The sequence below is a fragment of the Lepisma saccharinum genome, chromosome 14 (genome assembly GCF_977018435.1).
Source record: "Lepisma saccharinum chromosome 14, izLepSacc3.1, whole genome shotgun sequence".
Classification (NCBI taxonomy): Eukaryota; Metazoa; Arthropoda; class Insecta; order Zygentoma; family Lepismatidae; genus Lepisma; species Lepisma saccharinum.
The window spans coordinates 12972589-13116767 of NC_139242.1; the positions used below are offsets into that span (position 1 = coordinate 12972589).

Consider the following 144179-nt stretch of genomic DNA (forward strand, 5'->3'; position numbering starts at 1 on the left):
CCCACTTTATACAACGCTGGGTGAACGCCGGAACCGCTTAAACAGGTGGGAAAAATCCCGGGTCTCCTCCGCAGGGGATCGAACCCGGGCCTCTCGCATGGTAGTCAGATGTCCTAACGACTATCTTTTTTTTTTTTAAAAAAAAGGAAGAACCCTACGCGGCAGCCTTCCCCACATTCAATTCATAGATATCAATTTCTCTCAATTCTTATTTTTCATCAGGACAGATTATTATTATTTATTTGTTCAGCACAGGATACATTTCCCAATTATGTTGTACATAATACACTGTGAATAAATAACAAGAGAGAAGATAAAAAATGATTACATGAAAGTATGAGGGTCTATGTACACAATATTTACATCAATTTATGAACTTATTGTTGTGATTATCTTTTTTTTCAGCACACTACGTGAGTCTGTGAACATATCGAAGTCTACAGTTTTTAATATTTCATTCACCGTGTCCTGCATGCGCACTGCAGGTGAAAACCTATGCGTGTTGACCCTTGACCTCTCCGTGTAGAATAATTTTCGGTTTCTTGCACTGTGTCGGCCTACATTAAAGTTTATACTTTCTAACAGTGCAGAACACTCACAGCAGTGATTAATCAGTTTCTGCAAAAAAAATTATATCACTGATGACTCTTCTGTTGAACAAAGTTTCTGCTTGCATAAAGATGTATAGTTATTTTTGTGATATTCAATGTTCACCTTGAAGCACAGCCATTTCACAAACTGCCTTTGGACGCTCTCCACTTCCTCTTGCCATGTTTTGTACTGTGGATTCCATATGGGAACACAAACATCCAAATCCTAGCCAGGTTTCAAACCCGGGACCTCTGGCATTTCAGCGCGCTGTGCTAACCACTCCGCCACAGAGGTCGACCAACAACTGAGCTACCGCGGCTCATAAAATAGAAATGTTTTTGTACATAGTTTGAAAAATTGAGAAACCTATTGATATATAGGTGCCCTATAGTCTATGGGCCAAGTGGCCAAAATCAAGAATTCGGTATAATTTGGGGGTACTAACTTTCCTTTATACCACAGTTATATGGGTGTGTAAGGATACCAAAAAACTATCCTACGTGGTAGCTAATAGAAATGGCGGCCAATCCAAGATGGCGGATGTTGACATTTGAAAAAATGACTATATCTCTGAAACCAACAGTCTTCTTAAGGACTTGATATTGATAAAATTGGCTCGACACATGCGATGAAATTTTTCAGCCGATAAATCACACATCTTTATTCTCAATCAAAATTTCTGCTCACGGCAGCACTGTATAAAACCGTCTATGTCTATTGATGAATGCATTTCCACCACATATAACATAACTTCTCTGGCCCGTTCTCTGTGTTTACAGATTTTTACTTTCTTGAAAGCAGGCATAACGAGTATACACGTATGTTATGATGTTCTTCTGAACACTCCCAAATGCTAACCTCATTTCCACGTACTTCACCTCAGCAACTGCAGTCTTGGAGACCAACGAGGCTCTGGCGTCTGAACCCACGGCCAGCACAATCCTTTGTAGTGTTGTTTGTTTTTTGAGATTTTCTTTTTAACTACACTTTATGCACAGATAAGAAAATCCGGAGTTGACCTACAGTTTAAAGTGGGATCAATCCGAATCACTTTGTGCCTCCACAGGGTATCGAACCTGGGTCCCCTTGATCACAAGGCGACGACGTTACACTAAGCCATCGGGGAGGCTACCTTTGTACGGTTGTATGTATGGTCTCCTGTGTATTGCTCATAGGAATATATGTGCTGATTGCTCCAGTACCGCCTCGGTTTTTACCCTGGGTAAGGAGATTTTAGAGACTCGCATGGAGATTTTTTATACATTGTAAGGGGCTTGGCTTCATATAATATGACGAGTGAAAATAGCTTAAGTGCTGACGCATACAAAATTTTAATTTCAATCAATCAATAACATTATTCCATGAACATCGGTAACAATTAAACAAAATTAGTGGCTAGTTAATACTACAACAACAAAAACAACTATTATTATTGTTATTATTATTATTAATAATAATAATAACAATAATAATATCAGTTATTATGATTATTATTAAATGTTATTGTATGTAGCCTATATAACAATAATATGATATTCAATAGTCAATTCCAGTTACAATACGTGTAATTAAATAGGACTAAGGACACATGCTGCTAGAAGAATTCGATGCAAACTACATAATTCATTAGTTTTATATGAATTGTAAGGTAAAAACCAACAAGTGTAATATGTCAAATCAAAGATAAGCGTTTACGCTACAATGTTTGTTTGGAACATTTTCTTCTCAGATGCCTAGATTATTAATAAATTAATGATAAATGTAAAATTGATAGTAAAAAATATGATTTTTTTTTACTAATCCGTGATTGACTACTTAACGGTTACTCCTATCGAAAAACTAAAGATAACATTAAATATAGAATATATATTAAGCTTTCGTTTAAAAAATGTTCGTTGAGATCGGACTGTTGGTTTCAGAGATATAGTCATTTTTTCAAATGTCAACATCCGCCATCTTGGATTGGCCGCCATTTCTATTAGCTACCACTTTGAGATGGCAAGCATGTTTTTTTTGGTATCCTTACACACCCATATAACTGTGGTATATATGAAAAGGAGACCTTTGCTGTAGTAGCATTGTATCTAATCGAAGAAGGTAAATATGTTTGCCGAGAGATGGTGCAGTGTTTGTCCCAGTTTGCAGGTGTAGCGAACGGTTTCGCCTGCTGTTTCCTCAGTTGGCGAGAGTTGTTTTGTCCGGACGGGTGCATTATGGATTCCTCCAGATCATGCTCTCTGCGCTGTAATCCAATTTCTTCACGCAGAAGGCGAGCATGCTTCACAAATTCCTCATACATCCTCCATACAGCCTCGATATTTCCCCATGTGACTCTCATATCTTCGGTCCCTTAAAACAATCACTGAAAGGTCAACGGTTGACCTGTGACAAGGAAGTGCAGAACACCGTGGAAAACTGGATCCGTAAGCAACCCAAGAGTTTCTCCACTGAAGACATCCACTACTTTCCTACACGCTGGGATCAGTGCATCCATATCAATGGCAATTACGTGTAGGTATCATGTTACACATTAACTGTAATTCACATATTATGTAATGCAAATATTCTGTCAAATAATATTCTTTAGATATAACCATAGTCTCCTTTTCATTTGGGCATAGAGGAAAATTAGTAACCCCAAATTATACCAACATCTTGGCTGGCCCATAGACTACTAGTACTTGTATTTATAACATAACGATTAACGACAATTTATTTGGATTGGATTTTAAAGCTATAGTAACAGCTTCAAATTACTTTTTTCATACATATATATAACTGTAAGAAAAAGTTGCATAATATTATTGATCAAGACGCGTCATTTTGTGTACATGTCTTCTTGGGTCTCTTCGTTCAATGGTGTGAATTGTAGGATATTAGCCAACTCTCTTTTAAAGTAATAACTTGCTAAGTTGTTGCGTTGCCATAGTGTTCGAGATTTCCTTCATTTATTTGGTGGAGTCCGAATGATAATGGATGACAATGAGCAGAATGTTTTTATCATCATCTATCCATAGAAGCTTCACCAGCCATGTCATATATCTCCACGAAATAAATGAAGGAAATCTCGAACACAGTCGGATCGGGGGAAAAAATATAATGCTCAGTGAAAACTGTTTCGTTCCTAACACCTCTAAAGTTTCGTCTTCCATCATGACAGATCATTTATCTCGGAGACATATTTTATCAGCTCACCACGAGTTTTTATCGCTTCTTCTGGCTAACTAGAAAATACAATGTAATTATAGCAGCTATTATATCATCATTCATGCTGCATTCTCCACTTTCTTCGCATGGAACCTTAAAGGTGCCAAAAAGTTTCCGCTTTTATGATTTGGATTTTAGAGAGTCGGTGAACGACGTCGTAAACTCTAGAATCGGCAGCTCCTGTTGAGTAAGTAATGAGAAATATCAAGTTGTTAAATTAGGTCACAATATTTTATGTCACACTTGAGAAGTTCTATTTTTATTTTGATATGATTCTTTATTATTTAGCGTCGCTTTTTTGCCACTTTTGGCTATTCGAGGCGATGATGGAATTGATGAAGGGGCAGTCACAAAGAACACCCATGAGTAAGCCAAAATTCGAACTCGGATCCCATCGTAGAACATTGTGATAACTACTCCGCCACATAGGTCGGCACACTTGAGAAGTGTAAAACAAATTTTCGGAAGAGGCTCGAACCCCATGAGACCCCCTCCAGCACTCGAACGTGGAACTATTGGTGACGAGATCGTGAGTTCGGCACTAAACACGCTCCGAAAGCGAGGTGAGGAAAAAAGAAACAAAGAAGTGTACCTCGATGACTGTCTAACTTAGCCTTCAGTTCGCAATAACATTCATTTTCCTTTGCAAAATTTCTCATCCAGCGTACTGCTTCAATGCAAAATCTTGCATCGGTGCCAACGTAATTAAACACGTCGTTGCTGTTCCTCCTTACCAACAAGTGCGTCCAAGATTATTGGCTATTTCTGCTGTTCGCTCGTTCCCCGATGGGACTGACCTGGAAATGACGCAACGCCTGTTGCCGAAAATCCACACAGAGGGCGCGAGGCGCTCAGTGCCAGCTGATTCGAGCAGCTGATGGGTCGCCGGTTGGAGGTGGCGTTTAATGGCTCCAAGCGATTTACTTTTCTGAACAATGGACAGTCAAAAGTGCAATGGAACAAGTAGGTAAGTCACTAAAACATGTCACTCTTTCATGTAAATGTAGGCAAAAGTTGAGATCACCTGATTATAGATCTTGTCATATTATAAGCAACATTTTTTTTTTTACGACAATGGTGTTAAAATGTAGTTTTAAAATTGAAAATTAGTAAGAGATCAAATGTTTTACTAAGATACGTACAAAAAAAATCGAAATCCTGTTTAATAGACCTCCCGAATAAAATAGATAAAATTATGATGCATTTGCCAAAGGGAAAGGAGTCTCTGTTCGAATTTCTTTGGCTGATTTGTTTTTCTCCACGACATAACAATTGACACTAAGGGGCCGTTGACCCACTGTGCCCCCTTGAGAATTACGTCGATTTTTTTTAATCGACAGATTTCCATGTTTCACGTAAAGTAAGAGTTGACCCACTGAACCCCCTAGAGATTAAATTTTGAATTTTTTATTAATCGACAGATTTTATATTTTATGTAATATAAAATTGGTTCCAGCGCGCGGAAAACACAAATAACTGGGATAATATCTGATCCTAAAGTGTGGCCTGCGTAAGTAAAAACTTGCCATTTCGGAGTCTTTTCGCAGATTTTTATTAGTAAAAGCACTTTGTATGCACATTCTCAAACAACAAAAGAACACGTCGAAAATTGCTGTCAGTGCCAAACCTAACGACGTAAAATTATAGCTGCTGTTGTGGAATGTCGTGTTGGGTGCTATATTCACTTGCGCGAAGCTTTCGGCCTGTCCTCCGTATTACCTGTAACGCAACACGCTACGGTAACAGATGTGCTTTATTTTACAGTAACACATCTCCGCGAGCTAAAAACAACTGAAAACGTTTATGAACAACATAATGGTCTCACAAGTCATACAAAACATTTCACTTTCTCGAGAAGGTACAGAGAGTCAAGGGTACCTGTCTTACAAAAAAATTGCAATCCTGGCAAATAGACCCACGAATAAAATAGCAGATAAAGTTATGGTGCTCTTACCATGAAAGGAGTATCTCGGTTTTCTGTGGCTGAATTGTTTTTCTCCACGAAATAACATTTGACACAGCACATTCTAGCCGGCTCGGTGGGCGCTAGCCACTGAAGTTTCGGGTTTGGATTCGATATTTAGCATCGCTTTCCTGCAACTTTTGGCTAATCGCGACAATGATATGATGATATGATGGAGGGATGGTCACAAAGAACACCCGTGCCTAGATCTGCATTCGAACGTGGAACTCCTGGCGTCGTAGCATGATGTTCTAGTCACTCTTCCACGGAGGTTGGCAAAATTCTCTCTTTCGGGTGCCGGTCTGGACATTTCTTTGCGAATGTCGGTTCGTCAATTTCATGTTATCACTCATCCTCATCGTCGCCCTTAGCCAAAGGAGACAGAAATGAGACACCGTGCCTCATTTACCTCATTGCTTCCTTCACATATACTTACATAATGTTTATTTCTTGTGTCTTGCAATTATATAGATACACTTGTAATTTTCTATATTTTGTACGTTTATACATATTTAGCAGAATTGTATAGCTTAACAAATTAATTCATGTAGGGCAAAAAGCTGTTTTTATAGTAAGATAATCTGTGTAAAATAAACTGTAAGCTTAAGTGTAACCCTAAATAAACAATAATAATAATATTAATAATTAAATTACAAACAAATATCACATTGTAAATCAGAAAAGTACTATAGTGATTAACGGGTTTGCCTGTTCCGATTTCCGCTTTAGCTGCGTTGCACATTGATATTTTAGAAGATCTTCTAAAATGTACATGGAGTCCCGGGTTCGGATCCCACTTTAAACTGTAGGTCCAGTCCCGATTAGCCTTACTGTGCATAATGTGAACTTAAAACAACAAATCAATCAAGCAATCTAAAATTTACATCTATGTAGAAAACATTGTAGTATTTGTATGACATTTCCAAATTTCATATTACCTTAATAACAACCCCCCCCCCCCCCCCACACACACACACACATAATTTACCTTCATTTAATACTGTTAAACGTTTGAAGAATGGATTTTGTTTACAAAGCCCCCTGATAACCCGTGAGCCCACCTGGAGATTAATTCTAACTACAAGTCTGGATGGACATTATAAAGATAACACAATTTACATATCCGAACATGAATATTTTCGTGTTGATACAGATTTTGGTCAATTTCACACATCTAACCTCGGAGTGGTCGGAGCGGGAATTCCCTGCCAAGAATTCATAAAGTGGGTCCCCAAAGACATTTCGAACTTTTTAACTTTTGTAATGCATTAAAAAAATAATGTAGCATGATGCAGAGGTGCCAAGATAATTATATCGCATAAATTTGAATGCGTGTATAGTGAACCTATAGTAAGATAAATTTTCAAGAACGGCTTAACATTTGTAACATTGTCCCGAAGTGTGAATTTTCTGAGGTTTGTTTTCTGTGAAAATATCTTTCTAACTGTTCAAAGTTAATAATTGAACAAAAATACTTCCAGTCCTAAGTCTGAATAAAGAGTGAAGGAAAGGTTTGTAAGGTAATAAGTAGCAAATGACCTCCTTGCCCTCGGAGGGACATGAACGCATATTCCACGTACGCATTGTTGATTACACCACGTTTTCTACCCACGGTAAGCGAAAATTATTGCATGGTATTCGCCGTCCTGGTAGAATAAATACCGGGTGTTCCATAAATAATTGAGGGGTTACAAAAATTTATTGTAAGTAAACTATTGAATTTACGTTACGTTGAACTTGTCAGTCCAGAACGATCGAGGAAAGCAAACAGTTTGTTTTGTTAAGCTGAGAGTTCATATCCCTACCGCTAGGCGACACTCAAATCACCCACATCACTCAGGGGTTTGGGCAATGTTTTGGTCCCCAAGATCACCATGTGACTTCTTTTCGTGGGGTTTCATCAAAGACAGGATACTGTCTTACCGATGCCGCGTGATATCGCAGCCCTAAGGGAGCGATAGACACTATCGACATGCCCATGTTGATGCGAGTGTGGAAAGAAGCAGACTGTATTGTCGATGTGTGCCGTGTCACCCGTGGTGCATACATTGAACATTTGTAGGTGTACAAAAAAAACTTGTTCGTTCTGGACTCGTTTCATTAACGTTAATCCATAGTTTGCTTGCAATAAATTTTTGTAACGCCTCAATTATTTATAAAGCATCCGGTAGATGAGTGCCCCACTTAGAGTTAATAAAAAGTTAGTTGAAATTTACCACAGCTAATATCTACTTATAATAATGATCAATTGGCGCCTCAAGTTGTCCAGAACAAGCACATAAGAAAATATTCTGGATAAATTCAGAAAATTCTGATTTTGGTATATACGTTTATAGTCCACTTGCCATGGCAAGACTGTTTCTCTTGATAACTTCGAACAGTGACGGCGATTAGGGATGGCGTGGGGGCAGTTGCCCCCACACTATGCTAAATGTTATGTATAAAGGGAAATTAAACTGTCCTTCCCCCCCCCAATTTGGCACCTTTTTCCAGCAGTTTTGGAACCCAATATTATTTTTTAAGTGTAAAAAAAACTGCGTGCATTGTTAATGCAAGTGTACAATGGCAAATTCAGTCTGAGGCGCCAGAATTCTGATGCGTATGAAGCCAAACTCAGTTAAGAAAACTGTCTTTGGAGGAGCAAACGTCTACCATTGTGCGACTGAGTTGTTAGTGTACGTGGTAGAACCCTGCAACGTCAGGATTCTTGGAATTACGAGCGTCACACAATCTGTTTCATCAGTTTTCATTCACACATGATACGGGCGCTTGCTGCTTGCATAGTCATTTTAATTTTAGCAAACCATAAACGTGATTCTACTACACCGCCGCAACATAATACCAAGGATTATCTATTACAGGATGGGACACTGAGCATATTTCCATTGACTTATGCGAACACTTTTCTAAGGCCTTATAAACAACAGACTATTCATACCAGTACAAGCAGAGCCATCTGGCGGGGGAAGACAACGTATTCGAACAGTGAGGAACTATCTATTTATACGCATATCGAAATATATATCGAAAGATAAGCAATTACACGGGCACTTAATATCTTGGTCTTCATGGTCAATCGTTATTTCTGTAGGACAGTTCGCCGATGATCCATCAGCAGGGTAGAAAATTGCTGTAAATGTAAATGTAAATGTAAATCTATAGGAATTCTTGTTAATTATAATGATTCCTTCTTGCCACAAATATTTTTCGGACATCAGAATTTGGTAATTTTTTAGGAAAAATATTATTTGAAAAACTAGTACAGTATAGTCTCGCTTATCCGACATTCCGTATTATCCGACATACCACCGGAAAAAAATCATCAATCGGCAACAAGAACTGCAAGTTGCGAGCGTCGTCTATTTTTAGTTTCTCCCGACTCTACAGCGTGGCGCGACTCTATTTCTGTATTGTTGTAAAACATGATTACTGTATTAGGTTCGTAATGTGTAAAATTATAAAATTAGTTTTGACGTTTAATAGGCTTTTTCTTAACACCTCCCTATTCTCCGACATTTTCGATTATCCGACGTTCTGCCGGCCCGTTTATGTCGGATAAGCGAGACTATGTATATAAAAAAAGTAGAAATTAAATGGATTCAATTTGTGTGCAATTTTTATCAAATTCTACATTTCTGTCTTGAATATGTTTATCTGGGGGTGCCTTAAGGAGAGTTTGAATTGTCCATCTGGAAATTGTTGGCCTATTTGTGGTAACTTCAGATTCCTTTTTCATAATTACTATTTGCGGATTTTAAAACACTATATGTATAAATTGCACATAACTCCTCCATAAATCGGTTTGCATTCTCTTTCTTGAGGGGGCGGTTTCGATTGCTACTTCAATGTTGTTCTTACGTATAAATGTAAATAAACAAATAAGCCGTCTGAGTTGAAGATTGCATTAGTAATCGAGGTTGTGCTCGGGAGAGGAATAAGTGCGAGCCGATTTCTGAACGAACTCTGTGCGATTTATGAAGTAAAAACAGCTTCTGTACCATGTGATTACTGATTATTATATGAAACAATATTCCATTTTTTTGGAGAGAGAGAGAGAGGAATCTGAAACTAAATTCCTTGCCATTTTTTAACATGGATATTATTTTCATTATTTTAATGGTAGTTTTTACATTTGTGTCGGCCCGCATGGCGGAGTGGTTAGCACATCGCGCTACGACGCCAGGGGTCCCGGGTTCGAATATCTGTCTGGGTATGGATGTTTGTGGGTGTCCATTCATTAATTTCATAACATCATCACTCATCCCTATCTTCGTAAATTAGCTAAAAGTGGCAAAAAAAACCAAAGTAAAATAAAGCAAGTCAATCAATCAATCATCTTTATTTTGTGAGGACACATTAAGAATATGTCCAGGCACCCCTGCCACCCCCCCCCCCTTTGTGCACGCTTATGGTTTTATACTAAGATACCCATTTTTTATACAAATGACTAGAATATTTTTGCACCTGATAATATTATACCTTTATTTTAAACTCATCAAAAAATAGTGGTCAAAATCACCAGTAAAGTATTTGCATTTTTTCCCAGAGGGACTGGTAAATTCCAGTAAGATTTTGAAGCATGCAGGTTTTATGTACTCAAAGTTAAAAATTTGCAACCGGAGGTAGGAAATTCCACCTCATACCCACATTCACCGTAAGGTTTGCCTTGGGGTCAACTTTATGCACAGAAGGCTAATCGGGACTCTAAGGTGGGATCCGAACCACTATGTGTACCCACCGGGTACCCTTTCATACAGGCGACGACGTTACCACTACGCCATCGGAGAGGCCTATAAAACCGTAAGGTACTTGTAAAAACGGATTGTGCGGATTGCAGATTTAGAACAACTTTCCCAACTGGATAGAAAACAGTTTCTTTGTGTCAGTCCTAGGCTAAAAATATAGGTTGCATTTGATCAACTTACCTTTTCAGCTAGTCGTTCGAAACTACAGAGGAAACACATTCTTACTTTGCTACTCGCTTCAACAATACACATGCTCTTCTGGCGAGATCCCCGAAAACAAACTAAAACTGACTGATCCTGAGGTTAAAAAATTCTGTCGCTTCATTTTGTAACCCCATTCCAACTGGAGAGGGAGCGACGAAGGTAACTTTTTGCCTCCAGAAATCCAGTGTGTCCTCTAACGAAAGAATTTAGCCGTTTACTCCTCAGTTTGGGAGGATGCACTTGAATCCCCTGGCCTCGGTCGGCGCCCACCTTTCTCAGGCGAAGAATTTCACACCGCTCCCGACCCAATGGACTTTACGCAGGCAACATATGCAGCGTCAATATTATCTGTCTGGTCTTTGATGGTGAATTTCTAGGAGCTGTTCCTGTATACCTTATCGGTAACTCGGTCCCTTAATATAGGCAACTTCTGTAGTGTTGGGATCAGTGTCCTCCGTCGCCGCAAGAAGTTTCATTCTGTATTAAAAGGAATTGTTAACTTTCTAAAACAGAGTACGACAATACGATGATAAAGTTCAAGTTTAAGATTGACATTGGTCTTCAGGAACAATGGAACGGAAAGTTTATCTGTTTACATACTTCCCAAAGAGGTGGCCTTGGGCAACATGCTCTGCAACGTTTTAGCTCCTCCACAAAAAAGCACCTCCGGATGGGGCAGGTTATGTTACGGTATCGCGTGATGATTGCAATGCTTTAAATGTGAGCTCGCACACAGGCGATTACCACCGCACCGTATCGGTAGGCGCTGGGCCCACCAACCACTGCCTAGGGTCAGTTATGGATTCGTCTTCTGAGGAGCTTCTGCCTCTGATATCTGCAGATGATAGAGATGGATTTCGGTACAGGTAAGATCCGTGAAAGAATTAATAGGCTTCAGTTAGTCTGACTAGGTCCAGCTAATTTCAAATCAGATTAAATCAAGACTGGCCTGCTCTCAGGTGAAATACAATTAATTACGTGAAAATTTATGAACTCGGAATATTTCCAAAGCTGTATCCCCCCCCTTAAACTGAAAACAATTTGCAGTTGATTTCAGTTCATGGGCTTCCATATTTTTATTGCAATTGCACGTGATACCGATAATAGTTGTGGTGCATTACGGGATTATTATAGTCTACAAAAAAAAATGTGAAAGCTTTTTTGAAGCTTTATCGTCGATTGTATGTGGTTCAGACATGCTGATTACATAAATAACTTTCATTTTCCTCTATCACGTGTTTTTCTCACACATACAGAAAAATATATTTCAAAGAATCCTATAAATTGCAATCTTGCAATGAAAGAACATCATGCGAATAACATAGTATTAGAGCAACTTGAAGGTAAAGTTCAGTTTTGAATTTTTAATACACTGAAATTGTTTACATAAAAAAAGACATTCCTGTATTATGGTGTTATAAAACATACAGGGCGTTGTCGCTAGAACACCGATAAACTTTCATTGTGTGTAGAGGACATTAAGACGAACAAGTTTTTCTTTATAACGTTCTGCTCGTTAGGACCTCGGTTTGAAGCTACAAATCCTCGACAAACTGCATTTTCTATCCTGTATTCATTCAGCCACGCGCCATATCTATTCTATTCCATCAGACAATTATATCAACAATGGTCCTTGGCTGTGAAGGTAATCGATATCCAAACATATCAGTCATACTCTCAAACTTTTAAAGGTTCATAATCAACACAAAGTTTAGTGAGAAGTGTGTAAAAAGAATACTGAAAGAAAACATAATTTGAGTGAAAATTTGGATACAGTAAGAAATATACCCTGTCCCAGCTAACTGTAGAGCAGGGCCGCGCATATCGGCAGAGGAGGTAGAGGAAAATCGAGTGGTGAAATCGCAGGGATGCCAACCTTACGGTCCTGACCGTACATGTACGGACGTACGGTGCAGACCATAGTCCGTAGGCTAAATGCACGGCTTGTCAAAATTTGCTCTTACAGTTTTATTCCTAATATTTCCCTAAGAAATTCTTAAACCAATCATACGGACCTGGAGACAAAAATACGGTCCGTTTGCCATGTGCGTTCGGTATTATCCTTTTCAAACGTTTGCTACGCTTACAGTATTTATTTATTTATTTATTTATTTTCAATAATGAACTCAACAGGCTGGCGCCCAGTTAGAGAGTTCAGAGATACAGGTTTTTATACATGCTTCAGTGACTGTTATTTGATATTGTTTTCATTACACAGTTTTTAAATTGTATATATGGCATAGAGAACAAATCAATATTTTTGTTACGCTTTTCCAAGGCATTGTAGAGAATGCTCATTCTCCAGATAGGGGATTTCTTGACAATGTTTGTTCGCGCTCTATTCACAAAAAAGGTTTGATGATTGGGTCGCGTCTTATTGTTAGGAACGCGTAATTTAAATTGTGAGATCCAAAGAGGAGAGCGAAGTTTTCCATTATATATTTTCCAGAGCAGCAGCAGGTCGCGCACTGTCCTTCGATCGTCATGCCTGTGCATTCGGAGCTCCTCTATTAGATTACTGTACGAATCAAATTTGGGATAAGTACCTTCAAGTTTATACTTCATATAACGTAACATCTTTGATTGTACTCGCTCTATTTTTGTAGTCTGTACTATACTGTCAGTGTTCCATACAACAGACCCGAATTCAAGTTTTGAACGCACTAATGAGTAATATAATACCTTAAGTGTTTGGGTGTCTCGAAAGTCTCTGCCCATTCTAATAATGAACCCGATAAGTTTGTAAGCGTTGCCTATTACTTTGTTAATATGGTGAGTGAAAGTTAGCTTAGAGTCAAAATATATTCCTAGGTCCTTTGCTGTTTCAGATTTTTTTAGATTGGTATTATTAAGTTTATATTGAAAATTTAAGATCGTTTTTTGTTTAGAGTAAGTAACAGAATAGCATTTTGCTGCATTAAGAGAAAGACCGTTGCACAAGCACCACGCACTCAACCTATTTATGTCTTGTTGTAGACAGACACAGTCTTCAATATTTTTTATTCTTTGAAAGAATTTCAGGTCGTCTGCAAATAACAGTTTTCTAGAATTAATCAAATGCTCTAGTAAATCGTTGATTAATAGAAGAAAGAGAAGAGGTCCTATGTTCGACCCTTGAGGTACTCCGGAACGTACTAGAAATTCGCTGGATGTGGCCTTTATACGAAATATATTGTTTTCTATTCATTAAATATGACGCCATAAGTTTCCTGAGGGGAAGGGAAAAGTTGAAAGTGCCCAATTTACTTAGTAGTACATCATGATTTACAGTGTCAAAGGCTTTGGAAAAATCAGTGTATATTACATCCACCTGCCCCCCATCATCTAGCACCGTGCTTATATAATGCAGTTTCTCGCCAAGGTTTGTTTCTATTGAGCAGTTGGGCAGAAAGCCATGCTGGTATTCAGAAAAAGTTTCTCTGACATGGTTATATATGTGGCAATATAAGATTTGCTCAAATATTTTAGCAGGGGCAGATAAAAGAGCTATAGGACGATGGTTTTGTATGTTTCTGTTCTCCGAGGATTTCGGTACTGGACATGCAGCAGTAGCTTTCCACCGTTCGGGAAACTGCATAGAAGATAATATCGCATTGAAGATAATAAAGAGTGAAATTTTTAAAATGTCTACACATCCTTTGAAGATGTAGGGTGGGATTTTGTCTGGCCCCTGCCGACTTCTTTGGCTTTAATTTTTTTACAGCTGCTTCAATTTCAGACATACTGATCATCTGAATGTTGAGTGAATCTAGCGTTTTGCACTCTGTGTGCCCCGCCATGATCTCGAGGTTATACTTTGCCGTATTGTTTGCATACACAGATTGAAAGTATTTCGCAAATTAATCAACGACGGTATTCAGGTTTAATATGGGTTCATTGTTTGAAGAAACTGGAAACTGTTTGTTTTGCCTGTTGCGATTTATGTATGACCAGAAAAGTGACGGGTCACTTTGAATATTGCTTTCGATGTCGAACAAGTAATTATTATGGGCGGCTGATATTTCTTTTTTGATTGCTTTTCTGAGTTCTTTAAATTTGTTGGCATGGTGAACTGGGTTACCTACGTAACTCCCGTCACTCATTACACAATCCCGTTTCTCTCGCTGTTCATTGGTGGAGCCGTCTCGCGTCACTACTTGCGCAGAGACTTGTTCTCGTTCGCCTGGTCTACAGTTAGCTGGTGCGAAGTTTAGAAGTAATAGAGGGAAAATATCAGTTTTTGTGGCCAATAAAATTACACCAATCTGTTTATATCAGGCTATAAATTCTAGTTAAACGGTACAATTTGAATAAATGCCTAATATTTTCAAGTGAAAAGTAAAAGTAAAGCTTTGCTTGCTTTGCTATATTTTACTTCGCTTTTTTGCCACTTGTCTAATTTGCGAAGATGGGGATGAGTGATAATATGATAAAATTGATGAATGGACACTCACAAACATCCATGCCCAGGCCGGGATCCCTGGTGTCGTAGCGCGATGTGCTAGCCACTCCGCTACAGGGGCCGACCCCTGTGCTTTGCACTCTCCTTGAAGGCGTATAGGGGGGTATGGAGTTAGGGCCCACACTTTCTTGATCACGGCCGAAAGTGGGGGTGATGTGATCAGCACCAAACCCCTGGCTGCCTTTACCCCCTCCCCCCCTTCCCCCAGACTTTCTTCCAGTTTATACGACGCTGACGCTCCCCCGCTATTCAGAAGTGAGCGAATTCAGCCAATCTCTGTGGCTAAGTGGTTAGCGCTTGTTGATGTTTCTTTAATAGTGTGATTTAAAGAGTGAAATTATTCAATACCATTTTAATCAGAAATTTTTATCGTTGTTATTTAAATGTTATAATACTTTTGCTGACATATTCCTGAAGATGGTCTATTAATTTATATTGAGATTTCAAATTTAAAGAACAGATGGGGGCCTCACATTCTAATCTCGCGATATGTTGCTACGCCAATGCACTTCAGTATCTCGTATATACAAATTAACTTCTATCATATGAAGACCAAGATGCAAACCTTGGGGAAGTACGCTATTAATGGAGTCAGTACTTGACAACAATTTAATAATATAAAGCTTGAACCTCAATATCTTATGGAGAATTATCATTACTCTATTGTTGTTGGCGTGACTGCAGCTCAAGACTATTTGCGAACGACTCTCTTCATAAATTCAACTTGAAGCTTCGGTGCCAACAGACCAAATATCCTTGACTACTTCTATTCCGTGGCCTAGTTGTTACGACCTTAGTCTTCTGCGCCACAGGTTCCAAAAATACCTTCGTAAACAAACGTTCATGCACATACACAAATCGCAAAAGTCGTTTTAACGGGCCCACTGTTTCACAGGAAAGCGCGAGATTCTTATATTATGTAGTAAAATTACTTTTAGATAGTTTGCAAATGACCTATTGTTTCAGATTGCAAGAAATAGGTCTTGGTTTTGTGTTCGTGCATCACAAATTGTTTCGACATTGAACTCTAAACTATGTGATCCACTGGTTAAAAAAATATCAGCCACATAATGCGCAGAAGTATTAGTGTCGTATATCATTACTTATCAATATCAATGGATTCAATCAAGACCATCTTGAGCTTCAGGCCACAGCGCTCAGTCAAGACGTCATCATCTGGAGGCGATCGTCTTAACGCTGTAAACCCCTTGTCGTAATTTTACCGTAGATAATTAAGGTATATTTCTTTCGTTTATGAAGTCAAATTTTGACATTTACCCTCCCGACGAATATAAAAGAAAAATGTATAATATTGAATATTTACACCACCACAAAAATTCCTACCATAGCACAAAGAAAGTGTTGATAACCGTTAGAAACTTCCTTGCGGAAAAATTTAAACATTGTATATCTTTGAAAAATATTATCGGGAATATTTGTCAGCTACAGTAAAACTCGTAACTGCTTTTGTATGAACTTTTGTATGTAAAATCAATTGATTAAATAAAAAAAGCCGTGTTAGGTTGACTGTAAACTTTCCAAGTTACCTAATTAATTAAATTGTCTTTAACTCTAGAATACCCAAAATTAATCATCCAGATAAAGCAGATATTCTGCTTAGCTATACAATCTCAATACAAAAGCTTAATTTCTATATTCTTGCAGCAAAAGCGAAACAAATTGGTACAAGGGCAATATTACATTTCTGTAAAGACTAAACCTAAATCATTTGTCATATTGTAATTTCGATCCTATTGACTTTATTGAACGAGAGATAATATACAAATTGAATCTTTTCATTGTCGTTAGTAAGATCTGTGACAATAACTTAAGAGTTTCATTGAAAAGAAGCAGATTAATATTTCGATCTTAGCGTTCACTTGGGATATAAACATTTGGAATATTTCCTTACACTGCTTTTACATTCTGTTAATAACACCGTTAAGAATGTTAATAAATTATGAAACAATAAACATTATGACTGATTTAATAATCAAAGTTACGAACATTGAAGCTTCACAAAGACAAAAAATAAAAAACAGTTCATATGAAACAGTATTATAAAATTTAATACATTTGTAGTTCATATTAACATAGCTAGGTAACAAAATGCTTTCTGTGTGAAAACATTTGTATTTGAAACATAAGCAATATATTCTTGGATAGTTTTTCACACGAATATCTTATCGAAGTTCTTGTTATACATCGCACCCTTGTATTTGAATATACAACATATCTTCCGATTAGCATAAAGAACCATAAAGCGGGATAAAATAAGAATGTAAATGTACACATGTATCAACTTTACACCGTTGTATAGCTTTGTTTCATTAAAAACATTTTGAAACTGAAAATTTGTGTAAATAATATGAAAATTTTATCGAATGCTTGCATAAAATTTTCACTAACATATTGCTTTAGTAGACACGAACGTAATATTTTAAACGTTTGTAATTCAGGGTAAATTATTTGATATTTCTAATAACAACAAATGTTGACATGACCACATTTAAGAGTATATTAGATGCCTATTCCGTACACATGAAATGTTTACATCATGAACTATAACTCTTATTTATTTATGAGTATAAAACCTTTGTTACTTAACTTGTATCTTTTCGTAGGGACCGAATGGCATGGAATTGCCCTAAACATTTCTCATTTTCAGCAACATCTTGAAGAAATGTGAACGTTACTTTTTCATCATAATTGCCTCTGTAATTGAGCACACAACACTTATACACCATACCTCTTGCACATTTAAGCATATTTACAAGTCATGTAAACTCGATTACAGTTCCTAAATTTGCATTACAATTCCATATTCACTAAAAAGGTCCATCATTGATTCCGAAGAAGCAAATCAGACATGGCGGCTGGCTATCTCGCCTCCAGTTGATGACGATTAGTCACGTGACCGGAGCAAGCCATGAGGCTTTCAGATTGAGAAGGTAATGATTCAATACGACACTAAAATTAACTAGGGAACATCGTAGCATTGAATCGTCTGCGCTATCTATACGCCTGAAGCGGGTATGAGGGATGACTTTTCCGTACTCTGACATCTGGGCACGCAGCTAGTGTAATCCTCTATGGCACTCGCGTTGTGTCCTGCCCATTTATTTGTGATTATCCTTTCAACAATTTCATCCTATCAGTTTTTATCCCCACCTAACCAAATGTGGGAATACAGCGAAGTAAAATAAAATAGTCAATCCATCAACTTTCTCATGAGGAAATATGACAACGTTATTCTTCAAGTGGCTGATTCAAGATTTTTGCGTTAAGTTTCAGATGTTTATATTGAATAAATTATGCGCAATGAGGAAAGACGTGTAGGCACATGGACGTAACTTAGGACTTAACTTGGGTGGGGGAGGGAAGATGGATCGAACTTGGGGCTTCCCTTTGGAGGGAAAGAGTTTTTCATCCTATAAAAATAGCGTTCAAGATTATTTACTAAATGTGTTATATTGCGAAATTACAAATATTATTATTTATTACTTTGCTCTTCATGTCTCAGGAGGTTAACAAAAGAATCATTAATTTGTAAATTTTAACAACTGAAAATTTGGGGGGCACCCCCGGCCCGCCCATCTCCACGTTGCCACCGCCAAATTACGCTTATGTGTAGGTGTAGTTGTTTTAGAGATTTGTGCATTAGTCAAAAAACGATATATAGCTTCATGTGGTTGGGGTTGCGTATATTGGCTACCGTAGGGTATAAAGGCATAATAATATATGAAATTATTTATAGAAACGTGTATCTAGATAAATGCATCAAAAGTAAAAACTACACAACTATGTTGCATAGTTTCACCGAGCCCTAACTTAGCGTACAAAGTTCAATAAATATTTGATATATTGATTTCATACAAACATACCTTTGTTGTAAAGCAAAATATAGATCTGAGAGTAATATAAATAAGTATGCAAAATGAATAATGTTTTACATCTCTAAACAGAGCGGTTGAGTGGCTTAGCGCTTTAAGTTGTAGCCACCAAGTCCCTGCGTGGACACGGATGTTATTTACGAAAGTCCATTCATCATTTTCATCACACCATCACTCATCATCGTCGTCGTGATCAGCCAAAATTTGTAGAAGAGCTATACAAAAATAGCAAAAATAAGGTCTAAAGACCATATACAGGGTGACCTGTAATTTGATGTATTCCCTGAAAGGGGTTTCACTAGAGGTAATTTGCAATAAATTTGACCATATGATACCCCGTCCAAAAAGTACATTAGTAGTTTTCGAGATAATCGACTTTTTATTGTGTAAAAATACGAATTGAGAATAAACAGCTCATTGTATGGCACTTGTTCAGCGTTTTCTGATAGCTAACAAATAAGTGGTTCGGTGAAAAAAAAAGTTTGTCACAAATAACAATCACATGTAAGTAACGGGTGGGTCTAAACTTACAAGTGGTGATAAAAAAATGCACTCTTAATTTACTTGGCAACGTAATAACAAAAATGGTATGACACGAAGCGCACAAATTACTTAAATTACTTCCTTCACTCATCAGCTATCCAACAAGGTACAAATGTTGCTAGCATTCACATTTGTGTACAAGAAATAATACTTCATTCATTTTCATGTGAATGGAATCAATGAACATTACAATTAAAGAACATGCATTACACGTCTTGCTGAAAGTGAGTACCTCCGTTACGAATGCAGGCACGCAGGTTTCTAGGGACATTTGTTCTCGTAACTCGTGGTGTGATGGTGTCCTTGATGGGTTGAGCAGCTGTTAAGATCCTCTCCCTGAGCTCTTCTTGCGAGTTTACAGGTGTCTTGTAAACTAAGTCTTTGATGTGGCCCCAAATGTAGAAGTCGCAAGGCGTCAAATCGGGGGATCGAGCCGTCCAGGGAATCGGGCCGCCTCGGCCAATCCTTTTATTTGGGTAATTTTCAACCAGCCACTGTCGTACGCCCAGGCAGAAGTGAGCTGGGCAGCCATCATGCTGGTAAATCATGTCACGTCTTGTGGCTAGAGGAGCATCCTCCAACAACATTGCCATATCGTCCCTAAAAAAATGTTCAAAAGTGATGCCATTTAAGATTTGGGACAGAAAAAAATGGCCCGATCAAATGATTGTTGATGACGCCCATCCATACATTCAATGAGACTCTCCTCTGACTGTTTTTTTTTACTTCTTTCGGGTTCTCGCTCTTTGGCGCCCAATAGTGCGAATTATGGAAATTCGTTACATCGTTCCAGTCAAACTTTGATTCGTCCATAAAATATTGCTGAGGTAATCTGGATCTTCGAGATCAGCGTTTATTAGAAAACTACAACAATCCATCCTCCTCGCAGGGTCTCCCCCCTCCAGAGCATGCACGGGTGTATAGTAGTATGGATAAAGCCGTGCCGTATGCAAAGTGAACCACACTTTCCACTGACTCATGACAAGTTGCTTGGCCACAACTCTCGTCGAAGTAGTGTCGTCCCTTTGAAAACTCTCCAGTATTTCCTCCTCCGTTTCAGGAGCAAACTCGCGAGGTCTACCTGCATCGCCTTGCCGTCATCGAACCGAACCGGTTTCCCGGATGCGCCGGTATGTCGTCTGGTAAACGGTGACTCGGAAAACGACGCTCGTATTCTCTTCGTGCTGCAGCTGCGTCACCATCACAAAACCCGTAACAGTTCAAAATATCAGCATATTCTTCATTGTCGAATGCAGCCATTGTTGAACAGCACAATAACAACATTTAATAGCACCAATTCTATCACTTACTGATTGGGTTGCGAGGTTACGCAAAGTAGATTTATGTAGATCAGTCACTTTCAACCTGAGATAGGCTCTTAAGTACTGCCATCTAGTTAGCATCATTTCACTGCCATCTAGTGAGCTGCATGATTCACATTTGCATCAGTTGTTTACGTGATAAGACAAGTATTGTCCTCTATAGGGCATACGATGTAACATGTAACAACCAAAGCGTGAGTAACAACGGCCCAGATAGCGTGCTTCTAAGGAAATTAACATGAAAGTGAATGAAGTATTATTTGTTGTACACAAATGTGAACGTTAGCAACATTTGTACCTTGTTGGATGGCTGATGACTCAAGGAAGTAATTTAAGTAATTTGTACGTTTCGTTTCATACAATTTTTGTTATTAGGTTAATACGTTGCCAAGTAAACTAAGTGTATTTTTTCTGTCACTTGTAAGTTTAGACCCACCCGTTACTTGCATGTGATTGTTATTTGGAACAATCTTTTTTTTTCAACGAGCTACTTCTTTGTTAGCCATCAAAAACACCAATCAGCTGTTCTTTCTCAATTCGTAGTTTTATGTGGAAATTTGTAATTAAAAAAAGAAAACAATAAAAATTCTCGAAAACTACTAATGTACTTTTCGGACGGGGTATCATATGGTCAATTTTTTTTTGCAAATTGCCTCTACTTTAACCCCTTTCAGGGGATACATATAATTACAGGTCACCCTGTATATACCTCACATGCAATAATAGCTATAATACACACGTGATTCTTAGTAAAGCATGTATTATTATTATTATTATTATTATTATTATTATTATTATTATTATCATTATTATTATTATTGTTCTGACACGTGGTTACAGTGCGAGACTTTCCTCTGAAATATATATCTAGATGCATGGGTGTATATATAGCTCACGTAAGGGGGGGTTCAACTTTTGGTTCAATTAGGGTTCCTATATTTCATAAGTGAAAATGCTGGACACTACTGACCGGTAGCTTGTTAGGCAGCGGGGGGGGGGGGGGACTGGACCCGATAAAGTTGTAAGTATATTGTATATACAACATAATTGTCATTTTCATATATCTCTGGAGCAAGATCGCTCATAGCGGCAGAGAAGGGGGATCGACTGGACGTAGCGAAGCAGTACACGTTGCTTTCCCCCTCCACGCAATTCCGTTTCCTCTCACGTGTTTATTGTTGGAGCCGTCACGCGTCACTACATGCGCAGATACTTGTTTTCGTTCGCTTGCTCCAGAGATAGTCGGGACAGAGTATACTGTACATTTGCAATTGAAGATGTAACGCTGCCTGATAACATATTATCATGAAAACGTTATGGTACTTTGCCTGTTAATTTGTCAGGCAGAAGCTCATATACTAGGTTTTGAACGGTATTTGATCTTAGAGCCAATCTGGCACCTGATTTGTCTTGTTGATTTGCCCATTCAAGGCTACGTTTGAAAGCATAGTGAAAAAGGATTCTTTATTGCCTAGTTGTACTGTTTGGGGTGTTGTCATAATATTTTTAAATCGACTGAATACATTATTTTTAATTTTTATGTCAATTTATTGCCATAGTAGTTATGGTAAACCAAGAGAGGAGCCAGTAGTGCAGAATATAAATTATTTATCACATACTGTTACATTATTATTATATTGGCGTTTAAAGCCAAGGAACTACAATCTCCTGAAATGTTGTGATCACTTTGATTATAGGCCCATGCGCATTGTGAGAAGTCCTTCAAGAGATCTCGAGTTCGATTCCTGCTGGAAGGTCATTTCGCAATAGTCCAATCCAGATTAGCCTATCAGAGCATAAAATGGACTCGAACAAACTTTTCGCACCTATCTACGCCAGGGATAAATTATTCAATGTGTGATAAACCTGGCATTTTCCCCGCTATTTCGTGTCGTAAAATGATGTTAGTATGATTATACAGGGTTTTCCTAGATTCATTACCACATTTAAATTTACTATAACTTTGTAACGAACAGATATATTTCAGTGAAATAAAGTTTGTACTGCACAGTAGTATTTACAGTTTTACCTGGCAAAACTGCACGTTGAGAGCATGACGTGACTGCGAGCGATCAGGTGATTCCAATATGGCGCCGATTTAGGACAAGTCAGTGCGTTTTGTGGTATGAAGAGCTGAAATCGTGCGTTCTGGTGTGAAAAAATTCCAAACCTACGAGAGAGTTAGCCAAAATTGAAAGTGTGGTGCGGTGTGTCGACGGATCACCTAATAGGGCCTTTCTTCTCAGATGAAGATATCGTGACGGGCGCTACCGACCTCAACATGCTGCAGATATTCTTCCCTCTCCAGCTGATTGCACATCTTGGTATCAAGGATGACGTGCAGTAGGTGGTATGGTACGTTCTGGCTGGGCCCTTTGACCTACTTTTCTCGCCTTAATGGATTTCTCTCGTAAGGCATGAGCAGTGTTGCCAACTCCTCACTCGAAAAATCACCAAGGTTTTTTGTTTTTGGGTATAACCTAACCTACAATGAGAGAAAAATGGACAGAAAAAGCTCTGGCATCACTTTTTAAGCTATTTTTTATGCTAAACTCGTTTTTTGACCTACATTTGAAATGACTTACGACATTTTCCTATAAGGCTGCCTCCCTCTTACTGTAAGGCCCCCCCCTTTTTTTTCCCCCTCTCCTCCTTAGTGTAATCTACTACAACCTGCTAATAGGCTTCTGCTCTCAGCGTAATCCGTTTTACGGGCTAAACTAACCTACAATGAGAGAAAATTAGACAGAAAAAGCTCTGGCATCACTTTTTAAGCTATTTTTTATGCTAACTCGTCCTTTGACCTACATTTGAAATGACTTACGACATTTTCCTATAAGGCTGCCTCCCTCTTACTGTAAGGCCCCCCCTTTTTTTTTCTCAGTATAATCTACTACAACCTGCTAATAGGCTTCTGCTCTCAGCGTAATCCGTTTTACGCACTAAACTAACCTACAATGAGAGAAAATTAGACAGAGAAAAAGCTCTGGCATCATTTTTTAAGCTATTTTTTTATGCTAACTCGTTTTTTGACCTACATTTGAAATGACTTACGACATTTTCCTATAAGGCTGCCCCCCCCCCTCTTAGTGTAATCTACTACAACCTGCTAATAGACTTCTACTCTCAGCGTAATCCGTTTTATGGGCTAAACTAACCTACAATGAGAGAAAATTAGACAGAAGAAAAGCTCTGGCATCAGTTTTTAAGCTATTTTTTTACCTTCTGCAAATCTTGCTCTTATGCTACCTCGCTTTTTGACCTACATTTGAAATGACTTACGACATTTTCCTATAAGGCTGCTTTCTCTTACTGTAAGGTTCCTCAGTGTAATCTACCACGACCTTGCACTCTCAGCGTAATCTGCCACGATGTTTTGTTTTTAAAACTCTCAGGTGTGATCTTCTACAATGTGTGTGTGTGATAATCAAAATTTATTTTTGTTAAGGAAATCCCTGGCCCCCAAAAAAAGAAAATATCCCGCCAGGGGTGCGTGGTGCCCAACACAGTTCTAATGGCCACGGCTAACAAAGCCATGCCTTTGTAGAGTTTCATGGTTTTTTTTTTTTTTTAAACTCCCCCATGACTCCCTACAGAGGACCTCCGTGTGTAATGTGTGTGTTTTATGATTGAAGAGAAGAAAAATTTTTGGTTAAGAATAGAAAGTGTAAGAACTAAAAAAGTTTCCGTAGGGGGTGCAGCATCTGAAAGAATAAAAAAATATCCTCAAAATAGTGAACATAATATGATAGAAAAATATAAAAAAAGTGTGAATGCAAAAATTAGTGTGAATAATTGTTTTTTTTTAAAAAAATGATAGAAAAATAAAAAAAAAGTGTGAATGCAAAAATAAGTGTGAATAATTGTTTTTTTTTTTAAAAAAAAAGTGGTGCAAGAAATAATACGTACTTTTTTGATGCAGAAGTCTAATGGTGCGAGCAGGTTTCTTCCTCGTCATGGTATCCCCATTCTCGGGTGTGGATGTTGCAGTCTAGCAGCCTCAATTTGGTGTCGTGGGGATCAAGCGCCACTTTGTTTATCGTGGATGTATGCAACTGATCGATAGTGCTCGTGATCCGATGTTCGGTCACGCGTTTGATTTTTTTGTTGAACAAGCACGACTTGTAATCTTCTACAGTTAGTTTGTTTGTGCTCGAACGCCCCACCCCTTTTGCCTTTTTTATTTCGGTCTCATCCTGAATTTTGATGGCGTACATTTTCGCTCGAAGGCCAGCAAACTCTGTGATGATGCGGCCGTTGACTTCATCCTTCATCTTCCCGATCGTCATTTTCTGGCTGTCGTCGAAGAGAGCGTGATCTTTCGGATAATTGGAGAAATCGAAATGCTGGCTCATGCTTTTGAGATCATTGTATAGATCATCGGTGCGGATGTTGTACACGAAGCTGTCCGTGTCGGTGTATGCCACCTCGATCGCCTCTCCATAGCGTGGTTTCATGACGTCGTAGTGAAACTTGTACATGGCCAGCTTCGACAACTCGAGGATGGCGACTCCTACGGCGATTGGTTTGTCGAATGTTATGTGGCGGAGAGCACGTTCGATCAATACCAACGTGTCGCTCAGTATCGTGAAGTTCTTGTACGTGGGCTGAACGACGAGCTTGTTTATGGCCAAGAGAATGTAGACCAGACGAGCTGAGCATGATGGTAGTCCTCTTCGGTGCAACAGGTGTCGCTAAGACGACTGTAGAATGCTTCTCTCGGTGGTAACGATGTTTCTGAGAATTTGGAAGTATCCGTCATGTATTCGTAGGGGTAAACCCCCTTGCGTCTCAACAGTGCTAAATGTTGGTCGCCAAAACATTTCCTGGTGGCAACCAAATCATTGTCGGTGAGTTGAGACGCAAGTGTCGCCAAACTCGAAGACAGAAAGTTGTAGGAGTCCAAGAAGCGAATTTCTATGTGATTGCCATTTCCAACGTCCACCATCTTGCTGAATGAAATAAATTTCTCGTTGGTGCGAGCTATGACGCTAATGGGTTGAGCGTCACATCCCATCTCCTTTATGAAGATTTTGGCGTCGTAGCCCTCCAAATTGTGAATGAATACAGGAATAAAATTTGGTTTCTTGATTTGTAGATTACAGTCGTTACACATGGGGGCCACATATTTTCCCGTGTGATGATTGTGGTGGCGAACTTTGACATTTTCGAGGGTGAAGTTACATTCGCACGCATCACACTGAGAGGCAAGGTCGTATGCTTCCTTCTCTTCCTGGGTAAGAGGCTCCATTGCTTTGTCTTCTCTTAGTAGAGGAGCGAATTTTATGGCCATCTGTTTCAAGGTTTCAACGAATTTTTGTGGAGCATCATTGCCACGATGTAAAATAACATTGCCTGTGTTGTTGACCATCAATCCAAAAGCGCAGGCTTCGTGATGAAAAATTTTGGTAGTGCTCGATACGCTGGGATTCGGTTCGCAGATGGCGAGTGGAAGTTGGAAACTTTCAAAGTCAGCGCATATCACCATGGGATGCCAAAGTAGCGCCTTGTAGTTGGAAAATTTCATGTCATGAGAAGGCATTTCGATAGCCGTAGCCGGATGTTTACTACACATTTCATCATGATCTTGGAGTTCATCAGCATTCTTTTTTCCTCGACCGTAGAATATACTCAGGCATCTGTCGCATACTTGAATTTTATGGTGATGTGTGGTAATTTGACTTCTTATTAATTTTGGAAGATTCTGAATTAGACAATAATGATAATTATCATCATCTTCGATCAGGAGTAATCTGATGACACGATTACTTTTAATGTTGCTATGTCTGAGAACGTAGATGGTGTTGTTTTTGTCTAATCCGAAAATGTGTACTGCTATACTTTCGTTTTTATCTGTCTTCTACTGTACCTCAAATTTACTAATATCTCTCAGATTTACAGGGTAATTAATACCAGCCATAGGTTTTTCAAATTCTGAGAGATATTCTGCCTTGTTATAGTGGTATAAACAATGTTTGTCATTATTGGCTGGGTGATGATCGGCAATGATGCACCACAAAAAGCATCTGTTATCCTCATTTTGAATGTTGATGATGGCTTTCTTACTGGCTATTTCCGGGGGCAATTTGATGTAGCTGGATGCTCCCATCGGGTTGTATCGTGCCACCTTCAAAGTTAAAGTGTGAGGCGAACCGCAAAGTGTCCAACCCGATCCACGTTGTTCGAAAGTCTCATGCTTGTTCAACAAAGCGTCAAACATCTGGTTGCAAATGGCATCCAGCTCATTGACATCGGCGGCGTGGAGGCTCTTTACACCAGTGTAATGATGGAAAGTTTCTTGCTCTTTTTTTACGTTTTCGTAAATGACGGAAACGATGAGGTGGATTTTCAACGACCATTGCAACAAAGCTTTGGTGATAGACGAAATTAACTTGCTTTTGACCGAATGAAAAAAGTTGTTTAGATCAGATGTTTCTTCAGATTGGAAAGTCTCCTTGGTTAAAATATTACGAATACTTTCGCCGGCACTATTCTGCTTCTTTCGTGGCGCTTGATCGTCAACATCGAGCTCTCTCTTACTTGATCCTTCCCCATGCACATTCTTCCGATGTCTACCCAAGTGAGAGATGGATATATATTTCCCACAGTGGTCACATGCACGTTTCGCTTCCTTCTTCTCCATTTTTTTTGCTAAGAAAAAAAAAGGTGAAGTTACTAAATTGCTCACATTTTTTTTGTGGTGTTATTTATATTAGACCCCAAAACCAAAAATGATCTACCATAGATGAAGTTACTATTTGTGGCGTTATTTATATTAGACCCCCAAGCATAAATAATCTACTATGGATGAAGTTACTATTTGTGGTGTTATTTATATTAGACCCCCCCCCAAGCATAAATAATCTAGCATAGATGAAGTTACTATTTGTGGTGTTGTTTATATTAGATATGTTCTCAATTTTTTTTAAATAACCAGCATGAATCTTTTTGGTTTTCGAAAACAAACCAACATGGAGACTGTACACCGCACGACGACAGATCTACCTTCCATGTTAACTAAACTCAATGGTCTACTGATTGTTCATCTTAACAGTATTTGGACGAAATTGGATGATGATGTGGGCAAGATGTTTTACGTCTTCAACAACAATTTACATTTTTACGAAATTCCGATCGGTGGGAAACTTCAAATCACCGTGAATCCGGAAAACGTAGGCGAAATCAAAATATCTACCGGCAAGAACATTTTTCGAATCAAGCACGACAAGATACTTTCTAACATTACGTACGATGTTTCTGCAGGAGATTATCTTTACGTTCAACTCCTAGGAGATTATGATAAACTCATTCCTCTCTTCGTAGAATTACGTATTGTCTATCCTATTATAAATAACCGTTAACCAAAATGCCTAACGACATTTTCGGCAACACTAAGCGTGTAGACCACGCAGAAGAGATTCTCATGTTGGACGTCCGAATTAAAAAGTTGAGGAGCGATTTGATCGCTTTGCAGGAGACCTTAAACAAAAGTTTAGAGTCGGAGATCGCTACGCTCCAAACGCAATGTCTCGACCCCATTCTGAAAATCGATTCCGAACTGAAAACGCTCATAAAAAATTATGTCGACGTACCTTCTTACGACAGCGTTCAAAATATACAGTTGAGCGTGGATTCGCTTCAAAATGATTTGGCCAAATTACAGCAATTTCAATCGAAAAATGAAGATTTGGAAAAATTAAAACTCGAAATCGAAGAACGAACTTCCGCAATAGAAAAGAATTTCTCTGAACTTCAAACCGTCGTGAAGGATATCGATGTAGAACGCTTGCACGTCGTCGTTTCCAAATTACAAGAAGAATTCGCCGCCACGTTGGAAGAAATTAAATCCAAGTTACAGACTTTGGAAGATACCATGACGAACCTACCATCGTCAGACGAACTGCAGGTCATCGGCAAAAGCGTTGCGAACATAAAAATTCAATTGGAGGCTTATCAAGATTTCGAACACATTCAAACCACCATCGCTACGCTTCAGGCGTCTCTGGAGTTGATCAACGAAGAAATTAAAAATATTCACGCTGAAGCGAGCGCGTTGACGAGCATTCAGGACACGTTAATCACGGTTCAGCAGAAGATCGAATATTTAGAAAATTTGAACGTCGAATCCAATCTTGCTCATTTTCATCACGTACTGGACAACATACAGGGTGATTTGGAATCGTTACGGACGAGCGTGCCTTCGAGCGAAGATTTGGAAAAATTGAAAACGGCGGTGACGGCACTATCCGAATCGAGCGACATCAAAAGTTCGTTAAGCGATCTCGAGAGTAGGGTGGCCAATCTCCCCACCTCCAAAGAATTACATGCTTTGAAAAGGAACATATCACGTATGCTGAAACGACTGGAAACGGAAACGGCGAACGTGGAACAGATTCGAGACGAACTTGCTTCGCTGGTGTCGACGCTGCCCACTTCGCAGAGCGTCGCCGATCTTCACACGCAGTTTACCGAGATGCGAAGCATCGTGAACGATCTCACCGAGAAAAGTTCGAAATTGAATCAAGTCGAGAACCTTCAGAGTATTGTCGTCAACATCAAAAATCAAGTTGGAGTGTTGGAATCCACGCAGGAATCGACGCTGGCCTCTTTCGGTGCCAAGTTGCAAGAACTCAACGAAAACTACAAGCAGTTGAACGTGGAAGTGAAAATCAAACCGTCATTTTCTACAGTAACGGATACCATAGTCGAACATTTGTTGCCCGTACAAAATACACTGGGACAGCTTCACAGCAACCTCGTTAGCGTCGATACTAAATTCGCCAAACTGCATTCTCTGCAAGCCATCGAAATCAACAGCGTACCCAATCAACAAAGAATCTCCACGTTCGTCGAAGGTAACAAACTGTACATGTTACATCCTTATCATCCGTACTACAAGTTTCTCCTCGATGGCACAATTCAGATAAATGAATTTTCGTACTGGTCTCACGGCAGAAAAGCAAGCGTTCCTACCATGACCTTGATATCGAATCGTGGTGTCCAGAAAGCAGGAAACATTCCTCTGGCACGTTGGAACGAAACGCGGAACATATATGAAATACACGAAGACGAAGATCTCACCGTTTTTGACGTGAGTGCCGGCGATAAGCTGATCATTCAAAACACGAGCGAAGTGCCACCCTCTTTGAATCCCATCACGCTTGTGCTTCTCTTCAAACGCAATCTCTAAAAAATGTCTAGGCAAGCCATCGTCGAAGAATTGCATAAACCTGCACGCCGCAACTACCAACGTTTGGCGGTGGTAACCAAGAGCATCGATGACCTCTGGCAAAGTGACCTCGTGGAGATGAGCAGCGGCAATCTAAAAAACGTACATAAATTGAACAAGGGCAACAAGTACCTCCTCACAGTCATAGACACATTTTCGAAATTCGCATGGGCTCTACCTTTGAAGGCGAAAACGGGAACGTGCGTCACAGAAGCATTCAAGACAATTTTTCGCAAAAGCGGCAGACGACCGCGGTTTTTGCAAACAGACAACGGTAAAGAATTTTACAATGCCGTATTCCAAAAGTTTATTCAAAAACATGACATTCGACATTATTCGACCTTCAGTCACATCAAAGCCAGCATCGTGGAAAGATTTAATCGAACCTTGAAAACACACATGTGGAAACGATTCACGCTTCGGGGAAATTACAAATGGGTCGACATTCTGCCGGAACTCGTCGATACCTATAATGATACGGTACACAGAACGATAGGCATGAAGCCAGCTGACGTTACCAAGTCCGATGAGCAGCGATTAATTTCTACAGTTTACTGTCCAAAGTACACTCCCACGACAAAAAAACCTAAATACAAAATTGGAGACCAGGTGAGGGTCAGTAAATTGAAGCGAACGTTCGACAGGGGTTTCACACGAAACTGGAGCACGGAACTTTTTACCGTGGTTCGAGTTCTACCCGGAAACCGTCACACGTATATAATAAAGGACGGTGGCGGTGAAATTTTATTGGGGCGCTTCTACGAGGAGGAACTCTCTAAAACAAAATACCCCGACACGTACCTTATCGAAAAAGTTTTGCGTAAGAGAGGCGACAAACTTTTGGTGAAATGGCTGGGACTTCCGGACACGAGTTGGATCGATTCAAACGAAGTGATTCTATGAGAGCGTGGAATGTCGTGAAACGTCTACCTGATTCGGAAAATCGAAAGAAGAAAAGGAACGGCGAGTTGCTCCCCGACAGCATCCGCTGCCTGATCGTAGGTCCTTCGGGGTGTGGGAAAACAACACTGCTCGTGGACAATTTTCTCCTCGCACCGAATTGGTTAGATTGGAAGAACAGGCACCTGTACGTGTTCTCGAAAAGTTTGGAGCAATCCAAATACCAGCAACTGATGAAACTGTACGATGGTCTGGACATTGCAATGTTCTCTTCGGAAATAAAACCTCTCGATGATTGTCGTGAAAATTCAGTTGTTGTGTTCGACGATGTCATCCTGGAAAATCAAAATGAAATTCGCAACTTTTTCACGCAAGGTCGTCACAAAGGAATGGATTGCTTCTTCCTAGCTCAAACGTTTTCCAAAATTCCAAAACAGTTAGTACGCGACAATGCTAATTTCATATGTTTGTTTCGTCAAGATCACACCAACCTCAAGCACGCGTACGATGACTACGTAGGCGGAGACATGAACTACAATCAATTTTCGGAACGCTGCTGCTCCCACTGTTGGAACAGTGACGATTTCGGATTCGCGACGATCGACATGACGAGGAAACCCAACGAGGGAAAATACAGAAACAAAATCAACGACTTTCTAAACGTTGCAACGTTGTAAGAAACGACGTGTATAAATAACGTTATGACGAAACGAAAAATCGAAGACGAAAATCTCAAGCTTCGCGATTACCTCGCGAAACGCTTCAAAGGTTGGAAATCCGAGAATCGCGGATTCTACGAAGAGAAGAAACGTCAAGATCAACCTGTGATCGACGCCATCAGCGATCTAGGTAAAGAAATTAAAGGCGTCACGGAACAAAATAAAAATTTGATCAACGAACTAGTACCACTTGCAGCTAAAAGTTACACCGTACCCACGCCTATTTCGAGCATTCCTTCGACGCCGTTCGAACTGAAGGACGTACCGGCACGACATCGAGCCATAGGTAGCACGTCCTCGTCTTTGGATAAGATTGAGTTGGGACCTTTGGCACGAGACTACCTGAGCACGGGGAAATTCGACAAGGATGAAGTGTTCGGATTGTATCCGAGCATGGAGAGCAACGAAGGCGGCGGTGTGGTTTGGAAGATTGGAAAATCGAAGGTGACCTTCGAAGGCAACGACATTAAGGTTAATTTAGGCGAGAAGGATAGTTGGAATAGGTATCCGGGTACGGTGGGACTGTGGGAACTCGTTGCCAAAAAGCAGCCGAAAGATTACACCGACGAAGATTACCAAAGTTACAAGGAAATTTTGATTATGACGGATGCCTTGTACCAGAACAACGACGCCTCGCAGAATAGGGTGAAATCGAGCAGCGGTGAGAAGTACAGAAATCTCATCAAACCGATTTGGAACCAGGTCAAAACAGGCAGCGGCGTCAAACTCTACAACACCCTGCCCAAAGAGTTTGTGTGGGTGGACGACGTGCGCAAGCTCATAGACCGATTGTTGGTTATTGCAGGAGAGGAGAATGCAGGCAATCGTAATTTCTACAACGAGAAGGTTGGCATCGTGGACATGATCAGCGCCAAACTTTCCAACTTCATCGTGAACGACGACAAGGGCATAGGTTACCTCATCAAAATTATCAACACGCTGCCTCCGAGATTCTGGAACGTGGCCGAAGGAAAGGGACTCGTAAACGACATCATCAACAAGTTACCTTTCGAGATGCATTTACCTGGCTACCAGTACTGTGGACCGGGTACCAAACTCGAAAAAAGATTGGAGAGAGGAGACAAGGGTGTGAATCCGTTGGATGCCGCGTGCAAAGATCACGACATCGCTTACAACACCACTCGCACCGATCTGGATGCACGTCACGAAGCAGACAGAAAGTTAGAGCACGCAGCTTTCGAAAGATTCGTCAGCAGAGACGCATCGCTGGGAGAAAGAGTTGCGGCACTGGGCACCACCATAGCCATGAACACAAAACAAAAACTTGGGTGGGGTATATAAATAACATACAGTAAAAAAAAACATCATGTCTGGTATAACCGACTTGCCACACGAACTGCTGTGTAAAATATTCAAACATGCAGTAAACGGAGATTGTGAGGATATAAGAAAACTTTTGATCATAGCCAGATCAACGCCGGAATTTCGCACCCCTTGTAAAATGGCTGTCAAGGATTATCTTCGGGAAATTAGCGGCATGAGGTGCGGCGATCTCGACACTCTTTTTTCGGTCGCAGGGGAAAAATTAAACAATAGGTTAGATGAACTGCACGAGGCGAGGCAGGGGAGAAGACGTTTCTCAGATGATTGGCATAAGTCGAAACAAGAGACGGAAGATATCATCACGCACATCATCGCGTTTTCCGAAGCACAAACTTTCTTCCTCTAACACAGACAAAAAAAAATCTTCGATACAAAAATCTCGTGAAAAAAAAATATATATAAAATAACACACATCGTGAAAAAAAAATAATCTTCGGTGTATATATAAATAACACACATTGTGAAAAAAATTAAATTTCTCTAACACTGAAAATTTCTCTTCAATATGACGACTGAAAAAATGAGTGACCTCCAAGCATTAAAACAAATGCTAAATTTGTCAGTAGAGTATGTAAAAATTCAGGAATTGGAAGTCGACAAACCTTACACGATAACTTCCGGTTCAATTGTTTCTACCCAGTATGGTCCCAGGGTGCGTCTGTTGCTCAACGCACAATACAGTCTATTTTTACCGGATCGATACGCTAACATGTTATCCGACGAGAAGCTATCTATTTTAATCGAAAACAAAACTCGAATCGTGTACAAGGGGACAAAGGAACTTCTTGGTAAAAAAACAAAGCACGTAATAGAATTTGTTTAACAACGCTGCGCGGAGTATATCCTTGAAAAAAAAATTGCACGAAACAAAAAAAAAATCTCGGAACATACATATATATAAATAACATACCGTAAAAAAATTACACAAAAAAATCTCAGAACATTTATATATAAATAACATACCTTGAAAAAAAAAAAAACATGAAGCCCAAAGGTGTCGTGTACCAGATACCATACTCCAATCTGAAAAATCTAGGTGCCCTTGATGGTTTACTCACCAAGAAACAACGCGAGAAGAAACGTTCTTGCTTGACGAAAGGACACGGAATGAAATTACTTCTCAGCACACCTCAATTGAGACGCTTGCAGCGTTCGCGGAAACAGCAAAAAATCGGAGGTTTCATATTCAGCATCCCGGCCATTCTTGCGGCATTGGGGGCCGTTGGAAGTTTGGCCGGCGGTAGCGCCGCCATCGCGAAAACCGTCATCGACTCGAAGAAGAACAAGGCAGAATTGGAAGAACAGAAACGTCACAACCTGGCTATGGAGAAGAAGGGGAAAGGTATAACCAAAAAACAAAAAAGCAACCTCGATGCTTTGAAGAAATATAAAAAAAGAAGAAGCCCTGTCCAACTTCGATATTGAATCTCTGATCGAACTGTTGGGAATAAAAAACTTCAGGGGTGTTTTCATGTCCGATTCTCTACCCTCTGCTGTGAAGAAAAAGGAGTATGGCGTGGTCAACCTGGACAGTTACAAAAATCCTGGTACACATTGGATATGCTACCTCAAAATTAACGATAACAATGCATTTGTTTTCGATTCGTTCGGTGGCACACCACCTGCCAGATTGGTGAAGTATCTCAGTGTTGCCAACCTCTACTACAATGACAAACGCATCCAGGGTTTCACCGATGTTAACTGCGGCCACCTATGCCTTTCCGTTCTCGCATACATGTCTAAAATAAATAACCCGTCGGTGGAACATTTTCAGAAAGCATTGTGGAACCTTAAACACGATGGGCGTGTTCCATCTCACGAGCGAATCTTCAATCTTGAAACTCACGCTGCACGACGACATCGTCTATCCTAAATCCGTGGCTCTGCGTGCATTCTACAGCATGTACCTCATACCTAACGTCACGCAGCACAACAACAAAATTAGCGTCGGAAGCGAACACATCGTCGTCACGCCAGGTCAATACAATCTTTCCACTTTGCAAGCTCAGTTACCCAAAGGCACGTACCTTTCTCAAAATTCGGTCACGCACAGAGTGGAAATCCTATCCGCGACGGAGACCGTGGACCTGGGCACCATAGGAGAACTTCTAGGTTTCGAGAACAACACCAAACTCGAAGCTGGCATCAAGCACACGGCAGTCAATATTCCTAAATTTCTAGCCATCGAAACTCTGAACGTTCACTGCAACGTGGCGGAAGGCATGATCACGAAATCCTCGGACGGATTACTGGGAAGTCACAAGCAGACGGGAATCATCGCCACGTTCAAACCCAGTTCCGAGTTCATGGAACCGATCATCTACACACCTTCTTCGCCGATCTATTTTCCAGTATGTCGCAACCGCATAGACGACATAGAGTTGGTGGTGACGAACGAGAAAGGAGAGGTGGTGGATTTCGCAGGTGCAACGACCACTGCCATCGTGGAGATCAACGTATAATAAATAACACACATAGTGAAAAAAAAAATGGAGCAAATCGAAAGTTACGAATTGCAATCTTTCCCTCCCAACCGTCGCACGTTTGCCAATCTCAACGAAGCGAACAGGGAGATCGAATACGACGTGGACGTAGGGGATGGGTTCGTTCATCCTCACAGAGCAGACCTCTACCTTCAATTCGACGTGGTGAAGAAGGAAAGTGGAGAAGCGTTTCCGCCCAATGCCAATTTGAAACTCGTGGACAACTTCGTGCCTCACCTGTTCTCGCAGGTGGAGGTGAGGAAACACAACACCGTCATCGACAGAATAGATTATCCAGGCATCACGTCGACGGCAGTGGGAACATTGAAATTATCCAAAACGGACGCGGCATACTATCAAGCGGGAGGATTCGAAGCGGGGACCAAAATATCGACGAGAAGTCACACGGTGCTCTTTCCCATGCGTCTGCTGCCGGGATTCTTCTCCGACTACAAGGAGATCATGTGGAAGGGAGGACTGCGCGTCACCTTTCGAAGGGCAGCCAACGACAACGACGCACTGATGCGATACACCAACTTGAACGCCGACGGTACGCCGATAGCCAACACATTACCCGAAGCAGCCAAGTGCGTCATCCGGAGCATGGAATTGAGAATGCCGATCGTGGAATACGAAACGAACTACGCCCTCAAGTACAAAGCGGAGATCTTGAAAAGTCCGCAGGTGCCGATTCACTTTCACGGTTACCAGTGCGTGCAGAAGATGGCGTCGGGAAGTCACATGGTATTCGACGTGACGACTCAGTTCAACAACATACAGTTCGACATGCCAGATTTCGTCGTGGTGCTCTTTCAGACCGGGCGCGATAACAATCAGGAAAAAGATTCCAGTAAATTCGACGACTGCAAGATCAAGAACGTTTATCTGAAGAATGGCAGGAACGAAGTGTTCCCGCGCGAAAATTACAACCTGGACATAACCAAAGACGATTACCTCAAACTTTACGAAGCTTACACGGCTTACAAACGCGTGACCGAGGGAAACGTCGACATGTACTACACCCCCAGCGAATTCAAAATCCGCAGGCCGATGTTCGTCATCAACGCCACAAAAAGAAAACAGGTGGTGATCAACGATCGCACCAACATCAAGGTCGTCTGCGAGTTCCACGACGCGCTGCCTGCCGATACTCTGTGTAGCGTCATCCTGATTGCAGAGAAGTCCTTCGCGTACGACGTGAAAAACGAGAGGGTCACAGAGCAGTTTTAAAATATATTGCCTTCATCGAGCAAAAATGGTTTTTCTAAAACTCATTACAATTTTTTTTAATCTAAAACACATCCAAAGCACTCCAATAGGATGCAGAGTGTTTTTTAGGATCAAATCGAATTTCTTAAACAAATTAAAAAAAAAGGGAGGGGGGGAAGCGCTTGCTTGTAGTTGAGTAGTTATCATCAAAACCTATCCAACAAACCCACAATCATCATCCTAGCTCAATTAGGAGCTGAGAAAATCAATGTCTTAGAAAACGTCTTAAGATAATTGTCTTAAGAAAATTTTCTTGACAGACCGGAAGTAACATCTTGACAGACCGGAAGTCGACTTTCTTAAAGATTAAGATATTTGTCTTAAGACGTTATCCAAGACGTTGATTTTCTCGGCTCCTATGGGGCCTAGAACCATGTAACTTTGATCTATGTATATAGCAGTACTTGCCCAACCCTGTGGCCGAGTGGTTAGCACATCGCGCTGCGACGCCAAGAGTCTCGGGTTCGAATCCCGGTCGAGCATGGTTGTTTGTGAATATCTATTCACCCATTTTATCACTCATCCCCAATCTTCGCAAATTAGCCAAAAGGTACAAAACGCGAAGTAAAATAAACTAAATCAATAAATCAATTAATATACCAGTACTTTTCCTACATGTTCACTCACCTTACAACCCACCCGATCAAAAAAATAAAATTTACCCCCTGCGCGCATGCGCACATGTATAAATTTAAATATAAGCTTGATATTGAAACAAAATATTATTTTTCTCCTCCTCCTCTCTCTCTGGCCAAGATTGCAAATAATTACAGGAATAATAATACCATAATATTTTAGACTGTAGGTTTAGGTCACCCGAAGCGGACAACAATTTGAGTTGGTGTTTTTTTAAGTTCACTTTATGTGCAGTAAGGCTAATCGGGACTAGACCTACAGAGTTTTAAAGTGTTATCCAAACCACTTGTGTCTTCAGCGAGTATCGAACCCTTGAATACAAACCTACCTACCACTGCGCTATGGAGGAGGCCCCAGATAACATATTTGCACTACAACAAGCAAAAATAAATTTATATCTGTGCATATGGGAAGTCCAATACATAGTTGGTAATGTGTGATGTGATCAGCACCAAACATTTAATTTTTATGTATGTCCGTGTTTGCCCGACCCTGTGGCCGAGTGGTTAGCACATCGCACTGCGACGGCAAGAGTCCCGGGTTCAAATCCCAGTCAGGCTTGGTTGTTTGTGAATGTCTATTCATCTATTTCATCACTCATCCCCAATCTTCGCAAATTAGCCAAAAGATACAAAACGCGAAGTAAAATAAACTAAATCAATAAATCAATCATTAAGTTCCGTGTGTTGCAATCATGAAATTAAATTTTAATTAACTTTTTTTCCTATCCATCTCTCTCTCAAATCTATATAGCCTGTTCATATTTGGCATGTCGGCCATTTTGTTTATATGGAAAAAAAAATCTCAAACCACTTTTTGCGAATGCTCGTTCTGTAGCCATAAGTATAATTGGATATAGTTGTCAGATTTTATTTAATTTGAGGTTTAATATCAATAAGCGTGCATAAAAACTAAATATTTTAAATAAAATAAGATTCGAATAACTATGTACTTCCACTAGTCTTTGCGATGACGCAACGGTAGCGTTGTTACCTTGTAATCAAGGGTTCGATACCCGCACAAATAGTTCTTGAAACTGTAGGTCCAACCCCGATTAGTCTTACTGTGCATAAAGTGGACTTAAAACATCAAATTAATCAGTACTTCCACTAGCCTCTGCGATGGCGCAGCGATAACATCGTTGTCTTGTAATCAAAAGTTCGATACCCGGTGGAGATACAAATGGTTCTTGAAACTGTAGGTCCAGTCTCGATTAGCCTTACTGTGCATAAAGTGTACTTAAAACATCAAATCAATCAGTACTTCCACTAGATATCAAAAACACGCAACTCTCCTCTTTTTTTTCTTGCTTTCCTCTAACAATTTAACACATTTATTTTTTTTTAAATATGCTCCCCCACACATATTTCCTACCTACCAACAACGGTACACGGAACAAAAAAAATATTCCAACTACCAAGATGCATGCTTCAAATATATAAAAGTAGAGAGAAACATAAAACATCTTCTATATTCTCTCTCTTTTTGCATGTTTTGTAAGTATATTTTCTTCCACAATACATAAGAGCTACTTGGTTTTCAAGAAGTTATACCTTCCTTCCACAATCTCTTATATCTGTTTTGGCTAGTTTCAAAAATCAACTCACAAAAACAAAACCATACTTATAAATCAAAGCCAATTCATGCAAGCTAAGAAACAAAGTTACTTACTTTTGGAAAATATTGCAGAAATGCTCTTCACTAACGTTCAAAATGAAACAGAACTTTCTACACCAGTGCTTTAAGTTTTATACGGTTTTCTAATAAGCTCAAAAGTGAAATGTTAGCCAACGCAACGTGGACCAATAGAAATCCGACACAATTCGCTCTAGAAGATTCTTCCCCTACATTTCAGCCGCATCATTTTGAATAATGCATCGCATTGCATCACTGGTATCTATGCTGCTAACTGACGTCACTATATATACTTCCGTCATCCCAAGGCCTACGTATTGTTGAATTTTGTGTTATTGCGTCAATGTTGATAGCACGCGAAATCCCTTTCGCATTACAGGTATTTCAATGTAATAAAAAAGCTTTAGAATTTCATTAGAGATAAGAGGACTTGCATCACTGGTATCTATGCTGCTAACTGACATTACTATATATATTTCCGTCATCCCAAGGTCTACATATTGTTGAATTTGTGTTATTGCGTCAATGTTGATAGCACGGGGAAATTCCTTTCGCATTACAGGTATTTCAATGTAATAAAAAGGCTTTAGAATTTCATTAGAGATAAGAGGACGGTATTTCGAAACCAACACAATGTAATTTCCTGTTCATTCTCGTAACCTACTCCATATTCGAGTGAACATATTTTTGTTTAATGTCGTAAGTTATTTCAAAAATAGGTCAAAAAGCGAGTTAGCATAAGAGCAAAATTTGCAGAAGATAAAAAATAGTTTAAAAACTGATGCCAGAGCTTTTCTTCTGTCTAATTTTTCTTTCATTGTAGGTTAGTTTAGCCCGTAAAACAGATTACGCTGAGAACAAAAACCTATTAGCAGGTTGTAGTAGATTACACTGAGGGGAGGAAGAGGGGGGGCCTTACAGTAAAAGAAGACAGCAGCCTTATAGGAAAATGTCGTAAGTCATTTCAAATGTAGGTCAAAAAGCGAGGTAGGCAAAATTTGCAGAAGATAAAAAAAATAGCTTAAAAAGTGATGCCAGAGCTTTTCTTCTGTCTAATTTTCTCTTATTGTAGGTTAGTTTAGTGTGTAAAACAGATTACGCTGAGAGTAGAAGCCTATTAGCAGGTTGTAGTAGATTACACTGAGGGGGGCCTTACAGTAAAAAAGGGGCAGCCTTATAGGAAAATGTCGTAAGTCATTTCAAATGTAGGTCAAAAAGCGAGGTAGCATAAGAGCAAGATTTGCAGAAGGTAAAAAAATAGCTTAAAAACTGATGCCAGAGCTTTTCTTCTGTCTAATTTTCTCTCATTGTAGGTTAGTTTAGCCCATAAAACGGATTACGCTGAGAGTAGAAGTCTATTAGCAGGTTGTAGTAGATTACACTAAGAGGGGGGGGGGGGGCAGCCTTATAGGAAAATGTCGTAAGTCATTTCAAATGTAGGTCAAAAAACGAGTTAGCATAAAAAAATAGCTTAAAAAATGATGCCAGAGCTTTTTCTCTGTCTAATTTTCTCTCATTGTAGGTTAGTTTAGTGCGTAAAACGGATTACGCTGAGAGCAGAAGCCTATTAGCAGGTTGTAGTAGATTATACTGAGAAAAAAAAAGGGGGGGGCCTTACAGTAAGAGGGAGGCAGCCTTATAGGAAAATGTCGTAAGTCATTTCAAATGTAGGTCAAAGGACGAGTTAGCATAAAAAATAGCTTAAAAAAGTGATGCCAGAGCTTTTTCTGTCTAATTTTCTCTCATTGTAGGTTAGTTTAGCCCGTAAAACGGATTACGCTGAGAGCAGAAGCCTATTAGCAGGTTGTAGTAGATTACACTAAGGAGGAGAGGGGGAAAAAAAAGGGGGGGGCCTTACAGTAAGAGGGAGGCAGCCTTATAGGAAAATGTCGTAAGTCATTTCAAATGTAGGTCAAAAAACGAGTTTAGCATAAAAAATAGCTTAAAAAGTGATGCCAGAGCTTTTTCTGTCCATTTTTCTCTCATTGTAGGTTAGGTTATACCCAAAAACAAAAAACCTTGGTGATTTTTCGAGTGAGGAGTTGGCAACACTGCTCATGCCTTACGAGAGAAATCCATTAAGGCGAGAAAAGTAGGTCAAAGGGCCCAGCCAGAACGTACCATACCACCTACTACGTGCACTTCCAGCATGACAGGACACCTCCCCATTTTGCTTTTGCAGTCAGAAACTTCCTGGATCAAGAATTCGGAGGCAGGTGGATTGATCGCAGACTACCCACATCATGGCCCACAAGGTCGCCAGACCTGTCTCAGTGTGACTTTTGGTTGTGGGGATATGTCAAGATAGAAGTGTACGCGGAAAAGCCAAGAGATCTGGATGACACCAAAGCAAAGATATCTGCAGTCATCGCGGGGCATTTCAGATGAGCAGCATCGGAAAGTCATTTTGGGTTTCAGGACGAAATTACAGGAATGCATCGACGTGAATGGTGTCCTGGTGAAGGTGGAGCGATGAGGACTACAGATATGCAGTGTTGCAAAGTATTTTTTTTATGGACTGCTGTGTAGTACAAACTTTATTTCAGTGAAATATTTCTGTTAGTTACAAACTTACAGCGAATTTAAATGTTGGATGGACTTTAGGAAAACCCTGTATTATTTCCTTTCAATCCTCATCTAGAAGTTTTCAAGACGACCATAACATTCTTTCTTTGTGGGGGTGGACACCTAATTTATAAAGAAAGGTGAAGCAGATGTTAGCACGTACGCAGTAGCTTCAGAGGACCACGCATGTTTTATTTTGCATGGACTGAGCTCTTTCGGACAAGGAGGGAGTGGAGCCGAGAATGTCAAGACGATAATATTGGAAGAAGACCAAACGGTCGTCAAAGTTCTTAGTAAATACGTGGTCGTAGCAGTAAGTTGCTTTGAAAATGGCGGCCAGCTGCTTCCGATTTGGCAAACGGCAAATGCTGCTGCCGCAAAATAGACTGAAGGCAGCGTTCCTTGTGCGAAATGGACAAGACCACACGAACGAGTGAGGAATGGAGGAAGCCGCATCACATTCTCAACTTCGGCACTAAAATTAAGCAGCTGTTTAAGCATGTGCCAAGAAACAAGTAGCATTTCTCCTACATCACGAAGGAGGTTGAAAGACGTTTGTTGATGGACACAAAGCAACATGCAATTCTCTGGCATTAAAAAAAAAACTTCCCACACATTTGGAGACAATACTCTTATAATTTTTGTGGTAACTTTTTATTTATGCTGACAATTCGAAATTATTCTCTCTCCTGTCTCCGACATACTCAACCGATGTCTTAATCATAGGGTGACCATACGTCTCATCGTTATTGTTAAAAATAAAATAAAAAAAGATGCACTATTTGTCCCGTTTTATAAAAGTTTAGGAGTTAACTTGAAAATCCAATCAAAATTTGAGAGAAATTTCATGGTAAAAATGTTGATGGAATTTTTGAAACTATCGTCATGGTAACACCGTGACAAGACAGGTGAACTGCGTTTCAAGCACTTCATAACAATCAAAATGTTCCATTGTTGTGGAGAATATTCGAGAAGACAGCAGTCAGCTTGCGTCGCAAGTTGTATTGCTTTCTGTGGTTTCTTCACGTCAGGCAATACTGATATTACTACAATGTTCCGTTATTTGTAGAGTAATGAATAAGCATGGCCAGTTTCAATACGGACCTGCAACAACAATTGTGCATCTTGACACAAACTCAAAAGACAAATATGTGTGGGGAGTTTGATGATCGGTTGGTGAACAATAAGGTTCCCAAGAAGACTGTTCTTCTGATACATACCTCTGTCACTCCTCAAATTCCTAACATCAAAGGTTGATGGGAAGAAATACTATGGAAGTCATACCGAAATTAATTAATACCTTTCAACAGCGGAAGATCATATTTTGTAGCTAATTATATGATTAGCCATAACCGATTTTTCAGGAAAGAGAGCGAGCGGCGGGTAAACTGACCTCCTTGGGATGTCCCGTTTTTGGGTCAAAATATTATAATATAAAATATAAAAAAATGGTCACCCTACTTAATCATAATCATCAACCGGCACTTTTTCTGTGCAAAGAATCAGGGCCTAAATGTATAACATCTTTACTGTGAGCATATCCATTTAAATAGCGACTTTTCAGCAACATATACAGGATATACAGGTAGACGTAGAACACAGATAAACTCTCCAGCATGTAGCCTAGAAGACACTAAAGTGTACATCTTTTCTAGTAACGTCTTGCTCGTTGGGCCTCTTTTCTACGCCACTTACTTCGCAAGTTTTGGAGGTACATAGTGGTTCGGTTCCCATCTTAAACTCTATGGTCATTTCCGGTTAGCCTTTCTGTGCATAAAATGGACTTAAACTCAACTTACACAAGTCTTCTTGTTATTTTTTCAGTGTCCTTGATGTAGGCTATGTTTCAGTTCCTCGAACATTTGTATTATTCTTTGTTTCTCGTACAGCGTTTCAAATTTTCCTGTAGCATACCCGGTACAACAAATGACCTAACTTATTCCTCACGGCGCTTTGTTCTCAATGCACAGATAGGCTATCTTTATTGTCTTACTACTAACTCGTTATAAAAGAAACACGTTTTTTTTAACGAATATTTTTGTAAATATATGTTCAAATTTTTTTTACAGGATTTGTTAAGGCTATTCTGAGTCCGGTTTCGGCCATTTCCTAGACTAACGTAAGAATACCTAATAAATAGACAAACAGGTTACATATCTGTAAATTCAGAAATAAAAGTGTAAGTGGCACACGTTTTGAAAAATCAGAGACAATTGTAGGTTGTAGCGTTGCTATTGATTTCCAATGGCATCATCACGTTGCAGTCCAGAAGTGTCCGTGAATGTAAAACCCGGTATCCACTTGTTGCAAACCAGCGTAACGTATCCCCGTTCCGTATCTATTTATTCGTAAAAACTTGCAACGCTCCGTATCAAAATGTGAGAAAAGATACGCAACGGTCCCGATCGCTCATTTGGCGGTTTTCCCCGTCACATCAAAGAAAGAATACGATACGCGGTGGAGGTGCAGTGTGGACGGGTATGAGCGCGTTCCGTTGCCTTGTTGCATCATCCTTCGGTGTGTAGTGAGCTCTGTGAATTACAGTACGTCCCATTGTCAATGTATTTTCCTTATTATGAAGTGGGATAAGGAAAATACAATTGCATTTATTGATAGGGAAGTGGGGGGAATATGACCACCTTAAGACAAAATTTATAATATTTCAGAGATGTATTGAAATACAGAAAAATTACATATTGCAAAATTAACAACAGTCTTTCCGCAATACATAGTAGTACATATGAGCGAAACTCTCTTCATGTAAATGAGAAACAATAGAAAAACAAACCGACTACAAAACCCATTTTACCCCGAGCGGTGGGGGTAATATGAGCACACTGTTGGGGAATATGAGCATGATGAGTTTGAAAGTAAATATTACAAAATATACACTCAAGGCAAGTCATGATATAACACTGAATGATTCTTCAATACTGTACATATCATAAAATTAACTTGCATGTCTCAAATAACCCTTCACCCACGGCAAGCAGGGCAGATAAAATGTATTTCCTCCTCCTCTATGCCAACGCAATTATTATGATATGACACGGAACAGTGTTCACAACGTATCCACTCTTCACCTTCGTTGTCTCAATGATACCAACCCTTGCATATACGGCACTCGCTATCTTCGCCGCTAGATGCAACTGTAGATGGAATAGTACCTGAACTTTCCATAGATCGTGCAGACACATGAGTGAGACGCTTCTTTTTGACTGCAGAAATAGTTTCTGATGAGGTAAGGTCCCTTGCTTCTCTTGGTTGCCTTCTTCGGGTCACAGGTGGCTTGTAAAGAACAGGAATTGGTGACAATGTGCGCACACGTTTTCGAGGTGAATATCTTTTGCTTGAAAGCGTGTTTTCACACTTTAATCTTACTGCATGTGAAGATTTAGAAGCAGCGTCATTGAGCGATCCAGGAACTGTAGATTCACACCTCTGAGATCCTGACCAGGATGGACCGTTCACAGACTGGAATTGGTTGGACCGTTGTAGTCCTATCCTCTTGGTTGAACGAGGCTGTGTCGTCTTGCAATAAGGATCTTTCATCATGTGTTCTCCATGTGCTCTGCTTGCCAGGTTTGCCTATTGGACGTCCATCTGTACGTTCGTGGCATCTGGAATGCAAGAATGAAACAATGACTAACATACAAAACCAAGGGACACGATACGTGGATGAATGTAACACAACTCTTAGCAAGGGCAAGAAAATATCTATCCCAGGAGGTCACTAGGATGAAGAATCAGCAAAGAATCACTACATACGTAGGCTTGATACGAACGTGCCCACCGCGAGCGAGATGGCATTTCGATACACTTCCGTTAGCAGTCCACAGTTTTTTTAAAAGTTTTCAATTCAAACTATTCATACAGAATCTATACTATAAGCAGCAACATATCATAGGATGCAGTTTTTCTTTACAGCGTAATGAGATTTCTGAGGTTTTTAAATATATTCCATGTCTCTGAATTATTTGTTTATGAAATGCCCATCTTCCCCTTATCAGAATTCCTATGCCCATTTTACCCCGACTTGCTGTGCTCATATTTCCACAACTTGCAACATTTTACGTAAGTTTGTACTACTGCATTCACAACTCGGGACACCGCGTGATGCCATTTGCATTGCATGCTCCTTTGTTGTAGTTTCGTTGTTGCTATGTCAGTTTCCCGCTATTTTACGTTATGCTCTTCACAGATCTTAACTCCAACTACTCTAAAATAACATCACGTGCATTTTTTACTATAATTTGGGAACAACACTAACCTTTCAACAGGCACACAATCTTCCTTGCCTTCAGCTGCGACGTGATAACCAACACAGACGACAACTTGGTCTCCACTGATGTTGCCAACCTGCAGTAGATTTTTTTCACCACACACAGCTGGTGCTGTGACGTAAAAACCTTACGTGTACCCATATTCCCCACGTGCTCATTTTCCCCCGACTTACCCTACAGTATATAAGAAATATGGAATCCTGTGGGACCCTAAACATACGGAGTACTACAACAAAATTCGTAAACAAGATGCGTGGGAGGAAGTTGGAAAAGAAACTCAAAGGTCAGTGAATGAGTGCAAGAAAAAATGGAATACCTGTTGACTCTGAATAAAAAGAAAGGACCACCGTATCGCACTCCCGTATCAATCATGCTACAGGGTGGATGATACGGAACGCAGTGATGATACGCGACAAATCGGGGTCCGTATCGTATCTATCAATGATTGATAAGGAACGGGGATACGATACGCTGGTTTGCAACAAGTGGATACCGGGTTTAAGGGAAATCAGACTTTTACATAAAAATGTCACTACTTGTACATTGACTGGAACTCTTAATATCTATTATCTCGTAAATTAGTATCATTTTCATAGTTTAGTATCGATTGAATATGTTTAAATAGCCATGAAAATAATACTAACTTATAATAGATATTACCAGTTCGTCAGTGTGAAAGTAATAACAGTTATATGTAAAAGTCTGATTTTTGCAAACATTTCACTCGTTTTATTACTGGTATAATACTAAATTCACAAGAAATATTTTTACTGTAACTTTATCATTAACTAATTCATACGTAAACCGACGATTAATTTCTGTAGCAACACATTCAACCTTTGTCTCTACAATAAACAAAAATAAATCTCAATTATTTCTTCATCTTTCATTTGTGTATTAATAAGGATGATATTTCTATTACTTCTATTACGTGCTGCTCCCTATTATGTAATGAGCTAAGACTTATCGAATAAGTTTAATATTTCAGTTATTAATTACTACTAGTAGTGCCTGAGCTATTGAAATTTAAGTACGATGAATGACATGGCTTTTAAGCGGGTATTACAGCAATGTGGGCCTGTAGCGTGCTGCTCTATTCTCAGGGGGCATTTTTTAAAAATAACTTAATGGCAATCTTGTAGGTGGCATAAGTTCCCTGATGTGACGAACTTCCCTACCGCAGCAAATTTTAATGAAGAAAGCATTTTGCAAGCAGTTCCTCATCAGCCTAGCCTTCAACGTCACGTGGATTTTTGGCAGGGGTCCCAAACCTGAGGAAAATATTATTTTTAGCCTTTGTGGCTCAACAACATTCCAATTGCCTTCTGAACGTGGAGCAAGCTGTGAAGCCACTCTCAGGGGAACAGATATCTCGAACAGTCTCCGGCATCCGTATGACAAACAATATGGAACAAATGAGGAAGTGTAAATATTGTTTGTCGGTGGCTCAGTTTGTACTTATGAATTTCGCGTGCATTTCACAGTAAAACGAATGTGCATAGATAAACGAGGATTGTGTGTTCAAAAATAGCAGATTTGTGAAATCCAACATGCAGAAATCCACGAGAAGAAAGCGAAAGGAAATTAATTTTTCATTTGGTCTTATTTCTGCATTAACTGAAATGGTGTCTTACCAAGACTTCAGCTGTTTTTAACTCTTTAATAGTATAAACATACGGTGTGTCAATCTTTAACAGTGTACAGAGGTCATTAAGGCAAACAAGCTTCCTCGATAACGTTTTTCTGTATGACGTAAATTAAATTAAATTAAATAAAAATTAAATTTTCTTTATTCAGCGGGCGAGGTTCAGCCAAGGGCTGCTCTGCCACCTAACCCTTGTCAATATGATAATACATATGAGATTATTATAAACTTATGGAGCAGTAAGCTAAACGTAAAAAAAAAAAAAATAATAATAATAATAATAATAATACAAATAAAAAAAATAAAAAATGAAGAAAGAAAAAAGATACATAGGAATTAGTTGCATACAAAAACTAGAAATACAAAAGACAATAGTAATAATAATACAACAATACAATTCCTTTTAGTGAGTGACTTGATACCTTCAGTATGTGCCCCGACTCTGCCATTGTTCCATTAACAGCAGATCTTTTATTTTACCTTTGAAATATAAAGGGTTGTTTACACTAGCGATATTTTCAGGCAATGCATTCCATGCTTTGGGAGCCGAAAAGGAGAAAGATGATTTGTAGGCCGTGGTAGAGTGATGGGGTAAATCGAAGTTGTTCCGCTTACGGGTAACATACTGATGGGTTTCGCTACGGGGATGCATCTTCTCAAACAGGTACTGCGGTTTACCTTCTGTCAGTATGCGGCGTATAAAACAGAGATAGTGCAACTTCCTTCTGTTTGCCATGGTAAGAACCTGATTATTATTTAAGAATGGAAGAATATGATCGGATCTTTTTGCTTGAAAAATATATCGGAAGCAGGCATTTTGCACCATTTGTATTTTTTTACTGAGCTTTTGCGAGAGTTGAGGACCGTAAACATTATCACAATAGTCGAACAAAGGGTAGATTAACGCTTGGATGAGTCTTAGCTTGCATTCCGCAGGGAGGAAGTCACGGAAACGATTCAGATTCCTAAGTGTTCCATAAGCTTTCTTACATTGCGTCTTTACATGTTCTGTCCAATCAAAAATTTCGTCAAAAATCAGACCAAGATTTTTAGCAGTGTTATTCCTGACAATGGGCAAATTGTTCATTTTGAGCTCGATCTTAATATTTTTAATTAACGATCTTGAATAATTAGAACCAATGATTATGAAAGTGGATTTTTCTGGATTTATTTTAAGACCGTTAGATACACACCAGTTACTGACGATGTTCAAGTCAGAATTTAGTGACTGAAGCTTATGTTCCAACGAAGCGTAATGATCTGAGAAATATAACTGGGTATCGTCTGCGTAAAAATGTGGAGTGAAGAATCTTATGACTTGCTGCAAATCTGCAGTGTAAAGGGTGAAGAGGAGGGGGGCCTAATATCGATCCTTGCGGCACGCCTGCTTTCAGCGTTATAGGTTGAGACACGTGAGATGGTGAATTATGTAATACGACCCTTTGACGTCTGTTAAATAGATATGTTTGAAACCAGTTTAATGTTGAAGGAGAAAACTTGTAATATTTAAGTTTGGCTAATAATAAATCATGCTGCACAGTGTCAAAAGCCTTACTGAGATCCAGAAGTACTAAAATAGTGACTTGCTGTTTGTCAATGGCATAGAGAATATCATCCACAACTTTAGCAAGAGCAGTGGCTGTGCTGTGTTTCTCACGAAATCCGGACTGCAGCGGGGGCAGTAAACTATTCGTGTTAACGTAGTTTAACGTCTGCGAATGCACTATTTTCTCGAGTACTTTAGATAGCACAGGCAAAAGACTGATAGGCCTAAAGTCATTGTAAGAAGTGGCGATCTGCTTTTTCTGAAGTGGCAGGATTCGTGCTTCTTTCCACATTTCAGGAAAGACGCCACTGGAAAGAGAGGAGTTAATGACGTGCGTTAGCGGAGATAAAATATAAGGCAAAGAAAGTTTGAGCATTTTAGTGCTGATACCATCTACTCCGAAACTATTTGAGCGTATACTATAAATAGTTCTATGAACATCTTTTTCAGTTACCTCAGTAAAGCTAAAATATTGTTCAGCGGTGGAACAGGTTTTGTTCTCGAAATTCTTTATTTGCTGAGCCTTAAGTGGAGGAGGAATTTCAGATTCATTGCAAATTTTACCAAAATGGTCATTAACAGCATCTAAATCTTCAGTGGTACTTATGAGAGAGAATGTATTATCGTGAGACTTTTTATTGTTAACAATACCCAATTGTTTCAACTCATTCCATGTTTCTCTCCGGTTTAAATTTTTCCCGCCAAATTTGAAGGTAAGATAACATTTCTTTTCTTGTCTTATGACAGTTGTTGTAAAATTCCGGAGTTCTTTATATTGTTGCCAGTCGCTTGGATTGTTCGAACGTTTGAACTTTCGTAGCGCGTTATCTCTGATTCTCATCAACAATTTAACATTACTGGTGATCCACGGTGCATTTTTCTTATTGTGCTTTACGATTTTTAGAGGTGCGTGCGTGTCAAAAACATTTTGTATATTTGAGGTCAAAAACTCCACTTTATTATTAACATCATCAAGTGAGTAAAGCTTCGACCAATCTACATCAGTTATATCTTTTGCAAAACTTTCTTCGTTGAAGGTATTAACATTTCTACAATAAACGTAACTCGCTTGAGGTTCCGGTTTCTGCAACAAGAAATCAGCGTACGCAACGCAGTGGTCTGATTTACCGATTGGGACAGTGACGTCAGTTTTAAACAGTAATTCTGTATTGTCAACGGCTATGATGTCAAGCAGCGTTTTACTTTTTTCGGTGATACGGGTTGGTTTATTAACTATTTGCGTTAGACCAAATGAATCAAAAATCGATCTTAAAGGGGAATTATATCCTGAATGTATGCACCCATGCGACACAAGCTTACAGTCGCCAGTTATGGAGAATATACGACTTACCTATAAATTATCGGATATACGTATATCCGCTTGGTATGTCTCAAGAAGCCGCATAGTAAAGTATATTTGGTTTAGGTGAATTTTTCAATTTCGTAGCAAAGCCTCGGACACGAATTCTGTGTCTCGTATTAATTTTACAGAGGTCTGTCTCGTCCTCGAATTCGTCTTGCCAATTCCCGAAGGATCTGGTCTTGATTATTACAAGTTGGTCTCTGTACCATAACTACCCTTGTATATCCAATATCTGATCTACATTTGAATTGTTTGTCTCTGGTTTGATACGAGCCGCAGTGGTCTAGTCGTTAGGGCGTCTGACTGCCACGCTGCAGACCTGGGTTCTATTCCCGGGGTGGTCAAGATTTTTCCGGCCTTGTCCCTGCAAAAAACGGCTTCTGAATGGGTATCTGGAGCCAACCCTGGAGGGTAAAAGCGGCCGGAACGTGGTGCTGATCACATCACCTCCAGAATGGTCGAGATCAAGATTGGGCTCTATCCCCACATCCCCCAAATGTGCCTTCATGGCATGGCACGGTGAGATATGCATGGGGTACTTTTACTTTTTCTGTACCTTGCTCCGGGTTTGATACCCGGGGGAGATAGCCGTTCGGATCAAACTTTAAACTGTAGGTTCAGTCCTGATTAACCTAGCTGCTCATAAAGTGAACAAAAATCAAACTCAATCATTCGAATTGTTTTTCGTTCAAGTAATAATGGTGCTTGTTTTGTGATATTTACAAAAACAATATAGAGCAGTCCGGTGCAGATAAACCATCTCACAAATGTAATATAAATATTTCATAAATATTTGTGTATAAATATCTGCATCAATGATTCAATTACTAGAATTTTGTACTAGAATTTGTAATAAGGTTAACTTGTATCTTAACAGTAATTCTTATTAACATTGTGTGAAAACATTTTCATGGGACGCCATTAGTATGATATTGATTTCTAGTTACTCCTATTGTCTTCATCACTGACGATAGCCATTGTTGACGAGAACTCTTCCAAGTGCTACTTGAGTGTTGGCCTGTTTTGTCTAAGCTTAGAACACCAAGAAAGCAACAGAAGCTAGACACGTGTGGAAATAACATGACATCGGCTGACGTAATCCTCGTGTTGTCTTGAATCATTGTGCCTGATCATCCTTAAAGACATTGTTAACACGGTAGTTATAGAGCGATTGAACATAAATATTATATGTCGATAATGCGATAAGAAGTGGATAAATGTTAAAGGTCGTATATTTCGACCTTCTTTGTTTACGCTGCTTTCCGAAGAAGGCAAACAGCAGCCCAGCTGGCAGGCTCTGCTTTTGGAGCATTTACTCAGATCCTTGGAAAGGTTCCTGGACGTCAATGAGTTTGTTTTTCGAATGAAGAACCAAAATAGCCCTTCCGAGCGTTCTCCAAAGCCTCCGCGGTGCTAATCTTTTGCAACTCAAAATACGGCTAAGTAGACGCAGCCGTTTCATGAATATTAATAATTTAAACTAAACAGCCCTTTTCAGGGCCAAGGCCTGCCATGCTGTTTTTAATTAGGCGACACGTGGTCAATCCATAATGTCCCATTGCTGCTTTATCTGACCTGACGAATCCAGAATCTATTATATTTCTCTCCCGTAACTCCGCAATTGTCCTCATGATTTTGAAGCTACCAACGTGGATCAAACTCGGTCCCGCACGCACCAAAGGTAGGAGCTTTAATTCCAGCTACACAGTAGCTTACAGTGAATATTCATAAGTAATTTTAAGTTTGATGTTTTTTCCCCTCTTCTTGCTTTAACTGTCGAAGCGCAGGCAGAGGTTTTGTTCGTCCGTCGTTAGCTAAGTGGAGTTAAACTATGTGCCGGTTATCTCTGGAGCAAGGCCGCGCATAGCTACAGAGAAGTGGAGGAATCGAATGGGCAGAGCGAAGCAGTACACTCTGCAGTTGTTTCCCCCTCCACGCAATCCCATTCCCTCTTACCGTTCATTGGTGGAGCCGTCTCGCGTCACTACTTGCACAGAGACTTGTTTTTGTTCGCTTGCTGCAAAGATAGTCATTACAGAATTTAACTGGTTATGCGGGACCGGTATTATTTTTATTATATTTTGATCAGGACTGGATCGGTAAGGAAACTTTTAAAAATTCAGACGTTCGGAACGGGAAAAGTCGCAACTTTCCGACTAAACAAATACATTTTCTCGACGGGAAATGTTCAAACTTTCCCACACTATGTGGCAGGGTGCGAAATCCCGGGGGAGACGGGGGGAATTCCCCCCACCAACGATCTTGTCCTGAAATTTCCCCCCACCAAACTCTTCCGGGGGGAAGAGATTTTGTTTACAACGAACATAAGCAATTAGTTTGGGATTCGAATATACTTGACTGCAATAATATCGATAACATACAAAAAGAACGGAAAACAAAGATCCTCATCTAAAATGAGACTGAATCCAGCAATCCCCACAACACAGAAATTAGACCGACTTATATCTTCTCCATTTCTCATCGCCTTTCGTTAGCAACCACGAAGTATATAAATATATCAATAAAACATGTAATAGCACTTATATGTGAATTTTATACAGGAAAGTATTATCTTCTTAATGTGTCTTAATTTTTGTCCCTCCTCCCTCACGCAAATTATTGTTCATAGCATCAGTAGTACATCAAGATCTTCAATTTGCAATTACATTTGGAATGAAGGGCAGTCGATATAATATATTGTATACGTATTTTATAATATAATTTGAATATTTAATAATTGGCACATATTTAATGACATTGTATATACGATATTATATATATATATATTACTATAGTTCTATATATATATATATATATATATATAGTGTGTGTGTGTGTGTGTGTGTCTATCTGTCTGTCTGCTCCTTCCCCCCCCCCTTACCAATCTGCAGTGATTTCGCACCCTGCTATGTGATACTCACTAGGACACTTTTTGATGTTGAAGAGTTCCGATTGTGTTTCGATGAAACCTGTTGAACTATAGTAATCAATGCACGAGCATTGCGCAAGCTGTCTTCTGAAAATGGCGTTTCCAGGTGCCTAGTGACGGCATCTAAAAGTCTGCAGTACCCAGTCCCTCTCCAATATTCAATCAAAACCAGTCTGTGCTTTTGTCTCTTGATAAACTGAGGGAACTCCTTGCATCCGGATAGGTCTTCTAGTTTCCTTTTTTGAGTTCATAGGCGTTTGGGGGTTAATGTCTGGTTTGGGAGCCCTAGCCCCTATCAAACTACACCCTAGGTAAACAATCAGTGGAATTCAATTCACCCCAAAATAGTAGTCACATTTCTGCTGCTAGCATGTTATTGCATGGCATTGTCAGGCAGAGACACCGACCAAGGTCGTGTGTAATTTCTACAACCCTAAGTACGTTTGTGTCCGTCAGTTTCCCAATTCCCTGTGTTCACTTATTTGATAATAATAATACGAGTAGCAATAATAGCAAAATTATCCAGACCTCTAACTGATATTATAAGGAGGTTGTTAGCAGGAATATATTTGAAGTGGAGTTAAGGGGGATTTGTTATTTTCTTGTACATTAAGGAAAAATACTATAAAAATTTCCTGAGCATTCATTACTTCCTCCTAATCTTGTGACCTCTACCAGCTTTGAATCTTTTGAGTAAAAAATGTAGAGATATGTTTATATAAAATATTTCTTCACATAACATAAAACTATGGATGTTTGTGACCTTAAAAGTAGTTTTTATATAAAATAGGGCATGCGTGTGTATACAACAGCGAACCAAGAGACGTTTGTCGAGTTATATGCCCCACAGGACTAAATTTTTCTTTAAATGAAGTATGGCTATATATTCCAAAAACTTCATTATACACTGAGTACAGGCAGCAGTGTTTCCATTTTCGATTCCCTTAGTACAAGCAGTCGCGAGGAAGGGCAATTTCTAATGGAAAGAATGTGACCCTAAGTGATTCATTATGAATCCTTTTTAAGCTTATCAGTACATATCGTATTTTAGCCAACTTCTATGCGTCTAATCCTACTTTGTTTAAAAGAAAACTTAAGGCTGTATGGAGGATTTAGCCCCATCAGAATATTTTGGCTCGCCAACAAACACGTGCATGTCTGAAATTTACATTAGGGTTACAGTTAAGACCCTAATAGGAATGCTAACGTAGCATCCTTATCTTGCTCGTGTCAGATATGAAGTTCTGCACACGACAACGGCAACACGACAACTCCCCCACGTAAGAAAACTGATAATTATCAGTTAAACTATTATAATTAATAGGAATGTTGAGGTGATTGTGGCCGGAAAAACGTGTCTGAGTATTGGTTCAAATACACGTATGCCAGGGCTTCAATTTACAAATTCTACATTAATGCAAAACACCCAAATGAAGAATTAAGGAAACTGTTCTGGGCATCCAGAATAGCTATAAGTAAAACCGATATGAATCAATTTTCACCCAGTAACAACAACGAAATACAGCGTGTCCAGATAATATTCACACCAAAATATAATGATAAGGAAATTATTAGCATTAGTATTTTCTATACTAACTAATTGTATATTATTACTAACGCAACGCTTAATACCGTTCTAGTCTCCAGAATGGATAAATTACACACTGAACAGTATACATATAATAACAATGTATACTTGTATTTTTCTTTTTATTTATTTTTGTGCTATATTATGTATACAATAAATAATTGGTTAAATAAGAGAGAATAAAAAGGTGGGGGGGGGGAACCGTTTAAATTCAGGGAAACTGTAGTCCTGATTTATTTAAAGGTTCCAGGATACAAAGCACATATCCTCGAATGTATGTGGGTGCAGGCGGGCTTACTTCAGGTGTCCCCCCTTTTTTTAAATTGAAGGCCATAATTACAGATTTTATCATCACCTTCGGCGGGACATCCCTGTATTTATTACTCAAATATAATATTCCAGATCTGAAATAAACACAATATCACGTTAAAAGTAACGTATACATGCCCATCTGTTCTCCGCCCCAACATTATTTTCAGCCGCCGAATATTAAAACCGCAATTAAGATTGGCGTTTTGTGCGCTCATATCATGGCGGACGAAACCTGAATTTTCCTCAGCCAGGATATCACTTCCCAGGCCCGTACCCAGTAGAGGGGCCATGGGGGCCGAGCCCCTTCGTCGAACTCTGAAATATTATACTGTGAACCTCTGAAAAGCTACGAAAAAAACATTTACGATTTTTCACATTGGGCAAGAATTTCGATTTTGTCTTTGCATAAATGAATGGATTGTTTGTGGAGAGAGACAGGGGCTCCATAAGTCTGTAGTCGGCAACATTGAGTAATTTTATTTGTTATAACCACTGAGGAAAGGGCTATTTCGAAAAGTTGATTTTCTTTTCGTTTCTTTTGGACCATAACGTTAGAAATAAAAAATTGTACAGCAAACGGCAAAGATAATAGTAGGAAAATTGTGCATCACTATTTCCATTATTTTTTTTACTCTGCATCTTGTGTTGTTCTAAGGGATGGAATTCTGTTGATAAGAAGCAGGTGTTGACTTCTGCTTAGTGGCCTTTTTATTTCAATCCACTATCACACTGTAGAAAATAGACTGAATGAAAATAGTAATGGACAATTCACCTACTATTATTTTTGCCGTTGGGTGTACGCTTAGCTCTAGTTGCAATACTACCATAACTCTGGTGGTCACATCTATTACCCCAACAGCATTTCTGACCACCGTGGCGGAGTGGTTAGCACTCGCGCTACGACGCCTGTGCGAATCCCAGCCTGAGCATGGGTGTTCCTTGTGAATGTTCCTTCATCAATTTAATCTTATCACTCATCCTCATCTTCGCGATTAGCCAAAAATGCCAGAAAATGATGTAGAATAACTCAATCAATCCAACACATTTCGGATCTACTCTTTGTTCCACATTTCCCCTCCTCGAAAATAACCTGGATGCGGGTCTGTCCCTTCCTCCACTCTATTACACTCTAACTCGTTGAAATAATCAGAAAACAATATAGCCTGTAAATGCCTAGCAATAGGATGAAGTGCTGAATCCCGGGTTGTGCGCTTTTACTGAACAGTTTCAAGAAATTCCATTTCGCTTGCCAGTAATGTTTAAGTCGGGATGGATCTTAAAATAACAAGATGATTTTCTAGGTACCCAATCCTTGAATGTTTTGGTTCTGTTTTCATGCCTGTGCAGGTCTATGTGGCTTGTTTACAGCTCATACAGTTCCATTGCCAACTGAGTGTCGCTGCCAAAATTCCAGCAGCACCAAAACGCCGTCGCTTTGTTTGTTCGCCACAAGTTTATGAACGACGAGGCATTTCAGCGCTCCCTCCACCTGGCATTACATTCTTTTGGACACCCACTTTTTGGATTGCTGCGAAAACAAATAAACTGCAGGATTTTATTTTCATTCCGACATTTTCCTTTATCAGCACGTATCATGCTCATGCTGAGATAAGTTTTCGTGCCAAGAGTGTAAATAGGGTTCTTTTCTTCGGGATGGAGCCCAGCCATAGATTAAAAAAGCGTGTTGGAAAATTGTTATGGTAAAATAAAACTGAAATAATTTGCGATGTACGTACTTATCGCAATGTATATTAATTGATTACATTTTTGCATTCATTGAACTAACCATTAATAGAATGGAATGTACTTCCGTTTGGAATTTTTAGTCGTTCAAAAGTTCGACACAAACACACACACACACACACACACACACACACACACACACTATATATATATGTCATTAAATATGTGTCCATTTTTAATATTCAAATTATATTATAAAATAACAGAATATTTTATATCGACTGTTCTTCATTTAAAATTCGATTGCAAATTGAAGATTTTAATATACTACTAATTCTATGAACATGAACAATGATTTGTGTGACTAAGGGGGATGGGCAAAAATTAAGACACATTAAGAAGATAATAGTTTCCTATATAAAATTCACATCTAAATTCTATTAAGTGTTTCATTGACATACTTTGTGGTAGCTGACGCTCTGACGAAAGAAGATTAGAAATGGAGAACAAATGGCAAGTCGGACTAATATCTGTGTTTTGGTGATTGCTGGGTTCAGTGTTCTTAGATATTTCTCTTCTTGCCCCTTTCTTTGTGAATGTTCTCGATATTATTCCATTAAATTACTATATTCGACTCCCAAACTTATTTTTGTGATTGTTGTTAGAACAAAAACTCTCCCCCACCTGGAAAAGTTTGATGGGGAGCGAAGCATTCTAAATACTTCCAAAATCACCTATTGGTTTGTAAACAACCGAAATTTCCATTGTATAAATTTATTTTGTTTCGTTCTGTATTAGGTTTAATGGAATGGCGAATATGATAATTTTGATTGTGATATTGTGAAAAATTGTGCTGTGATGGGAAAACACATTGATGCCATTTTCGTCATCAGCATTCAAAATACTTCCAGAATCACAGTATTGATTTGGAAACAACCGAAATTTTCCTTGATTAAATGTACTTTCTTGCGTTGTGATAAATGTGATGTAATGGCGAATATGAGAATTTTGATTGTGATATTTTGAAAAATCCTGTCGTGATGTAAAAACATGGATGTCATTTCCATGATCAGCATTGAAAATACTTCCAGAAACACAGTATTGATTTGGAAACACCTGAAATGTCCCTTTGGTTGCGTTATGTAATAAATGTAATGGCGAATATGAGAATTTTGATTGCGAAATTGTGAAAAATTCTGACGTGATGGGAAAACATGGATGTAATTTCAATCATCAGCATTCAAAATACTTCCAGAAACACATATTGATTTGAAAACATCGGAATTTGTTTCTCAAGATGTCGACCAGTGTAATTAATGCCATCCGTATATCTTGCTATACCCGTAGTAAATCTCTCTAAGTTAAAAACGACACTTGACAGAATTTCCAATTGCTTAAAACAAACTGTTCGTATCCCCATTAAGCAAGGACTTGGAAAGCACGTGAGGTCAATAATACAAAAGACAAGAGTGACAAGGAACAGGAATGAAGCCAAGATTAAAATGTCCGGAAAGTTTCCTCTGGCAAGTGAGCAGAGCAGTTCCCAGTAACCCTTTGGCAAGCTTAATTTTTCAGAGGCCTACGTAAGACCACGTACCTGTTACAGCACGGAGATTCAAACAAGACTAAATCTTTTCGTAGCCTGTACAATCTAAAAATGGATATTATGTAGATCGTTTTCAACGGATGTTGCGAACGGTTCTTGCCATTTATAAGCATTAATGAATTTTGTAGCCAACTTGCTAAAAACATATTTCGGATACGGAAGGGGGATCCTGGCCATATGGTACATAATAATAATAATCATAAATATAAGAGCTAAAAATATAGTGTGAAATAGAATCATATATTCATAGGTATAGCTTATTTATTTTAGAAAAACGCTAATGTTTGTGTTCTACACAAGAAAGTGGAGTCGAGGTTAAATAGCAAAATACAGGATTTAAGGTAACAAGAAAATTTTATTCAATGCATACAAAAAAAGAAATTCGTGATTGTGCATTAATTTTCGTAGACACTGTCCATACAAAATTGACTCATTCCAATGTAAAGCTCCTTAAAAATAAATAAACTTCATGTGAAACAAAGCACATCCAAGTATTTTACTTACCGATTTATTTCTAATTTCTTATTGATTTTTTCTAGACTTCTAATTAACTCCACCTAAACTACTTAAGGATTTATTGCACGATTTTTGTCCTTTTTAAAGTATATTATTTTTAAAAAATACATTGCGTTTTTTGAAACTGATGGTCGGAATAAGTGACTACATCCAACCCTTTTTTTAAGTGATACCGAGTAGAATCGCAAAGACATGTTAGTCTTAAAAATATCAAGTATTGAATTTGCTTTTATTGTTCTTGCTGTGTTAAAAGGGATTTTTTTCCTAGCTTTCAGGCTCATGGCAGTCAACCTTGCAACGAGCCAATGGAAGCCAACAACATGTCTGTTAGGGCTAAACGAGGAAGCTCACTCAAACAGGTAAGAATATGTCTTGTCTTGTAGTATATTCTCACTCTCAAAAACTAATATTTCTGGTAACTAATTTCAAATGGAAAATGATCTGATATATTATTAGTAGGACCCGGGACTTTGTCCTATAAAATTGTAAAATATGTATGCAATTGTCATAAAAAATGTGAAATATGTCATAAAATTAAAAAGTCACAAAAATGCAGAAATATTCTCTGTAAATAAAAAAAACACAACAGTACTTTCCAATTTTTCATTTTACGGCAAGTCAGTATCTTCCGGGAAGATCGACTAGTGTGGGGGGTGGGGTATTAAATTAAGTCAGAATCCCTTTAACCCAGGAATGTAGTGGGAAAGTACTGACAATATCGTGAGGTTCACTGCAATTATCCTACGTTTCATATGCTATTATATCAGATTTACACCTTTATGGAAACTAAAGCATAAATTGGTAGCTCGCTACAGCTCTGGTAAATCTAGACAATCAATACACAAAACAACTTTTTAGGCAGATTTTAACTACATGTATAGAATCTGAAAAATAGCCTACATTTTTTTTGTCAGTACAAGTTACACTAAATAAGTTTCCTTTCCATAATGCACTTACATTTTTTTCTCATTTCTTTTAGGAATACCTCTACACGGTATTAGGCTATCCCCCGTCATTCACACATTTTCTCAACATTTACTCACATCAATTTTTACTATATTCTCGGTTTTTCTTTTTCTGATTACGGACAAACACAGACATCCATGTCCTACCCGGGATTTTAATCCAGGACCTCTGGCTTCGTAGCGCGATACGCTGACCACTCCGCCAAAAAAAGGTCGACATTTGTTCGTGGCATTCTATTCACTCGCACTGCTACACACTGATACGAGCGAGGCTCAAACGAAAAGTGATCTTGAAACTTCCGTACTCGATTACAGATAGAGAAGTGAAAGAAAGGTAATGAAATGACAACAATTATAAGCTGTTTTCTTGTTTACGGTGATTCTCGTGCTAGCATAACAATGGTGGAGAACATTTTTCGTCAATAATGTTCGCACGGCCATCAATTGTGGGCGGGATAAATAAAAATCGGGTATTATTGTTCTGTACTACTTGCTTTTAATTTCTTTGTTCGTAATATAAACTATTCGTTATGCAAAAGGTACAAAGAGTAAGTTATAAAATAATCGATTATATGCAAGACAATTACGAAATTATACAGAAGAATGTCTTATTACGATAAAATTGAAGAAATATGTTGTAAATAAGCGAAATTGGGTAAAATATGTCAAAATATACCTTATAAAGTTAATCTATTTCGGCTGATTTTCATCAGATACGTAAGGATCTCACCCCAGTATTCGATCCGATGCTAAAAAATAATACAGGGAGGTTATTGCAGCATGACACCGCAAGAGCGTCGGCCGCTTGCCGGCCCAGTCATGCAACAGGTGCCGGCAAATTGCGTAACAGATAGCCCGTTACACAAACCGCTTGTTTTGTAATGTTTCCCCTTTTCACAATTATAGTTACAATTACAACTTAATTAAGCACGTACCTTGTCGTAAGGATGCTGGAAAAGGTGTCCTCTAAAATACAAATATTTCTGGCACTTTATTTTTGACATGTAATCTTTCTTAGACACCGTGAGAGCGTCGGCCGCTTACCGGCCTTGTCATGCATCAGGTGCCGCCAAATTGCGTAACAGATAGTCCGTAACAGAAACAGCATCGCGGCGCATAAAGCAAACCGAAAGTGTAAAATTATATTTAAAACTAATAATAATGATGATCACTAACCTTCTGTGTTATAAATGATGTTGAAAATGACCTCCTTCAACACCAATACATTTCCGGCATCTGCGTATGAAATTCCTCTGAACATCCATAAGCTCCTCAGGTGTGATTCTGGCAATTTCTCGTCTTATATTTTCTTTTAAATCCTCTATTGTACGCGGGTTATTCTGATACACTTTGTTTTTTAATGTTCCCCATAAATAATAATCACAAGGAGTAAGATCGGGGCTACGAGAGGGCCACAACTCAGTACTGATAATTCTGTCCTCAAAAATCTCGGCAATAAAATTAAGTGATTCATAAGCAGTGTGAGCAGTAGCAGAGTCCTGCTGAAAAAATGACTGCTGGCATTCAATGTCCGTTAATTGTTCAAAAAAAGGTTGTAGTATGTCTCTTCGATACCTTTCACGATTGATAGTACCTTCATAAAAAATAGGCCCTATTATTCTGTGCGCATTCAAACCACACCACACACCAATTTTTGCAGGATGGAGCGGAACTTCATGCACAAGGTCAGGTTTTTCTGCGCTCCAATAGCGATTGTTTTGTGAAATAACTCGGCCATTCAATTCGAACCAAGCTTCGTCTGAAAATATGATTAATTCTGGATTTACTCTGCCAGCAACAATATTATCCAGCATCCAGTTACAGAATCGAACTCTAGTCGCGTGATCGCGCGGTTGCAATTCATGAACCACTGTAATTTTGTAGGGTTTTAATCTAAGTAATTTAGTGGCATTTCGTGCTGAGGATTTTGAAATGCCTGTTTCCTGAGCAAGCCGACGGAGGGATTTTTTTGGAGTATGTTCAAGTCGTTCACCAATTTCGTCTAGCTTTTCTTCCGTAAGAACACGTCGTCTGGAAACACGTTTCTTAGGTTCAAGAGATCCTGTCTCTCGTAATCTTTTAACGAGGTTGTAAACAGTATGTCTGTCCGGAACAGGATTGCCAGGAAATTTTCTTGCGAATCGCCTGACTACTTTTCTGCAAGAGTTCGTTTTCACGTAAGTATCGTACATAAAAACTCTTTGTTCAAGACTATATTTGTTTGGCGGCATAACTAATGAATGAATAACAATTAACACACGATAAAGCACTAGCACTGAACAACACGAGTACTGATAAACGCAAACCGAAGTGAACACGTCTAAACAACTGGTAGCCGACAGCTGTCGCATTCGCGTAGTATCGAGAGGCTTCTCGCGGCTTACCACTACTCCGATAAGCCGCTGACGCTCTTGCGACATCTGAGGAATTTCGCTTCTAGCGTCGGCTCTATAGACACTGGATGGACCAAATTTTGAGGGAAGCACAACAAAAGACTACTCTATGAGGATATGTAATGCTCCTGCCGCAACTTTGAAAAAAAAAAAAATATATATGGAAATTACGACGTTCAGAAATTTTGCGTAATTACGGGGAAAATAGAACTTTGGGATTTGGCCCCCGTTTCCCCCTGGACTCACAATTGTCGGAATTTACATAAAATGTTGCTTTTTGTTCATTCTTACATTTAGAATTTAAATTTCTTAAAAAGATGCAGTTGTTGAGCAGTTATAGCCTTTTATATTCAGTTTATCCCATAGTAGCAAAAGGGGAAAAGTGCTTATTTCAAATGGCGCTCTCAGAAAGAAAAACGCACACAGTGTATGATCGCTACTTTACTTCAAAAATATTCACACGTTAAAATTAAGTGACACTGTTAAATAATTCGTTTATCTGCGCTTTCGTTTTGCATAATAATGTATACGTAACCTCCCCCCTCGAAAATCTTGGGCACGCCACTGACTCTAGTGTTCAAAAGGATTAATCTTGTGTTATCTGCAAAATAAGAGTCACGGTTTTGTTTATTCGAAGGCAAGACAAGAATGAAAAATTGAATCCTTTATGTTGGATGAGTCATTGCTGTCAGAAGCGATATGGGCAGAAATAAAGTGCCAGAAATATTTGTATTTTAGAGGACACCTTTTCCAGCATCCTTGCGGCAAGGTACGTGCTTATTTAAGTTGTAATTGTAACTATAATTGTGAAAAGTGGAAACATTACAAAACAAGCGGTTTGTGTAACGGGCTATCTGTTACGCAATTTGCCGGCACCTGTTGCATGACTGGGCCGGCAAGCGGCCGACGCTCTTGCGGTGTCATGCTGCAATAACCTCCCTGTATATACCTGTATGTTATAACTAGACGTCGGATTTTAGGTTTTTAACCTATTTTTTCCTTTACAGGTATATAAGAAATAATAACTTATGTCAGCGTTTTGTTAAAAACGCAACTGATGAAGTTTTATAGTGCCTAAAAAAACTGTTTTGCTTGTTAGAACCTATTTTAGGTATATGCGCCTAAATCAATCCTATTCAGTCCTGGATCTACAAGCCGCAAAACAGCGCAGAGCAGGGGGGACAAGTAAGCCTTTAGAGGCCCCTCAGCCATTGACATAGTATAGGCATAGGGTTCATATGGACAGTGTTAAAATTGTAAACATAAACATTGGTGACGTCTTACCCGGTCCCACCCGGAACTTCCGGTTTAGGCCAGTACCCGTTGTTTCCAATGCAAATTCACTGGCATACGAAGTAAGAAATGAGCGCTTGTTTTTATGAATTGTTATTTGTATTTGTCATTTGATAAAGTTCTGCTATGAAGGAGTAGACGTCTAAAATCCATCGGATGATGAACTGCAGAGCAGATTATTAAAAAATGACGTGTGTCTGCTGCCGCCAGTTGTATAGCATACTGCATACTACATACAAGTATCTCATGTACAGTCAACGTCAAAGATAATGGAAAGCAAATTGTCCAGCGCCATTTTCATTACTTTTTTATTCTACATCCTGTGTTGTTTTAAGGAATGAAACTACCTTGGTTCGAAGCAGGCATTGTTCTCTGCTTATTGACGTCATTATTTCAATTCATTGTCATCACATTCTGTAATACAGACCGAATGAAAATGATGGTGGACAATTTGTCTGCTGTTTCTTTCGCCGATGGATGTACACGCACGACGAACTCAAAACGTACGAAAGTTTAGATATATTCAATTATTTTGTAAATGGAAAAGTGAGGGAAAGAGAATTCTATAAAACTAGTGATATTATTATATTATAAAGTATGCTTAAGTGAATCTTTGCGTATGTAAAGAATAAACGTAGTTACTCAGGGGAACAGAAACTAATACAATATATGCAGGTAAAAGTAAAGTTCCCTGTGCATGGCACCGTGCCATGAAGGCACGTTTAGGGAATATGGGAGTAGGGCCCCACATATTATCCATGTCGACCATCTTGGAGGTGATGTGGTCAGCACCATACTGTGGCCGTCTTTACCCCTCCTTCCCGCGTACCATTTCATTTGAGACTGGGTGGACCCTAGAGTCGCTTTATGCGAGGACAAAGCCGTAAAAATTCCGACCATAGATCACCCACACCGTGTTTCCCGCGTGGCAGTCAGACTAGAATCAAATCAGTCTAAAATTTCACGAGAAATGCAGTGATGAAGGTTTCTTTAATCACTGCACTTAACAGTCAAGTTATGACTGCATGATTGTAACAAATGTATCATTTTCCACGTGTGAGAAAACAATGTCATATATATACCACATCACCCCCTTCCTATTTAAAAATGTTGAGTTGAATTCAATATGGCGAACGTCCGCTTGGAACACACCAATGTATTCTCCCTAAGCCTAACCTGTTTCTATCAAGACCAATTGTACCCAGCCTAACTCCTTTACTTTTTATAGGGGGTGCTAACGAAATTTTGAATCACCCTGTAGGCCCTTGATGTGACTTTGTCAACATGAGATCAAGAATTACACATACACACATACTTTATAAATATATAATGTGTGTGTGTGAGGGGGGGCCTTGGCATTATTTTGCGGGGGGCCCAAGACTTGTACTAGATCCGGCAGTGAGCCTATTTTTAGGTTTTTATTTTTAAAGGTTTTATAGGATTTTTATGTCACACAGAGGCATTTGCTTTGTTTGGTAACAAAAAATCCTGACAATCGTGTTTGAAACGTACTCTCTGTCAATTTCCAAAGCTCTAAACAAAGCAAAATGTCTGGTGCCACTGTTACCTGTACAATCCAAAGTAGTCTGATCTGTGTGGTCTTGCTCACTTTCACGTCACTTTGGTGCTTTGTAGCATTCACGCCTTAAAAACTTAAAATCGTTCAAAATTCCTGAAAAATGATTATTAGGTATGAACTATCTTGCATAACTTTGTGTGTGTTGCCTAACCCTACGGCGATGGCAGAAATTACCACTGGAAATTTACTATTAAAATTCACTCTTCACGGTATGGTTAGGCATCAATCTTTTTTCATGTTATCCACAGTCAAACTTCTCAATTTTGTCTGTGAGGATCATCTTATATGCTGAAAATAATCTCTCAACAAAAACATAGTCAGTGGTGCAAACTTCAATGCCGAAATGTTAGTTTGCAAGGCGTGAATGCCACAAAGCACCAAAGTGACGCGAAAGTGAGCAAGACGACACAGATCAGACCACTTTGGATTGTACAGGTAACAGTGGCACCAGACATTTTGCTTTGTTTAGAGCTTTGAAAAATCACCATGGACTTGGAGGAACGTACTTCAGGATTTTTCGAGCCTAACTTTAGATTTTTAGGACCTATTTTAGGATTTTTAGAACCTATTTTAGGGTTTTTAGGACCTATTTTAGGATTTTTAGAACCTATTTTAGGATTTTTAGAACCTATTTTAGGGTTTTTAGAACTTATTTTAGGATTTTTAGAGCCTATTTTAGGGTTTTTAGAACCTATTTTAGAATTTTTAGAGCCTATTTTAGGGTTTTTTAGAACCTATTTTAGGAACCTAAAAATCCGATGTCTAGTTACAACATAAAGTCCCGCCTCCCCGATGGCGCAGTGGTAGCGTCGTCGCCTTGTAATCAAGGGGTTCCAGGTTGAATACCCGGTGGAGGCACATAGTGCTTCGGATCCCACTTTAAACTGTAGGTCAAGTCCCGATTAGCCTTACTATGCATAAAGTGGATTAAAACACCATATCAATCAATCCATCAATCAACATAAAGTCCCAGGCCCTAAATTATTGCTCGTTCCAGTCACATGTAATAGGGTATTAAATTTGATTCTTCACATGGAGTTCTTCACTGGAAAGTAGATCGAACCCTTGCTGCTATTACACGTATCAACTTCCCCATCATTATCTCAAACTTCCCCTAAATAACAAGCCAACTGGATATGTCTGAAAGTTGACATAAAATTTCCCATACGAGTTTAACTCTACTACAACTGCTGATTACCCATGGGAAACTCCATGTGCAAGTGCAGGGGGGGAAGTCATCATATGTAATAGCTTGGATTAGTATTGCATATCAATAATCCATGCGAACAAAAGTGCAGAAAGTTGACAAAATCGTGACTGACTTCTAAATATTGCAGCGTTTAGTTATTACTTTTAAAGAAGATTGTGTGTAAAATTCCGGTAATATATACAGGGGATGGACAAAAATATGGAAACGCCTGCGAAGAATATCCGGAATGCTGTAGCTAATAAGGTGCAGGACCGCCTTTAGCTTCCAAAACGGCCGCATTATCCGTGGAATGGGCAAACAACGAGTCCTGGGTGGTGGATATGGGATCTTGCACCATTCTTCATGCAAGACATAGTCACAATCCTTCTCAGTCTCCTTCTGTCTCTGTCACTCAGTGTACATTTTCGTCTACGCAGGTGTTTATCTGATGATGTCTTTCCGGACACACTATTATGTCATCATGATCTTGGATGGAGTACCTCTCGATGCGCCAAATAACATGGCTACTTTGATAACAGAAGTAGAGGCACCTGCAAGGCGGGCACCAACAATTTGCCCTCTTTGAAACACTGTCAGTATCAACTGCACTGCACGCTATCTACAGTGCAACTGTCGAGTCCGACGGGGTCCTCTCTCACGGCGCAAAACAAAAGAATGTCGCACTGCGTCCGATTTAAAGTGGAAAAATTGCGTCTATATCACCCGTTCTGATATCGTGTTTTTTCCATATTTTTGTCCATCCCCTGTATATATTATATACTTACCTTTAGTGGAAGATCAACCATTGCATAATGGTCAAAGTAGTGAAATAAATCATATATGTGTGTATGTGTGTGTGTGTGTGTAAGAGAGGGGGGGAGAGATTTATTTGATAGAACATGTCAGTACATGTATTACATTAGTAGTTATCTCCAAATATTCTAGAAACATGCATGCATGAAAACAATATATAACATTAAAATGTAGACCATCTAGATTACACAATTCATTGACTGGTGGGAGATTATGCATATTTTACATGGTTTTGCTAATAGGACAAAATTAACATAAATTATAGTGTTGGTATTTTTTAAAAAAATGCATTATTTTACAATTTTTCATTTATTAAGTAAGCATTAAATTAGGCAATAAAATGTTATTTTGTTTGTAGGTGATGGTTGCTTTGATTGCTAACATTGGCACCATCAATACTGGAATGACATTTGGGTTTTCTGCTGTGGCGATTCCTCAGTTACGGGAACCAAATAGCACCATCCCAATTGATGATGACTCAGCTTCCTGGATAGGTAAATTATAAATACCTGTTAATTTAAAAAAATATACAAAATATCATTGAGTAAACTATTCTTTCGCTGTGTTTACTGTGTGTGTGTGTGTTTGTGTATATATCCCTGCACTATATATAAACACGGATCTGGTCTCTCCTTCAAAAAAATCCTGGGTACGGGCTTGCTTGTAACGTCTGCTTTTATCTTAGGAATGGGAAATTTGTACTTACCGAAACTTTCAGTTTAATTTCTCGTAAAGGAGATTAATTCTAGTGTGTATGCCAGTGGTCGGAAGTAACGTGCTACTTGTAGCGTTGCTACTGTAGCTAGCTACAAAATTTGTAGCGGTAGCTGTAGCGGCACTACATTTTTTAAATTGTAGTTGTAGCTGTAGCGAAGCTACAAAATTCCTGTAGTTGTAGCGAAAATTTCGCTACAGCTACATTTTTCTCAGCATTTTGAGGTAATTTTTGTAAGTGGCAACGGCGTCAAAACTAAACGACAATATTGCTTACTTTTGCAAGAGATTCAAAAAGACAAAGTCCATTACATGGAAATACAGATAATCTAGATTATAAATATATTTATATCGCAGGTTATAAATATCTTCGTAATTTATTTCATTAGCAATTGAATAATTCTAATATCCATATAACTAACTGGCATATATGAATATATTCTGGCTGATAGCCATTTCTTTTATCTGCATCACTATTTTGTGGAGAATCATGCCTCATTTGCTACACCACCAGGAAAAAATGCCCCGTTTGCGCCACCCCTGGAACAATCCTGTGGATATCGATGGCATAACAGACAGCAAAATATCGATAACTACTGTGTAAAACACAACTTACAGTGCAAAAACGAGCAATCCATTTTCTACTAATCTGACAAAGCAATAGTGCCAGCAATCAATGGTTCAGTACGTTAACAGCATTGATCATTGTCGGTGTATAGGATCACACCGGCAAGAAATTATTGTTACAAGAACGATAATGTTTCTGGAATTACAATTATTTTCATCATAATGTTAGTTCGCAAATTTTAAAATGACAATATGTTTAGAATACACTGGTTTGCAGATAAGTTTCCTCAATATACTATTTTATCATATTGTAAAAGAACGTATGAGTTATTGACTTTCCTGCAGAAATGACAATTTTCTTTTGTTAAAATACACAGTTTTCAAATTTAAATTTTTTCCTACGTTTGCGTCCCTTTTCTCTAACTTTTTCTAATCATGGCAATGAGGATGCATTGTGTATTTAGTTATGCTCTTATTTATGGCCGTTTTCTGCAACTTTTGTCTAATTGTGAGAATGAGGAAGAATGATGAATGATGAGCAGAGTGGGGAATGGAGGAGCAGGAGGATCCCATCCTCCCAACTAGGCGTATTTCCTAGTTTTTGTTTTGAGTCCACTTTATGCACAGATCAGCTGATCGAGACTGATACGAACCGCCAGGTATCGAACCTTTGAATACAAGGTGACAATTACAATTTCCACTATGTCTTCGGGGAAGCATTTCCAACACAAAAACTTACGTAAAGCATTGCTCCACCTGCATAGGCGCCGACACCATGGGGCTTGTTAATGATGTGGGGGCAGATCCCCTCAAATAATTTTGCTTAAGAGGATCTAATGTATTATTTTGCTTCTCTTGTAAAGTTTACTCTGAATTGTGTCACATGAACTTAACTTTAAACACACATTTGAAATGTTCTAGAGCATCAAATTTGGGGGACTGAGACCGCTAAACCATCAACTTTGGGGGGGGGGGGGGGGGCTATGAACGGAGACAGCAAAACACATGATTTATTACTATATACTAAGTATATAATATTATGAGTATTGTAGGCCGCGGTGGCTCAGTCGGTAACGCGTCTGACTACCATGCTAAAGGTCCCGGGTTCGATACCCGTCCGGTTCAAATCCGGGAACTTTTCTAACTATGGAAGCGACCCCGGCACCCACCCAGCGTCGAATAACATGGGTACCTGGGGGAAACCCTGGGGGGTAAAGGCGGTCAGGGGCGTGATGCTGATCACATCACCCCCACTCACGACCGGATAAAGAAAGTGTGGAGCGTTATCCACACACGCCCTATATTTTGCTCTGATTAATAGAATTTGCTGTTTCATCATGTCCTCGAAAGGCCAACCCTTGTTTTCCCAGAAAACACACTGCATTGACAAGCCTTTTAAGGATGTCCCTGTTCCGCCTCACCTTTTTGATTGTGCAGAGATATTTCATTTTTAAGCTGGTCATCAGGCGCAGTTTCTATTTTCCCCCAAAGCAGCTATAGCTACAGACGATCGTAGATGGTTAACAGACAGTCCGTGCTCGGCTATTCGCGATAAAAATTAACCGATATGCCATCTGGTGGGACTTTCAGGAAGTAGTCTAAGTAGGATATGTTATGTTGAAGTCGTTTAAAGCATGGGGAATATGCGAAAGAGTAAGGTCTACTGTTCAGGTTTTTTTGTGCTCCAAATCGTTTTATGGATCAGGACAAATGAAAATTTATCATGTGTTTCCACCCCGTGGAATCAACAAAATGAAATTTGTAAATAAATCAGGGAAAACGTAATTGATTGACAGATGATTCTGGCATGGGGAATGACACTGTAATTCGGCAAGGAAATTACGAAGAATGCACGAGTCTGCTCACTTTATTTTTCGAGAGATAAATATTATATTGCCATGAAAGTAAAATTTTAAATTGTACTTTATAAACAAAACTTTTTTTTTTCGAAAAGTCATGAAGCGTCTTACCACGGGCGTGGTCTTACCCAATGCAGCCATGTATTATGTATGTGTGAAATTTGGAACAGGTGCAAGTCGAGGGAAGATGAAAATAGTTTGAGAATGAATTAATGTCAAATGTAACCAGAAAATGAAAATGGACATGCTAATGTTGCTCTTTCATTTAGTACGATGTCCATTTTAATGAGGATAGTCTAGTCATGAAATCGTGAATATTATCGAGAAAGAACTGCAACGATATGTTCGCAATTTTCTCCTCCCAGCTTTTCAAGTATAGGTCAATTTCAATTTCTTTATTTTCAAAAATTTCCGAGAACCCCAGTTCCAACATGAGGTGCAGATGATGCAGCACAACTTTGAACAACCAGTGCGTATACATTAGTTTCGTCTGCGTTTTCAGAGATATTTTTGCCTATCATAATTAAATGCTTCATCACAGCTTCACCTTCGTTATAGTTCCTGGAATTCACATCGCATTCGCAATATTTAAAAATATCGTGTAATTTAAACATTTTTACCATACCAGCCATGACAACATGCTGCTGTTTCGTACTACTGCTGAATGTAAACAAAGATGTATCCTACATAGAGAAGCCATATTGGAATCTGATATGACCAGATTCGTGGGTAAAGGGAGAGGGGTAATCACGACTTTGATTTCTAAAATTAACAATAAGCATTCAATCGACACAAAATAAGTTAGTTCCAGCCCTTCCTCCTCCCTTTTGACACCTAAAATATAAATCTTCAACTAACACTTCAGCTCCTGCTAAAAACAAAATTATGAATTATATTGTTTTATTGATTTGGTGTTTTAAGTCCACTTTATGCACAGTAAGACTAATCGCGAATAAACCTAGTTTAAAGTAGGATCCGAACCACTATGTGCCTCCACCGGGTATCGAACCCGGGACCCCTTGATTACAAGGCAATTACGCTACCACTGCGCCATTGGGAGACCCTAATTATGTATTATAGGAATATAGGGTTAGATATGATTCCATATCTAACCTTTCTGTGCATAAAGTGGACTTAAAACAACAATTCAATATTATTAATATGGAGTGGATATTTATAGTGTTCCCTGGGAGAAGAATAAGTATTTTGGTTGATGAAGTTGAAAGACGGCCGTAATTGTGGGGAAAATGGCACAACTGTACCTGTACGTGAAGATTGCGAAGCTAAGTAAATGGGAGATTCTAAAATAACTGGGAAAAAAATGAAGTATTACTTCTTGGATCTTCATTTATCTTGTGAAAATGTACCACTAGCCTTTAGTAAGCCAAAAATGCTTCGTTGGTATTTCTTAATCGTGCGTAGGTCGCGCACGGTCTCTATTTAGTTCCTGTTATGTGGTTTGAATGTCCTAATGATTGTTTTGTGAACATCCTCCCTGTAATGAACACTGTGGTAGTTCATAACCACACATTAGTTAAATCTGCATGTGTATCACAATGAAAACAAACACATGTATAATATTTACATTAAAATATTCACAAACAACAAAGAATATCTGCATGGGCTTACAATAGCTCACGCAAGTCAGAAAGATAATGGAAAGTTGCATAATCACAAACCCAAGAACCTTCCAAGTTCCAAATCAACAACAGCTTCCCTACCACAAATTTATTTTAACAACTATATCTTGAATCATTTATATTTTATATAATAGTGGAATGTAGCATGTAATAGCAATACACTCCAAGAATCCAAGCTATAAAAAATTGAAAAAGTATTATTAAATAAATATGGCCACAGCATGTAATGTCACACAACAAATTAGTGTGTATGTTCCTAGCTTCAAACCAACGGAGGAAAGAATGACACATTTCAAACTGAATATTCAGCTTCCTATGCAGTTCTTTGTTGATAACATGGGGGAAGATTAGAGCACTGAAAAAAAATGTTATATAATGAACAGATCAAGAATTCTTAAATAACACTTACTGACTGCGAAGGTGAAGCCTGATTCATTTTGAGCACTAAATAGCCTATCATGCTATATATATATATATATATATATATATATATATATATATATATATATATATATATATATATGTTACATAAAATATCTAATTAGACTATGTACAGTCAGAGAAAGTAGTTCTTGGGCCACGAGACCTACGATATCGTAACATCTAAAAGCCTGTTGTCTATGCAACCCAAATAACCTGGATTCTCGGGAACGATTGAGTATTAACAACAGCGTGAGTCATACCCCCAGGCCCAGCCATAACAAACAACAGCTGAGTGCCGTGAGACCACCAGAGAAAGTTTCAGGAATTTCTAAACAACAGCTACTCGTAAGGAAATGTTCTCTTTACTGATATTAGTCATTGTCAAGAAAGTTCACTGAAATGCTGGTTTTCATCGAATCATCATCGCGCAACACACATGCTGTCAACCCAGAAGTCCTTGAAAAAGATTGGAGTTAAAAACAACTACTTGACAAATGATAAGACGAATCGATATTCATTAGTCCCAACTTAGAATTTTGTGCAAGGCATGGATCATCATGTCCTATCATCCTTTTCATAGCTTCATTAATAATCCTCATCGCCTTTGTTGACGCAAGTGCTAGAAAAGCAATATAAAATAAACAAAAATAAGAAATAAATAAATGAATTTTCAGCGATTTCACGCAGCGACTCAGTTGCATGTAGACAAAGTTTCATTAATCGGGAACCAAGGGATCCCTAGTTCTGCTTCATTGTCATTTTCCCTCCACTTTGCACCTGATGTTGATTAATGCAACATTAATTAAAACAACCAACCAACGAAACAATCCACAAAGTACACCAAAGCGGCGCATATTATGAATAGGTAAACTATGTGATATTATGCTAATTTAGAATTTAGTTATAAAATGGAAATTTTGGGGGGTTCAGTTAAGTGGCTGAACATCCATTACGTAATCGCGATATCATCAAATTGTACGAAGCGTGTCTACACCTACGTAAAGTGTCAGTCCCCATGATGGAATATGTAGCGCAAAGCCAGGGCTTTAAGATCAAATTTGTTTTGTTGTTTTTATTAGTAGTTGGCTCAGTTTTCTTCCTCTGAAGTTAAATTATTCATGACAACGATTTATGATTACATTAAAGACATGAATGAACACATACAATGAACCCATTTTGGTCGGAAATTTGTTCGGCAAGAAATACAAATATCCATAAGGCATGAATGTTTCATTGGAGATGTTCCTCTACTTCCGTCATTTTATCACTAATATATTTCTTTAATATGCAATAATAAATCACAACTACCTAAAAATAAATATTATTTTACATTTTCACATGCATATGTTTTTACACGATTAGAGTGTGAACTGGCACCTGTTTGTTTAGATTGTTCTTTGTTTCGTGTGTAGTTAAAGATAGGAAAAATGCTTGTGGAACGATTAGGGGTATAAGAATTCCGTCCGTGACGGAGTGGTTAGCACAGTGCGCTACGATGTCTGATGTTTTGGGTCCGAATTCCGTCGTGCGTATGGGTGTTCTTTGTGAGTGCCCCTTCATCAATTTCATCATATCACTCATCCTCGTCGTCGCGATTAGCAAAAGGTGAGATATAAACGACGCTAAATAAGGAAATAAAAAGAGGTTATAAGAATCATTATTATTTCCGGACGTGTCCTAGATTTTATAGTTGTGTCTGGCCTCCGGAAGGAATTTGAAAGAAATCGCAAATGTCTTATACGTATTTTGGGCATCACGTAACTTCAAATTAGATTGAGAAACATAAAATCTGAGATAACGTGGTTCCTTGGAGAAGTATGCTTAAATCAAAGAGTGTAAATGGTTGCTACTGGATGTTTGGAAAAACAATTAAAATCCCAGCTCAGAAATTACTTCCCGATTTCTAGATCCGGAAAAGTCCGGATATATGTATAAAAATGCTTACTTTGTGAAGTTTTATCGATACTATAAGTGTCGGTAATTTGTTCGAAGTAACAAGTTTCATTCCAGAAATTACATAAGCAGTCCTTATTGGAGAAATAAGGCACAGAATTCTGTTTTTCCCCCAGTGTATAGTAGTTTTTTACATTTCAATAAACAAGAACTTCCAGACTTTGTTTACGAAATTGTGAACTTTTACCTTCCGAAATTCATGAATTGTTTTCCCTTCCTGGCCCCGTCTCGACGAAAAACGTTCTGTCTTGCATACACAAGTTGAAATCACATACGGCCGTGCTATTAATTAGCAGTTGAGGAATTTTGAACTCAACCGGTCTCTTCAATAATAATTTTTGAGCTGAACAAGTGTCATATTCTCGTTATATGCTAAGATGTCCTAGTAACCTATTATATTTACTGCACATGCGTACGTGTCCAACATTTTGAGACAATTTGTCCTACTTTCCGCTGAAGAGTGATCTGATAGCCCCATGTGTGATGAGAACTGTTTTTACTCAATTTCTGATATTATTTATTCCAGCATTTCCATCAAACTTCTATTACCTTGTTATTACCTCCAATGCTTACAAAACTTTTCCTTCGTGCTCGACCTTTGGGTTCAGAAATGTTTACAACACCTTCATCTTCCGCGTGTAAATAGCAGGCAACAACACTCTGGAAGACCATAATGTATACAACTTGTTTACTACATATTTTACGAAAATAATAGAATGTTAGCTTGATATAATTGTGAATTGGAACGAACGAAATAAAATACTGTTTTATACGCACACTGGAACGAGCGAAGGCCTGCTGTGAGTCACTCTGGCAGTGAAGGTCACTGATCGAAGCAGTTGGTGCTTGCTTGCTACAAGCAGGCGCCTTATCTTTGCTCAAGGAAACACAGAAATCTTCGTTACTTCTTTTTTTCGCCAGACTAATGGTGAACATTTACAGGAACGTAAGGAGTAGTATCGTATTCTATTGGAATTAGATTTCGTGAAGTTTAAAAGATATCATAACAATATGTAAATCTCTTTTGTGACCTACACTGAACTTATGTTAAAGTTTCATTGACATGTGAAAGCGGAGATTTAGAGATCCTTCTTCCTTGCGATTTCTAAACAACCGAAGAGTGTGGTGAACGTGAAACTACTTATTGTTCGCAACAACGATATGTATTATACAAATGGTCTCTAATAAAAAAAAAAACCTATTACATCACAGGAAGTGATTTTTAAGACAATTCTACCACGTATCCAACGTAACCAATATTCAGATTGATTCCAAGATTCTGTTTGGCTTTTTTTTTTGTGTCGCATTTTTACCTCTTGCGATAATCGCGACGATGAAGATGATGGGTAATGATACGAATTTAATGCTACATCTAAGCTTCAACAGGTTTCGAACCTGGATCCTCTGGCATTGTAGAGAGTTACGGTGATTTTTATATTTATTTTCATTTGGTATGTTAAGTCCACTTTATGCACAGTAAGGCTAATTGAGACTGCATCTACAGTTTAAAGTTGGATCCGAACCTCTATGTGTCTCCATCCACCGGGTATCGAACCAGGAACTCCTTGATTACAAGGCCACTCCGCTACTACTGCACCATCGGGAAGGCTAAGAGAGAGAGAGAGAGAGTGAGTTACGGTGACTACGGTAATGAAGAATTGAAAGTAGCAGAACGACTAAGCTATTCTTTAGTCAATATTGGGATTGTTATAGAATATTATGAATGTCAGTTCGAATTGAAAAAAAAATAAAGTAGGAAATTTCCAGAGTGCCGTTAGAAATCGTTCATTTTTCTCTTTCCACACATTACTTTGCTACTAGATATTTGCATGCTAAGATGTAGAAAGTGCTACATTTTCAGTGTGTGGAATTGAGATTTATTTCTGAGAATGGAGAAGTGGGAAAAGGATCACCTCACATGTTTGGAGTATACCCCCCACACCACACACACACACACGCAGTTGTTCTTATAAGGAAATATAACATGTATGAATTGTCAAGAAAAATTGGAGCCTATTCACATCCATACGGAACTTGGAAGAAAGCCCACGTAGAGATTGGGAAGTTCTGTTCCTTCAAAATCGGGATGTATAGTAAATTAAAAAGCAAAGTGCTACCTTGTGCTTTGCACCAAGCCTTGAAGGCGTATAGGGGGTGTGGAGTTAGGGCCCCAAGCTTTCTTCATCAGGCCGAAGGTGGGGATGATGTGATCAGCACCACGCCCCTGGCCGCCTTACCCCCACCCCTTCCCCAGAGTTTCCTCCAGGTACCCACTTTATACGACGCTGGGTGTGCACCGGAGCAGCTTGAACAGGTGGACAAAATCCAGATTCTCTCTCGTCGGGGATCGAACCCAGATCTCTCGCATGGTAATAAAACGCCCTAATGAGTGAGCTACTGCGGCACATATAGTATAGTAGCCTATGTAATTAAGGCAAGAATTGTTTTAGCGTTTCGTTCAACGTTTTTAGGCGAATCATTTTCGGAGATATAACGTGTAGCTCTTGTCGGTTCTGCGACCTGGCTTGAGAAAAGGCGATTTTCTCACGAACAACATTCCACCTGACAAGTCACGTGACTTTCCTGCATTTCCTGTGCCTGGTGGCTTTTGAATGAAAGACCAGTTGCTCTTGAGACGGAATCATTCGATCACCTAATGGTGCAATGTGTGTTGCCTACCCTTCCGGCATTATTTACTGCCATTAAAGTCTTATGGGGAAGAACTTTTCTCCACCACTGTACACCATGCACTAAAAGTAAGAAATGATTCTGCTGCTCTATAGTAACCACAACTAAGGCCTCCCCCATGGCGCAGTGGTAGCGTCATTGCCTTGTAATCAAGGGGTCCCGGGTTCGATACCCGGTGGAGGCACAAGTGGTTCGGATTCCACTTTAAACTGTAGGTCCAGTCCCGATTAGCCTTACTGTGCATAAAGTGGACTTAAAACACCAACTCAAACCAAACCAAGTAACCACAACTGCCACTCAATCAGAGAATACAAAAGGGAAAGTAAATCATCTTAATATCAATGTTACCAAGCTCTATATACATTGTATCATTCTTTTATTAAAATATCTGTCAGAATTATCTGAAACTTTTAGACAAATTATAAATCTAAATTTTAATCTGTTTTCCCTTCAATTGTGAGTAAATTTCACAAATAATTGCTTTGTAAAATAAGGCCATCCTTGAAAGGTGCAAGACCGTACTTGAGGCTAGCATCCGCCGAGAATGATGGTCTTGAAGTCGTGGACTCAGGGCCGGATTAACTTATGGGCAACTGGGGCAATTGCCCCGGGACCCCCCTCCCCACCCAAAGGAAGGTGTGAAGGGCCTCCACCAAAAAATCTTTTAACCAGCTGACTATGCTTGTGAAGAATTACATAAGAATTTGTATTTTAAAAATCAAAAAAACTTCAATGTTGTCGTATGTCTACACTCTTCTGGATCCAATTGTAACACAGCTCTCTGTCGATCTGTTTGTAGATATATGAAGCTCCTAGTATACTTTATACCATGGATTGATTTGGCTGTGGTGCGGAAATAAGGCACACTTATTTAAACAATCAATTATCAGATACGATTAACATAATAAATAATCCTACTAAATATATAACCTCCTTTCGTTAATAACATTGTATTAGAACTGTAAGTTTTTCTAGGGGAAAAATGTGGAGATACTAGCGCTCTCTCTCGGTGCATCAGTCAACTACGGGACACCTAACTTCCGCAGTACATTTCCCAATGTCGAAATTCTCTTTAGAATGCATGTGGTCTTAATGGCAACAAACTGCAGCGGAGAAAGATCTTTCTCAAAAATGAAATTAGTGAAAAACAGGCTTCGTGCTGCCATGGGACAGGATCGCTTATCCAATCTTTCTTTATTAAGCATTGATCATGAACTTCTTCGTGAATTGGACTTCGATGATATAGTAGATGAATTTTCGGCGAAAAAGGCAAGAAAAGTGTGTGTACTATAAGTGTTAAGCCTTTGGGAATTTTCTTGAAGAAAGTGAAGTTAATACAATTTCCACAATGAACTTGTCGGTAATTGTCCAGTAGATGGACAGTGCATATGTAGCGACATATTTACTCTAAATTGTAAATAATACCGTTTATAATGCATTATGTACGTAAGTACAGTCTACTGCTCTGTTTGCGTCTGAACCCCCTTAGTATTTACTATATATTGTAGTTACGGTGTTCACTCTTCATAATATACTGTAGACATTTAGGCGCAGAATTTTCCTGGTGCTATAGCGCTACAATTTTCGTCCTATAACTTTATTTTAGTGCGCTATTCTCCCTGCAAACCTATCTGTGATGTGTTTGTTCGATTGTGAATGGCTGCCGATTCCAAAATCAGGTTTACCATTTCAACTGCTGAAAATTGGTGGTTAACATATTCAGCTAGTAAAGCTCCTACTAAAAAATATTTAAAAAATTGGGGCCCCCACAAAACTACTACAACGCCAAATACGGTCAGTAGATACAGAGGACCCGTTGTTTTCCCCACGTTTTAAACACTTTGTTTTTCACCACAGAAATCACATAGCATTTTTTCAAGTGTTCTTAAACATACATTTCCACACATTAGATGAACTTCAAGCAACACCTTGGTGGCCTATAACGTATATTAAACCTTTGTTACTTCCGTGATTTCAAACAAATAAACGACGAGTTCAGAAATCTTGTGATCAAGTCTGCAACGATCCGTGCTCCGAGCTGTGGTCTCGATTACTCACGTACTTGTAGCTTTCGAACTGTACTATGTGACGTCACTTCCGTCAAGACCATACTGTACTTTGTACTTTTCAGACACAGCATAAGTTCATTCTCTAAGCTCATTCTCTCTCATGTTACTGGCAAATATGATTTTTTATGTGTTATGTCTATGAACACATGTATGTTATTATCTTTTTTCCTTTATTTCAGCCAGTTTGTCTTCAATCACTACACCAGTTGGATGCTTGATGAGTGGTTTCATCATGGACTCTATTGGTCGTCGCAGCACCCTCATTCTCTTGGAAATTCCAATCATCTTGGGTTGGCTACTCATTGCCTCTGCTAACAACCTAGGAATGATCTATTGTGGTCGTCTTCTTGTGGGTTTTGGTTCCGGCCTCGTTACTGCACCTAGCAGAGTTTACACAGGCGAAGTTACTCAACCACACTTACGAGGAACCCTCAGTGCTCTTGCATCTGTTGGTGTATCATTTGGAGTGTTTATTGAGTACGTTCTGGGAACGTACTTTCAGTGGAATATTCTTTGCGGTATAAATGCCTTTGTTCCATTGTTGGCATTCTTGCTGATGTTGCCGTTGCCAGAAACGCCAGGATGGCTTCTATCAAAAAATCGGAAAGATGATGCAAAACAGTCGCTTCTTAAGTTGCGTGGTAAATCATGCAATGTTGATCAAGAATTAGAAGATCTTACGACGTTTACACAGAAAAATGTGGTACCAAAGCAAAGTCCTCAGGAATTAATGAAATCTTTAATAAAACCATCTGCAATAAAGCCTTTTGTTCTCATGTTCTGCTACTTCTTCGTTTACCAATTTTCTGGAGTGAATCCAATAACATTTTATGCTGTGGATATATTCCAGAATTCTGGTACAAATGTTGATAAATACACAGCAACAATGATTTTAGGCTCAGTACGGCTCATATTAACTGTAGTAGCCTGTGGTCTTCTGAGAGTGTGTGGTCGTAGGGTGTTAACTGTGGTATCTGGAACTGGTTGTGCAATTGCAATGTTGGGCTTAGGCACATACAGCTATTTGCTTGAACTCTGGACATTAAATGGAGAACCAATTCTTGCCAGGTGGTTTCCTCTAACATGCATTTTGTTCTATATCGTTGTATGCACTATTGGATTTCTGGTGGTTCCCTGGGTAATGATTGGTGAAGTCTACCCATCACAAGTTCGCGGAATCATGGGAGGAATCACAGTATGCTTTGCTCACTCGTTTATATTTGTGGTTGTGAAAACGTACCCATTCTTTATCAAAACAATGAAAAGTTATGGAACTTTTTGGTTATATGGATGCATCTCTCTCATGGGAACTGTGTTCTTGTACAGTTACCTACCAGAAACAAAAGGAAGAACTCTGCAAGAAATTGAAGATTACTTTTCAGGTAGAACAGACAAACTTGGTTCGAGCGAACCAAAAAAATGTGATAAGAAACATTCTCCAGTGTAGATGTAGAACAAAATAAGTGTCTTAGAATTTATTAGGGCTTTTTATTTTTATGAGTAGATATAACTACAGAATGACATCAAAAACTCTTTGTTGTTATGTAGGATTGTTGAAGTGATAACTTCATTAGCCTACATAGTGTTTTCCTAAATCTAGTTTACCACAGTTAAAGTACTTCAAAAAAATAAATAGGATAGGTAATGACTTAAGCAACATAATAACTTTGGAAGATAACTTTGTACCATGCCACAATTACATATTAGAATAAAATCATCCAGAATGACAATAAATGCAGCAGATGTTATAAATGTACAACATAAAAGACATACATATTTGTTGTGTGTCTACTTCTTAGGATTTAGAAAACTGAAATAGATTTCTAGATCTTCAGTTGTGTACTCTTGAAAGAACGTAATAGGAAAAATTGAGAATTAAAGTTCGATGTGTGTGGAAAATGCACTCTATGTGCTGTATTCTTCTGCATTCATTGTTTTTATCTGATGACTATTAAGTTTCACATGATTTTACCACAAAGAAGTATAAAATTTCAGTAAAACTTGTTTGTTTGTTATAAAATAGACAAATAATTTTATGAAAGTAGGTAGTTAGTTGCCTGTAGTTTGAAGGTGATATGTTTGAGTGATATATTTATCTCTAGTTTTTGTATTTATATTCATATTTGTGTATGTTTATTCTTATCATGTTGGTCACCATGCGATGTACTAATGCTATTTCTTTCCAGTAATGCTAAGTGAAATTTTATGCCATCTTTAGAAAATTAGCATATATTCTTTTGTTTTTTGTTCTTTATTAAGTGTAAAATTAAAACAATATAAGCATTCTCTATGCTCTAAAATCCAAGTACACCTTTTATCAATTTTCAACTCTCAAGTAAATATGGTGTACATTAAGGTATTGATAAATGTGTGGTATCCAGCAAATGATTTTCAGTCTGCAGACCATGGCGATAAAAATATAATGCACAATTGATATCAAAGAAGTAATTTAGTATGGTTATCTCTGAAATTTAAGAGATCTGTGCAGGTCTCCTAAAGCTAAGATGTAGAAAACTTCTTTCATCATCCGAACAATTTGATTCCATTATTATTTTACACATAAAATGGTATTATTGTTGTTAGAGAAAATATTTCAGGAATTTATGTGGTGTTCATTATAATTTGTTTACCTTCAAAGTTTCATACTGTTCAGAAAAATTAGGACACAGTTGGTGCTTGTAATGCACACAATTCATTTCTCATGTAATTTCCCCAATAACACTAATTTCAAATGAATGTATGCAATATTTAAAGAGTAACAGTGATTGCTATTATAAAGGAGCAAAAGAGAGACTATTTTTGTACTGTTATTTTGTATAAATGTTAACATTTTTATTGCTATTACATTTATCTATGAGAAATTGTGATATGCGTTCTGTATAATAGTAATAAAAATTTAATATTGTAATATATGATTTTTTAGGTAGCATAGTGTGTTATTACTTGGATGGTTGGTTGATTTGGTGTTGTAAGTCCACTTCATGCACAGTAAGGCTAATCGGGACTTGGCCTACAGTTTAAAGTGAGATCCAGACCACTATATGTCTCCACCGGGACCTCTTGATTACAAGGCGACGATGCTACTACTACACCATCGGGTGGGGTGTTATTTCTGAGTAAAGACGTGATTGTCAAAATGAATGTTTGGGCAGCTAATTTAGTTGTAATAAAAAATGAATGTTTTATTCCATGCTATAGCAGTAGATCTTGGATAATGTTCTTGTGTCAAATGGGGAACCAATATATAGGCTACATTAAGTTGGAAAAAATACGATCCAGTCTACAATATTTTCTTTAACGAATTAATGTAAACTTCTTGTTGCTGTATTAAACGTAGCAGATCCACTGGTATTGAATTCTACAAAATATTCTCATGAGATGATAAAGCCAAGGTCTTTTCTGTGGCCCCTGCAAGTAAAATATTGGGAACCCCTTAGTGAAAAGAATTATAAAGAATATTATAACGTTTTGTTATAGACTTATCAGTGTATAATAGCTTCTCGAAATTATATTGGGATAACCCACGGCCATCTTTAATAGAGGCCGGAGCCTTCTATTTGGCAACCCTGTAAACCGTGACATCAGCTGGCCGATGTTTTTCGGAAGAAACAATAGAGAATGAACGTCCAAAAGTAAAGAAAGTAATAATTTTATGTAGTCTATTTAGTTACTTCATTTTTGAACTTAAAAATTTAACTTCGACCCGCAATTCAGTGTATGGCCTTGGTAAAAAGAGGTAAGTTACCTTCTTAGGTTTCATTTTAGCCTTAATTTTTGGTATCTCCATGTGTCAATGCGGAAAACAGTGAGAAATAGTGTTGAGGGCAGGTGACTCCGGCCAATTTCTAACATGATTTTAAAAGGGACTCTATAGATAAAGGCGGATAGCCGGAGTGGAGGCGGGGCCGCGGTAGCGGTAGGTCAATTACCCCAGGGGCAGAACCCGAAATCGGTGGGAAATTTGTACTCGACAATTTCAAACGACAATATCTCAACTTCAAACGGCTGTACATTCGTAAATACTTGTTTCCGCGCTCCAAATTTTTATTCTTCATAATTAGCATCACATAATCTTCATAAGAAAAAAAAACCCTCCGAAATCGAGGGTGTAGAATGGGATACCGGACCCCAACGGAAATGTAACACCTAATTTCTAAGCCATGCAAAATTATCCACTTTCTTGCAGGGACTAGATAGTCGCCAACAGTCGGCATTATTTTAGCCTTGTACATATGGACATCGTAATTACAATGTACTGTCTGTTGAACAAAATCTTAGTAATTATGTCATAGAATGCTAAAATGAAGACGTACAGAAATATCTAGGCTACATAAGATTTATTTTAACTCTGAATGTAACATTCGTTCATGCTGGTTTATCACATCCACAACTACGTACTTTGTACGTCTTACTTTTAGAACTTTAAGTCCAGTGTGTTTGATCTTCCATCATTTAAATATTTAGTTGTTAAATTCGAATGTCATTCCGAAATGCTAGCAAATAAAATAAGTGAAAGTTACACATTCTTGGAAAGTTCCGTACTTGATACTGCGTATGAAATGCAAAGTTGGCATTGTATTTTCTGCTTATTTCAAGTTATTTAACGCCAAATTTATATTTGAATTGTTAATGTATGTTTTCCACTTACATCGTAATGTCAATCTTCTGTCCAGATTTGGAAAAAGTCAACATCAATTTTGCTAATCGCACCCATGCTATGTAGCTGCAAAGGGGACCACTCCGCGACTTGCACGTTATTGGCTAGAGCTTGTGACGTCACCAAGAGGACACGAGCAGAAGAAAGCTATGCGTAGAATGTAGCAGATGGCCTATGAAACGCTGTTTTTTCATGCATCTTTTGATATTATACACCAAAGCTGTTAATTTAATTTGAAAACAACAGATCAAATACGCGATAGAAGAATACACTTATTCCGAAACAATGCATAGTTTATTTTTCAGACATTATTATGATTGATATCTTGTCCCTGTAGTACACTGCCAGTTTTTCTTTCCAGCTAATCTATTGCATTTATTTTAAATGCCTAATTCTAAGGAAAGTTCTTGTCCGGGCATATTCTGATATGAATTTTTACTGAATGTTGGAATTTCCCTTTAATAATTTTACGCCACGATGAGGATAAATTTGGTTTTTGTTATTTAGCGTCTTCTTCCACTTTTGGCTAATTGCGACGAACAGGATGAGTGATGATTAGTTTCAATTGATGAAGGGACACTCGCAGCAGGCACGTATCCAAGAAGGGGCTTAGGGGGACCGAGCCCCCCGAATGTTTTCGGTTTACACTACATAAAATGAGGTTTTTGGTTTCTTGTGGTGTAAAATAAAATAATGTGACGATAATTTAAGGAGAGAAATAATTATAGAGTCAAGCACGTATCCAAGGTGGGAATCAGGGGCTCCAGCACCCCCTTCAGGAAATTAAGCTACATAAAATTAGGTTAATGGCTTCTTAAATAATGTGATGATAATTTGAGAGAAAAAATTATCGAGGCAAGACACCGAATGTTCTATAACCCTGTTATTGTTAATAATTCATAATTCACAGACCAATGTTTTTAATCAATGCATCAAAAAGAAAATTGGTAGTTATAGATGATCGAACTAATATTAAATTAGTATGTGAATTTCATGAAACTCTACCTGAAAATACAATATGCAGTGCAATTTTAATTGTGGAGAAATCATATATTTATGATGTAAAAAATGAAAGAGTGATAGAAAAATTTTAATAGGAGAGAATAATATATAAAAAAATTAAACTACGTGTAGATTTTTTTTGTTATTTTCAAAATTTTGGTTTGATGTTAGGTTTATTTTTTTTCACATGTGTTGAGTGCAATTATTATTAACTTCTAAACTAAAGTGCCCACAAGGCAAAGTATGGATTCCACACTCGAGAATACACCTCTTGTCATCGTGTGGATCCAGGGCTACTTTTTTTATTTTATTCGTTGTAATCTCGTGGTTTGAGCTTTGTATTCTATTATCCTCTCGAAGTATCCTCGACTGTGAAGAAAGGCAATCAATATAATCCTGGAATGTTAGTTTGTTTTCCACGGTATCTTTGCACGTTCCTTTTGCTTTCTTCGTGACGCTGCTTTCTGTTCTGAATGTATACATTTTCGAAAGCAAACCAGCAAACTCAACAATAATATCACCGTTACATTCATCTTTTAATTTGCCAAAAACCTTCTTGTTGTGGGAAGGAATTCCAAATCTGTTGGGTTGAGGATAGGAAGAAGTGTCGAAATACACAAACATGGAAGGATGTTTAAGATCTTCGTAGAGGTTAGGTGTTTGTATGTCATAAATAAAACTATCGGTGTCTATGTACAAAATTGACAGCTTATCATTATAGAAGGGTTTCATAATATTATAATGAAATTCGAACATGTACAGTTTTGACAAGTCGAGAACTGTTGCACCAACGTAAATCGGTTTTCTGAATTTTATTAATTTTATATCTAGATTAACAAGTGTTAATTTCTCGTTGTAAATTTTTCGCGACTTGAATCTAGGATCAGATACTAATTTTCTACATTTATTATTATCTGAAACCAATTTTACGTCTATATGCTTTCTGACGTTCTCCATCGTTTTTCCATAAACGGCATTATTCATTAGTTTATAAAAATCTGTATCTAATTCTGAAATGGCAGCTGTTCTGTATTTCGTGTTGGTCTCAATATAAGATTTTAACCATGGAGAGTGTTTGAACTTGAGAATTCTTCTCACATTTACTACCTGAACACCCTTCCCAATCAAATACCGGAGATTCTTGTAGTGGATGACATATCTCTCTTTTCTCTCCAGAGCTAACATAAGCTTGCTTTGATTAGAATCAGGTGGACATTTAATTTCGGGAGCCGGAGGTAAATCGGAAAAAGTATCATGCAAATTATTTGGAAATTCAATGTCCACCTCAATGAACAGACCAAATTCACGATCATCGAAACGATTAATATCAATTGAAATGGGATCTATCCACTCGAATCCTTCGTATGGAAGTTTTTGTATCATTGTGAAACCGTAGAGATTGTTTACGTCAGCGTAAAATATGTAATTCGATGGTCGATTTGCATCGTATTGATTCCCAGACAGTGAATATTGTTTGCTTTTGCATGTCTCTGCGAGCATTGCACCATCCCCCCCCCCACGTATCCCTCTTTCTATAAAAAGTAACATGTCCACGTCCGATATCAATTCCAACTTGATCCTGGTCTGGAGCAACATAGCAGACCACGCCAAACCAGGAAGACTGTAGAAGTATGCTGGATCTAATTTATAAATATTTATTGCTGTTTTTCTGAATACCTGAAAAACATCAGCAAGTATTGTTATGTCTAATTTGAGATATGCATCGTGATAATCGCCGAGAGTATTGCATCTCAGTTCCTTCCATATTAATTTCGCATGTTCGTATTCTTCATTCGTAATTTCGTTTTTTTTTCAGTTGACTGAATAATTCTTTTTGAGATGGGAGAGTGTCATCGTCAAATATAGATTCATCGGTTACATATTCGTAAGGATAAATGCCTTTACGTTTAATCAGTTCTACGTGTATGTTGGGGAAACTAGCTTTTGTAATTTTAAATTGTTCGTCGGTAAGTTTACTCGCTAAAGCATCAAGAATTGCCGATAGGAATCTAAAAGAATCTAGAAACCTCATCTCTATGATTTCATTCGTTCCTGGAATTTTAACTTTCTTACTTATAGAAATATAACGTTCTTCGTTTTGAGCAAGAATATCTATTTTTTGCGTATCGTATCCAAGATTCCTAATTAAAAAATGGAAGTCGTAATTGGATCCATTGTGAAAAAATATTGGTACGAATTTAGGCTTCTGGATTTTGAGGTTGCAGCTGTTACAGATTCCACTAATGTAGTTTCCGGTGAAATGATTATGGTGCAATACTTTCCGATTCTCATCCGTGAAATGTTGATATCACACCGGACACGTTTCAATGTTATTGTAAGATTGAAGTTCATCACTGGATAATGGAAGCATTGATTTCGATTGGCATAAGAGGCTGCCAATTTTCTCAACCTCCTCCACCATATTTTTAAAAAAAGAGTTCAATAACATTCGGTCCGCGATATATATATGGTTTATCTATCCTATCCTGCCAAACAACAACATATCCAAAACTATTTGGATCATGAAGCTGGTACGGTGTTGTGGAAGAAAATTCGGGATTTGCTTTGGGCATTAACATGCGAGCCGGTCTGTTGACTCCACAGTAGACTTTATGTTCAGCAAGTTTTTGTTTGGCAATTTCTTGATTTTGGAAATGTTGGTAATTACGTTGGCCAAGATCGTCGAATATGGTTAAACACCTTGGACAAACTTCGATGTGTTCACAAAACTTGGTTGTTTGGCTTCTGACCAAGCGGGAGAGTGAACGAATTAGCGTGTAATGATGAACATCATTGTCAGCAATGAGAAGCAGATTGATTTCTACGGCTTCGTCATCAACAATATTAGTTATCCTAACAGGATGCACAAAATGCTTAACTGAACTATACGAATATACATTTATAGCTAATCGTTTTCCTTCTCCATTTCTTGCCCTGTTTTCAAACTTTGTTATGTCAGAAATAGCAACAGGATATTCGATGCCTGTCATAGCATATTCAACCTCATCGATATATTGGGTGTAATGACTAACCCGACATGGATTATTTGAACAATGAACCGGGTGAAGCGCTGCTAAAATGCACCACATAAAACACTTATTATCAGTGTTATGAATGTTCAGCACAGCTCTCTTATGCTGAATTTCTACCGGAAGTGGAACGTATCTCGAAGCAGAAAAAGGTGTAAATTTGTTTACATAAGCGATTAATCTGTGAGGACTTCCGCATAGAGACCAACCTGATCCCTTAGCCTCGAATTCATCATGTTTCCTAATCAATTCACTAGTAAGATTAGAATAAAAAAACATTCAAATTATCAATGTCTGCCAAATAAAGAACTTGGTTTTCCGTTTTGTGAAAAAAAAAAGATTTCTTGTACCATCGGTTTTCTCATATTTACAGATTAGATCAACATATACTTTTATGGAGTTGTTTTCCAGTTTATTTTTCAAAATATTTATGATAGATGTTTTAATTTCTCTCAAGAAACTAGAAATATCACAGCCTGGTTTCGAAGTAAAAAGAAAATGCAGGAGTTGGTTGTTGAATCCAGATCTAATCGGCGTTTGGTCATTAGACATCTTAATTTGTTTGGAAGTAGAAGCTTCAGTTTCAGGATGATCAATTTTTCTTTTCAATGTTCCATGTCCGGTTGATGCCTTGCAAATTTTCAGGTGTTTACTTAAATTAGCAATGCTAATTATTTTTCCACATTGAGTACAAGGCTTAGTAGGTAACGAACGATTTATTGTTGAACCTGTTTCGCTACATCTTGCCCTATGATTGCTAATATTAGTTTTGGAGATTAATTTCCCACAAATAACACATTCGATGAACTTGGTAGATGACATTTTTTTTAATATGCTTTAAGTAAATAACAATAAGACACACAATCAACTCAAAATTCAATAAGATTCTATTTACTAGAAAAAAACACTTTTAAACTTACGATAATTGATAGAATGTAACTTAAAAAAAAGAGTTATAATTATAATAAAATTTATTTTTTTCAGCTCTGGTATTTATATATACACATTTTCTCGGGAAAAAATACAAAATTCAATACAAATACAAATTCAATCTGTGTGAAAAACGACTTGAACCACCTTCAAAATAAAATAATTGTAGCTATTACGATAAAATTTTCAGCTATGTTATTTATACAGAATTTCCGAAGACAACAAGTAACATCTGATCACACCAAAACTCAATCTGATCGAAATTACTATGAAAAAAATCACTTGATACACTTTTTAAACATAAAAATAATAAATAGTATGTAGCTTTAAAATAAATTAAATACTTAACTTTTAACACTGCAACAACACACCCGTACTCTTCAGACACTCTCACGATACTGACTGATCTGTAATGAGAAAACCCTTTAAGTAACCTAAGCGCGGATGAAAACATCCGAAACAGTAAGTCAATCAGAAGACACCCATTAGGCCATAACCAACAACACGCTAGATACGGGTCTGCGTAATAACTTTTTGCGTAAACATTGCACAATAGTTTACCTTACGAGCCATCGCAATGTTGTGTAATTTAACTCGTAAGAAATTATGACACTCGTACCAAGTACGAGATAAAAAAATCACAGAGTTGCAATAGTATAAAATCAACAAAAACATCATCAAAATACGTTTACCACTGTGGTTAAATTAATAAAAAACAATAGACCTCGACACTCGAACCAAGTGTGAGGTAAAAAATCACAGATTTGCAAAAGTATAAAATCGACAAAAACATCATCAAAATAGGTTTATCATTGTGCTTAAATTAATAAAAATAATAGGCCTCGTACCAAGTGTTATTTTGAAGGAATCCAATTATACTACTGCAAAAGTATAAAATCAACAAAAACATCATCAAAATAGGTTTACCATTGTGGTTAAATTAATAAGAACAATAGACCTCGTACCATGTATGAGGTAAAAACAGGCCCGTAGCCAGGAATTCTTATTAGGGGGGGGGGGGCAAATTCAATACTAGAGGGGGCAAATTTTTAATATATTGTGTTGCATTGGCAGATATAGCAGGGTACAGAGGGGCACTTGTCCCCCTCCTCCAAAAGTGATATGTAACAGGAAAGAGATGATATCTTTAAACTCCAATGAACAAAAAAAGTTCGAGCAACATCAAATAACAATATTTCGATAATGACTCTTCGGAATACCAAAGAATACAAAGATAAAGTTTAACATAAGTAGCGACTGTATCGACTTTACATTTACAGGTCGAAAAGGTTAATATGTACCAACAGTTTTGGGCTTCTCTGCAGAACTGATTAAGGAAGTCCTTTATAAATCGTGCTTCATAATGTAGTACTCTAGTTTCCAGTATGCAAGATTTTTACGCACAAAGGAATCTAACAAGAATCCAACACCACCATTGTGTTGTGTTATGCAAGAAAAATCGAATTAATTAAATAATAATGATTACATTACATCTACACTTTGATGAATTGTGTAAAAATTTGTAATACATTTTTTGTATTACAAGAGGTTAAGGTACGTATCTCCGAGCAGCGTGTTGTAATATAAGTAGAAAAAAGTGTAAGTTTCGAATAAGTGGAGGTTTACGGACTTCAGCTGCGTGGCGGCAGTAGCATGCATGTAATACTCGAAAATTTTTGCACACCATACGACACACTGTGTGCACTGTTGTGACATGATCACCACCTTTGTTAAAATGCACATTAGCGCCGCCAAGTGGCTGAATTCGAAACTTGCATCCTTTCTGCTTATATTACAAGTTGCTCGGAGATACGTACATTAACCTCTTGTGTATAAAGTTTTACTTTTCTAACATCTCAAACGGATCACCCGGTATTTTTCCAACATGTTAAATTTCATATTAGATAATAATGGAAAACAAGCACACAAACTGTATTTTTAAAAGACAGAATATGCATGACGAACTTTTTTTTACTTAAGACACGTATAACTTTCATGTACGTACAACATATATGCAACATGGAGCGACGTAAAATAAGAAAAAGCATATGCAACATGTTAACGCCAAATTGTGTACGTATTCAAAGTTTATTTAATATATATATATATATATTATTTTTAAAATACATTACGTGATCAATTCATATGCCAAATTGTCTCTCAAATGTGCGCGCTCCATTTCCTCAAAATAATTGTTCATGCATTTAAGCAGCAACAATCTGAAGTATATATATAGCCTTACTTCTCTCTCTGGAACGTTGGAAACGGCCCCGGCACCCACCCAGCGTCGAATGACATGGGTACCTAAGGGAAACCCTGGGGTGTAAAGGCGGTCAGGGGCGTGATGCCGATCACGTCTTCATGGCGTGGTATTAAGCACAGGCGAGCACTTTACTTTTTGTTTTTTTACTTACTTCTCTCTCTAGTAATTTAGAATGCATTACAGAGAAAAATCATATTGGGAACGAAGCGAGCAGGAAAATCTTTAGATCCAAATATTTGCAAACTGAAAACAATATTGATTTAATAGGGAGCAGATAATTTCACGGGGGTGCCATGGCATTCCCTTTAACATTTTTTTTTCATTTAGATCGTTTTAACACCCAGGGTTTTGGGCTATAAGAATAGGAAAATTAGCAATTGCGAGCGAAGCGAGCAAGAAAATTTTACGAAATGTACTTTTAATTGTATAAAATTTGAAAGCGAGGGGGCAATTGCCCTTCTGTGCACCCTGCAACTGCCCTTGGTCGTCTGGAAGAAAAATGCAAGAAAAACTTGAAAACTAATTCCATCATGAATATCCATTTGTACTGCTATTCTTAGACTCTGCTAGTCATGATTCTTTACTTCAATGTTTGTCCCCCATAGATTAGACTTCCGACTAAAATTGGGGGGGGGGGGTGATAATGCCCCTGTCCCCTGCTGTGGTTGCAGCATTGTTTGTAAGTGTCTCTTCATCAATTTCACGTCATCACTCATTGTCACGTTTAGCTCGAAGTGGCAGAATGGCAACGCTAAGTAACAAAAATCGAATATCCACTCCCTCTCTCTCCCACATGAATCACTATTACCAATAGGTAGACTTCGGAAACAAAAAATAAAGCAGTTCAAACGTCACAACTGTTCTAGGTACTGAAAATTACGAAATCATTTCCCAAAGTCTGAATCAAGAAGGGATTTTCTCCACCTAATCCTAGTACATTATTCAGAATCCCACACACGTTAATAAATCACAAAATCAATAAGTGTCTTTGTTATGTTGCTAGAGTAGCCTAATAGAGGATATAATTATAAAGATTAGTAAGAATTCCAGTAGGAATATGTTCTGTATTTTTCACAGGGGGGCAAAGTAGGCTCTCAGGGGGGGGGCAATTGCCCCCTCTAGCTACGGGCCTGGGTAAAAATCACAAAGTTGCAATGGGTGTGCGTGGGTGTAGGTGTTACGTACTTGAACTCGAAAGAAATTATGACACTCGTACAAAGTATGAGATGAAAAATCACACAGTTGCAATATTATAAAATCAACAAAAGCATCGTCAAAATAGGTTTTCCATTGTGGTTAAATTAATAAAAATAATAGGCCTCGTACCAAGTATGATTTTGAACATATATGATTATACTACTCTGAACCATAAAATAATAATTAACGCAGAACGTTCTAGCCACCAGTAGCAAAATCTTCCTGTTTGTGTCGTCTTCTCGGAGCCCATGGTGCCATTGCAGGGGCAGATGAAGAGAAAGTGCGGTCTTTTTGGGGGGGATCCTGGATCTGTTGTGCAGCAGGAAGGAAAACTGCATTTTCAATAGGTCTCAAACTTCCCTGACCGGGGCGGACCATAAAACCATTAACTTCAACCCCTCCCAATACATCTGTTTGTGTTCAAGAAGCAAGAAACAGGGAAATAGGAAAGAAATGCCTTGCTTGGGTTCGTGCTACTGAAAATTGAAGAAGTGTTTCAAACTGCAAGCAAAATTTACTGAAGGATTATTTTGCAATATTTGTCATCAAAATCAAATTTGCAGCAACTACAGAACAGTTTCCCGGGGCCACGTGGACGTTTGCCGGGGTCAGTTCCACCGCGTGCCCCCCTAACGACGTCCCTGGTGACATGTATGTGAAAAATTTAACATTTTTCATTTACACGGACATGGACTAACGGAAATACTACTACTACTGATTTTACCACCACCACCACCACTGATAATATTAATAATTACAGCTATTACCATACTTATTAATGATTTGCTTAGGTGAAGAGCAATGGTGAAGAGGAAAATTAGTCCAAAAAGGGAAATTTTGCCCCTTGGAAAGGGAAATTGCGCCCTCATATTGTGGCAACACTAGGTGTGTTGGAAATAGCCTGTGGTACAAAAGCGTTAGGTGGTTTTGCAAATGGAGGTGATAAACAGTATTATTTAACAAGTTTCCTCAAGATTTTATGCAATTATATCGTGTGTACCACAAAATTACGCATAGATCAAGTTTCCCCAGGTTAATATGCTAACGTATTACTGTGATATATAATTGCTAACTGTGTCTTTCACTCTGTCGCCTTTCACTTTTGTTCTATTTGCATTTTGATATATTTTATTGTTACTTGCTGAATATATATACATATAAAATATTAGTATGGTATCAAAACCATTAAATCGGAAAAGGTAAAAAATTTTCTAACATTACCTACACAGTGTAGAATATTTTGAAGCTGTTGGAGATTGAAACATCCAAATGAATCTATGTAAACAGTTTTACAACAAAGGCAACTATTCGTTTTGCTAAACCTAAACCGCTTTGGGTACAAAAGCAAAGCTTACAGCGATACAAAGCAAAGCAAATCGGTATGAATAAAGTGTTTCACTTTGAATGAGTAATTTGAGTTTATTGTACAATCTAGAACATTTCATTGCATGATGGCAATTTCTGATTGAATCATTTAAATCCAAAACATTGACGTCGTATTTTTAGAGCGTCACTTCTGAAGCATGTATAAAGCTGGGTAACAGTTAGATATAGTGAAAACACATTTCTTCAAATTTACAGGAGAAATGACGGGAAAGTACTTACGGAATTGAGTTTCTGTGGACGTTTGGAAGCTGGGAATAGTGTTCTTTCCATTCGTGCAACTTATTCGGTGGGTAAATAATGTCATTTTCGACATTAATGTATCTCCGTTGCACAATAGCTCATGCCACCATTACCGTCAACTACGTGAATCAAATGTTCAATGCGTTCGAATATGTAACCCCCTGTCAGTGTAGCAACCATGCGGTAGTTTTACCAGATGAGTTCTGATCGGTTTTTTTGTCCAATTTAATTTTCTGGGTAACAGTTCATTATATTGGAGACACATTTCTTCATTTTTACACAAGAAACTACTTATGGAAATGAGTTTCTCTAAGGTTTCTAACGTTCGTCGAGGTATTTATTTTCATCGTGTAATCTATTTGACCGGGAAATCATGTATTTTGCAAGAGAAATATCTCACCGACACATAATTGCCATTGCTTTTCTATGTTAACCGTATGCCCTATACTTTTGATGACATAACCCCTTGTCAGTGTTTTCAATCCCCCTTTTTTTTAACTATGCTTGCCTAACCAAACCTAACCTTATCAGAAATGGTTTGTGGGGCTATCCGTTAGCTAGCCGTGCGTAATGTGCAATTTGCACACGTGACTAACACGATAGTGGGTATTTTTCGGTGAATAAGGTTGGAAACACTGCATACCGACAACAGTAGTCAACCTGTGCCTGCCATATTGTGTGTTACGGAAGCGAAAAAAGGAATAAAAAAAACTACTCTCTATGTGAAAAATTGTGTTTGTTTTCGTGTGAACAGCATAATGGTACCTTGAACTATGTTCTGCAATACACAATTCGTAAGTACGAACCATGAGAAGCACAAAATATCCTATTTTAATGTGTCTCCGATATAACGAACTGTTACCGAAGAATGTTGTAGGAGAATTACTGCTTTGTGCTTTTATTAAAAATTATGAAGGAAAAGTATGGACTAGAGATTGGCTCGAAAAAAATATGGTAATCAATGCATACCGAACAAGCTTTTTAATTAACTCGGGTATGCATTCATACATGAGATTCGCAGGATTCATTCATATTTTTTAAAAAAAATCATACATTTAATTTAATACACTTGCAATAATAAGGATTTCCATTTTTGGCTAATCATGTTTGTCAAGTACACATCACATCACTTTGCATAAATACCTAAATATTAATGAACTGAACACGAATGCACTGCACGTCATCTCTTTCATTTTTTTTTTATCGAGAAACTAACAAAAACAGCCAACACACTGTAACCATAGACAAAAAACTCCCTTTGCAAACTCACAGATTATCTTCACATGGCCAAACTTTGCTCTGATTAGCTGTTCCACAAAATCCAGTGGAGGAAAGCCTGGAGCAATTAGAACATGTCCTATTCCTCCAAAGCAGTCAACCAGGCAGCCATTACATCCGGGCAGGTAGATAGTTTAGCGCCAACTAACTTGATATCCAGTTCCGTGTGATTCGGCCTTAAGTCTTAAGTATATGTTTAAAATAACAGAAATATTGAAGTATATATATACTAAAAAATATTAAGCTAGCCTTCTGTATAAGAGCGTCATGGTTCAAACCTTATTTCCCCACTCCCAGTTAAGTGACCCCATTCTTGTGTGGCAACTTTACCTAATATGCAATTTAGTCAATATACATTTTTCTTGTTCCATGCTATTCATGTTCATGTGACCTTTTTCATTATTAACAATGATTTTAATGACAGGTAAGCTTGAAATAACTCAAACAAGAAATTTCTATATAATTAAATACTTATATACTTGTATAATTGACCCACCGTGAGACAGTTGGCCCACTGCATTAAATCAGAAACTACCAGGATCGCAAATTTATTAATTAACTTAATACATACTCTGTGATGTGTACTTATAAGTATCCATTTTTTACTACTACACACTGGTTTCTGTAAAAATATTAATGAATGTCAAGATTCAAATCTTGACATTGCTGCTTTATTCAGTTTTGTTCAAAATCTCTTGTAATTTCTGAAAATCCTCTATTAAGAACAAAGTTCGTTGACTTAAATGAAGGTTGAAATCATGTGATTGAAATTTCTTTCAGTTTAAAGAAATAATCCATAGATTCCCATACAAAGATAATTCGAAGATCTTAGAATGATTTAGGTAAAAATACAATAACCTTGCAAGCATTCATTGGTGTTTATTATGCCCTGACATTGGGGCCGTTTACCCACTGTACTCCCTCGAGAATTATATTGATTTATTTTAATTCACAGATTTCAATGTTTTAATAAAATTGATTCCAGCTTGCGTAAGACACAAATAATGGAGATATTTGATCGCAAAGTATGACCCACATAGTAAAAACTGTCAACTTGAGTACTTTTGCCACTTTTTTTATAAAAGCTGGTTTTATGCACACTCAATAGCTAAAGAACACGTACAAAAGATTACACCATCAAACTTTGCACTCCTAACTGAACAAAAACTTAAAAAATTGCTATCAACACCAAATCTAACAGTAACAACATTGTAAAATTACAAACACAAATTAGGTTCAGTTAGGTTAGGCAAACATAGAAAATTGAGTTGGAAAAAAAACCGCTCACACGTCATCTTGTAAAACTACCGCGTGGTTGTTACACTAACACTTATTAACCAGAAAATGATTGTTTGTAATCTACAAACCATTCACGGAAGGTTAAGTTAGGCAAACATAGAAAATTAAATTTAAAAAAAAAAAAAATCCCGCTCGCACGTCATCTTGTAAAACTACTGTGTGGTTACTACACTGACAGAGGGTTACGTAATCGAATGCATGGAATATTTGATTCACGTAGTCGACGGTAATGGTGGCACGAGCTATCGTGCAATGGAGATACATGAATGTCGAAAAATACCTTGTTTACAGGCCGAATAACTTGCACGATTCCAAAAAAACACTTTTCCCAGCTTCAGAAAGTCCACAAGAACTAAATTCCGTAAGTACTTTCTCGTCTTTTCTCCTGTAAATTTGAAGAAATGTGTTTCCGCTATATCTAATCATTACCAAATCTAACACTCCTAATGATAATTTCACTTCCATTCTGGTTTCATAAGTTTTCAGTCTTTCATGATTGATTTACTTTACTTTATAACACAGTCAGCCCACAGTCTGACTGCTGTTGTGGAATGCGCTAAGGTACCATTGTAAGGTAATATATGGGTGTACTTTATTAAACAATAACACATTTCTGCAAGCCACAAACCATAGAAAATGTTCATAAACAACATTATCCTCGCAAAGCATGGGAAATATTTCAGTTTCTCAAGGGGTCAAGGGTACCCTGACATTTACTAAAAGGTGAACCTCAGAGCTCATATAATGGAAAATGTAATGGTAAAGTTTTAATCTCCGAGAAACTTATTTCTTCAAATTTACAGGAGAAAGTATTTACCGAACTGACTTTCTGTAGACTTTTCAAAGGTCGTGGAAGTGTTTTTCCCCATCATTTAATTTATTTGGCCGGTAAATCATGTATTTTTCAAGATTAGTGTCTCTCTGATTGATGCACGAAAGCTGTTGCGTCTATGTCCTTCTACTACATGAACCAAATGTTGCGTGCGTTTTATGACATCACATCCAGGCAGTGTTTCTAAACATGCGGTTTTGTCACTGTAAACGTTGCAGAATTTTTTTTTATCTTGAATTTTTCTGATATTGAATAACAATGTTAACTATGTTTGCCTAACCTAACCTTGCCATGAATTGTTCATGGGGTTATTTATGAATGGTGTGTGGGGCTATCCGTGCATGTTTCGTGTGGTTTTCGAACCTGGAAAGAAATACAAAATCAGTAACACGAAAGTAGGTATTTTTCGATGAAGAAGGTTGCAACACTGCATAACCACTGATCATCGACAACGCTATACCGCGTTTGTTACAACCTGTCCCCTTTCCCGCGCTAGGGAGCGCTCGACAGTTTCGGTGCCAATGAGAAACGAGGAAAAAATCGTCTGCTGGGCAGCGAGGAGCGAATGGAAGCCAGAAGAGAGGCGCTTACGTAGACGCTGTTGCGACGTTGCGTATTTTAATTGGCTGCCTGGCTTTGACTTTCCCCAGCACCGAGAAAAGCCAGGGAGCAATTAGCGTGGGAACCGGGACAGGTTGTAACAAATGCGGTATAGTCAAGATTTCTCCTCCATATTGCATGTAACGCAAGCGATAACGAACAAACAAGAATTACTCGATATGTCAAAAATTGGGATGATTTGCGTGAAAAAAGCCAAATGCCACCTTCATGAATCCTCAGCAATGCAGAATATGTATGTACCAATGTGAAAAAGAAGAAAATAAATGAATTTGAGACGTTTCCCGGAGATTAAAACTGTAATAATGTAATATATAAACTAAACTGTAAACACACTAATTTCATATTGCTTCACAACACAATTCTGTTTGTCATAACAAAATATTTTGTGTAGAAATATGTGCAAAAGAGAATGTACCTATTATGTTAAACTGTAAAATGCAGCATTATCGTTAAGCTGTAATTAAACACATCAGCTGATAACAAACTATAATTTACAAGGAAAAAAGGAACAATACTCAGCTACAAAGACTAAAAAAATGTGTTATCATTATAACTCATTCATTGTAAGGTACAGGCAGTATTCTCCAAGAAGCAGCTTTTAAAATACTGAAAAAGGAAATGATTTTCTTAGTTTTATGAGAAGTAAAACAACAATACCTGCTGTTCTCCAAATTAAGCACAAACAACATATTAGTAAATCAAAAATGCATTTTCACTGTTTTGATCTGAATATTTTACATGGAAAATTATTCTGATATTCATTATAACACCCTATAAAGGCTATGTAAAGGAAAGTTATGATCAGAAAACACCTTGACCATTGAAAAGCAAATAGTGTATATGCTTAATTGTACTGCGCTAAATAACACACACAGAGTACCTATATGGATGTTTTCTTTTTTTACAAAATTTCCAACTGTGATTTAAATTTTAAAAAGTCAGATTTAAATAGAAAAATCAAAAGTTGCATTTTAAATAAGAAATGGTTTTTATCCACCCTGATTAAAACACCGCCATAATGTTTTCAGGTTTAGAATGACAATACATAAAATGTTCCAGAAATTCCGTAATTAAAGCAAATAAAGGGGATGGGTTAGCCCATTCAGGTGACAAGTACGAGTAACAGATAAATTTCCCAGTTTAATTTTTATGAGACATCTGGATTTTAAAAATTGCTGATTTGAGAGATTTCACTTTACCTCATTTCTGTATATGTATGACAAGATGAGTACAGGGCATGTGTTTTAACTTTTTCCTTTCTTGCAGCCAGTCATGGTTATAAATTCCCCAAATCGTTCCATTATGCTCTCACCTTCAAAGGAAAGGTGTAGTGATAGGTTCATTCCTTGTCGGGCTGGCAACACATGGCAGACTTCCTTTGCAACAATATCAGTAAGTACCTTTATTGGTGATATCTTTTAAAATCCTCTTCACTATTTGACACCTTTCTGATAACTTTGAGAATGGAGTGCATGATGGCATGATAAAGTGTGATAGAACTATCACGGGATACATTCGTGGCTTAAAAGGAATTTTAACTCAGGTTGCCCAACTTTTCAAAGTTATGTTAACCAGTGTGTCACACATGACACCTATTTATCCTCCCTCTTTGTTTAATTATGTATTGCACACTAAATAGAGTAATACTCCAATTTTAGGTTCCCAGGTTTCATATTTTTGTACATTATATGTGGGCTGTTTGATGATCATTATTTTTTTTTACACACATCATTTCTCACGCTAAAAATTAATTTTGTCATGTTTTTAGCTTAATGTGTAATATACGCATGGTACTAATTTCATTATTTTGACGGTTGTGCACCTGTGACAGCCGTGGATGTTGAGACACGTTCAGTTCTGCCTATGGTAATAATAGATGTAACATGTGACCAACAATATGTTGTGTTGAAATTTTGTAGATTACATTCGAACAAATTGTCTGCATACTATAGGAAGCCTAAGGAGAGAGTGTTCTTTCCTATAGCACAATTCAAAGGTGCTTTAAAATGTTTTAAAGGGGGAGACAATCAATTTTATAGGAAGGTGGACCCATTTCTGTGAAAAGTATGAGTGACTCAAGATAAATATCCCAGTTTAATTTTCATAAAACATCTGGTTTTTAAAATCCACAACAGTCAGTGCTGTTATGAAAGAAAACTTCAACACTACTGCTGTCATTGTGAGAGAAGATCATTGAATAACGTTAAGAGTATATCAGAAATACAGAAAATTTCATTGTGTACCACCTGCACGTTGGTAACATTAAAAATACACTTGAGATGTGTTTGTGCACTGTGGGTTTCGAGATCACGATAATGCACTGCCACACATCACATATATTATTACTGAATATCTTGCGAACAACAATGTGAAGTGTGTTTCTCATCCTCCCTGTAATCTGGAACTAGCCAGATGTGACTTTTTCTTTTCCCCAATTTGAAGAAATGCTTTGGCTGGAGGCATTTTCCATAATCAGAAGCAGTAATGAATGCTTCGGAGGTGATTCTGAAGGATCTATCAAAAAAACAGCTTCCAGTGAGTCTTAATGCTGATACAAGTGCATGGGAACTACTTTGAGAAAGACCATAAAAATCTATAGATGAGTAAAGGTATGTTGTCAAAATAATAATAATAATAAAAGGGTCATTTTTTATTGAACAGCCCTCGTACGTTCAGTCTTCATAGACCCAATAAAGCAGTATGTTATACAATTTTCCTAAATTTTAGGTTTTCTCACATTAGTTTCTTGTAAAACGTAAAAATTGAGGTTCCACTTTATTTCTATGCTTGAGAGACAAAATATTCAGCAACCAGCAATTGCTTGATGATTGGGGAAGAGCATCGATTGATTGATTTAGTTTATTTTACTGTGCATTTCTGCCAATCTTGGCTAATTGTGAAGATGAGGATGAGTGACATGATGAAATTTATGAATAGATACAAAGAATGCCCAGGCTTAGATTGGAACCCGGGATTCCTGGCATCGTAGCATGCTGTGCTAACCATTTCTCCATGGAGGCTTGCGTGGGAGAGCTTCGACCCTTGGGCTAGGCAACACTGTATGGTTAACATTGTTTTCTGCAACCAATGATTCTTGGTCTTTGATTGCCTCCTGTTGAGCACATTACAGGGATACTGCTTGATTTTATATCCACTGTTACAGTACAAAATGTTTTCACTGATGGAAATAACTGAATGTTGAAGTGGGTGGGATCGCTAACTAAAACATTCACTTATGTGCAGTGGCAGCGATTCGGGTGGGAGGGCAACTGCTCTCCCACCTTTTTGCCATTTTTGTCCTCACTATGGCCTCTTGATGATATTGTTCTTGTCTACCAAGGATATAAGCTGTTTTAGACCCCCAGTTTTGGCACCCAATCGCTACTATGGCTTACCTGTAACGGTTCTTGATTGTTTTTGTTTTGAAAGGTGTGGTGCACTCAGTGAATTAATAGTACTGTATTACTTTATACAGTACAGTTTTGATTCACTCATTGTAACTATTTGTAAAATGAATTTGAAAATATTAAAGATTAATTGTAATAGAAATGTCTACTTAAAACCAATTTTAATATAATAAGGCCTTGTTTCCATATTAAAAACACTAAGTTGCTGACCAAGATAGTTTATTAAGATATAAAAAAAAACACGAACAGGTAACAATACCTGTTCAAGTGGGTTTTTTTTATATCTTGATAAACTGCCTTGGTCAGCAACTTAGTGTTTTTAAAACCAATTGAATAATGTTTGTCAAATAGCAACTTGGACAAATTTGCAGCACTACTAAGTGAAGCAAGTGTACCACATGGGTGGATTTCAAAATAACAAATCGTTTGTATGAAGTAAATGTAAGTGACGTTCAAATATGCTTTTGTTTGTGTTAAGAGTATAAAGATGGCTAAATGTTCTACGTCAGATTTGAACTAACAGTTTTATATACTATGACTTTTGTTGTTATGATGTTGTGAAGGAGTGGTATATATGTTGTGCACTTGTATGATATAGTTATTTTATAAATGAGCCTTGGTTATAATTTAATGAATTTTGCTACGGACGTACCTTGGTGTATTAATGCCAAAAGAAATGGGCAACACTTGGCAAAAAGTAGTAATTGATATTGCACGGCTGGCTTGTTGTATGTCATTTGTTGAATGTTTCCTCTTTATTTTAATATTTGTATTATCTGGCCTTTTTTGTACATATGAGTTATGTACAATGTATGCTAGAAGTCATGTGTCAATTTCATAAACATGGAAGATATATTATAGACCTGATGAAATAAAATACTATGTTTCAGGATGGTTCCCGTTCAGGTGTAACAACCAAAAAAGCACGTGACACAGGGGAAGGAGGTCGTGATGGGTTAGTTTATTCATGTTTATTGAAAAATGAACTGCTTGGTGCAGAAATTGAAGATCTCAAAGGCCAGTGTGATGAGAGGAGAAATGTGGCATCAGGCGAAAGAAGAAATCTTTTCCAGGTAAGTAAATTGTATAAAAACTGGTAAATATGTAGGAAAAAGAGGTACTTTAGTATTAGACTAACTACCTGATTTCAGACTGTCTGTTTTCTGGGAAAGTAACCTATCAAATACAGTGTTCCTATTATGTCCATAAGTGTTTCTTATAAGGTGGTCTGTATGATACTAAAGTACTGAAAAGATTTTGCAGTATGAAATGTTACATTGTTTTTGCCGTTAATATTTTGTGTGTAGATAAATATCCTTGCAAGTAAACTTTTTATTTTGATAAAAAAGGCTCTAATCAATTGTCCGATATTGTTCATGTTAACACGTCCACACTTGAAACCATAATAACACGTTCTATGAAATGCACGTCTGCCATGATGAACCCATAGATTTACGAATTCTTCATAGTGTGTAATCAAGAGATTTTTTCATATTGAAAATTTTTACGTAGACTTTTCAAACCCAAGAGGTATATTTATTTCACTCTGGTTCCTATCCATGTCTATCTAGAGATGAAGTGGCGCAAGTTATCACTGCTATTGCACCTCACCAACCACCTGACTACAGGAACTTTAGGAATGTCAAAGGTGGTGTCTGCCTGTAAGTTTCGCAATCTGTGCTACCCTACGGAAGCAAAAATGGAAGATTAACTAACTACAAAGAAACTTGCTTAATAACATTCTGAATTTGATATATTACAGTGAACTACGATTTTACATTTTCACACATTATACATTCAGTTTTGATAATCCCAACATAGCCAAATGTTACAAAATTTTCCCGCATTCTAAGTTTTTTCAGCTTGGTTCCCTGAAAAACGTAAATTCAAGGTTCCACTGTACTTACTTCTGACAGTGCTCTTTTTATGTGGCATCTTAGTGGACCCCCTTAAATAAAAGCATAATGTGTGTGTTTTATTTAATTTTGTGTCAGATAAGGTGATTTCCAAGGATATTACTGTATTTGCCGGCGTATAAGATGTACTGTTTTCTTAAAAATAGGTCTTAAAAACAGTGTGTCTTGTACATCTACACTCAATTTTTTATTTTCCTTCATTCCTGAAAATTTTCTGGTCTGAGTTAGATTATTTCATTCTTGCTTCCTTGTTGTGTGTGACAGAAGATTAAAATTAAAATGTATTATTTCCTAATTAGATTATGTAAGTTATTGGTTGAAAGCAAACCTATACTTGAAAATTAATTATAAATTCAGTGATAAAGCTTTTTCTCAAAAATGTGTACAAATACGTTGGCAAATACGGTATTGATATTCACACATTATCTAGGGTAAAGAATTATATTAAATTAAACTCTGTAATTAATAATTACAAAATTTACTTGCCACTGAGCATCTTGTCACAAGAAATATTTATTTATCAGTAAAAGGTGAAGCAAACAAAATTTAAATTTAATATGGTCTTTGTTTTTTTCTTTTTAAAAAAGCAGGGTGGCTACTCACTGGGAGTTCCTTGAATTCCGAGAATTATGCATGAATTATTGGCTCCAGGAATTATGCGTGAATTTTTCTCCATAGATGTGAAAGATTAAAACTTTATTAATCCAAATCGCATTGAATTTATACATATTTATAAATGTCCTGATGCAAGTTTTCACAGTATAGCTTTCATTCTTATCGAGGAAGGAAAAGAAAGCTGCGTGGAAAATAAAACAGAATTCTATCAATCTGTTTACTTTGTTAGTGTCCTTTGTAGAACAGACTAAAGATTATTGCAAGATAAGATATCTTAAAGTTAGTTTGGTAAATTTGAATTTGAAATTGTGATACAATTAACAATTTTTCGTAGATTAGTCCCGTAACATTTGTGACTTATGTTTGTAGATGAATTTCAAGTCTGAGTATGTGAAATGGCAAATGTAATCTCTGCACCTTAAATTAAATATTTTAAGTATACACTTGTGTGCAAAGAAATAGACCCATCTCACACTTTTGACATAAAATATTTCATTTTTATGTGGTTTCTATGACAATAAATTCTTTATTTCAGTACACACCCACCAAGAGGTCTGGAGTTGACGATGCATCATCTCCTTACTCCTTATCTCCAGTAAGTCCTAAAAGCCAAAAGCTATTACAGTCACCACAGAAAGCTACTAGGAAGATATCAAGGATACCTTTTAAAGTAAGGAATTTCTTTTATTATTATTATTATTATTATTATACATAGATATGTATTGGATGCATACATTATAACTAGTGAAAGCATCCAAGTTCTGATCAAAATAGCTGGTCATTTCTGTCAATAGTTTTTCTTGTATGTAGGCATTGCTTGCATTGTAGAATTATTATCCTGTAGTTTACGGTTATTACAATAAGGATATCAAAAATGAAGAAGAAAGGCTTTTTAATATAGCAAAGAAAATGGCTTTCACACTAACAGAAGAAACTAAATCAAAAAACAAGTCACAAGAAAACTAAAAGGAAAAGAGAAATACAGACAAAGATGAAAAATCTGTTGAAAATAAATTTGTGTGCATTCCATTCCACAAGGGATTCTCACATAAAATTGCCAAAGATTTTAGAAGATTTAATTTCAAAATTGTTTTTAGATCACCAAGAAGTTTGGAATGTACATTTAATGAATTCAAAATGAGAAACTCTCTACCAAATGTGGAAACCACAGGAATATATAATATAAGTTGTTCATGTTCAAAGGATTATGTGGGACAAACAGCAAGGAAAATGGCAATAAGGTGGCATGAACACGATTTGGACATTATAAATCTAAACCAAAAAACAGGTTTGTCAGCTCACATCATCGAAGAGAAGCATTTGATTATAAAGAGAAGGATTTTAAAAAGATTGACGGGAAACATAGAGTTGAATGTCTGGGAAGCTTCGTTCATTGCAGAAGAACACTGGAATAAATTAAATAATGAAAATGGTAACATAGATCCAGTATGGAGTTTTCTTTTTCACAAATGGAGTAAGCCACCATCTTTAAAATTTAATATAACTGAAAACATCAAGAAACTTTGTGAAAACAATGATGACTTTGAATTACCTGATGATATTTGGGATTCACAATTTTAAATTTAAAAAATTATGTGATCAAATTTTTTTTATCTGAAATAAAAATAAAACCGACTGCTTCTTTTCACAGTTAAGTTGCTATATTACAACAATGTAACATTGACAACATCCATTATATAATGGATTCTTTTTGTTTAAAAAAATTACTAACCATTGTTATAACTGTATCTTAGTCAAAATGAAAATAAATGTCTGATGAAGGGAGTGTGTGTTCTCCTGAAACGTCACAGAGAAAAACTGTTTTCTTATGCTTGTAATAACCGTAAACTACAGAAAAATAACATTTCTGACAAATTCAACAGTCTTTGTGTGATTTATAGTTAAATTGTTCTAATAATGAATTGTTCATAATCTGTGACAATACACACTGAAAGCACACTCTCGTGCATTCTCTCCTAGTATTACCCATAAGTAAAGCCACATTATGTTGAATAAAGGATCATGATTCCATACAAAAACTAAACATATTTCAGGATCAAAAGTAGTACATAAAATGGCATTTCGGTGTTAAAATGGTCAATATAATCCTAAATTTGATTTAAAAAACTACTTATTACACTAAATAAGCTTTTCCTTCTAATAGCATATTTTTGTAGTTATCAGAGTATTAAGTTTATTCCTCTAAAGGAGTCTATTTTTTCGTTCTCATTTACAGCAGAATTAATCAATTTTTCATAATTTGCATAACTTGCAGGATAATTCAGACAAAACTTTTGCAAAATTTATTGTTTCTCCATTTGTCAGGCCATCCACTAAATTTTTTAATTTATTATTAAATTATCTATTATTTATCATTTTCATAGTTCACTGTATTAATTTTCTACAAATCTGTAATAGCTGGATATCCAGATTATCCATTGCATCCAAAATGGATATTGGATAATTTGAAATCAGTTTATCCCTATTTTGTTTCCATCCCTAGAAAGAAATGCACCTCACACTTTCAGAAACTTGAAAAATGAACATTACAGTGTATTATCCCACATTTTGTGTCATGAAAAGCAAAATATGCCTGCCTCTACCAATGAAATATAAATTACTACAGGGTGGCTACTCACTGGGAATTCCTTGAATTCCGGGAATTATGCATGAATTCTACGTGAATTTTTCTCCGTAAACGTGAAAAATTGCAACTTTTATTAATCCAAATTAGTTCATACATTCCCAAATAAGAGTCAAGTTTTTCACAGTATAGCTTTTATTTTTATCGAAGAAGAAGAAGGAAGCTGCGTGGAAAATAAAACAACATTCTCTCAGTCCGTTTACTTGGTTACTGTCCTTTGCAGAGAAATCTAACTGACAGGCAGAAGGTTATTGCAAGACAAGATATCTTGAAGTTGATTAGGTAAATTTGAGTTTGAAATTCTCATACAGTTGCCAAGTTTTCGTTTATTAGTATATTCCGTAACATTTGTGGCTTGTGTTTGTAGATGTTTTTTGAGTAGTCTGAGTATGTGAAATCGCAAATGTAAACTCAGCACCTTTAATTGAATATTTTAAATAATACGTGATATACATTGGATACGTGGGATACATTGGAATCATGCAGATCTTTTATATTGTGAGTATATTTGTGTGTATATATGGGTGGGTGGTGAGAGGTGGCAAAACATCTGCTTGTATCCTTGAATTTTTGGAAAGTTCTCCTTGAAAACCGGGATTTATACTTGAATTTTTATCATGGTCCTAGAGGGGACACCCTGTACGAAGACATCCTGCACATACAGGCACACACATACAAACTTTGGCAATGATGTTACAGTGTATAGAGATACTCCTAAACAAATGGCAAGAAAATCTGAGGTGTATGAGATGTATATATTGTCCAAATAGTATGGATGGGACCGGTTAATCGGTACTCTATCCGTATCGGCCGATATAGGCATATCGGTGTATCGGTAAAATTACCGATTATTTTACCGATTTTATATATCAATAAATATCTTATAATTTAGTGCAAAATTCTGCCATTTTGTTGTAATTTTCATGGATAATCTCCATGCCCTACTTTCTGAAAAAGTGAATGTCTAAATATTAAACTTCTTTTGCATTGCAATCAGCTCGAAACACACATTTATTACAGAGATCAATGAACATTTCAGGGTCTTCAAGGGCCATTTCTAATTTTATATCGGATCGGTAGAATATCGGTTATCTGTATTGGTGTTGGCCAAAATTTCACATCGGCTCATCCCTACCAAATACCGAGCAGTTGAAAATGGTTGTACGCAGACTGGTGGCTGCAAATAGTTTTTTTGTTACAATGGAAATATTAATTGATAGATTGGTAAAATTGTTGTAATTTTGCCCACCCAATATTTCTAGAGTAGAGGATGTAATTTTGTGGAAAATTCTAACATTTTGTTGAAGGACATAGAGAGAAATATTTTCAGGGAGGGGCAAGAATTGCAACATCATAGCAAATACTGTGAATTTTCCTTGTAGGCATGAGCATCACCTATGTCACGTTGATATGAGAGTGATTAAGTAGTAGTAGTAATATTCATAGAAGCACTGTGATTTTTGCTTACGGGTCATATAGCATATTTAAGCATTATAGCCATATTTATACCTCCCAAAACAGTACAATGGGAAATATATTTTTTTTTCCCTTCAGCTCAAGTAGAGAGAGAGTGGGTGAATGTGTGTTGTGTTGTATGTCACCTTCAAGTCAACGTAAAAAGTCCAATATGACTTGCTATTTCATCATTAACTTCATTATTTTAAACCAGTTATGTCAAATTGTTCAAGTACTTCCTCAAGTGCCATGATTTTTTTGTCTGGACTTAAGAAATGTTGAAGGTGGTCAGATACGTAGATTTTGAAGAAGCCGTAAAGAAAGAAACTGTAGAGTCTCTTTACAAAATCAGTGTATGAATGGCATCATTGTACTGATAAAATAAAGGGTGTCCACAGAGAGGTGCAAACATAGGCAATTGTCGCTCTTGGTTTTATATTTTATATCAGAAAGTAATTATCCAAAAATTATCAAGCATAACCTATGAAATAATGTTTTTTTGAAATGCCATCAATTTAAAAAGAATGGCTATAAAGTTAAATATAGACTTCAATTTAAAATAAATTAGGGATGGGACAGATTAATTGGTATCTGCCAATATATGCATATCGGTGTATCAGTAAAATTACCGATTATCTTAACGATCCAATATACAGGAAAACCTCGTTAATACGAAGTTCAAGGGACCAAAAATTGTCAACTTCGAATTAAACGATTTTGAGTTATCCAAACTTTTCAAGATGGCGCCTGTTTTTCACATGTAAATAAAGTAGAGTATAAATTACCCCCACAACGGATGTTTTGTACTTGGTGGTAGCTCAGAAAATAAGCTTTATATGTACTATATAAAGAAAGTGTAAAAAATGTTACACAAAATGAGAACACGGAGCTTAGAACACAAAGATTCCAAGGAGACGGTTAACACCATTAATCCTGCCTAGTTATACAACCGGTTATGCACAGGATGCATGTTGTGGCAAGAAGTCTTTTAAAAAACTATATTTTCTTTTAATTCTGCAAAGTCGTTGCTCTTCCAAGAAATTCTTACAATTTTAGTTCATAAGAAATCAGTTTGCACGGAGACCTACGGAAAGGAAAACAATCTCGTTTATTGCAAGAAGTGAAACTCTGAAGAATCTTGACAGTAGTCACACTGGCGCAAGCAAGAGACGGGAGATAATCGAACAGAATGAATATTGGATTTTATGTGCGTTCACTAGAACATTGTCCGTTTCAGGATTAACTGGTAAGAGAAGATTCTCTTGGGAGAGAACACAACCTTTCCCTGGCACAAAAAAAATAAAAAAAAATAATAATAATAAAAATCGGGGCTGTAAATTTCGTTTTGGTTCGGCTGTCTAAAACACATCGTAAAAAAAGTCACGTTTTCTTTGCTTCAGTTAACTTCATATTCGACCCCCCCCCCTCCCCCTTTGCAGGGATCAGTCCAAACTCTTCCTCAACTTGCATTGTAATCCACTCTGAAAAAGTAAACACAACTTGCGATCTGTTTGCTCCGAATGTGTATGCTAGGACACATTAAACAGTGCCGCACTTGGTAATCACTCTGGTTTGGATCCCACTTTAAGGGCATGCGATACAATTTCCACGGGAGTCTTCACAAGCCCTTCCTCCCATGGCAGTGTGCCAACTTAGTTCTCTTGGATCCAGATCTGGCTCTTTCATGCACTCTAACCGGACCCTGTGGCCGAGTGGTTAGCACATCGCGCTGCGATACCAAGGGTCCCGGATTCGAATCCTGCTCGGGCTTGGTTGTTTGCAAATGTCCATTCATCAATTTCATCACTCATCCCCATCTTCACAAAATAGCCAAGAGGCACAAAACGCGAAGTAAAATAAACAAAATCAATCAATCAATCTTTCGTGCACTCGTTCGGCTGTGAACTGGGACACCCAGCCCCCCGTGCCCCACTATGATGCTATCTCTGGTTCCGACCCACATAGACCACCTTTCGTCATAATTATACATTTTGCATGTGACGTGATATTGTTATATTAGCTGCGTCGCCCCACTCTCTTATCTCCCCAGCTACTTCTTTATAGCGCACTGTTGAACGTGAGCCCGACCCTGTGGCCGAGTGGTTAGCACATCGCGCTGCAACGCCAAGGGTCCCGGGTTCGAATCCCGGTCGGGCTTGGTTGTTTGTGAATGTCCATTCATCAATTTCATCATTTCATCACTCATCCCCATCTTCGCAAATTAGCCAAGAGGCACAAAACGCGAAGTAAAATAAACTAAATCAACAACAACAATGTTGGACGTGAAATGGACATAATATTGTGGTCAGGGAATTCTTTACTTTCGATTTCATACCACCGTCGGTGGATTATTGAGATGGGCGATGCCACCGTATCTACCTAGGTAGATGTTGAAAACTAAGAATAAATTGTCATCAATTTAGAGTTAACGATAATAGCAGTGCCCCACCCCTTTGACAACTAACATTACCCTAGAAGGCACTTTATCCAGCCATCGTGAATCTAGCTCCATGAGAGTCAGTTTTAACTCCATTTAAGGTAAAATTTAGTTCTTTTATGCCCATCAGGTTTGGCAACACTGCCAGGAGGCAAGGAAAAAGCATTGATCATATGGGAGTATGATTTGATTCATTCTCTTGTGAATATAAAACTTCCGATAGAAGAGAAAGAGATGTCAACGGGAAGAGGGCAGTTTGAAGATGAATTTCACCAGTGGAAAAGTCAACTTCCATTTGATTAGCCGTAACGTGATGTTGAAGTTGATTCCCCATAAGGAATACATGGGATTCCAAAAATTATTATTCATCATATTTTTCAAACATCGTGTTCAGCTTAATAATCAACATAACAAAATGTTTGCACTTGCAACATGGAGAGAAATTCATACTCTTGGATACACTGAGGGTTTGTTTTAGTAGCAGTGCCCATTCGGGCAATACTGAAATAAATGCACAATTGGTGCGTAATTGTATCTCCTCACCTTAAACTGTATATTTAGTCCCGCTTAGCTCATCAGCATAAAATGAACTCAAAACAAGCTTCACGAAACTTGTGTATTTTCAGATTAATCGACAATTTATTGTAGGATTCAGGAGTATTCTGGAGGTCAAACACTCGCTCGGCCAAAACTTTTCCGTTATCGTCAAATCAAAACAGCTTTGCGAGATTCAAAACAATGATGCTTATTCCTTCAAGCTGGATGAGTAGACGCTAGACTAAACACTGGTACCAGCTGCAGCGTAAACACAATTCTAATGAGACCGGCTGGAACTTAGAGCAGCAGGTGGAAGAAGGGAAATCATCTGCATTTTAAAGATAACGCAATTGTCGAAGACCGAACTTATATCAGCAGTGTGAAAAAGAAAAATGATCCTTGCATTACTTTTTACCATGCAACAGACAATAATACGGGCAATATTTCCTATCCAGACAGCTGCATTCAAACAGGAAAGAGGGACCTGAATTCTGCAATTATCGCATTACCATGCACACCAGTGGCGGATAATGAACTGTTGTAGGAGAAGAGAGGGGGTCACTTTTCTTTTTCTTATCCTGCATTTTGAAGACTGTATTCAGAACTGGTTGCTTTATTTTAGACGCCAAAGGAAAGGAGCCCGTGTGCGCACACAAGCAAGAAAATCGTGGCTGAAACAATTAGCAATGGACCCCCCCCCCTGTTTACTGATAGAAAAAAGGGAGAAGTCACTCAGCCAACAGAACACTGTTTTGGCAAATTTTGTGACCGGCACAGTTGGGAAACATATGAAGCGGGACATGGGAGTTGCAACATATGTAAGATCGACATCAACTTTTGCGGGAAACCTAGATGACAACGCATTAAGCGGGTTGACGATCTTTAGTTGGTCTATGTAGCTTTGATTATCTGTAACAGTTTCCCTTTTTTTATGAAGTTCTATAGGGCACAAAGAACACACTTTTAATGAAAGTGGTTACCGGAAGTTGTCGGCTACCAGGTCAAAAGTTGCTCGCTCACGGGAAATTGCTGAATGTCGAGCTCAGAGTTAGACAGATGGGTGAGACTTCAAGGCGCCACGCGTCTTGTATTTTGGAACATTCATGCGATCTTATCTTGCATTTCTCATCTAGTACTGGTGAATATTTCCAAGGTGGCGCATTCAGCGGGCAAAGAGCTTGTCCTGCCATGCACATTGACAAAGAATGTCAATGTCCAGCGGGCATTTCGAGATGCTTCCCTCAAGTTGTCAGCAGCTCTTAGGACAAGGAAATATGTCAAGGTCAAGTTAAAATAACGTCCAAGCTCTCTCCACATTCGATCTTCTCTCGCCGACTTCGGCAGGTGTCTGCTTCGAATTAACGAAACCAGTTTTGCCGAAGGGTCTTGTAAACAACTTCGTATTAAAAATTATCCGTATTTCGATTTATCCTTACTGAAATACATAAAATAATCGGTAATTTTACCGATAAACCGATATGCTTATATCGGCCGATACCGATACAGTACCGATTAACCGGTCCCATCCATAGTATTTGGACAATATATACACATCGATTTCATATATCGATAAATATCTTATAATTTAGTGCAAAATTCTGCCATTTTGTTGTAATTTCATCAGGTTTCCCAACAAGAATTCTGTAAACTCTTCTTTCCTCTCCCATTCATGCTACATGGCATGCTCGTCTAAGTCTTCTTGCTTTAATTGTTCTAATAATATCTGGGCATGAATACAAATTATGCAGTTCTAAATTATATAACCTTCTCCATTCACCTGTCTCCTCATCCCTTTTACGTCCAAATATTTTTCTAAGGATTTTATTTTCAAATACTCTTAATTTATGTTCCTCTTTTAATGTAATGGATCGAGTTTCACATCCATATAATACTACAGGCAAAATTACTTTTTTGTATATTTTAACTTTTAGTTTCTTAGATATTATACAAGAAGATAATAGTTTATGAAGAGAAAAGTAACATGCATTTCGTGAATTAAGTCTGCTTTTTATTTTCTCCTTAATATAATTTTCAGTTGTTAGTTAAATTTTGATTATTACCTAACACTTGATTTCGGCCAGTTAACTGGCCAGTGAAATTAATAGAACCTTTAATAAAAAGTTTTGAGGAAAAGTTAGTAACTCATTTATGTGTAATGTGTATTTATTACACAACTGTGTCTTTTATTCCCCAAACATGAAATCGTGGTACTTGAATAATTTTACATAATCAGATGTGAATTTTTGCTGATAATAAAATTAACACCACCAATCTAGTGATCTGATATAAAAGTGTAAATGTTCATTGAAGAACATCCTTAATTATTATTTTAAACTAGATGCTTACAATGCATTTTTGCCTCTGCAAAAGAAACTACATATTTGTGGTGCATTCCATTGTCACGGGTGGGACATGCGGACTACTTTTTTGATACTAAAGTAACTGTTCTACTCTTAGTTAAGCAACACTTTCATACAGTTTCGTGCAATGACATATGAAACTTAGCACTGCTGATTAAACATTACTACCCTTAAAATACTTTCCCAGATTAGTAGCTATAAGTGAACAGTTCTGTGTCATGAGTGGAGCAGACTTAATAAGAAATTTATTTTAATTTCTGTGAATTATCAAATGATGAAAAATAAATTATTTAATACAAAGAGAGAAGGTAAAATGAGAAATTAATTTTTGGTCTTATGGTGGGGGACAATACAAAACACAAGTAAATCAAAAAGTTGGAATAAACTAACAATATGTGAAATACCTTCTAATTTAATTATGTATAATACTTGATTTTTTATGCAAATGACAATTTTAGATTGTTCACTCAAAGTTACAGCATTGCATTTAATTTTAAAAATTGTGGTTCATGAGCACTTTTACATGCCCCTTATACATTACATTACGAAACCAAGAACATAAACTGTACATTTATGTACAATGTGTGAAATTATACCAAATCGCAGTAAAATTAGGATGTAGACTTCTATTCATAAGGATATTAACAAAATGTTGTGCTATTACAAATAGAATACCAGTCAGTGGCGTGGCGTGACTTTTAAAAAGTGTTACCGGCTATCAATCAGTATGACAATTATGCCTGCTAGACGTTATTACACCCCCTCCCCCCCCCCTTTTCGGTAAAGAAAACGTCTTCGAGCTAGATATTTGTTCATTTCGTTCTTGTTTTGCAATCAGCACAGTGATTTAGCTACAAACACTCCTAGAAAGAACTACCACTCATGAGACAGTTACCACGAAAATCCAATGAATGGTGATAGACCCTTGTCAATTCTTCATCTGTCTGTTTCTTTGCAATGAGGTGCGAAGGGGAAGAAGAAGAACCACACTTTTCTCGGGTCAGTTTGACGCTTGTGTGGTGAGCACTGAGCAGACGACAGAACTCCGCTCCTTTGTGGAAAGGAAGCCCAGCTGTATACATACTACTGTTACCAACTTAGTATTTTGGAGCAAGGTTTGTCCAAATCACGAATCACACCAAGGAACTATATTTTCGTCTATTACCTAACTGGTCTCAGTTGTAATTAAATTCAGCCTTGGCTTTGCAGTCTACCTCTAGGTGCTTCACAGAAATTGTATTCCTATTTTAGGAGAGATTTAGCTCTTTTCTGCCAATCCGATGTGACAACACTGGCTGCCCCGGTAGGTCTGAACGGCAACAGGACCCCTTAACAGGCATATGAATAACCCCATAAAGTCCTTCCCCACTTTTTCCTTGCATTGGCACCCTCTTCTCCCTTGTTGCCTCTTCAGGGTAGCAGAACGGCCTCCCTCTTCGCTTCTGTCGGCTGCAGAAAAAATGTCCTAGGCAATATCTACTCGACAGGAACGGTGTTCATTAACATATTTAACAATGTTGTCATTTAATTGAAACAACTTTTTAATTCTTTACATTTTGCTGTTACCTGCGGTAACACCGGCTACATACACGCCACGCCTCTGATACCAGTTAACTGTCACATCCCTAACTTGTAGTGTTAAATTAATATTATATTAACTGCAATTGTGACTTTGTCAGGAAACCTGCTCCAAATCTCAATTTCCACTAATTTCAGTTACTCTTTATGCCACAAGCAATTACTTACATAGAAGTTGTGTGAGTTTTATAAGAATAACCACAAAATGGCATGTTGTATCCAACAGTGAATGATAAGTGTTATGCAGAGTTTCTCTTTTTTAATAGGTATTAGATGCCCCTGAGCTGCAGGATGATTTCTATTTGAATCTAGTTGACTGGTCTTCAGAGAACGTACTCAGTGTAGGCCTTGGGAGTTGTGTATATTTGTGGTCAGCTTGCACTAGTCAAGTAACAAGGTTATGTGACCTGACCAGTGATGCCAATTCTGTGACGTCTGTATCTTGGAATGAAAGGGTAAGTTGTGAACATGTGTTGTGTTTGTACTTTATACTTGATAATGTGGTGTGTGTGTGTGTGTAAGAGGGAGACTGGGAGATATGAATGTTAAAATTTGTTCAGTTGTTTTGCTTTCAGATATAACAAGTAGGATTGTGAATATTTGTTTTAGAATTTTATAGTTCCAACCAATTTTGCAGTTGTTTTTGTCTTTGTATTGGCATGGGAGATATATTTTTGAAATTTATATGTGACTAAAAATTTAATTTGACTTAGAAGAAAAACAGCAAGATATGAATTAAATGCTAAATATGTTTCAATGATTATAAAAATTTGTTAAAAATGCATTATTTTTCCTGTTATTCACCAAATATTTAATACTATGAATGTAATACTAGTGTAGCATTGTAGATATTGTGGAACCTAGTGACTCCTATGACAAGTAATACAGTGGAACCTCAACTTTACATTCCCGGATTTTATATTTTCCCATTTTATACATTCAGTCTTGATGGTCCCAACACAGCAATATGTGACCTCACACATAAAATTTTCCTTAATTTTACGTTTTCCTACATTTTAAGGTTTTTCAGTTTGGTTCCCTGAAAAATGTAAAATTGAAGTTCCACTGTATATCACTTTTACAAATTGCAGTGAAACCTCTAAACCTCTATTCAAAATTTTTTAAGCAGATTGTGTCCATCATATGAAGTAAAAAATGTAAAACCATGATTCAGGGGTTTCACTGTATTTTTCTGATACTTTTTTTTTTCAAGGATGGTCTGTTATATAAAGCATGCAATGAACCAATATGTTAACCTTTAGCAGACAGCCTTGAATGAGTGTATTTCCATTTAAGCTGGTGCCTTTTCTAGCATGCATTTTTAAAACTTTCCGCAGGAAAAAAAAATCGTAGTTCGATAACAAATTGTCCTAGAGATGAAATAAGTTTTGTTTTCTTTCTTAGAGACAGGGCTTTTAGTGGAGGTAAAATTTATACATTCTGCCTCCCTTTAATTATTGTTAATGGAAGAAGGAGGAGATGAAAGTAGTTGTTCCTTTTTTTATGGCATACTGTGCCCACTCCTAATAGACCAAAGTGAAAGAAAAATGTAGTGTGTAGCGGTGGTATATTCGTACAACCATGCAAATTTTCGTTGAAATCAGGCTGATACTTCTTGGCAGCAGTGCTGCTAGTTTATGGATCAATTTCTTGAATTTTGCTTCTGTATTTGGCCCTATGGATGCTTCGTGGACCAAATTTGGAGGGAAGCACAACAAACCACACTATGAGGAAATGTAATGCATGTGCTGAAACTTTAAAAAATTACGGTGTTCGGAAATTTTTCATAATTACGGCCTTTGTTCCCGGTTCCCCCCATGACCCTTAATTGTCATACATTGCTTCAAATGTTGCTCTTTACTCATTCTTACCTGTACATTTTACATTTCTCAAAAAGATACAGTGGTTGAGAAGTTATCGGACCATCCGGACTCTAAAGGTTAATGCAAGAACCAATGTTGACAGTTCATGCTTCTTAATTTTTTGCCATCATCTTGTTTCTTTTGAGCAAGAGAAGAAACTTTAAAGTTAACCAAGGACATAAAATAAAGGAAAGGGGACCCTGTCTCAGTGTCTGCCATTCCAAGCATATCTTTTTCTATATTCTTTTCGATCATCCTGCAGAAATCACATGATATGATGAAATTCTTAGTAACAAAGGCATTGAGCATGTACAAAAGGTAATTAACATGTTCCCTGTTAGGGTGGTTTCACCAATTCCTTCCTTGTGTGCCAAAGTGCAGGGTGGCTACTCACCGGGAATTCTGCGTGAATTTTCAGGGTGACGACAGACCTGGAAAAACCGGGAAAAGTCAGGGAATTTGAGGTGTCAAAAAAAGTCAGGAATGTCAAAGAATTTTGTCTTGATTGGCGTTTTTTTTTATGCTGTTATGGAACTGCACAGGCACAGGAAATCTTGTTGCTAAGTTTCGGCCTCAACTAACACATGCACAACACAACCACGGCACAAGAAACCAGTGATGGCAGGAGAGAGAGAGAAATTTCCGAAGGGGCAGAAAAATGTGTTAAGCCTCTAAATATTACGTGGAAAATGTATTGAATTATCATATTTTCTTGTCCATATGGTAGTAGTAAGGGGACAGAACTGTCAACAGATGGAGGGGATGGGAACGGGTGAGGCCATCCAATAGTTGTCGGACGTGCTAGTAAGACATTTTTTTGGACAAACTGAAGGAACATGGAAACAAATAGGCTGTATTAATACATACGATTTTTGTCGAATATCGCCACCCGACAGGGGTGTAAGGGGTGATTTTCCACGTAGTACACCCAATTGTCAACCTCACTTCCACATTAGTACACCCTGGACTGCGTTTTGCAGACGAACGAGGCTCTGGCGACTGGCATTCTGGCCAGTATAATTTTGTGTGTGTTGTCCTGTTTTTTGTCCTTGTGTGTGCTGAGTGCCCCTTTACAGCCTCAGCTTTTAACGAAAGTCAGAACATTTTAAGCTTTTATGATTTTACTTATGCAACGTTAGAGTTGTTCGTTGTAAAGATAAGGGGCTGGACCCCGTATAATGTGACGGGTGCAAAATAGCCTAAGTGCTGACGCACCCAAAATTTTAATATCAAATCAAATCAAATCGCCACCCGACAAAGTATCTCACTACAACATGCACCCTTATGGAATTGATTTTTGTTGGATGTCTTCGGACTGCAACATCCAAAAAAAATCACATGCATAAACAAGAAGAGCTTTAGACTGCAAATATGCTGCTGAAATTTTATTACTTTTCTGGCTCACTTCACCTTATTTAATGTAGCAGTGCTTACAAAGGTTTTCTTTCATCATCCTGACGTATTACTGGTTTCGCACAAGTTAACATACGTTTACAATGACATTGCACTATTCTTAGATATAAAGAAGAATAGAACAAAACGGGATATATATTGAATACTTCATCGAAAAAGTGAAACACAAATCTGCATTGGTGAACGTTATAAAAATTTGGCAAGTGCATCCTCTCAACCTCAAATTTACTGCAACACTAGTATTTCAATGAAATTAACGCCACACTCTGTCCTGTCTGTTTAAACTCATGAGAGACGGTCATTAATATCTCACTGAGTGATGTTAATGTCCAATATAATGAAATAAAATACTAATAATAAATACGTAAATATTTTAATATCATATTTACTCGAATCATTCAATTATAAAGGCATATCACTTTCTTCAAGAATTGACTTTTCTCTGCCAGCTCTGCTAAACTTTCACTTTCCATGTACTGATTTATACGGGGGGTGCCCAGAAAGTAATTTCCAATTAGTAAGGACCTTGATTTTTCGCAAACGTGAAAAATGTTAATTGCTGCAAAGTTGTGTTTATGAATGTGCATTGATGACACATTTTTCGCCTATTCAAACTATCGAAATAATGCGAATTGTTGGTGTTTTTAGCGATTTTCTTTTTAAAAAATGTTCTAAAACAACAAAAAATTCCGTAAAATCCAACATTTTTGTCTTTCTAGGCTTAGAAAAACAAAATGTGTAATATTTGTGTACATAGACCGTGCAAGTTTTCCAACATTTTATTCAAGAGTATCCTATAGAGTTATACGTACATGGAATAATTCCAACAGCCACATTAAATCATGTATTTCCTACGATTTTTTCAACTTCTATCAAAACAATTTGCATCACAGAGCAAAGTGGCAGGGTTCTAACAGGAGATCGAGTGTGTATCTACCGTCACATGGAAGCCACATCTTCAGTATTTGTTGCGTGAGATGTGTTTTGAATTACCAAGCTAAGTGCGCACCACCAGCATTTGTCGAGCGAGAAATAATGGAGCTCAGTCAACAATAATGCTATAAGTGCATGTTGTCAGTTTCACAGTACTTCACTTGGATATACTGTACTGAAGCAGAAATCCCATTGATGGAAGGAAATATGACACTTTCTTTTGTATAATTCAATTGTTTCACTTATATGCAAGAGTTAAGTTGTTTGCTTTACAGAGAAGAGAAGTAGCTTTATGCATCGAAAAATGAATCCACATTCACAGCAGAGAGTTCCAAACCTCAGTGGAAATATCAACATATAATACCGAGAATGGATAAGGAGACTGATAAATTACAAATTATATTTCTTAATCAATCACACTTCACTCTAATCTCATTTAATCGTAACTTTAAAAAAATCAAGTGTTTTATTTTAAACTTCCTGCGTGTGATAAAATTCCGTAATCCTTCCCTAGCTTATGAATTGTAATAATTTTCCAAATTCACTATTTTGCAGTTTGAATTCAAAGCATAGAGAATAGATAAGTCAATTTCGTATAAGATAATATACCTAGTCTTACCATAAATACTGTCCCAAAGTTGTAAGTAAATAGACACAAAATGGTGATAGATATTGTAATATCAGAATAACATGAGGTGCATGGATGCATTATGAACCAAAATCACAAATAATTATTCGAAATGGCCACCTTTAGCACTGACACACTTCTGAAGTCTTCGTGGCCACGCATCAATTGAATTACGTAACACATCGACTGGAAAATGAGCAACTGCCTTCAGAAGAGATCGACCGCTTTAAACTTTCAATATTGGGATGTCTCTTCTTCCAAGCCATCTCCTGAAGCTTGGACCACAATTTGTAGTACAAAAGGTATAGGTCCGGACTTGCAGAAGGCCAATCTTAAGTGGAAATGAAGTTTGGAACATTTGCTATGAGGGCACGCTCCATTTCTGTGAAAAAGGGGTAAAAACATCAGCCAAAGTGTACCAGCAGACAGTGCTTGAGAAACTATGCAAGAATCTTACCGACACCATCTTCCATGGAGAGAACTGGAGCTTCCAGCAGGACTCAGCCCCAGCACACAAAGCACGCACCACCCAGCAGTGGTTGGAGGCAAATGTTCCTGACTTCATATCCACGTCAGATTGTCCCTCTGCCAGTCCAGACTTAAACCCTTTGGACTACAAATTGTGGTCCAAGCTTCAGGAGATTGCTTGCAAGAAGAGACATCCCAATATTGACAGTTTAAAGCGGTCTCTTCAGAAGGCAGCTGCGGAGTTTCCACTTGATGTGTTACGTAATTCCATTGATGCGTGGCCACGAAGACTTCAGAAGTTTGTCAGTGCTAAAGGTGGCCATTTCGAATAATTATTTGTGATTTTGGTTCTTAATGCATCCATGCACCTCATGTTATTCTGATATTACAATATCTATCACCATTTTGTGTCTATTTACTTACAACTTTGGGACAGTATTTATGGTAAGACTAGGTATGTACTTAACAAATCCATACCTGGATTTGTATGAGTGTATTATTTCCATTTGCAAAAACATCAATTTAGTTTTGTTTGTAATTGTCAGGGAAAAATGTATTTTGTCCTGGAAAACCTGGAAATGTCAGGGAATTTCATTTCTGCTTGTTTGTAGCCACCCTGATTTTTTTCTGTAGACTTGAAAAATTGCAACTTTTATTAATCCATATCTCATTGAATATTTACATATTTATAAATGCCCTGAGGCAAGTTTTTCACGGTTTAGATTTTATTTTTATACAGGAAGGAAAAGAAAGCTGAGTGAAAAGTAAAACAGAATTATCTAAGTCCATTAGTTTTGTTAGTGTCCTATGCAGATCAATCTATCCGACAGACAAAATATTATTTCAAGATAAGATATATTGAAGTTAATTAGGTAAATTTGTGTTTGAAATTATTGTACAATTCGTAACGTACTCTGAGTACGTGGGATCGAACCAAGAACCTTCACCATTGAGGGGGGTGATGTAGCTCGCTTAATCATTCATCCTCCTTATTTGAGCACTCGCCCTTCAAGGTAAGCCTAATGGTAATGGGCGAGAGGTACTAACTACACACTTGGAAATGGCAAAACACAAGCTTTCGGATTTATACCTTCAAGTCTAGATCAACATGGTTGGAAGTAACAATACCTGTCTGTCTCTGATGATACAATTCCCCGCTGATAGCTGTTCATATCGAAACGTGTTTGATGGCTCAATCTCCTCAGTTCCTTCTTGTTCGGCGATTCCAGGCAAAAGACCCCACGCCACACGTTGCTCTCTGTTTTGTTCTCTTTCCTCCTTCCCTGGTCGTTGCCCTGAAATACCTGCTGATCAGCACCTTAACTCCAATAGACCAGGAAGGATTTGTAAATTACTGATGTGACATTCTTTGAATGCCTGAGAGAGCAACGGCTGGCGACAGGGGTTATGAATTCAGGCTAGCTATAAATCTCAATTTAGAAGAGATTGATACGAATTAACAGATTTTCGTACATTAGTGAATCCCGTAACATTTGTGACTTGTGTTTGTAGATGTACTTTGAGTCTTGTCATGAAAAATATCAAATGTAAACTCCGCGCTTTAAATTAAATATTTTAAATACACAGGCCCCTTTATATTGTTAATATATTTTTTGTGTGTGTGCATGTGGGTGGTTAGAAGCGGTAATGTTGAAACAGAAAACATCTGATTGTACTCTTGGAAAGTTCACCTTGAAAACCGGGAATTATACTTGAATTTTATCATGGTGTTAGAGTGGCCACCCTGAAGTGGTTATTGGACTTTATTTTACAAATTCACAAATTTCGCTTTTTTTCCTGTTAAAAATAGAACAGGTCAAACACTTATGTGCACTCGACTCCCCACACCTTGTTGGTCATGCCTTATACATATCATTGTTATACTCGTGACTGACAGCATGCTAGGAAAACAAGGAAAGTGCAAGCCACATGTTTCAGTCATAATTACCAACATGGTGTGATTGGTGTGTGCCAGTTTCAGTCATTATGACCGACATGTCAGAGGACATGTTAATAGTCTTATGTTAAAGAGTTGATAGTTCAAACGTACTGTATGTTTCAAAACATATTTTGCACTTGCCCATTGGATATTATAAACAAAGTATTTTCTAGTACTTTACAGAATGTAGGGTGCAATCACATTAAATGTAAGCGATAATCCAATATATATGAAAGGCTGATAGTTGTCTTTGCAATATAGATTTTCCCCAAATGTATTCCACTGTGCACTTTTTATCCTGGTCCTATCCTATCAAACTTTCAGGGCAATCTCGTGGCAGTTGGAACCCATCATGGGTACGTCCAGGTGTGGGATGTTGCTGTAAATAAAATGGTTAATAAGCTTCAAGGACATTCCGCAAGAGTAGGAGCATTGGCATGGAATAGAGATGTGCTTTCGTCAGGTAGCAGAGACCGATTGATCCTGCAGCGAGATGTTCGAACTCCTAGCATTGCGCCTGAGAGAAGACTTGCTGGTCACAGACAAGAAGTAAATATTAATTTGTTTTTTGTTTGCATGAGAACTGTTACTTTCTGGCGTAGTTATGACAAGTGAGTGAGTTTTTGCATAAACCATGATTAATTTTTCTTATTTCATGAAAATTCCATCTTTAACCCAGTATTTTTCACCTGTGAGAAATACGAAGGAATGCATTGCAATTTATAATAGAAATATTTTGTAATGCATGTGGTAATTAATAGTTTTCCCTTGCAGCCAACAGGTGGAGTAATATAATCCTTGTGTGTGTGTGTGTGCTGAGTTGTTCTGTACAGTTTCAGCTTTTGTTTTACTCCTCAGATATGTGTATTAGATCTTAACCTTTACTCTGCCGAGGGGGTCGTCAGAGATCTTTTGGCGCGAATTTTAAAACATCAGGGCATGCAACCGTGCAAAAAATCAAAATGCCAAAGCCAATAAGAGGGGTTGGGTGGGCTGCAGCCCCCAACTTTCAATGAAGAAAATCATAAAAATGGGGAGTTTGCCCCCTCTTCCCCTGCTATTTTGGAAAGGGGCGCAAACATTAGCTTTATTTTCAAAGAATGGTCCTTTCTCAACCGAATGAAAGTCATTTCATGTTCCTGGGTGCATTACAAGTTGAGAAATTATCGAATATGTGAAACTCTGTTTTTTTAATAAAAATAGCTAATTTGCATATTGCTAAGAAAATTGTTATAACTCGTAGACTATTTGACCAACATTCTCCCAATCATCATCATCAACAACAACAACTTCATTCACTTCGTCACTCTCTGGCCCACTCTCATATTCAGCGTCCATGTCATCTAGGAATTGATGTCTCTCGCTCAATTGCCTTCTTCCAGACATGTTTGATCAAAAAGCCAAATGAACAGGAAAAAGTAGATATGCAGAAACAAAAGATGCAAGGACTTACCAACACCAACAATGACACGCAAGGACAAACGCGAACAATCACGGGTGCGGAGGAGCCACACAAATTCACAGCCACCAAAAAAGGCACACACTTTGAAGTTGTGGGGGGGGGGGGGGAGGTGTATCCACATGACATGCCAAAGCTTCGTTTAACCCACTTGTTTCTGACCTAACAGAAAAGTATCAAGATAATAAGAAAACAGGAATTTTGTAATCAGCTGCATGGTCGATTTTTGAGCCAAATTACGAGTGGCACCTTATATTCGATGGTCAAAAAATCAACCAAAATAAGAGTAAAGGTTAATTGTGGTAAGGAGTTCATTTCTGTACTGAGTTTTAATCAAGATAGGTTCTTTTATTTTTTTTATTTTGCCTTCGGTTTCATGGCAAAGTTATGGCTGTGGAACTTTTTACTTCAACTAACCACATTTGATTTGATTTGTTTTCAGTCCAATTTTATGCACCTATAGTTTAAAGTGGGATCTGAACCACTATGTGCCTCCACCAGGTATCGAAGACACCTTGATTACAAGGCGAGGACACTACCACTGCACCATCAGGAAGGCCTAACCACATTTGCGTCTACTTTTTATTGGTATATGAAATTTAGAATACTACATACAAGTCATTCCTGGAGGCACATATTTTTGGTAAATAAAAAAGCAAAATTTCTGTACAAAAACAGTCAATTTCAGGTTCAAAAGTGGTAAATAAAATAAAATTTTGCTGTTATAGCGGTGAAAAAGCAATATATAAAATGACATTTTGGTTTTAAAAAATGTGAATATAATCCCAAATTTGATTTAAAAACTGCACTTAACTTCACAAAATAAACATATCCCTTCTAATAGTACATTGTCATTACCAGAATATTAAGTTTATTCCTGTATAAAAGGGTCAATTTTTGCTTCTCAAATATTTACAGCAGAATTAATCCATTTTTCCATAAATTGCATAACTCGCAGGGTAATTGTTACTTCAGAATGTGTCATGTCGGTAAATAAACTCTAAATGTCGTGTTTAAGAGTCTATTTTGCATTTTGCAGTTGATTTCGCATTATTTTGGGACAAAACAGGGTAGGAAAATGCACCTCACATCTTTCAGAAACATGAAAAATTAACATTAAAATGTGGTATTTCACATTTTGTGTTTTCGTCAAAAGTGAAATATGCATGCCTCTAGTCATTCCATAAAGGAGAATATTTTAAAAAATAATATAAAGAATAAAAAAGAAAAATACATGAAGGATAGAAGTAATCCTCATGCACATATACACACACCCCTGATAATCAGCTGGCTCAGTAGCCAAGCAAGTGGAATTTTTTTCAACACTGTGATTAACCAAAACTGGCAGAAAAGCAACACTAAATAACAAAAATACAAATACTGATAACAGTGGTCTGCATATGAAAAATAAGATGTGCTGACAGATGTTTCAACTGATTTTGCACAATTTGAGGCCACTGATTCCAGATATGTAAGCAGAAATCCTGTGACCAAAAAAAATTAAGTCACGGGCTGGCAACAGTCTTGTTACAAACCACACGGGGGGGGGGGGGAACAAAAAAAACTACAGTAGAGCGTCGATTATCTGAAGTAATTGGGGGACATGGGTGTTCGGAAAACTGGTTTGTTCGGATAATCGAACTGTACATGTTTATTTGCCAAAAAGAAGTACTGTACAGTAAATTTATTCATAAAAAACAGGCATCTCTTTAAGTATTACAAAGTAACGTACAAAGGCCACTTTAGTAGGAATATATAGTATGTGGTACAGTTTATTAAACAAAAATATGTACATATTACATACGCATTTTGCATGAACAATACATACACCGACAGAAGTGTGCTGATCGTTGAAACACAGCGACTGGCGGCTTGGCCAGTCAGCAGCGCCTTATGAAGGCCCCATTAGAAGCAATGTTCCGCCAGCGGTGGCTCAGTGCGGCGACTACTGTGGGAAACTTGGTTTGGGAGTGAGGGGGATGATGGATGGTAGGGTGGGAGAGTAACAGGTGCGAGCGAGTACACAGTTCGGTTAAGCGGTCGTTCGGTTGACCGACGTTCGGATAATCGACGCTCTACTGTACTTTAAAAGTCTGTCCAACCTTTCGAATCCATAAGGGAGTTATCAGGCTGTTGAGGCCCAGTTCTTTTGGACATCAGTCTTGATGGAAGCACTCACCATGCTTATCACTAGGGGCCAATTGGTTAACTTGAGTCCAAACTCAAGTATCCATGATTTTTAATCCAAGAGTAGGCTATGTCTTTCAATGTGAACATATGACCCAATATGAACCATTGATACCTTTCATGTACATAAATGAAATATCTGGAAATATATCTGAATGTTTTATTCAATTTCAGACACACACATTTCTCTTCCACCCGCTGCATTCCGAAATGGCCACAATGCGCCGCAGTAGATGCCACTCAAGGTCAACACCATAGCTTTTATTAATAAATATTATTTAGTACTTATACAGGGTGAGGTAAAAGCCCAGCACCACCACATCAGATATGGGTAATGGGGGTGGGGGCTCAGCAGATGGGTCCAGTATGCATCATGTGGCCATCTTGAAAACCAACATTGTGGAATTACCTCCATATTTTCAAATGGGAAGGAGAGGTCATGTGACATCATTTAAGATGTGTGTTTTCTCAGAAACAAGATTATGCAGTTATTTTTCCCCTTATCTTTATTTGTTGAAGATATTTTGACAGTTGAAGTTCACATTGGGCTTCCTACAAGATGTTCTCTATGTGTTGCCCATTCTGTGCCACACAAGATCAGAGGTGGTCACCCTCCGGAGGGCTACCCTCATGAGGGCAGACCTCACCCTCACCCTCACCCTCCGAAGACTTGTGAGGGTGAGGGTGTGTGAGGGTGAGGGCGAGATCGATCCGTGAGGGTGAGGGCGTGTGAGGGTGAGGGTGAAAGGCTAGTCGTGAGGGTGAGGGCGTGTGAGGGTGAGGGCGAAGTCGAGTCGTGAGGGTGAGGGTGTGTGAGGGTGAGGGCGAAAGGCGAGTCGTGAGGGTGAGGGCGTGTGAGGGTGAGGGCGACTGGTGAGTCGTGAGGGTGAGGGCGTGTGAGGGTGAGGGCGACTGGTGAGTCGTGAGGGTGAGGGCGTGTGAGGGTGAGGGCGAAGTCGAGTCGTGAGGGTGAGGGCGTGTGAGGGTGAGGGCGACTGGTGAGTCGTGAGGGTGAGGGCGTGTGAGGGTGAGGGCGAAAGGCTAGTCGTGAGGGTGAGGGCGTGTGAGGGTGAGGGCGAAAGGAGAGTTGTGAGGGTGAGGGCGTGTGAGGGCGAGGTCGAAAGGCAAATCGTGAGGGTGAGGGCGTGTGAGGGTGAGGGCGAAGTCGCGTCGTGAGGGTGAGGGCGTGTGAGGGTGAGGGTGAGGGCGTGTGAGGGCGAAAGGCGAGTCGTGAGGGCGTGTGAGGGTGAGGGCAAGGAAAATCCATGAGGGTGAAAGGCGAGTCGTGAGGGCATGTGAGGGTGAGCCGTGAGGGTGAAGGCGTGTGAGGGCGAGGCATGAAGGTGAGGGAGATTTAACGAAAATTACCACCTCTTGTTTAAAGTTGGATCCGAACTACAATGTGCCTCCTCCACCGGGTCTAGTAAGAAATAGACTTTAATATTTTTAATTCGTTTCATAGTGTTTCTAGTCCAAAAACGCATTTTTATATTACCTATAAATGGCTATTAGGTGAGTGCCTATTTTGCTTAATCGTCCCTAAAATGCCTATTCTGCAATTTTTGCTTACTTTATCTTTGTTATGCGCCTTTGGCTTTCCCTATGTTGAATGTAAGCCTTCGTTGACGTTGAACTGACTGAAAGCCTCAATCGGGGTAAGCAAACTGGACAACCTGTTGGTGACTCATCATATACAGTATGTGGACGTAACGACATCAGCCAGCTCTCCCCTTCTTTTATTTCCCCTGAAAGATTTGTGGGAATCAATCAGTACTCATTTGCTTTGTTGTGCCTGTGAAAAAATGTGGTTGTATGGGGAGGTATCATGTGTTTCAAAATGACAAGGGATATGACAGCCAGAAATGTATTAATCAGTAGCGTGCCAAGAGGGGATCGGTGGGGGTCATAACCCTTCCCCTTTGCTCCAGTATTATTTTAAAAAAGTGAAAGGCAGTAAATGATAGAAATTACTGCGAAAATCCTGGACACGCCACTGGTATTCATTAATAATTCATCTTCGCAGGGAGTTGTGAATTAAAGTAATTCTGATATAAAGAACTTGCACTAACCATTTGGCCAATTTGAACAAATACCCCAAATTCGGATGGCATCATAGGCGTAGCTACGGGGTGTGCCGGGTGTGCCTAGGCACACATAATGGGCTGCTTTATCATAGAGAATTAAAGACAGATATTTCAATAAGAGAGAAAATAAGCGACAGTTTGTAAGAAGTTGAAAATGTCATTACTTGGTGCAAACGTGTGCATTATCGCTGATGAAACGAGTGCCTATAGATTTTCGATTTTTTGATGTAATTGGAGAAAGAAGATATTTACTGCATTCTACTCTGTACTGCAGCGCTTTTCTTCTATACCTGTCACAAGCTGCACGTGTGAGAGAGCTTTCTCCAAGCTTACCCAAGTTAAAACTAAATTAAGAGAAACTCAGAAGCAGGATAGATTGGAAACCCTGCTCTTGCTATTTGTGGAACAGGAAAAAGCTTAGTCTATTGATGAAATTGAAGTTATTGATGAGTTTAAGAACATTGTACCTTTTGACAGACGTCTCTTGTTATAGATGACGTGTATTTTGATGTATTTGTTTGTAACATTTATGAACATTTTGTGTGTGTATAATTTCTATGCAATTTGATTTTTTCTACTACATATATTCAGAAATTTTCAACACTGTCATTTAGTGAATTTATATTCCTTTACAAAGATCAGTGCAGTTAAAGAGCAAAGTGATTGTGTTGCAAAATATGCTATGAAAAAGGCACAAGACCTCATTTTTTTCTTTGTGCACACCCAAATATAAAGTTCTAGCTACGCCTATGGATGGCATCCCATTTCGCCTAACCACCTAAACCGGTCGGAAGGGGGAATGAGGGAAATTTTGATCCAAGTAAACACCAAACAATTCCCAACATGTGCCCATGCCAAATAGTCAGGTGTTGCTCCTAAAAAGGAGCATTGTCACACAATCCAGCAGCCGGGGGTGTTTGTTATATTTTCTATAAGATAAAGGAAAATATGACTCCAGTTCTTGGTCGATCTTTTAGTAGGCAGAAACAATCCTCCACTCGTCCCCCTTCAATCTCTGACTTTAGTCGGATTAGAAATTCTAAGCTGCTTCATTGACGCTTAATGTTCTGCTTGTTCTTGTTTTATCTAACCTAACCAGGTGTGTGATATCAAGGATAACTAAGAATGACTTTCATAACTTGCACCGGAGTTCGGGCATTTATTTTGGTTAGAATAGGCAGACAAAAAGGCATTTATAATGTGGAAAATAGGCACCAAATTAAAAAATAGGCACAATAAACAAAAATAAAGTGGGAAAGTTCCAAATAATTTATCTCTATAATTTCATTTTAAAATCAACATGTAAACAACACATTTACTTTCATTTGTTGCCTTGATTACACACAACCACTAGTTTTTTTTTCTCTTTTGCTTTCTTGAACATTCATTGATAGCCGTCTGTCAGAAAGAATGATTTTCATAACGAGAAAATGATCTCATTTGACCACCCATGAAATAGGCTATTGTAAGAACTGGATTCATATCGTGAATAAAATATTTTTTCTCGTTTAAGAATATCACAAATCGTTTTCAAGTTTTCCAGTTCTACATTTTTACTCATTACACCTTTGCACTTTTCTGCAACAGCTAACTTTTTCTCCTGACACTTCAATTAGTAGCTGCACCGATTCCTCCAAGACTTTAATGGATAAGAGTTTCACCTCTTTTTCCCAGCTTTGTAATTGTTTCTGGCAACTGGCAACATCGTAATGTGCTAATAAATAATGTTTTTTGAAAGAAAACTAAGTTATGTAGAATTTTTTAAAAACACATTCTAAAAATGTCATTGAAAATTAAAAAAAACAGGCGTAAAAATTAAAGATATAAAGTAGGTAAAAAGTAGGTAAAACGAAAAAGTTTCTAAAACATTATCACAAACATAAAAAATGTACAGGGGATGGACAAAAATATGGAAACACCACGACATCGGAACGGGTGATATCGACACACTTTTTCCACTTGAAATCGGACACGTTGCGACATTCTTTTGTCTTGCGCCGTGAGATAGGACCCTGTCGGACTGGTAGGAGTCGACATGTGCACTGTAGATAGCGTGCAGTGCAGTTGATACTGAATCATGTCGGAGATGACAGTGTTTCAAGGAGAGCAAATTGTTGGTGCCTGCCTTGCAGGGGCCTCTGTTACTAAAGTAGCCATGTTATTTGGCGTATAGAGAGGGACTCTATCCAAAATCCTGACAACATAATAGTGTGTCCGGAAAGACATCATTAGATAAACAGCTGCGTGGAAGAAAATGTACACTGCGTGACAGAGACAGACGGACACTGAGAAGGATTGTGACCATAGTTTGCTTGAAGAATGGTGCTAGATCCCATTATCCCCATCCAGGACTTGTATTTGTCCATTCCTCGGAGACTGCAGGCCGTTTTGAAAGCTAAAGGTGGTCCTGCACCTTATCAGCTACAGCATACAGGCGGTCAGGGGCGTGATGCTGATCACATCACCCCCACTCATGACCGGATCAAGAAAGTGTGGGGCGTTACCCCCACACCCCTATACGCCTTCATGGCGTTGTGCTAAGCACAGGGGAGCACTTCTGGTGGAACTGTATTTTGTTTGTAAAAGAATTAAATACAAATGACGTATTAAGTACAAAAATGTGTTGAATTTAATTGTACAGGGTGGCTCAAAAAGTCACTTAACACCCTCGGTACTAGGCCACTGCAGCGCGCAACATGGAAATGGTGATGACCAATCGTTATCAGGCCAAAGGGGAACCACATTGACGCCACCCGCACGGTCGGCGGCCATCTTGATGTCAGCCATCTTGAATTCAACTTCAGAATTTTAAATGGGAAGGGGGTGATATGATATATCAAATCAGACTAGAATTTCACGAGAAATGAAATGGTGAAGGTTTTTTCGAAGTATCTTTAACCAGTAAAAAGTTATGACTGAATTCTTGTACCAATTTGCTCCTTTTCGAGGTGTTAGAAAAATGCCTTAAAATTTGTTTAGAGCATCGGTAATGCGTCGAGATCAAAGTGATGTCTAGGGAGAGAAGTTCGCATGCCATTGCACACGATTTTAATCGGATACATCCACGAAGAGCTGCGCATTATGAATGGTTGTCGCGAACGATTTACAGTGTGACGCTTCCATTGAATTAAAAGTCCTTCACAGTGACAAGACTAATGTTTATGTCCATAAGGAAGTTCATAAACAGAATATGCGACCCTTGTCATCTGATAACTAACTTTGGACAGAAACTGCTTCACAACGTTCCCATAGTGTTCTGGTGTTCCTCCCTATTGAAAAAAAACTCTGTAAAAAGTACCTTCTTCCATAAGCAAGCATGAAAAAACCTGTTTATTTAACAGATGGAAAATTGACTAAACAATCGTGTTCCACACAGCACGCCACACCATTAACTTACCAGCACTAACCATTCAGCTTTGATCTGTCGAAAACGGGTTATCAGATAAAAAGCATCGACTTTTCATTTAATGGAAGCGTCACACTGTAATTGTTCGCGACAACCATTCATAATGCCCAGCTCTTTATGGATGTATCCGATTAAAATCTTGTGCAATGGCATGCGAACTTCTCTCCCTAGATGTCACTTTGATCTCGATGCGTTAAGTCATTTTAAGTAATTTTAATTTTAAGTCATTTTTCTAACACCTCGAAAAGGAGCAAATTGATTCAATAATTCAGTCATAACGTTTTACTGGTTAAAGATACATCAGAAAAACCTTCACCATTGCATTTCTCGTGATACTCGCCTGATTTGATATATCATATCACCCCCTTCCCATTTAAAATTCTGAAGTTGAATTCAAGATGGCTGACATAAAGATGGCCGCCGACCGTGCGGGTGGCATCAATGAGGTTCCCCCTTGCCCTGACAACGATTGGTCATCGCCATTTCCACGTTGCGTGCTGCAGTGGCCTTGTACCGAGGGTGTTAAGTGACTTTTTGAGCCACCCTGTATATTAAATTTTGCTCTATTTTATTGCATCAATTGAATGCATTGAAAAGCAGTAGCACTATAAAAAAATAGGTAATTGTTTTTTTTATTAAGTAGGATGTCGGCAGTTAAATGCTTGGTTATTGATTTTTGATATTTATAGACTATTTTCTGCTACTTTCTTTTGGTTAATCGCGACGATGAGTAACGATAAGATGGAAATTATGAAGGGACGCACAGAGAAAAATGTTTGTTTGGATTAACCAAAAAAATGATTTGGTCAAGTCCTATTTGTTTGTCGTAAACAATTTTTTGGTTACCAATATCAAATATTATTTTGGTAAATCTAACAAAATGTAGCCCATTTGTTTAGGAAAACCAAATAATTTAGTCAAAATTACCAAATTTACCTTCTTGTTCTTACCAAACGATTTGTTAAATAACTGATTCGAAATTACTTAATGTGACTAATTTAAGCTAGTCTGTACAAAATATGAAAATACACATTCAGAATAGAAAGTTCACATGAACTAACCATTTCTGGAGCGTTTGTTTGTCTTCGGCATACTTAGCTCCTAGTTATATAGTCTGGAATCAAAAAGGTTGGTTATGGGAGATTCATTTTAATTAACTGCAGTACATTTTCTTCTTTAATTTGTACTTTAAGGTTCACACATCTTTTGAAGAGTGTTAAAGCACAATTTTTCACTATGATTACAATCAAACGTACCATTATTTGTTGTACAAACTTATGATTCTTCTACACATTTTGGCAGAACAACAACATGAAGACTCGCCTCGAGTTTCAATTTTCGACAAGGGACTTTCATACTACACTCGAAGAAACTGGACAATCGTTATTTCAAATTCGAAAGCAGGCTCACGCACATATAGTAAACCAAACGTTTTGTTTCTCTTTACTTGGCCAATTGCGAAGATTGGGATGAGTGATGATATGATGAAATTGATGAACGGACACTCACAAACACCCAGGCCGGGATTCGAACCCGCGATTGTAGCGCGATGTACTAACCATTACGCCACGAAGGATAAAGAGATATAATAGTAACGAAAAGTAAATGGCCCAATCCATGACAAAGTGATTCTACCACATCAAAAAGTAAAATTAATCCAAATACTATTTTAATAGCATTAAACTTAATTTGATATTATCATGACCTTAAGAATAGCTTTAAGAATACAGATTAACAAAGATAAGTGAGAAAAGAAATAAATGTTGTATTTATACATTAAGACTTGAGTGTATAAGCAATGCTCAATACATTTGTAATTTTAACAAATATTTCGTTATTATTAAAATTTACGAGTTGAGGAGGTTCTTTTTCCCTTTGATATTGTTCAATTAAAGTATTAGGTGAGTAATATGGTATTAGATGGAGTTAATTAACGTGGTATTCACATAGGTCACACCTGAAATTGTTTTTTTAAAATTAATAACAGTAAGGATAAAAAGAATCTATAATAAACACATGAGATAAAAGGTAACAATCTACGTTTTCCCTCAAAAATATGATGGATAGGAAAGTTATACAAAATCACAGCTTTTTTCCAAGTTATATGGTGGTAAGTGAAGCTTTTATCGCCTTGTGAGTCACACCCGGAACTTCCGTCATTCTTGAATTGCTCCAAAACAACGTTGATTACGTAGCTCAGGACAGTAACAATGTCATCATTCTGAATACTATACCCTGTCCCAGCTAACTGTGGAGCAAGGCCGCACATAGCGTCAGAGAAACGAGGGGAATCTAGTGGCCAGAGCGAAGTAGTACGCGCTTCTGGTAAGGAAGTCGCCTCACTCCACGCAATTCCGTTCCTCTCACGTGTTCATTTGTGGAACTGTCTCGCCTCACTACTTCCGCAGAGACTTGATTTGGTTTGCGTGCTCTTCAGTTAGCTGGGATAGAGTATACAATGATTATATGGATGAGCTTAATATCTTCGACCACAAAATATTTAGATTTGAAGCGTGTGATTTTCACACCCGGAACTCAGGTATTGGTCCAACTACAGATACAACGAAGAGCAAGTTCACCAAACGTTTTCCAAGCTTCGTTTCAACTGTATTTGAGTTCCACATAATCGGATTATCCAATGTAAATAATATAATATTCATTATTCTTTCTATCGAGAAAATTATCACGATAAATAAAATAATATAATGGTCATGATTTTCTCCCGTAATTTCAAATCTAAGAAGTTTGTTACACGATGAAAAAAATATTATAATAGAGTATCCCCCCTAAAAATAATGTTATCTGTCTGATCTGAGAAATATTAATGAGCTAAAACCATGGGAGAAATCTAAACTTTCCAATCCCATAGTATGCAATTTTGTCACATGCACATTATTTTACACATATTGAAAATTGTAGTAACTTAAGTAGAAGTCAAAAAACTCGGATTGTAACCATTTTCAGTTCAAGGACAACAAAGAAAAGAAGGAAAAACATTAAATTCTCATTTAATAAGCTTCAAAAACTATCTATACGTTTCATACATTTTAATGACATTTTTCTTTGCGAACGTCCTTATAAATATTAGAACACGACTTCAGAATACATTTTTTTATTGAATGTTTAAAAATTCAGAAGACAAACATGTAGCACATGTAGCAGCTAAAATATAATTCATATTATTACTTACTCTTCACACAAAAAAATGTACCATACAAGCAATTGATCAAGTTACTTCGGGATTTATATAACATTCAGCATTAGTCTCAGAAATAATGGAATTCAATGTAAAATACAAACATGAAAAAATAATAACCATACAATGAAAGAAGATATCAAACAAACCAAAATAGCAAATGAAACATAAGTGCACAAGAGGAGCATAATTGTGAATAGGAAATTGAAATGATTATATTTTCCTATTTTCTACAGTAAAATGAAGTCTAAAGGGGAGTTGGTTGCGCCTATTCACACAATTACTTACTAAACCTGTGATAAGATATTGTATTGAATCATAAAATCACATTTCACATGGCTCCACAGAAATAATGGATGTAAATGGTATATAGACATGATTAAAAAGTAAAAACACTTACAATCCAGAAGAGCAGATGAAAGAAAACATACAGGATATCCTACATATTAGCCATGTTACTCTTCATTAATAATGCACCACACAAAGTGCACACCTAACTTTCAAGCCAAGATTGCATTGAGCTCTAGATTGTCACTTCATATAACTTCACAGCAAAAACGTAAGTCAATTATACACATAAAAAATAACACTACAAAGAAAAGAAGATATTAAAGATAGAAAAAGCAAATTAAATATAATTGCATGAAGAGACACTTATCACCTATGTACCTTGTAACTCTTCGTAAATTAATGTAACATATAATAAATTATTCCGCTAACTTCTGACTCTAGTTACAAGCTACTTCACATACATAAAAATCAAAACACTACACCGGGTGGATTCAAGCCTCAGCTCTGTGCGTTAACGTCTTTGTAATCGCGGTACATTAAAATGTTTTCGATTGTGCTTATTTTCAATTTTGACCTTCTGGCTCTCTTTAAAGATCCGGCAATGGAAAAAAGCCGTTCAATAGCTCCAGATGAAGCTGGGAAACTCAAATATTTCCGTGCTAATTTGCACAAGATAGGAAAGCGGGTTTCATTTTTTTTCCAATATTCCAGGGGATGTGTCTCTTGGAGTGGTTCATCAACATATATCTCTAACTCGCTCTTGCGTTTTTTCTCCCTTTTCGGAAACATTTGGTCAACAAATGCTAGTGGATCGCATGGAAGATCCAAAGAAGCTGTAATTGTTTGTTTATCTTCTGGTTCGTCGGCCTCATCCTGAGCGGTACAGCCTACAAGATTTGCCATACTAGCGTATTCTGCCTCAAGCAACTGTTTTACATGTCCATACGTAGGCAAAATTGCTGTTCTCGTGGGTGTTGTTTCTTTTGCAAACATGCGCATTTTCAGTCTCGGGTGGAGAACACTCGCTATGATATAAGCATCTTCCTGCAGGATGGGCCGAAACCGGTTTTCCAATTGTGCCAATATTTCGGCTTGTAAGATTTGATATCTTCCCGAATTTGCCTTTTTTACTGCATCACATGCAGACAAGATGGTTGGAATAACAATAGAAGATGTAATACTGTTCGCTTGCAACGTATTTGTTGCATTAGCGAGTGGGCGCAGAAGACCACACAAGGCCATTAGTTGAGTCTTGTTGGGCTCCAGCATCAATCGGCTGCCTGAAGTTCCATCTGATCTGGTTAAACTTGCATTGTGAGAGCCAACTAAGTTTTTTACAGCATCATAAACGGTATCCTGAAATACGGAATACATGTTGTTATTCACTGTGTTGGAAGTAACATTTACATTACAGGTATATAATTAATTAGGGGAAGAAAATTCTGAGACATGGTACTTTTAATTCTTCACACACGTACGTAACTGAAATTTCTACACTACTGCTCTACTCGCGCCTTTCTTTTGTTGTTGTAAACCCTATGCAAGGGAAGTTCAAAACAGGCGTTACTTTTCTAAAACTTAACTTAGTTTGTAATTGGCGGCCATTATTGCTTCATGACTTGCGGCAGTTTTTGTCTTCGCAGACAGTTGTGATAATTATGATAACTAAGCTGACAAAAATGATGAAAGCTGAGATAAAAAACATTTGTTTTCAGTACATGTTAAGCTACATTTTATGTCTTGTGCATTTTTTCAGCATCTCGAATTCAAATGGCTGAAATGTAGGGACAAAGCTGATATTCAATTTTGAAAAGTCAAAGTTTAGGATTTTTTTTAGAAGAGGTATTGTTTTTATAGAGGAAACTTACACATCTCTGAAAATGTTAGTTTTTCATTTTCTGAAAATTTGGGCTCATATATATATCTGGTAAGGACCTAGGGACCTTTTATATTTACACCATAAAGAATACCCAATGATAGGTACCTGTATAAAAATTCGAGACAGATATTCCATGGATAACTTTTGGGAAATTTTGGAAAAAGAGGCAAATTTAAGTTATTAATTACAGATAAATATTATATTGTAATGAACTTTAATGCAATTAAAATTATTATATTTATTATATTAATTACATCATACGAATGGCAGAGGGCGTTCTTATCGATAGAGAATGAAAAGGTGTGTAAGACAGAGGTTTTTCCAGGCCCTTCCCCCCAAGACCAATGGCGCATTCCTCCCAAAATCATGTCATCCCCCCATCCCCCAAATATATCATTCGTGTCCTCACACCATATCGTCTACCGAAAATAACTTTTTCTTAGCTCTACTGAACACTATACTTGATCTGCCCCTCCTCCCTAAACAGGGGTGCCAAATCACTCAAGACCGCCCCACAAATCGTTCATCATGATCTTTTACATTCATTTCTTTGCAGACTTCCAAGGATATTAATTTAATGGAGTGTTAATACTTTCTTAGGATCCCGAAATATTTAGTCCTTTCCAGCTTCTCTTTTGGCAAGTTCGGGGTCGAAAACGTGTGGATACCATATCGCTACAGTCTCCAAAATTTAATGTTCGAACTCTCTCTCCACTACAAAAATCCCTTGACAATCTAAGATTTAACTCTATATCAAGAGCTTCCTATCTCCCCCTTTAAATTTAACCTTTATACTGCTGGGCAGGTTTGCCGAATGTAACCCCTGATTCGCAGTTTTTTCCGTGCGATTTATAAATTTTATTTCGGAAAAACGTTTTAACTCGTAGACTATTGGACCAATCTGCTTCCGGTAAGTTTTGTTTTGAAGCTAAGACACCAGGGCGTGCAACTGTGTACAATTCATAACGCCAAAGTGAAAGAGACGGGGTGGGGTGGGCCGTGCTCCCCAAATTTCCATGAAAAAAGAATAAAATTCTGGACTTCGCTCCATCTTTCCCCACTCCTATAGAAAAAGAACGCAAACTTTAGCTTTCTTTTCATAGCATGGACCTTTCGTAATGGAACGAAAGCTGTTTCATGTTCCTAGCTGGCGCACAAAATGTAATATGAGCCAATATGTTGAAGTCTCCATTCACACCTCGAAAAACAAGGTTAACAAGGACTCGAACACGTGACCTGGGCGTGTTGAAAGGAGAAAAAGTTCTCCAACCATGACGAAGGCTTTTCCCAGAAAGCCTGTTAGTGTTTCCACCACAATATAAAAGTATCAAGGTGCAATTAGCATGGGAATTTTACCTAATTCTTCTTGTCACCTTACAGTGACAACGGCGGACAAGACCCTCATTTTAGACTTATATGTTGATATTGCCACCTCCAAAAAATTAATTCTCAGTGTCCACACCAAAATTTCCGCAACACAATAGTAATACACAAGAATTGGATAACCCCCCTTCCTCCAATTTAATGCTCAAACCCCCTCTAACTAAATGCTTTATTGATTGATTTGGTGTTTTGAGTCCACTTTATGCACAGTAAGGATAATTGGGACGGGACCTACAGTTTAAGTTGGGATCCGAACCACTATGTGCCTCCACCGGGAATTAAACCCGGGACCCCTTGATTACAAGGCGAGGACGCTACCACTGCGCCATCGGGGAGACCCCTAAAAATACCCGCCATAATCTAAGAATTTCATACTGTCACCCCCCCCCCCACAACGTTTAATTCAGAATCCCCTCCCCCCGAGTCAATTAAGGTCTAATGAGTTGGATATTTCTCCACTCCCTTCAATAATACCCATAAACACTTTCTTTTCTTAATCTTATGTACTAACTATGTTGCATTAAAGTGTAAAATTTTTAAATACATTTTGGAAAAAATGTTGAATTTTATATTATGTGAAGGGAAAAAATCCCCTTCCCCAAATACCTCGATGGCGCAACCTGCGCCACAATCCCTTCCTGTGGGCACCCCTGGGTTTGTGTGAACAGGTTAAGGCATGGAAGCGAACAAGCAGCTTAACCTTACCTAATCTAAATCTCACTAATTCCAAATCCCATTGGGGCCTCTCGATGGCGCAGATGTAGCGTCGTCGCCTTGTAATCAAGGGGTCCCGAGTTTGATACCCATTGAAGTGGAGGCACATAGTGGTTCGAATCCCACTTTAAACTGTAGGTCCAGTCCCGATTAGCCTTACTGTGCATAAAGAGGACTTAAACACCAACTCAATCAATCAATAAAAAAATTCAAATCCCATTGGCATCCCATTTTTAAATTATGTAGAGCTGTTAATTAATAGTGCATGTATGACATTTTTTTTATAGAAAAATTTATAAACCCGATATTGAGAAAATGGCTACCAAAATTTTGATTACAACTCTCTGAATCACTTCTGTAGGTGCACTGATTGCCGAAATATTGCAATTGAGAGTTAACAAGATATTGGGGGGAAATGGTCAAAATCGCACATCTTGCACACCTGTAATTCGGAAATACAAAAGATATTGACCTACAACTTTGCATATTTTTCTACCTCAGGTGGCCCTTCCAGTATGCCAAATTTGAAATGTTGATTTGACATGGAATGACCTAGAATATAAAAATACAGTGCGTTCAATTTAAAATTGTACCACACTCTACACATTGACGAATACCTAACGGAATGAATTTATTTTGTTTGTAGTAGTTATTCATTATTATTATTATTATTACATAATTTCCAACACTTATTGTAGCCAAAGTATGTATTTTTCTACATATATGCACATTAATACTTACCCTCATGATGCTTTCCCGGTGGGTACAATTTTAAATTGAACGCACTGTATAAAAGAGAAATCCTCTTGTCATTCCGGGAGATAACGAAGTTCTTCTGGGAGGCCAGGTGAGTGAGTTCGATTGCAAGAGACTCCCGGCCATTCCGGAAGAGTTGGCAAGCTACGCACAAATCGTAATCACTCCTACTTTAAACATGTTACCATAATTTGTTATCATTTCCTCCTAAACAAGGCAATATGTTTCTGATATATTTTTTTATCAACTCTTGAGATAAATTGATTTGCAAATGTTGACAACGCGAAGAAAAAGGTGCCTAATGGGAACTATAAGACATTATCAATATTTTTGGTGGAGAGAGGATACAGCATATAAGTAGTTACTTACCTCACAGAGTCGCTCAATAGCGTAGAGGATGGAATTCCATCTCGTTTTTCCTGGAACAACAAGCGACTTGCCGCATATCTCCTTTAGTTGATTACTCCAATACACCGATCTTCTGAAAAATACAATGATCTTCTCTACATTGCGGATTACATTTTGGGCGTCCTCATCTCTTTTCAGGCCATCATTTACCACTAGCTGGAGTGTGTGTGCGGCGCACCTCAGTCTTCTCCACTCGCATTCTATGGTCACTTCATTTTCCTCTTCACAAGAAATCTCGTCTTCACTGTCATCAATCTCAATTGCATCTGCTTCTTCATCTTCTTGTTGCGTGTGCTCATCTGTTTGTGGTGGCCCAATCGATGTTACTAGGTTGAATGCCTTCGTGATATTTGAAGCGTTGTCAGCCATTACAATTCCAATAAGATGTTGAGTCAATCCTTTGGACTGAAGAGACTCGACAACTTTTGCCAGTATATTTTCCCCCGTGTGTCTCTCCGGGAAATGCTTGAAGGCAATTGTTTTGGACCGAAGATTCCACTGCATATCCAAGAAATGGCCTTTAATCCCTATAACAGATTCTTGGGATCTGCTTGTCCATATGTCCAAAGATAAATGAAGAGATTTCTCTTGAATGTTTTGAAGATTGGCCTCCACAGAAGGGATGACTTTCTCCTGGACAATCTTCGCCAGCTTCCTTCGAAGCGTATTTCGGGACGGTATATTTACCTCTGGCTTTAGTATATCTATTAGGTTTCTGAATCCTACCCCGTGGGTAACATTCAACGGAAGCCCATCAATTGCAATAAGATCGAGAAGGGCATTGTTGAATTTATGTTGAAAAGTGCTGTTCAACTGAATCTTTTCTGGCTTCTTTGGTTGCGACAAATGGATATCTATGCATTCGGAAATTCCAGAGGAGACCTTTTCACGATGATTCCGCTAAAAAGAAAAAAAGAAAAAATAAGTTAGTAACATTACATACATTAATATATATTGAATATCAAATATACTTTTCATATCTGGTGCATTACAATTAAAGCGACTTTCTGTATTGCTTGCTGGATATGATATTATGAATTTTGACGAGCACAAATGTTGAAATGTTGGCAATTAAGGAATTTCTAAAACGACTTCATGAAGTTTCATGTATAGAAATAATATACAACAGTAATAGCACACAGTAAGTAACAGCGAGATAATCGAGATGTAAACGTTCTAGTGAATAGACAGTTTTTTTTTTTTATTTATTTTGCCAAAATTGAAATATGCTTCCGCATTATACTCTGTCTCGGGAATCTCTAAAGCGAGCGAACTAAACTAAATCTGCGCAAGTGGTGTCTCAAGTTGGGTCGACTAATGAACTCGTTAGAGGGGAAGCGAGTGCAGCTACCAGTCATTTGCATCAGCTTTGCTCCGCCAGTTCGCTATATCCCGTTCTGTTCCGTTAATCACGACCTTGCTCCACAGATTCCAGGGACAGAGTATAGTTTAAGTAATCGTTTCAGAATAAAATGTCAATAACACTTCAAAATCAAGGTCGTATAATTTTACATTATCCGTTTGCTATCTGTGCTATGGAATTTTCCATCGTGCTACAAGAGAAGGAGTTTGCTTTCGAATCCTATTTCGATATAGATGTATCCATGTAGTAATTAACTATTTTCTGTTTGAACCCCTTCGCCTTTCAATTCATTGTCACTGTCGCGATTGACGTACAGAGCCAGAAGAGCGACGTAAAATAAGTAGGGTGACCGTACGTCCCGTTTTGACCGGGCCCGTTTAGGAGACTTGTTCAGGTCGTCCCGCCCACATTTTATATAATTCCAAGTTTATCCCGCTTTATGAAAGTCTAGAAGTTACCTTCAAAACTAAATCTAAATTTGAAACATTTCATGCTAATAAAAAGTCGATGTAATATTTAAACTACTAGTAGTGTCATGCTTATGCAGCCCTGCTTGAAGTACTTCATGGAAATTCTTATTTTTATTACTTATCGTCGCTCTTCTGCCACTTTTAGTCACTTGCGCAAATTAATGAAAATGTTGCATTGACATCGAGAAGACAGCAGTTCACTGTTTACGTTATCTCGTGTCGGGGTACTAATTATTTCACGTAAAATTAAAGTGCTCTCCTGTGCTGTGGCCCACGCCATGAAAGCGTACAGCGGGTATGGAGTTAGGTCCCCACGCTTACTTCATCTCAGCCGAAGCTGGGGGTGATGTGATCAGCACCATGCCCCTGGCCGCCTTTGCCGCTTAGAGTTTCCTCCAGGTACCAACTTTATGCGACGCTAGGTGGGAGCCGGAGCCGCTTGAAGAGGTGGAAAAATTCCCGCTTCTCCCCTGCCGGAGATCGAACCAGGTGTCGTGGTTTATATGGTCCCCCCCAGAAAATGTTCCGACCGGACCAAACAAACCAGCGAATTTTGTTCCGGCGGGCCAAATTTCACATCAAGGGAGAACAAACATTTGGTCCGCGGGGCGGATTTATATGCATTGAAATGGAAAGAAACACCTTAGAAATTGTATTATGGTCCATATTCGCATTATGACCTCACAGATACTCTTGGGGCATTCCACATCTAACATGATTCCAAATATTGATGGAATTCCTGTCCAAAAGTCCACATTTTTTGTGTGACTGGGTAATATGATTTCTCAACATAGATAGGCGAAAACTACTGCATTTTTATCACTTGTATTTTAAGGATAGAGATCGTTTACAGAGGAGAACTTGATTGCCAGTCTCTGGGCCTATTTAAAGTTTTCTTCTCAAATAACAGAACCATTATGGACTAGAGCTGTTAACTGCTCAACATCAGTGACAAAAGTTGCTGAAATAAATTAATAGAAACTTCACAGGCTACCAGAACGACGTGTTTTACACTATAAAAAAATATTTGGACTAAACTGTGCAAGATAAAACTAAATTCATGCCAACAGCCTCACACAGTACTGCATAATTTCCACTGCATGACGCAAAGTTTTAAAAGGCCTTAAATTCTGGCTAAAACAAAATATCAGTTCTCTTGAGACACATTATTATTTAATGGGGATACAGGGACATAAATAATGATCATTAAATAATTCAGACTACACCCCCCACCCACGATAAATGGTTGAGCTCTGATTTCTTTTCGTCAAAAATGCCAGTAATACAAAGAGCTAACAACCGCTCCCTCTGACAGAAAAGACTCCGGAATGTATGAAAGAGAACTACATTGGTTAAATGCCCAAAATTTCCCAGGTTTTCAGGACTTTGGAAATACTGTTTTTTAATTTCTTTCTTTCTTTACGGTATGGAGGAACTCCTGCTGTTCACGGCCACCGGTAATGACATGGAACAATGGACGATGTATGCATGTAAAAATCTCCATAAAAATCCATATTTCTTTCCAGCTCAAGTCAATGAATCTGAAAAGTTTCACAATGTGTCACGCATAAAGTATCTTGTTGAGTTGTTGGTTTAAGTCCACTTAATACACTGGCTAATCGGGTCTGAACCTATAGTTTAAAGTCGAATCCGAATCGCTATGGGCCACCACCGGGTATCAAGCCTGGGACCCCTAGATTAGTTTTAAGAATAGTGAAAACAACAGCATGTGTAAATTCCCACGTGAATAACCAGATATTACTTTAAATACCTAAAATATTAAATTGAATAATTAAATGCGGACAGTTTGCTTTATATTAAATAATTCTGGCATCAGCGAATGTGCATGATCGTCGTCTATTCACTGTTGAAACAGATCGACCTGATCTCCTTCAATATTAAAAACTTCTAACATTTGAAACAAGTATTTTCAGTTGGGGACTAATATTTGCAACCAGAAAGTATAAACAATAAAAGTTTACTGTGTGTCTAAAATATCTATTCGGCCTGTAAATTTTCCAATAAATAATTAATGTTTTTAAAAGTTCAATTAAAAATTAATTGTATATTAATATTATATTTTTTATAATTTCGCAAATTTAGCAGTTATTTAGCAAAATTGTCCTGAACGCTATTTTTAATGGGATGGAAAATTTTCTGTCCTGTCCCCCAAAGTTAGTCCCAAGTTACGCCCATGATCTCGCGAAATATCGCCCCTCTTGGATACAAAGTCGAAAGATCTCAGAAATGGGAACGAATATCCCACCATGAAATATGGTCCCAATGTGAAATGTAATTAAACAGTTTACCAGGTGGAGGGGGGGACAAATTTCAACAGTGCAATTTCTTCCC

At 37.9% G+C, this 144179-nt stretch overlaps 2 protein-coding genes across 3 annotated transcripts in view; both read left to right on the forward strand.

Annotated features, from left to right (window-relative positions):
• Positions 1 to 4626: 4626 nt before the first annotated feature.
• On the forward strand, positions 4627 to 82213 carry LOC145998687 (facilitated trehalose transporter Tret1-like). Its single transcript, XM_083135156.1, has 4 exons — positions 4627 to 4765; positions 59429 to 59519; positions 67751 to 67886; positions 79485 to 82213. Exons 1-4 carry the CDS (start codon positions 4734 to 4736, stop codon positions 80750 to 80752), a joined length of 1527 nt encoding a protein of 508 aa, XP_082991282.1. The 5' UTR covers positions 4627 to 4733; the 3' UTR covers positions 80753 to 82213.
• Positions 82214 to 93278: 11065 nt separating this feature from the next.
• fzr (fizzy and cell division cycle 20 related) overlaps positions 93279 to 144179 on the forward strand; it is a 97148-nt gene continuing 46247 nt past the window's right edge. Inside the window, exons 1-6 of one of the 2 annotated variants that reach the window (XM_083134831.1) lie at positions 93279 to 93322; positions 99306 to 99431; positions 102337 to 102519; positions 104513 to 104647; positions 115255 to 115443; positions 122556 to 122780. In XM_083134831.1, coding sequence (XP_082990957.1) covers positions 93317 to 93322; positions 99306 to 99431; positions 102337 to 102519; positions 104513 to 104647; positions 115255 to 115443; positions 122556 to 122780 — 864 coding nt within the window. In that variant the 5' untranslated portion in view covers positions 93279 to 93316. Of the gene's footprint in view, positions 93416 to 99305; positions 99432 to 102336; positions 102520 to 104512; positions 104648 to 115254; positions 115444 to 122555; positions 122781 to 144179 lie in introns of both variants that reach the window. The other variant, XM_083134832.1, reaches the window with a different exon arrangement.

Coding starts and splice junctions, on each gene's coding strand:
- LOC145998687 (XM_083135156.1), top strand. CDS start 4,734: ATGGACAGTCAAAAGTGCAATGGAACAAGTAG. Junction 4,766..59,428: donor AAGTGCAATGGAACAAGTAG/GTAAGTCACTAA, acceptor TTTTTTTCCTAG/CTTTCAGGCTCATGGCAGTC. Junction 59,520..67,750: donor GAGGAAGCTCACTCAAACAG/GTAAGAATATGT, acceptor TTTTGTTTGTAG/GTGATGGTTGCTTTGATTGC.